Below are 142,293 nucleotides of genomic sequence, written 5' to 3' on the forward strand. Positions count from 1 at the left end.
CAAGGCTCACCACAAATTCCCAGCACGTGGCTGAAACTAGAATTCGTCCAGTGACTACTTTTGTGAAGCAACCCCATTTCAATGAATAGACGTAAGGGGTTACGAGTCTGACCATGATCGTTGTCACCATCCCAGATCTCGGGGGAGCCGTCGTGCAGCGGTGCTAGGAGCAGGACGGGGTGCTGAGGATCTGTCACTGGAGAGCAAAGTCATTCAAGGTCGAAAGAGCTTGAAATTCAATGCTCCCTTTCCCGGTCGCCAGGGCAGGAGGCGCGGGGATTTACAGTATTGCACTGCTGTTCACCAAATGTAGTGAGTGTAATCATAGCCATAAACGCAATACCTTTGGACCCAAAATACACAGCCCCCAGCTCTTTCCTGCTTTCTTATCTGCCACTGACTAACTTCACTTGCTGATCCTGACAAGCACCCCAGGCCGTTCCCCGCCCTGTGTGTGGTGCTCACCTGCTTACTAAGACCCCAGGTATGACCTGTGGGCTCCTAGGTGGCCACTCACTCACCCCAGCACCCCCCACCCCCAGACTCCTCAGGAAGTCAGCCAGGCGTGGGGGAATAAGTATTTGTCTGTTTCCTTTTGACTCACTGAAATGTGAGTAAGTGTTTGGGAGGCAGGAGAGTTCCTCCTTGTGGGACAGGAATTTCTGCTTTGTACTGGGGTGCCGGACAGGAAAATGTCCCCCTGTTTTTGCTTTTGTGCTCAGAATTGGACAAATTAACAGGCCGGCATGCAGTACAAAAGAAATCCAAAGTTATATTTTTCAAGAACAGGCAACATTTTCAAATTTCGAGAAAGAAAGAGCCAACTCCTGCTCCACATTAATTTTAAGAGTGTGAAGGGTTCCTGAGACAAAACAGTTTGAGAACACCTGCTCTAAAATTCTTAGGAACTGCCCTGCCTCTGCCTAACTGTGCTGTCCCCCACGTTCTGAGCAGGAAGTAGCAAGATTAAGAGGGATTCCCACAGCCTTGATATCTCCTATATAATAAAAGCCTCATATGCTAAGTGTCCGGTGGTCCAGTCGCCTGTTTAACCAAGCAAAGCGTAATATGCTAAAGATGTGCTAAGGCCGCTCAACTGCTCACTGTGACGTGCACTGACCTCCAGGGGGCAGATGCTCTGACTGGTAGGTTAGCTTGCAGTTGGGGTCCAGTCCATCAGGACTCAGCGAGAAGGGCTAGACACGCCCTGGAGCTCTCCCGAGGTCCCTCCCCAGCTGGCCAACCTCCTGCATCCCTCCCCGGCCCCAATCAGGCACCAATGGGGTCCCTTGTCCTGACCTGCACTCTCTCGCAATCCGGGACCCCCTTGGGGGATGTCGAAGAGCCGGTTTTGGCCTGATCCTGCAGGCCAGGCCAAGGGACCCCACGGGTGCACAAATTCGTGCACCAGGCCTCGCGTGTGTGTGTGTGTGTGTGTGTGTGTGTGTGTGTGAGATGGAATATTATTCAGCCATAAAATGAAGACAATTCTGACATTTGCGATGACATGAATGAACTCAGAGGACATTATGCCTAGTGAAATAAGCCAGATAGAAAAAGACAAGTACTGTATGATCTCACACGTGGAATCTTAAAAAGTCTACTCATGGTACAGGTAATGGAATGGTGGCTACCAGGGACTGGGGTGGGGGAAGTAGGGAGATGTTGGTCTTAGGGTACAAACTCTCAGTTCTAAGATAAGTAAGTTCTTTCTGGGCATCTAATGTGCAGCATGGTGACTGTAGTGATGCTGTGCTGTATACTTAAACTTTGCTAACAGAGGCCCAGCTGGTGTAGCTCAGTGGTTGAGTGTCTACCTGTGGACCAAGAGGTCATGGTTCGATTCCTGGTCAGGCCACATGCCTGGGTTTCGGGTTCAATCCTCAGTAGGGGGCATAGAGGAGGCAGCTGATGGATAATGTTTCTCTCTCATCGATGTTTCTATCTCTCTCCCTCTCTCTCTAAAAATCAATAAAAACATATTTTAAAAAGTTTGTTAACAGAATAATTCTTAAATCTTCTCACCACACACACACACACACACAGAGTAAGAATGTGAGATGGTGGATATGTTAATGAGCTTGTTTGTGGTAATCATTTCACATATTTATGGATGTCATACCATAACTTTATACATTTTAAATATATAAACTTCTAAGTTGTCAATTACACCTCAATACAGCTGTGAAAAAATATTGAGGGTCCCAAAGAACTTTTGTGTATGTGGGTCATTTCTGCCGATGTTTACCAAATAAAAAATGGAAACAGATAAAAATGTATTAATTCCATAAAATAACAATAAGGATATTAGATGGTAACATAAACACATATTTTATGTAAAATAATTTATCTCCCAAAATAAAATTATTCATGAGAGGAATTGCATTGTTTTAGATTTTTGCCAACCTTTTTAAATATTATTTTAGAGAGAGAGAGAGAGAGAAGGGGAAAAACAAACAAACACATTCATTTGTTGAACCAGTTATTTATTCACTCACCGGTTGCTTCTTGTACGTACCCTGACTGGAGATTGAACCCAAAACCTTGACATATCTGGATGACACTGTAACCAACGGAGCTACCCGGCCAGGGCAATCTTTGTAATGAAAATACTTAGACTTTCACGTCTGCTTCTGCACTCAGTCTGTTGTGATATGTAGTTCCGGTGAAATTACACGAATTAATCTGGTATGACACAGACTTGCAGTTGGGGAAACAGGACATAACTGTGGATCCCTGCACCCACCCGCCAGCGTCTTCAGAATTTGCATGGAGTCCTCAATGGGGGCCAATCACGAATACCGCCCTGTGGTCTCAATAGCGCATTCCTCACTCAAGGCCGAGTCCTTGAAGTGGCCGTGAGTGTGGGGACGTGGGCAGAGGGACATGTCACAGACAGGCGACCCCCCGGCTGGCTGCCTGGGTGGACCAGGGGTTCAGTGTCCCGGATGACCTCCAGCCTCTGGTGCATTCAAACCCATTGGCCTAGTGAGCACTGGGACTGGCTCCTTGACCCACACAAGACTTTGTCCCTTCGCGTGGTGGTGGTCATCTGGAAAATACTGGTTTACTGAGTGACACAGATCTTCCGATTGGCGACACATTTCATGACACAATGTTAAATGTATCACGACCCATCGCATGACATGTTGCTGACATGCCGTATCACGACCTGTCTCACCAGGGGAAACGGTCAAGCTCATGGCGCTGGACACACATTTTCCAGAATTCTAGTCTTCCTTAGAAACCTTGAACGTTAGCATTGGCAGCGCACGGGACCAGAGGTTTTGCTTTAAATGAGAATCCTGCTGTGTGTTTTTGAGAAATGCCTGTCAAATGCACCACAGTTCTCTGTCTAGAACGCAGAGCTGATGGGCTGCAAATCTGTCCACGGCTACAGAACGCAGCCCCAGTGCCTGAGGCTCACACTCCCGAATGAGGCCGCTCCTGACTCCGCACGCAATCTCTCTCCCCCTCATCCTGCCTGTCCTGCACTCAGGCCAAATCCTCCTCCTCCTGCTACATCTCCCGCTCTTTGTTGATTCCTTACCTAGTTCAATGCCTAGACAGCCTTTCTCCCTTCTCTCCATCTCTCGGACGTCTACCTCCAGGCGCCCATGGAATGTTACATCAGCTGCCGGCCTTCCCTATCCCCTTCATCAGACCCAGCCTTTCTCCTTCCTTAGCTCCGGCTCCCCACGTTCAATAAAAGCCGTTCTTTTGTCTGCATCAGGGTGTGGCTTGCGTGTAATTATATGTATAAACTTCGCTCCTCGCTCAAATGCCGGATCTGAAATCTTAGCTGTTTGTACCACAAGAGTTCATCCTGCACCTGGCAAACGAGTCCCTAACAATCGTTACTAAGCTGCAATGAACTGTGTCCTGGGTCCGTCGCCTTCTGCCGGGACCTGGAAAGGTAGTGAACATGAACTTCCATATAAGTCCTGGGAATGTGGACATGAAGTAACCGGTGACTCCTCCATTATTACGCCGTAAATCACCGACAGACAGGCTGAGTGGCGCTCAGAACCCACTGTGCCTGACTCACCCACAGGTCTCCGGCGGAGTTGCATAATGTCCCAGAACAAGAGAGGAACTCTCGACTTAAAAACAAACAAGACGAATAAATGTAAGAGCTGTTCCCCAGGTCCCTGGACTTACCCATGCACCCCGCATGTCACTCACACTTGCCGGCACCACCAGGGGTGACTGCTCTATGGGTGCTGTTGTCCTTGGTGTGTGTGTGGCAGACACGCAGACCAGCTGCCCAGCTGCCCACAGGCCACGCTGGGCTCCTGTTCCCCCCACCGGGCCCCGACGCGCGTAGCCAGCCTCCTGGTCACGGGGATACACACCCAAGCTGGACCCTCGGGTTTTCTGCCAGGGATTTGCATTCAAGGCATAGAGAGGGTAGAGTCCTTGCTGACCACAGGGACTAGGAATCCACGTTCACTTTCTTTAACAAGCTTAGAAAATGCCAATTTGCAGCCATTCGTACTGAACAGAGACCAGGAAACTGAGGCAGGCGAGTGGGAGGAGGGAGAGGGGAGAGGGGAAGGGAGAGGGCGGTTTCCAGCCATTTGTGCATCTGCTACTGTTCCCACCTTTCCTCCCAGACACGAGAGGCCCGTATCCTTCTAACATTTTCTCTTTTTCTTTTCTTCTAAAGTAGATTTTCATTCCTTGCACTTGCTTACCTTTAAGACACGTCTGTTTCTCCCACGGAAAATCCCTGGGGACAGGGAGCTTATCTCACTGAGGTTTTACTCACAGCCCCTGAAACAGGGCCTGACACAGAGCTGATTATCAGTGTGTCGGCTGCACTGATGAACCCGTTATTCAGCTCATGGCGGACGCCTTAGCTTAGTAGGATGAGCCAGCGAGAAGTTTGCCTCTTCCAGCAGGGAGAGCTCCCTGAAGGGCGAGCATTGTTCACAGGGACTTTAGATGTTGTTTCTGTCAGCAACATGTCATGCGATGGGTCAGCCAGCGTGAGGCGCTCTGCTGCTTTCCTTCTGGGGAGAGCGTTTATGGTTCTGCTAGACATCAGCTGTACGTATCCATCGTCCTTTCACTAGCTGAAGCCCACGGACAGCTCACTGGAAGGCTACGAGGGCATGTCAGAGAACCCACAGGCATGCGAGACAGCCAGGGACCTAGAGCGGAGGCAGGAAGACAGGAGCCGGGTCCCTCTGCGGCTTGGAGAGGAGGCGGGAGCTTGGCTTTGCTCCCTGGTGCACCTGCTCCATCTCCTCGCTGCAGACCGGCCTCCTCTCTGACCCTCACCACCCCACTGCCCTAGAACTCACCTCGCAGGTGCCATTGGTTTCAGGGCCGGCTGTGGTGGCAGGGAGACAGCATGAACAGAGCAGGGGCGATGGGCCAGGCACAGGTCGCCAGGGCGGAAAGCCCCAGGTGCTGAGCAATGGGCAGAACTGGGACTTCCCCAGGATGGCTGTTCCTCCCCCAACATCTCCTGGGTCATGCTTCTTAGAACCGCCCCCTTCCTGCCTCGGTCATGGGGTTTGGGCCTCCCCTGACTTTTCCTCCCCGGCATGTTGCTGGTCGTGTGGGTGAGACCCCCTCAGAGGGCAGTGAACAGGGGGCCGGAGAATAGCCCCTAAGCATGAAGCCCCCAGAGCAAGGAGGTTCTCACCGGCATCAAAGACATCCTCAGTGTGTCTCAGCTCCAGGCCCAGAAAAGCAGCCAAACCAGGCAAGCGACGCCATGGCTGCCGGGGGACCAGCTGCACTGACTGATGAGCCCCTGGCACCGACCAATCAGCAGAGACCCGCATCCTGAGAGGACACACCTGGGAGCTGATGCCGCGTCTATGGAGGTCCTGCCCTGGGACCGCCCCGAAGATCCCGTCCTCACAGGCCCTGAGGACAGGGGACAGGCAGGCCCAGGCGCCTTCTCCCCCAGGCCCATTCCTTCACCTTCACCCTCTTTCTCCTGAGCCCCAGGGCCCTCTTTCCCCCTGACACTGGTCTCTTGAGCCCATTTCTCCTGCTGCTCACGTCTACCTCTGCGACCTTCTCAGCAAACTGCCTCTTACAGTTCTTTCTTAGCCAGAACTCAGGCACCGAGGCTGCTGACCCAGGCCTGACCCCTGGTGCCATTCTCACCGCCGGCACCGGAGTCCTGCTTTTCTGACACGGAGTTTAACTCAGGGCATCTTCTTCCGTTGGACACACTCAGGAGCCGGCTCACGATACAGTTTATTCTTTAAGTTCCTGCCGAGCATGTAGAGGCCTGGGTTTTTCCAGGGTGTCGATTCCTTTCTGCAGCCAAGGCCCTCCCCCCTCCCCACCTCCCCCCTCCCCTCCTCCCCTCCTCCCCTCTCAACCACTTTGCAGTCTGACTTCCACGCTTCCTGCGAGGGACACGGGCTCCTGCTTTATGTGAAGTCACTTCCACGGCCCCGTTTCCAGGGGAGCCTGTCCGAGTGGATGGAAATGCCTTCACGTGTTGAACGTCGAAAAGCCGAACGGAGCCAAGTTCGCCATCAGGGCTATTTGACTGGCAGGCCCGGGAGCTTGGTGGACACATCAAAGAGTGAGCAGGGGAGACAGCAGGGCCGCCCAAGATCCCGAGCTTGAGCTTGGCCAGGGGCCCCCGTCTGCCCTGCTCTGGGTCTCGCCTGCGTGGCCACCTCCCATCATGCTCCCGGGAAAGCAGCGCTGCTCCTGGCCCGCCAGCGTCAGTCCAGTGCGCGTCTCCTAGTTTCCTCTCCAAGGTTCCCGCATACCCCCTCCCAGGCTGCCTACTCCCGCTCACACGTGCTGATCGTGTGGAGCACGACCCTCCCGTGGGGCTCAGCTGAGAATCGCAGCAACTTCACTCTTGTCATCCACCCACTGGCACATGTCAGTTAGCGCCTACTGTGTGCAAAGCGGGCTAAGCGCTGGGTGAGACCGGCAGGCTCACTGGCTGTGCTCACCAGGTGCAATCGCACCACGCGCTGCCTTGGGCGCCTGCGCGGACAGCAAGAGGAGCTGGAGCCGAGAATACGGATGTCAGTCTAGAGCAGTGGTTCTCAGCCTCGGCTGCACATTAGAACCGCCTGGGAATCTTTTTAAAATCCTGATTTCTGGGCCTCATCCTCCAGAAATTCTGTTTCTTTGTTATTCATGTGGTGGCCCCACCCCATAACAAAGAAACAGAACTTCCGGAGGATGAGGCCCAGACATCAGGATTTTAAAGATTCCCAGGTGATTCTAATGTGCAGCCGAGGTTAAGAACCACTGGGCTAAAGTATGCATTCAGTGAATGAAAGGTTGTTTAGGCCATTTTCTTTTAAAATATATATATTTTTTATTGATTTCAGAGAGGAAGGGAGAGGGAGAGAGAGATAGAAACACCAATGATGAGAGAGAACCATTGCCTGGCTGCCTCCTGCAGGCCCCACACTGGGGATCAAGCCTGCAACCCGGGCATGTGCCCTTGACTGGAATTGAACCCGGACCTTCCCGTCTGCAGACCGACGCTCTAACAACTGAGCCAAACTGGCCAGGGTGGGGCACGTTATCTTCAGATTCAGAGCAAATCTTTACACAACTGCAGCCACAGGGAAGGCAGCTTATACGACCAGAAACCTCGAGATCTGAAGGTGAACCCGATGTCTCCAGGCTTAAGTCTGAGGGGACCGAACGATTTTAAAACCGTACATTTCCACAAGAGAGGCGGCGGCATTCCGCCCACTTTCTTCTCGGAGCGTGGCCCAGGGCAGTGGCCCTGGGGCATTTGTGAACAGAAGCTCGCCAGCCTCGCAGTGTCCGGCCCAGGGGAGCCCCCTCCAAGCCAATGCCCCACACGCTCCTCCACTGCGCCCACTGGGCACGCTGGGCCTCCACCTGAACGGCTTCTGCGTCCCTGGGCGGCGGCGGGCACACAGGAGCTCAGAGATCAGCCCCGGCTGCTGGAGGCCCGGCTCGGCACCACCAGGTCGGGGGGATCCCTGCCACCCCACAGCTCGAGGACTCAGACTTCCTGCTGCTGGGCCCTGGGAGTCTCCCTCCCCCCCGCCCCCCATGAGGCCGCCCTCTCAGGGGCGACGTTCTTGGAGGGATGGCGCTGGAGGCTTGCTGGCGCCCAAGGTGTTCTATGAGCCATGCCTGCGGCTACCCCCGCCCCGAGGGTGAATTCCTGCCTCCAGGGGAGCTGGAGGCCACGGAGCATTCACCGGAGTCACCCCCTGACACCCAGGAACCCTGTCTCCTCCTGACCCCGGGCTCTGTGTCCAAGTCTGGCTCAGAGTTTCCCCACATTTCGTCCGGATTTGGCTTCTGGTTTTTTCCATTCTCCGCCTCCTCCTTCCCCAGCTGCCTGGTTCCACCTGACATGCGTGGCTGACTCTCGGCTCGGCCCAGCTCCAGCCTGCCACAGAGTCACTGCCTTTGAAGTGTAAGATTTTAATGGTTCATGTGTTTTGTCTCAGGAGCTGCTTCAAGGTGCAACTGACATACAATAAAGTGCACATATAGAAGCTGTCCAATTTGGTGTCTTGACATTTCATATTTATACTTTGAAAAACTTTAAAATAATATGAAAAGATTTTTTAAAAAATCTTTATTGTTGCTCGGCTGAGGTGGCTCAGTGATTGAGTGTCGACCTATGAACCAGGAGGTCACAGTTTGATTCCCGGTCAAGGGCACATGCCCAGGCTATGGACTCGATCCCCAGGATGGGGCGTGCAAGAGGCAGCTGATCAGTGATTCTCTCTCATCTTTGATGTTTCTATCTCTCCCTCCCCCTTCCTCTCTGAAACCAATTATATAATAATAAAAGCATAATATGCTATTAGACCGGACATCCTTCCGGATGACCTTCCGGATGAAGCGGGGCTGTGAGGGAAGCCCGGGTTTGGGGTGCCAGAGGGAAGCTGGTGCCAGCAGCTGGGGGAAGGAGGCCCACTCTTGCATGAATTTTGTGCATCGGGCCTCTAGTAAAAATATATTTAATGAAAAAAATAGAAACCTTTCTTGTTGAAAGTATTACAGATGCCGCTCTTCTAGCCTGCCCCTGACCCCCCCATCCCCTCCTCCACCCCATGGTCTGTGTCCATGGCTTATGCAATGTGTCTCTGGCTGGGAGCATCGGGGCAGAGAGGACGGACGGCAAGGGAGACGGAGGCAGGAGTGCTGCCCACCGGTCTCTGGGAGGAACGCATCCCAGGACCCACAGACGGGTAGGGGGAAGGGGCCGGCGGGGCTCTGGCATCTGTGGGTCAGGGAGGCCTCACTGTAGCGTTCGTGCAACCCTGCAGGCCGCTGTGGACTGCGGCCAGCCCGGGAGCCCAGGCTCACCACAGCTGCGTGGGATGGGCTATGTCCGTGGTCGGCAAACTGCGGCTCTCAAGCCACATGTGGCTCTTTGGCCCCTTGAGTGTGGCTCTTCCTAAGCCTTAGGAGTCCCCTAATTAAGGTAATAACAATGTACCTACCTATATAGTTTAAGTTTAAACAATGTGGCTCTCAAAAGAAATTTCAATCATTGTCCTGTTGATATTTGGCTCTGTGGACTAAGGAGTTTGCTGACCACTGGGCTATGTCATTGCACGTGAGCTGCCATTTATTTGGGGGCGGAGTCTATTTCCACCCCCACCCCAACCCCCGCCAATTACGGTTTCCTTCGATGCCTATCTCTTTGCCTCTCAGTGTTGGCGAAGCAGCAGGACTCCCTGTGTGTCATCTTGGGCTGCAGGCCACAGAGATGGACATGGAGATGGAGAGACAGATAGGTGGCCGGCATCCGTGCTGACCAGCAAGGGAGAGCCTGGCAGTGCTGAGTCACTTTCCACACGCAGATCTCCGCAGCTCACCGCCCGCCCCCACAGGGTGGAAACATACATGCGTGTGCTATGAAGCACGGCAAAAGCTTGTGCCTATTTTTCACTTTAACCTTTATCCGACTCGTTAAGGTTCATTGCAGTGGGAGTTGCATTCTCAACAATAAAGATAAATGTCAACATATAAGAAAATAAAATCGTTCAGATACGTTACTTGGAATCTAAAGGAAAAACAACTCTCTTCGTGTCCTACACTCTTGGAGGAATGAAAATCCGTGTACGCCTGGGAGGCTGCTGGGATGGGGAGCCTCATGGGGTGGAGAGAGCATCCTCCACTGTCTGCCGCATGGACCCGCATCTCTCAAACCCGAGTCCAGTCCCTTTCCACTGGATTTTAGGGCCAGGTTACGCTCTGAGATACAAAATCCCCAATCATACTCTTCCGACTGTTTTATAGGGAAAGGAATCACGTACGTTTACGAGGCGGTTGCTGCAGAATGTAGGTCTGCGTACATTTCAGCCTGGTCCATACAAGGCGTGTGAATGTGGGGCAAGCTCCTCTAAGGGTCTCCAGGCCCTGCTTACATAAACAGCAGCCGTGCGTGAATATTCAAAGAATCTTCCTCATCAGCATCAACCTTCAAAGACACCATGAATTAACCACGAAGGAAAAAGCTTAAAGGAACTATTTCCTGGGAATCAAAAGGTGTCCATGCTTACAGAGGCCAGGCGAGTGTTCTTTCAGTTGTAGGCGGCACCCCTCAACACCAGGTGGTTGGAACACCCCCGGCCCCACTCTGCAGCCTTCTCTTTTAGCTTTACCAAATGGAGCTTCCAGAGAGGCATGAAGTCTTGTTAACATGGCTTTCGAAAGGCCATGTTCTTCGAAAATATTGATGGAGACTGCTCATTAGAGTAACACCTGTTGACATTCTCATTTATGCTGCCGTCACGGAGCCCTCTGGGAGGACCGTGTCTGTACGACAGATGGGCTGTTTCCTAACTGTCCTCACAGGAGTGTCCAGAGAATTAACAGTCACCTGTTTGTAAACGCCTGTGTGTCTTGATGGAAAGATGTTGCCATATTATTACAATACGACCAGGTCACAATGACTGAAGACGTCAGAGCGATCACCTCTAGCTGAACAGAAGGCACTCCGTGTTTTAAACTTGAGATGGATTTCCGTGGCCAAGGGGCCCAGGAATGAATGTTTCTCATGATACAGTTCTTGTCTTTGAATAAGTTAAGCACGTGTTTAGATCTCAAGAAGATTCCTTTTTTTTTTTCAGCAAGCACTAGCATATTCCACATTCATTAATTACAGAAAGAAGAAAAAGCTGTAAGAACTTCACTGAAGAAAAAGTCAATGACTTTGCAGAGGAGCTAGGCAATGGGAAGTCACTGGCTGTGATGGTGTGGCCTTTCCCTTCCCACCAGGACAAGGTCTGTTGACCTTGTGTGGAAATTCCACAAGCTGACCAGCGCCTGTGTGGCGGCTCCCTGATCGGATGAGGACGTGTCCGTGTTTTGTGTGGACTCTTGAAAGATGGTACCTTGAAGATACGAAATGTGAAACAGTCTCAGACTCTCCAGAGGCAGGGAATGTGGAGCCTCGGATGCTGTTTTCACGGAATACTCTTTGTGATGTGAAGGGCTGCAGCTCATAAATTATTAGAATAGTTCAGGAGACAAACACATCTTCAAGGTGTGGATTAGAAAGACAGAATTCCCTCCTAAGGTGAAACCTCTGTTTAGAAACATGCTTTTATTTTTCCTTCAGCCCCAAGGACCCCGGTCAGAGAGCAGCGTACCAGCTTTAAGTCGTCATCCGACATTGTTTTGCAATGAACGCCGTGCCAGACGTTCGGATGCTCATGTTCTCGCCCAGGGGCCAGCTGTTCACGCGAGGCTCCCACGCTCACTCAGTGCTTGACATTTTGTTAAGTAAAATATTTCTTCTTATAAAAAAAGAACACCAAAGCATGTAAACATGTTCAATTCTTGGCATGATTCTCTCTTGTATCATCCGATAGGAAATATAAACACAATTCCCGCCAGCTCGCCCCAAACACCCATTCCAAAGAGAGGAGAGACAAGGTAATAAGGATTCAGGTCAAACCCCCACACAGGCCCTGGCGTCCCACGCGGCGGCGAAAAGGAGTGAGCAGCGATCCAGGCAGCGGGGGGTGAATCCACTGCAGGCGCCTGAGCTCACTGAGGAAAAGCAGACACCAAGGCCACACGCTTTGTGAGTCCACTGACGTGGTATTCCGGAAAAAGCCAAACGGGAGGGACCGAAAGCAGCTCAGGGCGAAGGCTGGGGTGTGGGGGGGTGTGGGAGGGCGTGGACCCACAGGGCGGGAGGGGACTCTCAGGGTGAGGAGATACGTTAGACCGTGACCCCGGGGGTCCCATGACTCTGCGTACTTCTCAGGACCCACGTACCTGGATTTGAAAAGGATACACTTGTCTGTGTGTAAACTGTGCCTCAGTAACCGTGACCTTAAGCAACATTAAATACAGCCCGGCCGTGTGGTTGAACGTCGACCTATGAGCCAGGAGGTCACGGTTCAATTCCTGGGCAGGGCACATGCCCGGATTTCAGGCTCGATCCCCAGTGTGGGGTGTGCAGGAGGCAGCCGATCCATGATTCTCTCTCATCATTGATGTTTCCATCTCTTCCTCTCCCTTCCTCTCTGAAATCAATAAAAACATATAAATAAATAAATAAATAAATAAGTAAATAAATAAATAAATAAAGTTAAATATAAACTTAAAAAAAATAGAACTGGAGACAGGGAGGGGGTGGGGAGGGGCCTGGGGACGCCACTTAGGAAACCAAATGCTGGTCCGGATGCCACCAGGTCCCTGGGAGGAAAGGAGCGAGACCGATGATTCATTCATCGCGTCTCTAAAAGCCACTTTCCCGGTGAGCACTTGGCTGCCTGACTCGAAACGGAGTGAAGAGAAGGGACGTCTGCTGTGACCGCAGGTGGAGATGAGGCCGACCCGCAGGCCAGGCGCCCTGGGGAGCGAGGCGCCGGGCACCTGGCGGCTCTCCCTGCCCTGTGGCCTCTGCCAGGTCCAGGCACCTCACCAGCATTTCTGGGGAGACCGTGTGTCCATTCCCACCCGTGCCTCCAGCCAGCTTCTGCTGCGAGGAAGGTGCAGGAGGAAGGTGGCCCTCACCTCAGTAGGCCCCGCACCGGCCCCCGGTGGCACCTGCAGCTCAGGAAGCAGAGGGGCGCTCCCCTGGGTGAGGAGGGCTGGGAGGCGGACTGGGCTCCGCAGGTCTGGGGGGTCGGGATTTGCTGGGTCACCTGCGGTCAGTATTGGGGCGCTTCCTGAAGGAGCAGAGGAGACAGAGGACGCTGTAGGCCCAGAGGAGGGTGACATCGTCGCGTGTCATGGGGAGGACGAGAGGGAGACGGGAGCCTGCGAGGCAGCACGGTGAACTCACTGCTCTGAGAACACGTTTTCCAAAGGCCGCCCGAGACCAGCTGCCCGGCAGAGAGCATCCCTGTGGGGGTGGGGCTGCGCCTCGGCCCCGAGGGAGGCTGCTGGACGGCAGATGCCCGAGGAACGCCCGTCCCGTGAGGGTGCCGAGAGGTGAGCAGTGTCCGACGTGTTTATGCTGATGGGCGGTGATGGGCTTTAGGTGTTAGCCCAGTCTCAGGAGGCGCTGCTCAGAGTCACGTTACCGCCCATCAGGCGGACCATGTGCCACAGCCTCTCGGAAAATAGGCTTCATTTTCCATGGAATGTTGGAGTTGGCGACGCGCGGAGAGATCCCTGTGGCGGAAGCCCGTGCGGACAGTGAGACCCTCTCATGGAGGGAGCGGCCACGCTGCGCGTCTGGGAGGCTGCTGTGGGAGTGGCATCGCCACTGACCAGTGCCCAACCCCACCCCCCACATGCCTCTTCCTTCTCCCACAGAAGCTGAACGTCAGGCCGCCTCTTTCCCTGGCAATGAGGGGTGGTCACCAGACCCGTCACCGCCAACCGGCCGGTGGGGGCTGCCTGGAGGAGGGGCGTCGGGAGGCCCATGTCTGATGGTTTTAAGGGGCCCTCCACCGTCTTCTCCCAGCACAGGGCACGCGTGTGGCCCACGGCCCGGCGGTAGCTCTTGAGGAACACAAACCCCTCTTTTGAACGCACAGCCTTCACTCATGAGGACGCGTCCCGCTCAGAAAGCGAGACCCGAGGCGCCGCCCAACACTCACGCTTTGGGGTCCTGGCAGAACGGCCCGCCTCGGAACCAGGCACGCCCAGGGCGGGGAGGGAATGAGGCTGGAAAGTGGGTGGAAAGGGAGAGCAGGGTGCCCTCGGCTGCCGCTGGAGCAGGGACGTCTGAGAGAGAAGGGAAACGAAACTAGAAAAGAAATCGGGGCCCAGCGGTGAACCCGGAGAGCCCCGGGCACTGCGTCCCAGAGGCGAGGGGCCGCTGGCTCACCCCCAGCTCCGCGAACGCAGTCTGGCTGCGGGGTCGGGGGTCCGGGTGGTGTCTCCATTCACCAGGGTGGCACCCCAGTCCTGCCCTTGGGATACCACTCGGGAGTGGCGTCTGAATGAACGCCTGTCACACACATGCTGGGGAGAGATACAAACAGAGCAGCTAGCGAGGGGGCCGGGGGCCGGCCGGAGGCGTCTCAAGGCCGCTCTCACCCACTCCGGCCAGGACTCCCGGCAGCACCTGCTGGGGCTCTGGCCAGGGCCAGGATGCCTCCATCTGGACCTGATGCCCACCCCATCCTCCTGGCCGCCGGGAGGCCCGGGCTCTTGTTCCCGGAACGTGTGTGGTCAAGCCCCCTTGACGCTGATTTAAGATGCACATCTCAGCGAGGACGGCGCTGGCTCTGCTGCGTCCGCACAGAAGTCCAATCTCAGGAACTGGGAGTCCTTGGGAGGCGGCGGGCACCCGGGCAGCTCAGTGTACACTTGGGTCTCTGCGTGCTCGGAGTGGGGGAGGGTGGGCTCCAGGCGCCTCTTCCCTCTCAGGGTCGTTGGCTCCCATCCGCATGGCGCTCAGCTCCGGGCGCCTCCCAGGCTGCCCGTGAGTCACCGTCATTTGTGAGTAAATAGAGGCACCACGGGAGGAGGTGGGCGCTGTCTGTGCTCTAGCCCAGTGGTTCCCAGGGGGGCCCACGCCCACAGGGGGCAGTTTGATGGTTAAGGGGGCAATTCGCAAATGAGTATTCACAGTGAGGTTCTTGTATTTCTCATGCTTCTAGGGGCCGCATATACAGTCTATACCTATATATTGTGACATATTTATGCATTCAGCTCTCTGTGATATGTTTTGTAACTTCATTTGCTGTTTTTGCATATCACTTCATGTTATTATTATTATTATTATTTAACTAGAGGCCTGATACATGAAGATTTGTGCAAGAATGGGCCTTCCTTCCCCTGGCTGTTGGCACCACTTTCACTCGGGCCGGAGCCACCTTTCCGCCTTCCCACGCTGCCCAGAGGCCCTGAGCAGCTGGGGTGGTGCAGTATGCCTGCATTGTTGCCATGGCGACAATGCAAGTGTCCTGCCCCGTTCCCAGCCACTTGGTGCTTGCATATGCAAATTAACCCACCACCTTTGTTGGGTTAATTTGCATACTCACCCCTGATTGGCTGGCAGGTATTGTTAAGGTATGGTCAATTTGCATCTTCCTCTCTTATTAGTGTAGACAATTTCTTAGTGATTTCTTCCTCAGGACTCCCACTGTCCTTTCGTTCTTTTATTTTCTCTTTCATGGATGCCATGTTGTTTGGCAGCTTGTTTAGACCAAGTTCAAGGCCTTTTAGGTTTCCTCCGTGTGCATAGGAGTCACTTTTTGAATAATAAGAATCATAGGTCACAGGAGGGGGGCGCATCAGGATGTTAGAGATGCTTAGGGGGCGTGGCCAAGAAAAGGTGGGGAACCGCTGCTCTAGACTCAGCCCTCCCGCGTGTGCCGCTTACTTCACAGCAAATAGGTCCAGGGCCCTCCTGGTTCTCTCTCCTCCCGCCCCCCCCCCCTCGGCCCCCCTCTCTCCGCCTGGGCAAAGGGCGAAGCAGGAAGCGACCTCCATGTCTCACGGAGAAAGAAGAGACGCCGGGATGCCCTTCCATAGCAGCCGCAGGACTTCCCAGGCACCGGGCGGGGCCGGGCGGCTGGGCGCGGGCAAGCAGGGTAAGGGGCCTGTGCAATACTTTCAACAATAAGGATCACACAAAAAAAATACTTTCCCCTCCTCAAACAACAACAAAAACACAAACCCCCTCTCAGAGCACCGTCGCTTCTGCTGGAAGAACAGCTCACACGCAGAGGCTGCGGAGTTTGCGGACGAATCTTCTGCAAGGCGAACCCGTGCTATTCCCACTGCACAGATCTCCTAGATCTCCTGCCAGCCCTCCTCTAGGAAATGACTTTATTTCTTCAGACTACAGCTTGGACAAAGCACGTAACTCCTCTGACTTCTCAGTACTTCTTTGTTCCGCACTGTGTGGTCCTGTGGGCCACTCCGCCGCAGAGAATTTATTACTGAAAGCTCTCGTTAGGAGAAGATGTGCGGCAAGATGGACCCTGTGGTTTTTGCCTCGATTTGCAAAAGGCTGACCGCAGCGCCATGTGCTGTGCCCAGGAAACACCGGAGACGGACTAAATGCACCGCCGCCCCCTTGGAGCACCTAAGGAGCTAAATTAAATTAACAAATTAATAAATAAAAAGCCGCAGCTTGAAGGAAATATTCGTCCCCGGGTAAAATTCGCGAACTTGGAGTCACAGTGACCACATCCTCCTCTGAGTCACTGTTTACTTAACGTAGAAGACAGGATGCCCGTGCACTTGCCGTAAAACACACAGCCAATGTGCAAGGTCAGAGAGAATCACACAGAAGCACAGGGCCTCGGGCCTCGAACCCGCGCACAGGATGCTGCACGCAGGATATTCGCAAAGCGCCTGCTCGCTCAGCTCGTTCTAATTTTACCCGTTTAACTCACTGCTACCCCATAACCGACTTCCTTTAAAACACGGGTTTAAATTAGGTCCCTAATAAAGGACTAGAGTCTACAAGGTCGCCCTTCTTTGTTCTTGGATGCGATCGAAACACCTTCTAGTCACTTTGCCCCATAAAAAGGCTCATAGAAACGCGCAGTTTATCTGAGGCACATAAAACACTACGCATCGTGCCCGGCCGGGGCTCAGCCTTTGAGCACCGACCCAGGAACCAAGAAGCCGCTGGTTCGATTCCCGGTCAGGGCACATGTCCGGGTTGCGGGCTAGATCCCCCGTAGGGGGCGTGCAGGCGGCCGCCCATGGATGATGTCCCACTTTCACTTCTCTCTCTATGCCCTCCCCTTCCTCTCGCTCTAAACATGAATATAAACATGTTTAAAAGACCAGCAGTGCGAGCTCTCGGTGGTAGACCACGCAGAGTTTATTGCCATGCAGTGACGTGTGGGGCAGTAGTTATTCCATACAACGCTTCTCCTTTGGCACAGTGGGCACAGTTCTTCACACTGTCCATGAACCATTGCACAAGCGCACAGTAGGAGCACAGGGACAGCGCCTCCTGCGGCCTTCGCCTGCTGACGGGGCGCAGGGTGTCGCGTCCTCACCAGGGCGGCGTCTCAGAAACACACCGGGTGTTGGGACAAGCGTGGGAACCGGCCCCAGCGGGAAGGGGGCTGAGCTGCGGCTGCCGCCCGCGCTGGTTTCACTGCAGCCCCGTGTGTGCAGCTCCCCGCGGCGGGCAGAGCGCCTGGTGCGGGGCCGACTCAGCCGTTTGCGGTGGAAGCGCCTGTGCCGCTGGGGCAGGGACGGGGCGGTCTCGGGGAGTTTAGTCTTTGGAGGAGGAGGAGGAGGAGGATGTCACAGAGCACCTCTCCTCCCCCTCCTTTATCCTCTCTCCCCGGAGGCAAGGTGCTGGGGTGGGACAGCGCCCGCACCTGGCTCTGCCCCCTCCCTCCGAAAGCCCCGTTCCCTCCGGGAGTGGGGGGGCTCCCCTCTGCTTGGCTGGCCGAGGAGAGAGGGGAAGAGCTGTCACCCTCCTCCCCTCCCACCTCCCTCCGCCCTGAAAGAGGGGTGAGGACCGGTGACGTCAGCAGGGCTGCTGGGAGGACACCTGCCTTTGCTCTGCGTCACTTGGAAGCTCGCCTTTCACGTCCGTCCCCAGGGTGAGTGAGGTCCCGCTGAAGGGACACAGTACAGCCTCGGCCGCCCGGGGCCCGACAGTTCCCGCGAGTCTGCTTTCACGCAGGTGTGACCCGGACGAGGCTGGAGTCAAACGTAGCCATGGACTGAGTGTCACTGGTCCCTCGGTTACTGCCTCGATTTCCACTGTCTCAGGTAATGGAGGGATTCTGGGGCTCAGCAGGGGCCCGTCACCCCTCAAGGCCTAAGGGGCACAGGGCTGGGTGGCCTCTGCACCTCCAGGGTGCAGCGGGGAGAGGGGCCACGGACAGGAGGCAGCGGGGAGAGAGGGTCCACGGACAGGAGGCAGCGGGGAGAGGGGCCACGGACAGGAGGCAGCGGGGAGAGAGGGGCCACGGACAGGAGGCAGCGGGGAGAGGGGCCACGGACAGGAGGCAGCGGGGAGAGAGGGGCCACGGACAGGAGGCAGCGGGGAGAGGGGCCACGGACAGGAGGCAGCGGGGAGAGGGGCCACGGACAGGAGGCAGCGGGGAGAGGGGCCACGGACAGGAGGCAGCGGGGAGAGAGGGGCCACGGACAGGAGGCAGCGGGGAGAGGGGCCACGGACAGGAGGCAGCGGGGAGAGAGGGGCCACGGACAGGAGGCAGCGGGGAGAGAGGGGCCACGGACAGGAGGCAGCGGGGAGAGGGGCCACGGACAGGAGGCAGCGGGGAGAGAGGGGCCACGGACAGGAGGCAGCGGGGAGAGGGGCCACGGACAGGAGGCAGCGGGGAGGGGCCACGGACAGGAGGCAGCGGGGAGGGGCCACGGGCAGCACAGAGGTCCTGTGCCCGGGGCTCAGGGACTGAAATTCTCCAGCCCGCGCGGGAGGAAAAGGCAGGGGAGCCTCGAGTGAGGCTCCAAGCTCAGTGGTGACGGGGAAAGGCCAAGTCACGTGCACATCTGCGGAATGTCCAGGGTTCAGCCAGGTGGGCGTGTGCACGCGCGCATGTGTGTGTGTGATGTCTGTATGTGTGTGATGTGCATGTGCCATGTGTGCGTGCGTGTGTGATGTGCGGACTGTCCAGGCACCCAGCGGATTCAGGAGGGAAGCCGGGGCCCCTGTAGGGCAGAGGGTCCCTTGTCTTCAGTGGGCCCCGTGCCCCCGGGCCAGGTGTGGGGGACAGAGGGCTGCCCGCAGGGCCTACGCCAGCTCCTCTGCCTTCCTCATGACTGACCTGAAAGGCTCTTCTTTGCCATTTCTAAACTCAAGGCCCATGCTGACAGGCGGCCCAGCGAGGCCGACCTGCCCATCGGGTTCCCAGGTTGGACGGCGGCTCCCGTCTCTCTCCGGCTGCCGAGGTGGCCTGGCCCTGGGCCCGCCCTGAGGAGCTCACGTCGGGGGCAGCCTCGGTTCTCTGGGAGGGACTGTGAGCAGCGCCTCCTGGAGGGGGTGCCCAGTGCTCCCCCCTGCGGCGGGTTTGCTTGTGGAGTCTGCCGCTCCCAGTCCTGCTCTTAGTAAGAAGCAGCATCGTCGCTGTGAGGCCATTGCAGAGCCTTCTGCGTGTCCTGGGTTATGGGGGTTATTTCCTGGGTGAGGGGGGGACTGGGTGCTGATGAAGCCCCGCAGGGTAGAGCTGCCGGGAGCCCACAGTGGCCTGTCCCCTAGGACGGCCCCTCTCCGGGGCGCACTGCCTCTCCCCCTCTGTGTGGTGCTTGTGGTCCAGAGACGCCCAGAGGGGCGAGGCCTGAAGCCGCATCCGCCACCCCCTCGGCCATCACCTCTTGGAGTGGGCTTCCTGGCAGAGCGCGTGGAGACACTCTCTCCCCGCGGCCTGGAACCTCCCTGGCGGGGAGACCAAGGGAGGGGCCTCGGGAACCTCAAGGTGAAGGAAGGTGCCTGGGGTATGAAGTCTTCAACATGGATCTGCCAGAAGCCTCTTGATTCGACCAAGAACGTGACAGCCCTGGCGCCCGCGCTCCGGGCCAGCTGCCCCCCTGCTCACCGCTGTCTGTGGGGCGGCAGATGGCAGGCGAGGCGGACCTTCCCCCGGAGGGCCTGTGTGAAGCAGAGTGGGACCTGGGGGCCTCGCTCACGCTGCAGGCGCTGGCCCGTGGGTGGGGGCGAGGATGCTGAGAGAAGGGGCAGCGCTGCTCACGGCCTCGACGCCACCCCGTGTCTCCCCGGCCCTGGGCAGTGGCCTGGCTCTGGGTGCGAATCTGTGCTTTCCAACGGAGCCTGACACATGATGGTTTCATAAGAGAGAGAGAGGGTCTGCATCAACGTCATTACAGGCACAATTCTCAGGGTGGAGCAAGCAGCACATTTTGTAAAATAGATCTCCGTCCGCAACTTCATTTCAAGAACAATTACAGCAGAAAACAGTCAGAGATTACATCGCCCAGGAGCCCCTGCTCAGGGAAGACAAGCTCACGCTGAGGGAGAGAAGCTCGATGTTGACGAGGGAGGACCGTCCCCGGCCGCCCCGCTCTGCATCCCCAGCGGAGGCAGGAGAGCTGCGCTGTGGCCGTGGAGCTGGCCTCACGTCCACCTCACGCAGCCTGGCTTCCAGCCGCCCCCCCCCCCCCGCCCCCCGCAAGGCCAGGGCATTTTGTTCATGTTTCAGACACTGACATGGAAGCGTGGGGCACTGAGCACTGTGTCTGCTGGGCTTGAGATCAGTAGGTTAAGCATCGTTTGAGCTATAATTACTGTGCTTGCCTATGTGTGTATGTACAACGTGTTAAATCTCCGTATCTGTCTGCCTGTCTGTCCATCATGGTCATTCGCCTCAAGAAGGGGCCGGCAGACATTTCCGGGGATTTTGCAAGCCGGGGAGGGTCCTGTTGGGAGTGAAAAGTGGCCACGGCGGGACTATTCAGAGCACGGAAATGGGACAAAAATGCAAAAGTTTTTCCCTTTGGAGAGAGAGTTAAAGAATTTACCAACACACCATGGCTGGGCCAAGGAGGGACGTCACCGTTCATTTCACAGGGTAAGCAATAATCAACTCAAAAAGGAAGTATCCCGCAACTGAACGTAGCTAATAACTTAATAAACAGGCGTAAGTGCCACCTACTTTTCCTAGTAAATAGCTTAAAATTAAATGATAAAGTTGAGTCTATTTCTGAGTCACGGACTGCGCTAGGATGTTTTGTAGAAGGTACTTGGGAGGGAGACCCGCGGCCTTATTTTTAGTTGCAGAATTGGATGCTCACGTTACGCGGTCATGAAAATGAAGCAAACCTTTCTTTTTGGTGTGGCTTTTCTGTGTTTATTTTCTGTAACCTGCCACTTGGTGCTAGTGAGGTATTTTGTATGGACTCTGTGCCTGTGTGCCTGTGCGTGTGTATTCATACACACAAACACGCGTACACACAGAGACACACATAAACCTCAACAGATGATTATATTTGGGAAATGGGGCATCAGGTTCATTAAATATTCTACTTAAAACCCAGAAGTGACATGTGAGTGACGGGCCCAGCAGCCCTTCCTCTCTCTCTAAGGAGTGCCAGGCCACCCTCTCCACTCCCTTTGCGTGCAGAGCGTGTAGTCTAAGTGCGCACCCCCGGCTCAGGGGCTGCGTTCCTGGCGTCTCAGGGGCCGTGCGAATGCCACCTTCCCCGCCAGCTTATCTGAGGATGCCTGAGCCCAGGGCGGTGCTCGGGGCCACTGTGCCGGGACTGTGCGCCTCTGGGTGACTCTGAGTCAGAGGCCGAGCGTGGCTCAGCAAAGGAAGGCGTGTTGGGAGGGAGAAGGGTTTTGATACCTGGAGGCGGGGGTGGGGGTGGAGGAAACTCCTAAGTGGACAGCTCTGCAGCCACAGGCGGCGGGCGGAGGCCAGCTCAGGAGAGACCTAGCCTCTCTCCCGGCTGTGATGACCTTGCCTCTCCCTGGAGGCCTGGCTTGGACCTTGACCACAGGATCGCAGAGGTCCATGCGGAGAGCCATGGGGCCGCTGACCCCGAGTCCTCAGGTAATTCCACAGAAATCAGTTTTAAAAAATGAAAGCCAGGGCCCAGCCAGCGTGGCTCCGTGGTTGAGGGTCAACCTGTGAACCCGGCGGTCAGGGTTTGATTCCCGGTCAGGGCACAGGCCCGGGCTGCGGGCTGGATCCCCGGTGTGGGGCATGCAGGAGGCAGCCGGTCAGTGATTCTCTCATCACTGATGTTTCTCTCTCTCTCCCGCTGCCTTCCTCTCTGAGATCAATAAGAACATATTTAAAAATAAAAAATGAACCCAGGGCCTGTCACGCCTTTCCTGATTTGGAGCGAAGCGGAGCCAGGGCCTTCTGATGGCGGCAGGTGCCGGCCTGGTGCCGGCCAGTCGGAGGGAAGAGGGGGTCGCTGCGGAGGCCCCAGCTCACGCTCCAGCGCGGGGTCCCCGTGGGCCGCTGTGCCCGCGTCGCCAGTTGCCCGGACGCGCAGCAGCCGGAGCTCAGGCCGCGTGAGCCCCACCGTGACGCTGCCTCAGAGCAACCACACACCCCGCGGGTGGCATCTTTCCGTGGGCTAAGGGGTCAAACCCGAGGTCCCTCGAAAGGTGTTTCTGGAGTCCTGGGTGCTGCTCGGGCCGCGCTCAGAAGCCTGGCCTCCTGGTGACATGCAAGGCGGAGGGAGGCCCCTTGCTCGGGGTCCGAGGCTTGGACAGCGAGTCGCCTTCAGAAACGAAGGCCAGCGCCCCCCCACCCCACCCCACCCCACCCCACCCATGCCGGGGGCTGGGCGGCCAGACCGGGCTGGGGACCTGCTGCTGAGTCGGCTCCCCTGGGGGCCTCTCCCGTCCTCAGGGGCCGTTCCCGCTGCGACGTCCCACTCAGAGTCCACGTCAGCGGGTCCCACGCACGACGCGGCTTGTCATGAGGAGTCGCTGCCGGGACACGAAGCTGCTCTCGGGGGTTTTGTTTGTTGGTTTCAGTGGGACAGGATGTGAGCTTCGAGCTCAAGGTCAGAATGAGGCATGTTGTGTCAAAGCTTACGGAGCCGTCAGTGCGCTTGCTGTTGAACAAGCCTTCCTCGATTTCCCATCCACCGACGGAGTCGCAGCGCAATCACACACACGAGTGTCCAACACTTCGGGAAGGAGGCTGCCCGAGGACTGAGTCCACGACAACGCTGCCGAACGCATGATTCTCGGCGGGTTAATGCCGTTCGGTCCACGATCACCTCCACCCGGGAAATGTTCACCACTTGGATCGGGGGCGTAACCTTCTTCGGTTAATTTCTTCCTCAGCATTTACAAAGGCTGACTTTCATGCTGATGTATATTGAGGAGGAATCAATAAAAAAAGCTTAACTTATAATGTTCTGAACGTAAATGTTTCAATGATCATAAAAATCTTTCTATGCATTTCTTAAATACTTTGGTGATATCATATATAAACATATTTCTACAGGTGACTCTTCATCTTCAAAACACTGTCTGCTTAAATACTCAACAAAAATGAGTAATTATTTAAAAATATTTTTATCATTTTATAAAATATATATATGGTATTGCTTTTGGATCTGGCTTGATCTCTTCATTTTCCAAGTGATTAACCCTGATGGATTATATAAATTTATGTGACTGTCTTTAATTATATTTATAAATTTCTTGTCACATATTTGAGGCAAACCTGAGGAAAGATCATTGAATAATTATTTTTTCTCTTGTAAAATATTTCATTTCTCCATTTTCTTCTTTAGCGGTCTTTTGAAGAATCCAATCTGTTGAGAGAATACCCAACATAACACAATTAATAACTTGAATTTAAGTAATAAGTACCAGTCTCCTTGAATAGAAATTGATTTACTACGACGTTAACAATTCTGGGCATTCGGATAATTAAACATAATTGAGAGGGCCTTTTTTTCCATTGACCGACGGAGAAATACGGAATGTCAAGAAATGCTGTCACATTACTACGTCATTGTTAACCTGTCCGCGGGTTAGTGCAGCACCTCCCAGGGATCACTGGTGCAGGCAGAGGAGTAATCTCCAGGGCTCGGGGGAACATTTTGGGACACATGCCCCCCGCCGTGAGCTGGCGCTGCCTCCACGCTGCCATCGTCTTTCCCAGGGACGTGGCAGAGAAGTTCCTCCTACAGCGATGCGGGCGGGCACGTGCGGTGCGGAGCGCACAGACCAGAGGAGGAGGCCGGGGGTAGCAGGCGCTCTGCCAGGAGCATGTGAGCGGGCAGCTGCGTTCTGTGCCCAGGGGCGCCTGGACACCGCTGAGCCGGGCTCGGGTGCCACCGGGTGGCCACGCCAGGTATTACACGCAGAGCGCGGCTCTCTGACAGGGAAGAGCCGGAGGTTTGGGAAGGCGGACAATTGCGTCTTGGAGACTTTGCTGGACAAAAGCTATGGACTCTAGTTACTGACCTAACTGCCGCCGACCTACGTCCTTAACGTGGTATTGTTCGTCTTCTCCTCTGAGGGTCACTTGCCCCAAAAGAGGAAGGTGGTCACCTTTGGAGAGTCAGAGTGGTCGGAACTGCCGGCAATTTGATGGAGAGACATTTGTTGCTTAAAGCACTTGATTCAAAGATAATCCTGTCGCTCAGGTATTAGAAACATGGGTGTGGAGGGGAGCGGAGTGGGGGGCGGGGTGAAAGGGGAGGGATTGAGACGTGCAGAGGGGCCGTTACGACAGGATTGTAAAGTACGGTCAACAGTGTCTTAACTATGGATGGTGTGGGGGGGGGCACTGGAAATATCGGGGAGCACCTTGTAAAGAACAGGATGGTCTGACCACCATGCGGTACCCTGAGCCCAATACAGAATAATAGTGGGGGGGGGGGAGAAAAATGAATATGTATCCACAATCATATTTTTAATATAGTTTATCTATTTAACAATGTGATTGGTTGAATATAGGGTAAATGCCAAGTTGATGTTAAATTTGGAAAATATTAAATTCAACTTTCTATGGGATTTTATTCTCTATTAAATTTATCTTAAAAGCTATCATCTCACTTCTGCTTCTTTAAAAATGAAACATTAAGAGTTTTAAAAATCTGCCTACCTCCGTTTAAGCACAACATCTGGGTAAACATAGGGATCTGCCCGCAGAAAACAGGTGCTACCACTTTTACAAGAGGATTTGAAATAGGAGTCTGTGAATCTCTAAGATTTCCCTTCTGTCCACTAATTACTAAAATCCTCACCTGTCAGGCAGGCACGAAATAATGGCATAACATGTAACATATCTGTTTATACGTTAAATGAGCATTTGATTTTTAGGATACATAGAAGGATGTGATTAGGATAAGGCGAATCTTAACCGTGATTCCACCCCATACATATCCTTAAATGGACATGGCAACCCACCCTACCCTTTCCCTCTGCAAGAGAGTGTACCTTCTTCTCTGGTTATGAAAGACATGTACACGTACAGTAAAATGCCCAGTGTCTCACACACACACACACACACACACACACACACACACACACACACGTTCCCTATAATCCCAACCGCTAGAGCAGGGGTGGGGAACGTCCGGCCCGCGGGCCATATAAGGCCTGAGAAATCGTTTGGCCTGGCCCTGCCAAGGCATCGGGGTGAGTGAATTAAGTGTTGGACGGGCTAATTTTTAAGTCGATCATTCTGAACGGCCCTCGGAGGGTGTCATGAATATCCCACCGGCCCTTGGCAGAGAGAAGGTCCCGCCTGCTCTAAAGGGACCCTCCTTGATTTTTGGATCTATCTTTTTTTTTTTCTTTTACAAAAATGGGATGTTTGAGAGACACTTTTCTTTCTCCTTGGCCTCGGTCCTGCTTCCAGGGTTTTCCACTGCCGTGTGGCACCGCATGGCGCCGTGGGGACACCGGGACGGAGAGGCGGGGGGCGGGGGGCGGGGAGGCGGGGGGCGGGGGGGGGGGCGCGGCTCACCTTCCACAGGCCCAGGATGAGCAGCAGCAGCAGCAGCAGGCCGGCGAAGGCGCTCAGCAGGATGACCCACAGCGGCACGCGGCCCGGCAGCCCGTCCTTGGACACCTGGATCGCGAGCTGGAAAGGGGGCACAGGTTGTGGACGCGGGGACAGCTTTCAGGACTCCGCATGCTGCGCCCCCGGCTGCACTTCCTGCCACACGGGGCACGCAGCTCCTGGCTGCCCCGGAGGCGCGGGGCTCACGCGGGAAACGCCCTCATCTCTCCACAGCTCCACCGCGTCGCATTCACTGCCACCCCAACGACAAGCCCGTCCCTCAGAGCCGCACAGGCAGCGGACGGGACTGTCTGCGACGCCGCAGGCCCAGGGGCAGAGGGGACTGTACCTCGGGGAGAACGGCAGGGGAGGGGTCTGCACACTGGCCGCCCATCAGACCTCGGGCGCCCGGCCGGTCACTGCTGGGCGCGGGGACAGACAGGCCCGCGGCTCAAAGAACTCCCCGAGATTCAGACACGAACCAAAGCCTGGGCGGGACCGGGCCTGCTCCCGGGTCACAGGACTGCAAGACGGTCACTTTGAGTCACGCTAACAATTCAGGGGCATTTTTCTTTAGGGAAAGATGTGCAATAAAGAGCGCCACGGGGGATTTTAAAGTAACACGGAGGGGAAAGAAGCTAATTCTAACAATGTGAATGAAACACATTTAGAAATCAAACGTACACTTTTCCAATAGCATGCACACAATACACTTTTTGGCGGGCGCTCACTGTGAAATTCTGGCTCCCTGTGTGGGGGACAAGCCCGCATCTATCTGCTCAGTGCTGCGTATACAGTAGGCACACGTTCTATGCATATGTTCTTTGTGTTGTACCCAAACATTCTTTGAAGGCGAACATTTATGAGGTCATTGACATTTAAATTATTTAAGAGAATACTTTGAAATACGAAATGTTAAAACATCTGAACATAAGGCAGCTTCCGAAGAGACTTGATAGCAAGCCCCACGGCACAGCCCAGCCGTCCGTGACGGGAGGGAGTGATGCCGAAGGGCCCACGTCTGTAGCCAACGCTTCAGCCTCACTTAGCAACGGGGCAAGAGGGACATCTCAAGCCTGTCATTGTCGCCAAGGGCTCAGGCCCGAGTGTGTGCGCGGGAATAAGGCTCCCCTCCTGCTCCAAGTGCCCCGGTGACTAGAGGGAAACTGGGAAATGGCAGGTGCTCCCGGAGAGGGAGACCCTCTCTGTACAGGAACTGCTTTCCGCATCTGCCCGCAGACACCGTGCGGTCTACATGGCAGGGTTCAGGCGGGAGTTACAGAAGCTTTATTCGTCGTCGCGGTGAAAATAAACACATCGACTGACTGGGAGAGTTGGAAGCAGTGGAGTCAGAGGTGGCGCGTTAACGGCACACGCCATGGTCCCCCCTCCCCCGCCCCCCTCCGCGCCCCCGCCCCGATTCTCACTAAGAAGAATGAGGCTGGACTCACACTTGAGGTGGATCAAGTACAATTTGAAGGAAAAGTGTCTGTCGCCCCCTGGGGGCGGGACTAGTCACTGCTGGGCTCTGAGCAAGGGCCACATACCAGGTCACCACTTGGGCAGGAAGACAATGTGTCGCGCCCGGAGCCCACTCACCTCTCTCTGCTGGTTGCTGGGGCTGAGCACCAGCGACGCATTCTCGCTCCGAAGCTCCGCCCTGACGGTGAGATTCAAGCTGGAAAAACGCATCTGCAAAGCAAACAGGACTCACTTGCAATATGTGTGTGATGCGCATCGCAGCGAGAGCTGGGCCTGTGTGGGTGCTGCACTTTTTTGGTGCAACTTTCGGTCAGTTTGATCTTATTTCCAAATAACAGATTTTTAAATGAAATCTGTGGGGGTGACATTGGTTAGAAGGATTGTGTCGGTTTCGCGCGTGCGTTTCTATGATACACCGTCTGCATGTCGCACCGTGGCCCCCCACCCAGAGGCAACCCTTCTTTCGCCATCGTCCAGGTGGCCCCTTTGCCGCCCTGCCCGCTCCTGAGAGATGAAAGACACGGGTTTCGCTGACATCCCAGTGGAACAGGTGGTAGCGAGCGATGGCTGTGTCCCCACCCTTCCTCCCTGCGCTCACGTCGTCACTCAGAGCCTTGTCAGAGAGCGGGAGCGTGGTCTGAATCACCTCTGTTCAGGTGCACCCTTAGCAAAACAAGCCTCAAACCCCGCCCACCCTTTGTGTAGCGAGGCGTGAAATAGCTACGCTCCAATGACGAGGTGTATAGAGGGGTGTGTTCAGGATTAAACATCAAATTGCCAACATTGGACAATTTGTGACTTGCAAAAATAGCAACTTAGTATGATCAAATGCAAAAATGGGAATTTCATATAATGAGCCAAATACTTCCAAGAGAGAAACAAATACTACAAAAGACAGTGGACTAAGTTCTAAAGTAGTTTGCTGTCAGAAGTACTTGACTTCATATGCATATCCTATGGACACAGGCAATAAGGGGGTGAAGGCCAGAGTGGGGGGCAGGGGTGGGCTAGCGGAGGCCAATGGGGGGAGGAGAAAATATGTAATACTTTCAACAATAAAGATTTTTTAAAAGTTCTTCACATATATATATATATATGATAAAAATGTGTATATCTATTTATTTAGCTATCGCTATGGACAGAGAGATGGTCTGATTTAATACAGTCAACGCGTCATACATGTTAGCGCTATTCTCTGTTAACATGTCAAGCACTGTCTCTCTATAAGCCTTTGACTCTGAGTGAGTTCTACACTATGAAGAAATGGTGTTACAAGGCGTTATCTCCTGAGAGGCAAAGGACGAGGAGGAGGAGCCTGGGAGACGCAGACACTGGAAGGGCCTGGAAGGTGAGACAAGGAAAGCGAGGCCCGCTGGCTGGTCAGCAGAGCTGGGCTCGGACCACATCCTTTCAAATGCCCATCTGGTGGGCTTCCCACCACGCCGCCGCGCTGCACACGCTAAGGAGGCCCGGACGCCTGTCAGCACGACCACTTTACTCACCTTTAGGAACGTGGGCTTCCACAGGACCAGCGACACGTTGACCTGGGTCACGTCAGAGGGAGCCAGGCTGCAGGTGACGGTGGCGAGTCTGCAGGTGCTGCAGTCCTGCGGGAGGCAGAGGTGAGCATTAGTGCTCGCGGCACTGGAAGACGGGGGTGACAGTCGTCTGTGGCAGATAATTCAGTGCACACGGACTCTCTCCCCGGGCAAGCACAGGCGTGGGGAGTGGGACGGTGGTGGCGGAGGCGGGTGGGGGGAGAAGCACTTGTCTGGTTTCCCGACTTTACCAGCATCGTGCCTCGCTTGAAATCTTCCGACGTGAGTGTGACCGTCTTCTTCCCTGCGCTGATGCCGAGAGGGTCCTGGAGGTCCCTGGGCCGGCAGTTTGCGTTCTAGGAGGGAAGACAGGCTTTAGCAGGCGGCGCGAGCTGGCGGAGGGACACGCATCCGTGCGATGACACGAAGGGGCCGTGAGCGACAGTCAGTTATCACCCGGGCGCGTGTGTGATGCTCCACCCACCTCCAGGCAGCACCCCTGTTTCTGAGCCACTTTTGCATTGTAATAGATCACGGCGAAGATGGAACGGAAAAGGACGGTTGGCTGCTGGTAGAACTCACTATCCCATAAGCCAGCGGTTCTCAGCCGGGGTGCCACGGCACCCTGGGGTGCTGCGATACCTGCCCAGCAGGCGTGGCTCAGAGGGTGAGTGTGAACCTATGAACCAGGACACGTGCCCGGATTTCGGGCTCGATCCCCAAGTGGGGGGCGTGCAGGAGGCACCCGATCAATGGTTCTCTCTCATCATTGATGTTTCTCCCCCTGTCCCTTCATCTCTGAACTCAATAAAATATATATATTATTTAAAAAGGTCTCTTTTAGTTTGAGCACCTCCAACAAATTAAAGGTGCAACACACATTTCAGGCACAAGTCAAAGATGGGTTATCTGAAACCCTCTCTGATTGGCCAGTGACCCCAGATGACACGCCCGAGCCCCAGACCTGGGCGCTGGGACAGCAACCCACTGGGAAATAGGTCCATGGCTGAGGGGGTGAATAATGATCTCAGCTGAGATCGCCCTGGATTCAGGGGGGCTCCCAACCCACTGGTGAGCGTGCTTGTACGGAGACAGGAAAGGGAAGACGAGGCAGAGCCTGGGTTAGGCCGCCACAGGTGAGGGACGCCAGGGTAGGCAGCAGCGGCCAGAATCTAGGAGTCAGGGAGGGAACCCCCCCTCCCCGCCCTAGTCCCCCTCCGGCCTCTGGAGAGAACCAGCGCTGCCCATACCCAATGGCAGACCCAGGCCTCCAGTGGTGAGGGGACACATTTCTGCTGTCCTGAGCCACCCGGTTCAGGGCGATCTGTCACCCCAGCAGCTGCAGGGAAGGAATACGCGTGCTCACGGGGGAAGTTACTGGTATTTAAAATGGTTCCAAGTGCCTCCTCACGCTCCTCTGGTAAAACTCTCCATCACAGGGGCCCGCAGAATAGGAAGCTGTAAACACGACGGAGAAGGGAGCAGTGTGGCACGACCCGCAGGCCGGGACTTACGTCGGACGAGGCCCACCGGCGTGGGTACAGCACAGGAAAGCCGTCTGCCGTCAGGTTGGGGAAGGACACGGTCAGCCTGAGCTCTGGCATCGGGAACTGCCCGCTTTTCCTGACCTGGGGGAGAAGCAGAGGCGTGACCTTCTCCCACTCAAGGGGCCAAAGAGCCGCATGTGGCTCACGAGCCGCAGTTTGCTGACCACTGCTTTAAGAGGTGTCAGTGAGAACATAAGTTATGGTCTAATACATAGGAAGAGTAGCAAAGAGCACACTGAGATGAACATTTATTTGTTGAGTACAGGGAAATGTTACCAAGACAATTTCAAATAGTCGCTTTCTGAAATAGTTGTAGGTATTTTTTAGAAAGTGCTTTACTCAGTCATACTTTTAAAAAAAGTAAATACTGGAGGTAGTATCTATTTGATTTCATAGTTTGTTTTTCTAGAAAATCGTTCTAATTTATTGTGTCTTATTATCAGAAAATTGTAGAGGTAGGTCTTTAAAACTGCTTCAGAGATAATGATCAATTTGAAGAAAATTATTTTAAAGTACTGAATTACAAATAAAAATATGTTGAGATATAGAAACTGGTGAACCAAAATGTTTCTGCGTGTCTGTTAACACTTCCAATTAACTTATAAATGTGCAAATAACTCCTTACAATACGAATGTAAAGGCGAGTTCTTACCAAGTAGAAGATATTAATTTCATTCCCAATGTCCTCAGTGGAATTGATCACTTCAGGGACAGTCTCGTTGGCCGTGATTGAAATGTGGTATTCACTGGCAGAGCTGGAGGGAGTTAATAGGAAGAAGAGAAATAAGACATTACAAAGTTTAACTTTCATTCGGACCACATTCTTTCTCTTTCTTCATATCAGGGAACCTAACAAAAAATATTTATTAATAGAGATTTCAAGTCAGAGGCAAGCTCTTTTACCCCAAAGCCAAAAATTAAGTCTTTGAGGGGCGTCAGAAGGATTATATGTACTTTTAGTTCAATACTCACTGATACTTAAATGGCCTTAAAATGCTAAAAAATGTATAGTGTTTCCAATAAAAATCTCATTGTTACCAAATGAAAATTGTTCATGAATTCATTGATCTCGCATTTAGTGAATAGCGAGGCTAAAACACAGTATTTTGGGTATTTTATGACTTTTAAGGAGGTTGAAAAAAGTTGTTACCTTTTCCCTGTTTCAAGTTCTACATTTATTGCTAAACTTAAAAATGCAGTCTTTTCCATGCAACTTCTCTATGATCTCTGGTGAACTTAGGATAAAGTATAATACAGATTTTAAGGAGCACTTCTGTTTAGAGCAGACAAATAAAAAATATTTGTAAGTATTTGCCAACATTTGTTTTTATATAAATGAAAAAATTCTTGGGAAAAGAGTCAGTGTCCCAAGAGAAGTGAAGATAGCAAAATAGAAAAATAGCCAATAAAATGTAAAGGCTAAGAAACAAGCAGTCTACATGGATAGCCTACCAGCCTCCCATTTTTGTGGTCTATTACCAGTAAAAGGAAAATGCCATAGAAAAGAGAAGAATAAAGTGATATGACTTTTCAACTAAATTTCACCCTGATTCTTATACCATTTGCATCCTCTGCACAGCTAAGTCATCCTACATAATAAAGAGGTAATATGCAAATTGACTGTCATGCCCTCACACAAGATGGCTGCCCCCATGTGGTCATAAGATGGCTGCAACAAGATGGCCAGCAGGGGAGGGCAGTTGGGGAGCACCAGGCCAGCAGGGGAGGGCAGTTAGGGGCAACTGGGCCAGCAGGAGAGCGTTAGGGGGTGATTGGGCTGGCAGGGGAGCAGTTAGGGCAGTGGTTCTCAACCTTCTGGCCCTTTAAATACAGTTCCTCATGTTGTGACCCAAACATAAAATTATTTTCGTTGCTACTTCATAACTGTAATGTTGCTAATGCTATGAATTGTAATGTAAATATCTGATATGCAGGATGGTCTTAGGTGACCCCTGTGACAGGGTTGTTCAACCAACAAAGGGGTTGTGACCCACAGGTTGAGAACTGCTGGGTTAGGGGGTGATCAGGCAGGAAGGCAGGTGAGCAGTTGGGAGCCAGCAGTCCTGGATTGTGAGAGGTATGTCCGACTGCTGGTTTAGGCCCAATCCCTATTGGGCCTAAACCGGCAGTCAGACATCCCCCAAGGGGTCCCAGATTGGAGAGATTCAGGCTGGGCTGAGGGTCACCCTCCCCCAGTGCATGAATTTCGTGCACCAGGACTCCAGTAGGAGTATAAAAGGGCAGCCAGGAGCTGTGCTGTGACTCTGGACCGGCCTTTGCGAGGGGCCTGTCTTCCTTGCGCTAGACCGGAGACTGGTCTCCCGTGCCGCCCGTGGCATTGGCACCTTGTGCTTTAGGTTGTTTAGGTGCCGGCTCTCAGACCTCAGAGCGCACGAGGCTTCCCTGGAGATTTCTGGGGCCACCCCAGGGTTTCTGAGTCAGAAGGTCTAGGGTGGGGTTGGGGGGGTTGCACATTTGCCTCTCTATAACTTACTAGGTGTTCCGATGCCCTTGGCCAGGGGCCATGGCCACACTTTCAGAAGCCCTGGGTCGGTAGAAAGGCATCAACATAAAAAGGCAGTTTGCATCCAGCCGGTGTGGTTCAGTGGGTGAGCACTGACCTATGAACCAGGAGGTCACGGTTCGATTCCCGGTCAGGACACATGCCCGGGTTGCAGGTTTGATCCCCGTGTGGGGCGTGCAGGAGGCAGCCGATCCATGATTCTCTCTCATCGTCGATGTTTCTCTCTCTCCCTCTCCCTTCCTCTCTGAAGTGAATATACACACATATTAAAAAGGCAGCGCGCTCCCACCTGGAGAACTGGAGCCCAGCTTCGTACTTGACGGGGATAGCGACGCTGGCCTCGTTGTCGGAGAGGGTTTCCGGAGGCTCCTCGCTGTCACTGGAAAACACGCGCACATCAGACACGCACCCACGCCCTTCCCCGCGCTGCCGAGCGTGCGGCCGAGAGGCGCAGGCTGGTACCTGAGTAAAAGCACAGAGGAACTCAACCCCCCAGTTTTCAGTGGGGCGAGGAGCGGGCAGAGGTGACGGCGGAGCGGCTGGGGTGACAGCCACAACGGGTCCGTCCCGCTTCTCAGACTGCAGGAGGGTAAGACTAGAACCCTTGGATCCATTCTTAGATTCAAGGTCTTGGGCTTCTCTCCCAGGGATACGGGCTTCCTAGGTCCAAGCTGGGGCGCAGAACTGCTACGTTTTTCGCAGGCGATTCTTATTTATCAGAGATGAGGCCTTACGGAGACACCACCGGGGCCACCCGACGGAGAGCGAATCTGAAATCTGTCTTCACTTCACAGTCTTTCCACAGCAAGCCCTCGACGCTCACAGTGCCTGTTAAACGCTTACTCATCCCCTGGATTTAGTTATCATGTCAATGACACGCTCTGTAAACACATGCAGACAGGTGCATACACACACGTACACATACCTGCACCTCACAACCCCCTGTATACGAAAGCACGGGCGAGCGACTGAACAGTTCCCATCGCTGGCCCTGGGCCAGGCTCCGTGGGCTGTTCTTGCGCACGGACACACCGTGGGCAAGTCACGGACTGCCTGCGTCTGGGTTTGCTCACCTACACAGCGGGGGTTGTATTTAAGTAACGGATGACTTGGCCAGGGGCCATGTGACAAGTGTGAAGTGCTCGACACAGGAAATGTAAGTGTCCGCTTTCATCACTATTATTACTGTCACACACGCCTCCCCAGGCGGACAGGAGCCTAGCGTTGGCCTCCGGATGGTCACTGAAGGCCTCCCTGCCTCTCCTTGCTCCCAGCGCATTGAATGAATGGTTGGAGCCAGTGACGGCGCAGTGACGGCTCCCTGTTGGGTAGACATGCTTGTGCGACGGGGCTTTTGCTCTGAATCCCCCATCGCCCACCGTGTCCCACAGCAGACAGACACACAGACCCCTGAGAGGAGCTCCGCGCCTCCACCTCCCTCTCCACGCCGACACGCAGCCCTCGCCATCCCATGGCAGGCGCACGCTCGCATGTGCTCGTACATCTGCGCGAAACTGATTTCCCACTGTCCCTCCACGCGGGCCCGGCGCTCTCGCTCCCTCCGCGCGTGGGCGCGGGCTGCACATCTGGCCGGAAGCGCCCCGCCAGCAAACGCACGGCCCCCTGTGCTTGCGAATTGCTACCCTTCCCTTTAGGACCTTCTCCAGGACAAGCTCCCTGACCCGGCAGCCCGGGCTCTCCTTGCCCAGGAGGTGCGCCTGCCGCCTCCGAACAGTCTCCCACACAGGCTTCTGTCTCTCTCACGGTCTGCCCCATGCTGCCCTGCGCGACAGAATCCACGCTCCAGGCTCAGCCTCCTGTGGTGATCCTCACCCGAGGAGAGGTTCGTGCCCTTAGTGCCTTTTGCAATCCCTACAAGGACTAATTCAACATGCTGTCCATTGTAGATTTCAAATAAACACTAGTTTCGTTCAAGTGAGTCGTGCACCCCGAATTAATCTATTAATTTATTCTGTCGTTTATTCGTTCACTCCACATGTGTGTGGTGATTATGAGAGGCCAGGCAGCATGGTGGTTCCTTGGGAATAAAGCAGTAAGAGGCAGAATTGTATCTCAGGAGCTTCGGGTCCACGGGGTGATTACACTTGGGGGAAGGTAAGCCACTATTTCCCTTTTTAAGTCTATGTTTCTGTGCTGTCTTTCGGAAGCACTGACTGATGTGGATGAGATTTATTAAACTACCGAAAGGGGCCATAAAACTAGACCTGCCCAGGGGCTCAGCTGACAGTGATGGGCAGCCAGTGAAAGCTGAGGTTAGGAAGGCCTGTGGACTTGTAAATGAAGGTACTGCAGTTTGGCAGAGATAAGCGATGTGATTACAACATGTTCTGCTAAACAAATGGTTTGACCCAGTTAGAGGATTAAATTGTTTCTACCAAATAAAAGTGTCCTTATTCTGCATGCACACACATACACCAACCTTGTTGCACTTAAGTGGATGGTCACATTCTCCATGAGATAGGTTGTGTTAAATTGAAATAATATTTTGAAAGTTACCTATAAAATAAAAAGATACAACTTTAGTTTAGGGCCAGATAAAGAAAGCATTTGCTTTGATTAAAATATCCAGTTACATAAATGATATTACCTAAACACAAATCATGAAGTTACTTAAGAAATATTATCTTTCAAAATAAAAACTCATCACATCTCAAAAAATGGAATAAGATATGATGTACATGTACTTTTCAACATGAAATGTAATATGCTTTGCATGTCAATATTGAATTTAAACACTTTATTATAATGATATTAATAAATATAATTTATACTACCCATAAAGCATTACCATGAAGGTACAGCCTATTTATTTTATTATATTACCATAGTCTACAAGATCACAATCAAACAATGTAATTATGAAATGATCACAATTAAAGTCTCTTTGATATAAATCTTCAAATATCAGCAACTATCTATACATATGTATTGTAAAATAGAGGGAAAGATACTTGGTCCCATTAATTTCATAGTGTAAAAAGGTTTTGAATCTTTAAGGAATAACAACAACAAAGGAAAACCAAATAAAAGACTTGGCAATTTAGAATAAACTATTAAAAACCAGTGAGTTTTGCTTACAAAAGTTTGCATAGTTAAAATATCACCTCAGGAAAAATGGAAAATGTGCTGTTATGCTGACACTCGGATAGAGGTAACTTACTGTTAGAAATCATGCCTGCACATACATTTGAATTATGCAATGCGTGATTCTTCATAAACACCAAAAGGCAGACCAAAAGCTAGGTTTTTTGAAGACATATGCCAACAGCAGAGTTCCCCAAAATGTTACACATAGCGGCCATATAACCCAGCAATTCCATCCCTAGACTTACACCAAAGAGAATCGAAAACATGCGTCCACACCAAAACCTGTACGCAGCTATTCCCCGCAGCATTATTCACAGAGGCCAAAAAGTAGCAACAACCTCGATGCCCATCAACAATGGAATATTATTTGTAAATAAAAAGGAATGAACTGCTAATACATCAATGAACCTTGAAAACATTATGTAAGTGAAAGAAGCCAGTCACAAAAGACCATATATTGTATGACTTCATTTATATAAAACTAGAAGCCCGGTGCACGAAATTCGTGCGCAGGGGGTAAGGGGTGGGGGAGGAGGTCCCTTAGCCCGGCCTGCACCCTCTTCAATCCGAGACCCCTTGGGGAATGTCGACTGCCTCTCGCAATCCGGGACCGCTGGCTCCTAACCACTGGCTTGTCTGCCTGCCTAATTGCCCCTAACCATCTCTGCCTGCCTGCCTGCCTGATCGTCCCTAACTGCTGCCCTACCAGCCTGATCACCCCTGACTGCTCCCCTGCTGGCCTGATCGCCCCTAATCGCCTCTGTCTCAGGCCCACACCCGAAACCCAGGATTCCCTCCTCTGGCCGGTTGCAGGCACTGGGACCTGGGCTTCCCTCCCTCTGGCCAGCCGCAGACACCCAGGAGCTGGGCCAGCTTCTCCCAGGCCAGCTGCAGCCGCAGGAGACCGTGGGCGGGCAGCTTCACCCAGGCCACAGCCACAGGTGCATGGGACTGCGGAGCAGGCGGCTTGTCCCTCTCCTGGGCTGCAGGCACAGGCACAGCTGCTGGTGCCGAGGAACGCGGGGGGCGGGAGGGGGGCAGCTTGTCCCTCTCCTGGGCCTCAGCCTGGCTGATCCCCATTCCTCTCTCGCGAGCTCATTTGTGTCTGGCTTGTCCCCATTCCTCTCTCCCCAGTGTTGAGTGTCTGAGCTGTTAGGGCGTGACGGTGTGAGGGTGTGGTGACCATTTGCATATTAGCTCTTTATTATATAGATGTCAAAATAGGCAAATTCATAGAGAAGGAAAGTAAATTAGTGGGTGTCCAGGGTTTGGAGAGGGACTGTTGAGGATAAAAGAGTGGCAACTGGTAATGTGTACAGGGTTTTCTGGGGTGTGTGTGTGTGTGAAAATGTTCTAAGATGGATTGTGGTGATGGTTGGACAATTGCAATTTGGGAATATACTAAAATCCATTGAATTGTTCACTTTAACCGACTGAATTGTATGGTATATGAATTATATCTCAATGAGGCCTTTATTAAAAAGAGATAGAATAGCAGCGTTTCTGTACAAAGTTCTAAACAAGCCATTGGAAAGATTACTGCCCCCACAGGTCAGGAAAGCCTGCTACACGGCACTGCAACATGAGGGCTTTCTAGCTCCGTGGTACCAGGCACGTCACCCCCTTACGTTTGTGATTTTGTCTTGGTGTCTGAGTTTGACTCGTGCCATAATTGCCTTTGACTTCAAGAGCTCAGCATTTGGACTCGACCCTCATCGCCAGCACCCTGGGCACCATGAGAAGGAACGATCTATCGGGCTTTGAGCATGTTCTTTACACCCAGTTGCCACATGCACTGGTACAATCTGCTCACCATCTCTCCTCTCCTCAGGAAAGGGTAGCCCACCTTACACGTGAGGTTATGGTTGGACTCACAGCTGTCTTTTTGGATTGCCTGGGAAGAGAAGGGAACAGAATTAGAGCAGACGTACAGGTGGAATCCTTGGGCTGGGTCTTCTAGAATTTTCCCAGCTGTCAGGTGGGGTTGGTTATACTCTATCCCATTAAATATAAAATGCCATTTAATACGAGACATCAGCCCGGCCAGCGAGGCTCAGTGGTTGAGCTTCGACCTATGAACCAGGAGGTCATGGTTTCATTCCCGGTCAGGGCACAAGCTTGGGTTGCAGGCTCCTTCCTGAGTAGGGGGCATGCAGGAGGCAGCCAATCAATGATTCTCTCTCAGCATTGATGCTTCTCTCTCTCTCGCTCCCTCTCCCTTTCTCTCTAAAATCAATAAAAATACATTTTAAAAAGTATGAGACATCATTATTTTATACACCAAGAATAAGAATAAAATATGCTGACAGACTAATCCACACACCATCAACTGTGAAATGCAACTTCAGAAATGCTAACATGTGGAGGAGAAGGTCTGTCTACTTTAGGATCGCTGCTCTATAGTGATACCTCCGCACAAAAGGATGAATGAGGATGGAATAAGGGAGCCGGGATGGAGGTGGCCAAAGAGGAGATGCCACGTTGCGGGTGTTGTGAACAAAGTACTGACTTTGTGCATTGCTGTCTGCTCTCCACTGAGGCCACGGATGAGGCAAGGGCTACACGGCAATATTTCCCATCACGACTTTGCACATCTGGATTTATAACTAACATTCCTAACCGAAAATATGTGGCTGTAATGTAGGACGTGTTTTCAAGCCAGTCTTAGTCATGTGACTAAGTGATGTCTTAAGAAATGGAGAAAAATATCTGTGAAAATATAATTTATAGGAACTAGACATTAGAATTTTTAAAATATATTTTTATTGATTTCAGAGAGGAAGGGAGAGAGAGAGAGAGAGATAGAAACATCAATAATGAGAGAGAATTATTGATTGGCTGTGCCTCCTGCACAACCCCTATTGGGTATTGAGCCCACAACCAGGGCATGTGTCCTGACCAAAAATCGAACTGTGACCTCCTGGTTCATAGGATGATGCTCAACCACTGAGCTGTGCCAGCCGGGCGACGACAGAATTTAGTATTATATATAACTAGAGGCCCGGTGCATGAAATTCGTGCACGGGTAGTGTCCCTAGGCCTGGCCTGCCATCAGGTTCCCCTGCCTCCCCGCCTCCTCCTTCCCTCACTCCCTCAGCGCCCTGCCGCCACTGGTGGTCCGCCATGTTCCATACTTCCCCCTGGTGGTTAGCACATGTCATAGTGAGTGATCGAACTCCCATTCTCCCGGTAGAACTCCCAAGGGAACACTTTGCATATTAGCCTTTTATATATATAGATAACTATACTGGCTTTTTCCTGACGAATTTACACAAATACATACAGCATTTAAACTCAGGAGGGTTCATTTGGAGATGGGAATTAAAGCTACGTTTGCATTTGGAAGGATGTGCTGAGGACTCCTGATGCAGCATCCTATGCAGCTATATGTCATGGCCAAAATAATTGGAAAACTTCTGGCATGACGAGGAGACACAGGCATTCACACAGCTCTCTTGTCCAGGAAGGACTTCACACAGACAGTGGGAATGCGGCCTTATTCTCTGCAGGTGAATGTTCCTTCGCTCAAGCCCTGCATTACCCCCTCCCGGGCATCGGGTGAGCTGTTTTGACTTTGATTGTCATGTTTACTTTTTCCTTGACTCAGCGCGTGGAGGATGCGGTGAGACAGAATTTTGATCCATTGGAGATCCCTTCCTCATACTGCGCCCCAGAGGGGGCACCCATCTCTAAAAAATCAATCTAAACTAAAACTCTAAAGAAAATGTGGGCATTGTTATCAGTAGAGACTACTAATTTTATACAAAATTCTTTCTCCCCTTATAAAATCAATATAATAAAAACTAGAGGCCCAGTGCACAAAATTCATGCAGGGTAGGGTCCCTAGGCCTGGCTGATGAGCAGGGCCGATCAGGTTCCCCACCTCCCCACCTCCCCACCTCCTCCTTCCCTCACCACCCTACCGCCCGCCTGTGCGCCACCACCATGTGTTCCCCCTCTGTCCTGCCTCCCCACCTCACCCTTCCCTTGCTCCCTCAGCACCCCGCTGCTGCCGCTGTCACCCGCCATGTTCCCTGCCACCCCCTGGTGGTCAGCGCATGTCATAGCGAGCGATCGAACTCCCAGTTCCTGGTAGAACTCTGCAGGGGACACTTTCATATTAGCCTTTTATATATGGAGAGAATTAGCTCAGCCCTGGCCAGGCGGCTCAGTTGGTTGGAGTGTTGTCTTATACACCAAAAGGCTGCAGGTGCGATCCTGGTCAGGGCGCCTACAGGAGGCAACTGATCCATGCTTCTCTCTCACATCGCTGCTCTCTCTCTCTCTCTCTTGCTCTCAAATCAATAAACTTGCCCTCGGGCGAGGTTAAGAACAAAATCAGCTCAGCGGTATGAAAAGGGGGTTCAATAAATCACTGTTCCGAGAATCAATGAACAAGAACCGGAAAGTTACCTCGATCCCCGAGAAAACCAGGTTTGGGGAGTAGTGCACCATGGTCCTGGTGTTGTAGGCACTGTCCCCTTTGTTTCTGACGGTGAGGCTGATGTTGAACTTGTCGTTGTGGGACCGGACAATCAGCAGGTCCTTCTCCAGCGTGGACACGTCCAGGGCGACGTCCGAGATGCACTTGTCCTTGTTCCCACAGTCCTTGGCGAAGGGGATCTGAAACGGTCACAGGGGTGTCCTTCAGAATCAGGGACCACCCCGACTAAGGGGCATGACATACTGACACAGGCGTCCCCCCTCCTGCAGGGGGCAGGCTCGCTGCAGAACCACAGGCATGTTCTGTTGGTCCCTAGAATGTGCAGGGGAAAGGGGGAAGCTTCTGCTTTTGGATATAAATTCTCCCCGACCTTTAAACAAGCAGTGTTCGCCGATAGTTTCACCGGCTTCCGTCTGCTGGAGTAGAATGGTTTTATTTTATTATTATTATTATTATTATTTTTTAGAGTAGAATGGTTTTATAAAACCAAGCCACGTACACCGAGGTCTAAATCTAGGAGAGCACAGTTTCACACTCAACTGCGACCGTGAGATTCTCTGTCAGAAAGAGCCAAGTCCTGAGGAGGATAACAGAGTCCAGTCGGGGCTAGGTAATGGTCACACCACGTAACTGGGAGCTTCCTGACCCCCTTCACACAGCCCTTCCTTTCTGTCCAGGGCATCACCAGGACGGTCCTTTCTGCCCTCCCCAACCTCCGGAGTCTGTCCTCGCCCGCCTTCCCGCCCTCCTCGGCCCCCTCGGGTCCAGCCTCATTTCCTCCCTGAACTAAACGAACAGCTTCCCAGCTGGGCTCTGGCACTCCGAGGGGACACAGGTGCGATGACCTGGCTCTACCTGAGCCTCCTGCCTCCGCCCACATGGCCCTCCCCTGCCCTTCATCTGCAGCTGCAGGTCAGGGCCGAGGTCAGTGTAGTTCTCTCGGGGCCCCAGGACCTCTGCACATGTCCCCTCTGCCCAGAACGCCGCTCCCTCACTCGCCTGGACAGGACGGATATCCTGTCCCACAGCTCTCAACTCCGGGGAGTGCCCTGACCCCCCAAACCAGGCAGAAGCCCCTCCATGGCACACACTCTGCTGACCCCTCCCTCTTGTTTCTGAGCCTGGTGCGTGTGCGACACTCAGTCAATAGATTTGGAGGGAGGAGAGTGAAGACAGGAGCTGGGGGGGGGGCCGGGGGGGGGGAACCAAGGCCCTGTCCCCAGTGTTCTCTGCTCGGCCCCCCTGGGAACCCCTCCTGCACTTGCTCTTTCTCAGGGTGGGGCCGGGGACTGTGAACCTGGGGGCCGGGACCTGGGTGGACACAGGTCAGTGCCTCCCCACCTCCTGTCTGGGGTGTAGCACGCCCGGGGGAAGCAGGCTCTCAGCTCCAGCCTCCATCCTGCACGTGTTACGAGGGGCCCAGGAAGAAGGCCGCCATTGCTGAGCGGGGGGTGACCCTCTGGTTACCTGTGGCCTAAGTCCATTTAGTAGGAGAACACCCATCAGACCAGAATAGTTTCAAAGACCCAAGGTCAAGTGTTTTAATGTTCATTCATCATAAAAGGGAGCTCCAAGCGGTCAACCCATGTCTTTCTTTCAATCCGTCCTGAACTCAGGAGGTAAATACAGGTGTCATATAATTCCCTTAATCTCCAACAAGAGAAAGTTCTAAAAAGTTGGGAATAGTCTACAGAAGTCTAGATTTTTTAAAAAACATAATTGATTTAGGTATTGTTGTGTTTTTTTGGTGTTGTGTGTAGGCACCTGCTAGAACAAGCATGTCAAACTCAAAGGCTAACACGGGCCAAATAAACGAGGCATGCAGCCCGTGGGCCGCGAGTTTGACGTGCTTGTGCTAGAACGATGGAATACAGTGTACCTTGCCGGGCACACATACATATAACCCTATAATCAATTGTGTGTGTGTGTGTCTGTTTTTTCTATTTCAAGTTTTTCCTTAATATATTCACAAGTAGGTATTCCAAATTTTTAAAAAACGACTTACAGATTCATGTACTGAGTTTGGCAGAGAATCATCAAGAATGGGCCCATTTTCCGGATCGGAAAGATTGAAGTCCAGGGTTATTCTCACAGAGTCCCGAAAGTCATGCTTGTCCTGGAGGTCGAAACATAAAACAGATCATTGGTATCGAATCTCCTGGGTGTCCTGACCTTGTTATGGCGGCTTCTCCTGCCCGGGACCAGCCTCACGGGACGTCCTCCTGCCCCTGTCCTCATCAGGCTGCTTTGCTGGAGACGGGCGCCCTCAGCCTGGACGGGGCCACAGCTGGCAGGCAGAGGCCTCGGTGGTGACCAGCTGCTCCCCCACCTCAGAGGGGCCTGCGGGCGGGTTGAACCTCACCATGTGGGACCTACCCCTCAGAGCTACTTCCATAACAATGCCATTCCTCTTGCGACCTTGAGCTAGAAGCCACTATATAACACTTCTAGGAAAGTCTCCCCAAAACAGAGCAGCAAACTCCTTTTAAATTGGGTTGCATTTCATTAGTATCCTATGTACCTCGAATTGTAGGAATTGTACGATGTGACTGACAAGGAAATAGTGCTCACACGATCAATACTGTTTAGACTCCCATCAGGAGCAACATCTTTTACGTCCTGTCCACAATGATGAGCTTTATACACATTGGCCACTATTTTACAGATGAAAAACTAAACCTCTTAGGCACTAAACAACTTTGCCCGAATCACACGGATACAAATTCCATCCTGGCTGAGTCCAGAACAAATGTCCGAGCATCCATTGAGATCCTCAAGAATTTCGGAAATCAGGGAACTAGTTCATGCCTTTTAGCGCCACTGCTAGACACTGCATTTTGGAGAAACACACACGACTGCCACTCTCAGTGGGTTGGAGGCGGCTCCTCGCCTGGCCTCACGCCTCCCCATCGCATCTAAGCCCCAGCTCCCAGTGTTCGTCCTGGGGGAGCCATGCAAGGGCCAGGCGTGGCCTCCCAGTCCTGGATGGATCTTAGTATTGATGGAATACGCTGACTTGATATATGTCCTGGGGAGTATTGACATGAAAATCACGGAGGAAAAGTCTCTATGTTTCAATATCGGTTACTAAAAACAGTGCTTGCTCATTGCATCCATTCTGCACTGTGTTTTTTTTAAAAAAAAAATATTTCAAAAACTCTTGCCCTTTGTTGGGAATGATCCCTGCATAAATGACGACCCAAGAAAACACATTTGAAACGGTTCACACTAGCTGGCCAGCTGTTTCTAGAGATTAATAACGTGCTTTCCACGGCCTCCCCCTCCGCTACAGTAGAAAGAGACTTAGGCAGCACAAAGCCTACAGAGGACAGAAAACACCAGTGTTTCCCCTTCCAGTTCACGTCAAAGGACGAAAGTCATAGTTCGGGACAAGCAGTGACCTCAGAAAGCAGTGGCCCAGCTGTCCCCTCAGCGCATTCATCACTTGCCATCCACATTCGACAGACAAGGCCAATAGAAGGTATGTGTTTTCAAGTGGAAGGAAGGAAGGAAGGAAGGAAAGAAGGAAGGAAGGAAGGAAGGGAGGAAGGAAGGGAGGGAAGAGAGGGAGGAATGAAGGAAGGAAGGGAGGGAAGAGAGGGAGGAATGAAGGAAGGGAGGGAGGGAAGAGAGGGAGGAATGAAGGAAGGGAGGGAGGGAAGAGAGGGAGGAATGAAGGAAGGAAGAGACAGGCCTCCTACTGACCCATGTACTGTGCCTATTCCTGCTCCATACGACTGTAGAGAGCACCTGGGAAGGCACATGAGCATTTCTTTAATTATCGTCAGCTGAATCCAGTAGTGTTGGCAGAGCCATGCCCTGGAAACATACCTTGCCAGAGGCAGGTGTGTTGTCAGTCTCACCTTCAGCTCAGGCCCCAGGGGGTGGGTTTCATTATCTAAATCCAGCCAAGCACCAGGAACAAACACGATTATCCAGGCCCACCCAGAAGTGACGATGACAGAGAAGCCACACGAATGCACATCGTCTCCTTTGTCTTGGGCTTTAGTAAAACTCCCTGGTATTTTGCCGTATAAAATAAACGCACTGTATCGGCTCTGGGTCCCTGTCTCTCCATCAGAGGACGGCTGTCCCACCCGGTCCCAGCTTTTTCCTTCTATCTCTGTGTCTGTCTCTTTCTTTCATTTTCTCAATCCCCAGTAGCTCCTACTCAGGAACCAGACCGCTCTCTAGCCGCGCTGGACGCAGAAAAGAGAGAAATATTTACATACGACATGGCTGCCTGTCCCACGCTCAGGGGAGATGAAAGACGGCTTTATCAATTGTACGTGGACATTAGCAGATTGTACCTGGGACTTTCTGATGTAAGTGAACAAACAGAACAAAGCTTATTCCTGATGTGCCATTTGAAGGGAAACAGGGGGATGTGGCTGACCTGGAGTCAGACACCTATGCTTTATCCCGGACGCGGAATGGGCCGCGACACGCTATGATTTACTTGCCAACATGTAGAAGAAGTGCTGGGCGCACTTTGACTCGCGCACCGTGATGTTCCTCTGGGCCTTCCTCTCCTGGGTCCCGGAGAAGAAACTGCGTGAGATCTGCCTCAGCGAGTCCAGGGTGACGCGGTACTGCAGGTCTGTGCGCAGGGGACAGAGGTGGGGCTGACTTCCACTGGACCCGGCTCATTCAGTGAGCACGACAGGAAGCCCTCAGGGCAATCAGTCACTAGAAGGCCCCTGTCACCCAGTATATCCCACTACCTAGCACGACGATTACTTGAGGAACTCATAGAATTGATCTGTGTGTTCACTATACTTTTAATGTTTTCAATCACACTTATTCTGTAACTAGAGGCCCGGTGCATGAAATTTGTGCATGCGGGGGGGGGGGGAGGTCCTCTTAGCCCAGCCTGCACCCTCTCCAATCTGGGACCCCTCAGGGGATGACCGACTGCCAGTTTAGGCCTGATCCCTGTGGGACATCCCTCTCACAATCCGGGACTGCTGGCTCCCAACCGTTCGCCTGTCTGCCTGCCTGATTGACCCTAACCACTTCTGCCTGCCTGCCTGATCACCCCTAAACAATCCCTGCTGGCCTGGTTGCCCCCAACTGCCCCCCCACCAGCCTAGTCACCCCTCACTGTCCCCCCTACCAGCCTAATCACCCCCAACTACGCCCCCTGCTGGCCTGGTTGCCCCCAACTGCCCTCCTGGTCACTCCACGCAGCCTGCTGTTCAGTCGTTTGGCTGTCCCTCACTAACCCCCCTGCTGGCCTGGTTGTAGGCAACCATTTGTGAGGGTGTGATGGTCAATTTGCATATTACCTATTTATTATATAGGATATTTATGTACACACACACACTCACTTCCATGTCACCTAACTTGCTGACCATGTCTGTGCTTATTGGATTTGCTTGCTTAGAATATTGATTATGTTATTCTATATAAATAAAGAGGTAATATGCAAATTAACCCTCACGCCCTCACAAGATGGCTGCCTATGACCAGGTTGGCAGGGGGCTTAGTGAGGGATGACCAAACGACTGAACAAGCAGGCTGCGTGGGGTGACCAGGCCGGCAGGGGGTTAGTGAGAGACAACCAAATGACAGAACGCATTTCAGTGTTATTTTTAAAAGCCTCGGAGAGTACTGTGTGTGGGGAGGTGGAGACTGGGCTGCAGGGGTGTCCCTGAATGTCTGACTCTCAGCAGCCAGGGTCACCCCAGTGGAGCCAAGGGCTCTGGGGAGCAGGTGGCACAGCTCTTCATCCTCTGCAACCCCAGTCCCACCGGCAAAGGGTAGGAGCGGAAGGGAGGCCTTTTAGGGCAAACCCACAGGACTGGGCTAATATCTCTCTCTATCTCTATCTCTATCTCTACCTCTATCTCTATCTCTCTCCCTCCCTGCCCCCCCCCCTCCCTCTCTCCTGTTTATTTGCTTTATTTTTTAAACACCTGATTGTCTACAGGAAGTGCAGAGCTACTGGGGAATCCTGGGATGGTGAGGCCATCATGTAGAGTGCCTGCTCCATATTTTGGGGGTTCCTTTGGCAGGTTTTTTCAGGGCCCACATGTTCCCAGGGGCACCCGGGCTATGTAGATCCCTGCCCAGGGGAACCCCGCGCCTGGCCGAAGCCTTTATGCCGGACCCAGCGCTGCCCGCCGCCCCCCCGCCCCCCAGCACCTGCCGTGTGCACGGGCTCACCAGCCTCGTAGACCGCGTCTTCCTTGGACTTCAGTTTCACATGGAAGCACACGGTCGCGTTGATGCACACGGTTTCCTTCCCCTCCATGCGGCAGTTCTTCTTCTGAATATTCACTTTATTCGGTTCAAAGTTCATGGTCACTTTAACCACAGCCACGTCTCGGGCCCTGGAAAGACACAGACCACAGGGATCACTCCCACGTCCTCACGGGTGAAGGACGCCACCACGCGGGGATTCAGAGAGCATCGGGGTGGCTCTCCATGGACCCCACGGCCCCACGGCTCTGCTTCCCTGCAGAACCTGGTCCAGACCAGACGGCGGCTGATGCTCTGAGGACACGCGGGTGGCTTGGGCACCGTTCCGGGCTTTGTCTGTCAAGGGCAGGAGATGCCGGCCCGAAATCTGACCTGGGGAGCTCAGGGCGCACCACCCACACATGCCCTGTGACTGGCTGATTCTTTGAGCTGCAGGCCCGTGGGAAGCAGCACAGGCAGGGCGGGCTTTCCCTCACCCTCACCTGCCTGGGCACCACCGTCATAAACCCCCTCCTGGAGCTCACAGAGCAGGAGCAGGGACTCGCCCGGGAGAGGGGACAGGGCGCCCAGCACGACCAGGGAGCCTCGCCACAAACACCCACTCCAGCTGCTCTCCCACTTCCTTCCGAAGGGGCCAACCTCTCCCTGCTGCCGGGCATTTCGCCTGGACTCTGAGCCCCGGGAGCGCCTCACTTTCCCCGTGTCTCCCCCTCTCCACGAGGGCGATATGCTCACTTAATTCAGCACCAACGGTTCAAATGAAAACAAAATGTATGTCCTCTCTGCTCCCACACGAGTGACTGGCTTTAGGGAGCCTGCCCAAGGGCACAGCCTCTGGCGGCCCAGCCTGCGCCCCCCACCCCCACCCCCACCCCAGGCACCGCCTCTCAGGTTACTCTCCTCTCTGGTTATACATCACTGTCACCTTATACTATAGTGATGTGCATCGCACCTGTGCATAGTTCTATGTGTAACAAATGCGCATAGTTCTACGTACAACAACTGTACACGGTTATATGCCTAGCACCTGTATATAGTTCTATGTATAACAACTGTACACGGTTATATGCCTAGCACCTGTATATAGTTCTATGTATAACAACTGTACACGGTTATATGCCTAGCACCTGTATATAGTTCTATGTATAACAACTGTACACGGTTACATGCCTAGCACCTGTATATAGTTCTATGTATAACAACTGTACATGGTTATATGCCTAGCACCTGTATATAGTTCTATGTATAACAACTATCCATAGTTCTATGGCTAGCACCTGTGGATAGTTCTATGTATAACAACGGTACATGGTTATATGCCTAGCACCTGTATATAGTTCTATGTATAACAACTGTACACGGTTATATACCTAGCACCTGTGTATAGTTCTATGTATAACAACTGTACATGGTTATATGCCTAGCACCTGTATATAGTTCTATGTATAACAACTGTACACGGTTATATACCTAGCACCTGTGTATAGTTCTATGTATAACAACTATACATGGTTATATGCCTAGCACCTGTATATAGTTCTATGTATAACAACTGTACACGGTTATATACCTAGCACCTGTGTATAGTTCTATGTATAACAACTATACATGGTTATATGCCTAGCACCTGTGCATAGTTCTATGTGTAACAACTGTACATGGTTATATGCCTAGCACCTGTATACAGTTATATGCATAGTAACTGTATATGTAGTGACATGTGTGGCTAAAACATTTCTTAACGTAATGGTTATTATCTGTGTGTGGTTTAGTGTACGCTTTTCATTTGACCACTAGTTGTATCTTAAATTACGACAAAGCCATGACTTTAGGTCTCCATCTTCACTGGGTCTTTTTCAGTTTTCTTTACGGCTCTTCTGGGACATTTTGGGGAAATGCCATTGCGGTTGCTTCCACCTGCATTAAGCCAGTGGTCACGGTGGAAGAACCAACCTGTGAACTTTCCATCAAGGCTCATATCCTAAGTATAATTTTATTCATTAAATCTTTCCTTTGTATTTCTTAATAAAGTCTTTTTAAAAATTTTCATACAAAATTCTCATTAATGTTATTCTTCATATATTTTAACCAGTTTTTTTCAAATAGAATCCTTTTTGAAATTGTTTTTAACTAAAAAAAAAAGCTAGGGTTCTTAATGCTATTAATAAGTTATTTTAGTAATAAATACAATGACACTAATATGTGTACCTGACCACAAACTAGGTTCTACAGTTAATTGCTTTGGGGATGCAGGCATTTTAAAGGCTGAGCAAATCCGGGGCTGATTCTACTTGTTCCTTTAATACGATTATTGACTTCTGCAGCCTAAGAAACTGCGTATTTGTATCTGAGTGATGGAGCGCAGAGGGAAATGAACACTTGGTCTGATGCTCGCCCGCCCCCTCAGCTGGAACTCTGTGTGAAGTAGCGGACTCGGGGGGGGGGGGGGGGGGGGGCGGATCGGATACGCACCAGAAGAGGGCGGCGCCGCCCAGGCCGCCGATGGTCACGTCGGTGAGGCCGTCGCCGTTCAGGTCCATCTCCCCGTGGATGGACTGGCCGAAGAACTTCAGGGTCTGGCCGTCTCCACCCGACGGGATGCGCTGCGGAAACCAGGTGAGAGGCGTTACGTCAGAAGAGCCTCTTTGAGAAGAATAAGTCTGAGGACGGGGCGGGTTAACCCACATCCCCCTGCGGGAGCTGCGGCACCTGCCCCAGCGCCTGGTGGGGAGAGGGGGCCTCTCTCAGGTGCTCCCCGAGGACGGGCTTCCTACAGCGCAGTCACTCCGTGGTCACTTCGGGTCCTGACCCCAGAGCAAGGGGAGTGACAGAACCTCGTCCTGTCTGACCCCAAGGAAACACTGCGATGGGCTCGGCTGTAGCTGCTTCCAATCCTGCCACCCGGGGAGCTGGAAGGCGCGGGAACCTTGAAAGCGCATCACTTGAGCAGCCGAGCAGCCGGGAGAGGGACCGGTGTCAGGGTGGGTCTGTTCACTAAACTTGGGGCCGGGGACCAAGGGCACATTCCTCCAAACACACTCTCCGTCTGCCGCCTCCTGCACCACAGATAGACTCACTCCCCTCACGCATGCCCACAGCCTGGGGAGGCCACAGACGATGGCGGAGCGTCCTCTAAGGCTGACTTGTGCGCGTCCCCACACGTAACATTTGCCACCTGCACCTCCTGACTCAGCTCTGATAGAACCTGATGGTAAGGAGACAGGACAGACGGACCCTCCCTAAACTTGGGGACCCCTCATCCTCCCATTTCCAACTGAAAAGTCCCAGATTTGCCATCTCTCCTTCGGAAAGCGGTGCCCTCTGGGGACCAGGCACACTGCGGGTGGTAAGTAGCAGTGCTAAAACGTACTCTTTTGCCTGGCTGGTGTGGCTCAGTGGGTGAGTATCAACCCATGAACCAAGAGGACACTGGTTCGATTCCCGGTCAGAGCACATATCAGGGTTGCGGGTTCGGTCCCCGGTGGTGGGCATGCAGGAGGCAGCCGATTGATCTCTCTCATCCATGTTCTATCTCTCTATCCTACTCCCTTCCTCTCTCTCTAAAATCAACAAAAACATGTTTTTAAAAAGTGCTCTTTTGTTTGTGCTTTTTGTTTTGTTTTGTTTTGTACCATTTAAAAGACCAGATTATGGAAACTGGCAAATGACAACAACAACAACAAAAACTAGATAAAAGGATGAAATACAAAGTAATCCTTCTATAAAGATAACTTGGGAGCCGGGCAGGTGTGGCTCAGTGGTTGAGCGTCGGCCTAGGAACCGGGAGATCACCCTTCGATTCCCGGTCAGGGCACAGGCCCAGGTTTCGGGCTCGCTCCCCAGTGTGGGGCGGGCAGGAGGCAGCCGATCCATGATCCTCTCTCATCATCGACGTTTCTCTCTCTCCCTCTCTCTTCCTCTCTGACATCAATAACAACAATAAAAAGGTAACTCCGAAGAGAATGAGAAATCTCATCGCCCAGGAGTCAGAAGAAAGAAACCAAGCAAGTCCTGAAGCCGGACAGGCGGAGCCTGGCACGACCGGGCATCGCGCGGGAGCGGCTGGGGGACCCACCTGCGCGTGCTGCTTCCGCAGTGACCGGCCGCGCCCGTGGAAGATGTACACGGCGCCCGCGTGGTCGTCCTCCAGGGGCGCGCCGATCACCACGTCGTTGAAGCCGTCCAGGTTGAGGTCCCTCACGGCCGCGATGGCCGTGCCGAAGCGGGCCCCGCACGGCTCGTTCTTGTTCTTCCTGGTGCACGCGGCGGGCTTCAGGGACGAGCAGCAGGTCTGCGCCACGGGCTCCAGGCTCATCTGATACTCAAACCTCGTCTGGAGGGGACACAGGGACAGGACGGTTTCTGCAGGGGCCACGGGGGGGTGGGGGGGGGGAGTGCACAGGAAAGCGCCGCCAGGAAACACCATGTGAGCATCCACCGTGCAGGCTGTAACATTTCTTACAACCCAGCCTGAGCGCCGAGTGCAGACGGCGGGGAAGAAGCCGGCTGAGGGTTTCAGTGGGTCCTCTTAATGCAAAAGGGTGAGGGGATCGCCCAGTGTGCGTTCTTAAAGCCAAAGAACTGACTTTTGAAATCCTCCATCCATGTCACCGCCCTTCCTCCTCCCCATATTGAGCTCCTTTGAAAAGTCTCCATAGATTCCCCCTCATAGAGGACCCCCTCTGTTCAAAAGCAAGCTTTCCCCAAACCTCTCCAGAGTGAAAAAGCCAAAAACTCCGTAACGGCCCAGCAAACGAGCAGCAACGGGCAGAAAGGAACATACTTTCTTGGGAAAAACAGGATAGGATCCCAAAACATTGGCAGAAGAAAGAAAGAAAAAAATGATAGAAAGGAAAAGAAATAATTTGTGAATTAAATAATTAACATGAAGAGACTCTGAAAATTTAAAAAACCAAATAAATACTGACTTGCTGTAAGCAGCAAAACAAATAAAACAACAACAAAAATAACTTTTCTAATAAATCAATCAATAGTTATTTCACCTACAAATAGTGTCTAAAGTCAGAATCTCACTCCAGCCCAGCAAGATTTTCCAAAGACCACAAATTCAGTTTGTTTGCTACAAAGATTTGATGTCATTGCCTGAAATTCCTGACACCTCCCCCTCCCCTCCCCTGCAAGCGACCCACACCCCCAGGCCACTCACACCTCCAGGCCACCCACACCCCCAAGCGACCCACACCCCCAAGCAACCCACACCCCCAGGCCACTCACACCTCCAGGCCCCCCACACCTCCAGGCCCCCCACACCTCCAGGCCACCCACACCCCCAGGCCCCCCACACCTCCAGGCCACCCACACCCTCAAGCGACCCACACCCCCAGGCCACCCACACCCCCAGGCCCCCCACACCTCCAGGCCCCCCACACCCCCAGGCCCCCCACACCCCCAGGCCCCCCACACCTCCAGGCCAGAGCTCATGAATGGCTGCCTGTGAGCTATGTATGTATCTCCATCCTATATATTCTGTTTGAAAAGAATAGTTCACATTTTCGAAGCAGAAAACGCCTAGCGGCTTGAACACCTTTATAAGGACTGTAAACCTTCCTTTAGAGAAGGGGGGAGGTGGGCCCTGACACTGCTTTTGCTCCTTTTCCCGACATGAGTGCAAAAGCTGCGCCACATGATCTGTCTGAAATGGAAAGAAAGGAAGAGGTTGTCCCGGGCTCCCCAGACCCCGCTCCCGGTACCTGGTTCAGGGCGTACACGTACACCTTCCCCTGCTCCTCCTTCTCGGCCCCCATGAACATGGGCGCCCCGACCAGGAGCACGTCCGTGTGGGAATCTTTGTCGATGTCCACGGTGGTCAACACGCTGCCGAAGTAGGAGCCGATCTGGGCACACACAGCACAGAGCAGCCGCGTGAGGCGCACCGGGCACTGGGGAAGCGAGAGCCTTTCTGGCTCTCACCATCTGACCGCGCGTGAGGTCAGGGGGCGCAGGGGATGAGCCGCAGAAACGGGGCGACCGGGAGCTCCTCTGGGCTCTCAGCTCTGCCCAGACCACTGCCTAGCAGGGCCCCCGGAGGGGGAGGGGGGACGGGAGGGGGAGGGGGGCGGCTGCTACAGATTCCGTAGCTTCCGAGAAAGGGCTTCCTTTGGCTTTCTCCCCAACCTCGTGCTTCTCCAGGTCGGACAAGACCAGTGACACGGCAAAGATTGTTTTTTAAAAGAGAAACGCCATGAGGTAAACAATGGAAGGCGTTCGGACAGGGGCCAGCGCATGCTGAGAGGCCGCGGTGTGCACACACGCCCCGAGTCCGCAGGAGGGGCTGGACGGGGCGGGATCCGGGGCGGCGATTTCACAGGTGAGTCTCAGACACTGTCCCCCAGCTCAGGGCGTGGTCTAGTCCCAGCCGCTGCGGGGGACAGGGTGCGGGGACCCCCCGCCCCTTGCAGCAGTATGTTCTCTCTCTTTTTATTTATGTATTTATTGTTTTTTCTTTTTTAGAGAGAGTGGAAGAGAGAAGGAGAGACAGAGAGAAACATGGATGTGAGAGAAACGCATGGATTGGTGCCTCCTGCACACACCTGGGCCGGCGGCAGAGGAGCCTGCGCCCCAGCAGGGACCCGCCAGCCATGGCCCTGGCCTGTGGCGGACGCTGGCTCCTCGCTGGGGGGTCTGCTGGGGACACCTGAGCCGCACTGTGTGCTGGGTGCGGGGAGGCCCCTGGGGGAGCGGCGCTGAGGGGCCCCCCAGAACTTTGGGGGGGGTGCCTGTCACTCAGCACCTCCCACCACGGGGCTGCTCTCCCTGCCTGGCCTCCCACGGCGCCTGCCACCATCTACCCTCTCACCTGCCCAGGCGCTGTCTCTCAGGAAGACCTTCCGCACCAGTCCACGCTCAAAGCCATCCTTCCACCTCCCGCACGTCCTGTCTGTGCCCTGCCGCCTTCTTCCTAAGCTGCCCACTCTCTCTCTGTACGTGTATTTGTACCCCCGCATCCGCATCTATCACCTACTCATCCCAGCTCCACCTCTATCCCAGGGACATAGCCCGAGGCCAAACTCACAGCCTCTTTCCATGCCTCCGAGAACCCAGCCCAGGCCGGTCTCAGCTGAGGTGGAATGAGGCTCCCGTGTTCCTGAAGCTGCGGACAGCAGGCAGCTAAGTGGAGTCTGCCCAGAGTGTGGACGGGGGACTTACAGCCATAACTTCCCGCTCACCTGCTCTCCCCGGAGCGCCTGCAGGATCCTGACGTCCCCGCCCTCCATCCTGTAGACGATGACCTGCCCGGTGTGGTTGTAGCGGGGCTGGCCCGCGATGTACAGCACGTCGCCCCCGGGGACGGTGGCCGAGTTCACCGCATAGCCTGGCAGAGAGAGGCCAGATGCATGCTCGCCCCCCGGGTCGGCACCCAGAGCACCGAGACCCGTCTCAGCGGGGGCAGCATCATCTCACATTTTCACACGGCCTTGACAGTCAGTATGTGCACGGACACGCAGACACGCCGTGTGGGCAGAAGCTTGGAGGGCTCTCTGATGCTCGAAGCACCTTTGCCCTCCAAAGGTGCTCCCCCACCTCCATTCCCCACCGTTTAAAGGCACAAATAGCATAACAACGGTGACAGGAAAAGAAAAATAATTCACAAAAGAGCCTCAAAATTGCAATGTGCCACTTTGTAACGCGTGTGGTTCCTCGCTGGACATCTGGACATGCGTCTCTGAGCTGGAGGAAGTAATAGTTTCACGGAGTTGGAATCATAGCAAATGCAAGACTTTTCTGTGCTGTGGCCTATGTTTTCAATTGTAACTTTAAATGCTTGAAGCTGGTTTCTCTGAGTTAAAGCATAAATGACTTGCATTATTACACAGGTTTCTTCCCCGATGAAAGTGGGTGTTCCCCGAATAGTGGGTGTTATGTGGGTTTAATTTTTTGGTATTATACTTAAGCCTGGAAAGACATCTTTTAAAACTTAATTTCTTTCTTCATTAACATTTTTTTAATGATAAATTTCAAGGAATAGATTCCTGGATCAAGTTTTTAATGGTTCTTACAGTGTTTGGCAAATTATTTCCAGAAAATTTGTACTGATTAACTCCATGAACAATCAAAGGAGAGAAGTTTCATCAAACTCTCCCAAACACTATGTGTCATTGGTATTACTTCAATTGTGGGCGAATGAATAGATGCTAAACATAATCTAATCATAGTAACTTGCTGGGATTGTAATTTGCATTTGCTTGATTAAAAGTGAATGTGGACAGTTTTTCATGTTTAATTGTTTTCCTCTTTATAATTGGACTTGTATGGCCTTTCGAGTTTTAAATTGGATGTTTAAGGCAGATTATTATTAATTTCCGAGCAAAGAATGAGATTTGTTCTTTGTGTCTTTAGAAAACAGAGTTAAACCAATCGGGAAAAATGACCAGTCAGACTTCAACTCTATGGAAGGAAGAAATGTTCTAATGACCAGAGCTGCCCCGCACTGGGCCGGACAGCGGGTGACCTGTGAAAACGCCACAGGGCAGCACTTCACGAGAGAATTACATTGACAACGAACTTACCGAGTATTTTACTACAGGGCGATCGTTCCACTCTCTAAAGAGACGGAGATTCTTGTACTAAACCAGTGATGGTGAAACTATGACACGCGTGTCAGAGGTGACACACGAACTCATTTTTTTTGGTTGATTTTTCTTTGTTAAGTGGCATTTAAATATATAAAATAAATATCAAAAATATAAGTCTTTGTTTTACTGTGGTTGCAAATATCAAAAAATTTCTATATGTGACACGGCACCAGAGTTAAGTGAGGGTTTTTCAAAATGCTGGCACGCCGAGCTCAAAAGGTTCGCCATCATTGTACTAAACTATGTTTTATTCTTACAAGCCCTACAGAAACACCATTTCTCAGGCCTGTTTTCCTCATGGACATTTTTCTCACATTCTCATTTCTTCATCTGCCTTTGAGCTTTTAAAAATTATGACACACAGCAGACGATTCTTTTGCAAACATGTCATGTGTCATATTTCTGTGTTGCTAACCAGGGGATTGCTTAAAAACAAAACCTAGGGGTCACGTTCATGCGTAAATAAACCGCGAAGAAGGACGTGGGAACAGGCTGTTTTGTGCCGCGCTGCTCTGCTAGGAGACGTCAGGGAGGGAGCCAGGAGGGCCTCTAGGATACACTGATTTTTTTTTTTTTGTAATTTTCAGAGTGCGAAATGCAGACTAATAAAAGAAACTTTAAAAAGTGGGCTGGCAACGATGAGGCTCAGAGCGAGCGATTACTCAGTTCATCGGCTCTGAGATGCGCACTTGGCAACCGGAACCACCAGCTGGGCCCTCCATGGCACCGAGACCAGCGGGCCGTGGCTGTGGGTGCGCCCGGGGCGCCAATGACAAGGCAGAGGGAGGGGACGGGGGGCCAAGGGAAGCCCGACTTCATGAAAGGAAGCTGATGACAAACACGGACGCCTGGCATTGCTTTGAGAAGAGGAAGAGCACAGGCTTGAAGAGGAAGGGACGTGGACGGCCAGGGCCTGTGTGTGGTTTATAAAGACTAAGTCCCGCCCTCAGCTCCTCTAACCCCTCGGGGACGTGCTGGCACCGGGTGGGGGAATGGCAGCCGGCGGGATCTGTCTGGATCTCATGCATTTGCCTCCCATCCTCCCTTTGCTGGGACTCTGTCTGCCATGATCAGCAACCAGCAAGCTGGGCGGAGGAGCCGGAGGAGGCGGAGGAGGCGGGAGAGGGGTGAGGCTCTTGACGATATTCTCACCGTCAGACCCACCTGCTAAGCTGTACTGGCCTAAGGCGGTGAGTTCCTGGGCCACAGCCAGACGGGCCCTGGCCACACCCTGAGCGACATTTAGCAGCTCCAGGGCCCCGCATTCTCCTCGCTGCTGCGCAGGATGGATGTTGACAGAGTCTTTACCTCTTGCTTCCTGAGTAAGGGTTTCCATGGTCTAACGGCTCGCCATCCACACGGAGTCTAGCCATGAGCTCAAACTCGTCCTAATTTGTAACCCAGGCAAGGAAACGTTTTGAAAGCCACCTTTCAGATTTAGAATAACATTTCAGAGGGGGAAAAAAAAGCTATTTTCTCCTCTGCTCCCCTTCTGGGTGCTTCTCTATTTTGAAGGAAATGTTATATGGATGAATTGGTTGTAAAGGAGTCCCGAGTCCCATAGGACCTGAGAGTGTGGGGAACCTGCAGAGGCCACCTAATCAACCTCGGCCGTCCTACGGCACAGGACGTCTCATACCAGCCGTGACCACCCGCCTCGGTATCTGTCATCTCATCCAGGCACGTAGCTCCCTCCCCGAGGGATGGATCCACCTTATTTACCCGGCTTCCGGTGTGTGAGTCAGGGTTTGGCACCTCGCGGGCACTCTCTGCTTGTTCGTGCCCCTGGACCAACCCCGTCAGGCACAGTGGGAGGGGCAGGTGAGCACCGGAGCAGGAATCCAGAGACCTCCGTCCGGGAGACCTCCGTCCTAGCTCCCGGCGGCCACAGGCAGCTGTGACCTGATTCTCCTATTCCTCAGTTTCCTAATTTGGAAAGTCAGCTCTCTGAGACCGCCTTTAATGCTAAAGCTCAGCAGGCGTTTTAAGCCCAACTCCCTCCTCTTACACCCCAGTCCTCCAGAGAGGACTTTCTTTTCTAACGGTCCTTTCTTCACATTCTTGGGGGGAGGGGCAGGCAGAAGGGGGTTGTTTCCAGATCTGGATCCTCTGGATCATCTCCTAGCGACACCTCTTAGTTTGGCATTTTCTTTTCTAATGCGTGAGGCTTAGAGCAATGCATGACTGTTTTTCTCCTCCTTTTTGAGAGAGCAGAAATAGAATAGACCTTTATTCGTGCATGTCAATGGTCTCAAGGTCTCAAGGGGTTTGAACACTCACATTTTACCTGCTGCTGACGGTGGACAAACAGGGGCCACCTGCTAGCCTGACTAACTCAGGGGAGGCCTGCGTGGCAGCCTTGCACACTCAGAGACCTCAAGTGACCACAGGGGAGGTTCTGAAATTAAACTTTTTAAATTAAAAAGCAGCCTATGGTGGGTAGTCATGTCCTAGGCCAGTATCTTCCCTGACAAAGATCAACTTGGATCTTAACTGAGCCTATTGTCTTTCTGCATCTATGATAACATGCCTTTGGAATGTCAGGGTAACGTCCCTTTTCCCGGCCCCCTCCCCAGGGTACACCAATGTGTCAGGGCACAGGGCAGAGACCACAAAGTCCCTCATTGTTATTGTGATCCTGCCCATTGTTGACTGTGAACTGTCCTGTACCCACCCACGCAAAGGAAGTGAGTGTCTATCATCTTACTTTTTATCCAGTCTCAGAGGTCCCTCCCAAACCCTTCGCTTTCTCCCACCGCCCCAATCTATCACCAACGGTTTCATGTAACCCACCTCCGTCTACTCCTTGGATGGTAATGTATAAAAATAGGTGAAAAATCACCATTCTCCAGAGCAGTATCTCAATATGTTGAGATTCTGCTTCCCGGCAATTGTCGACAGTTTGGCTCAAATAAACTCACAAAAATTCTTTACAGGCTTGACTATTTCGTAAGTGAACATTACCATTATATATTTTTTATTTATCTAAAAGCCTCAAGCCTTTTTTCTTTTTAAGTTTCCTTGCCTCTACAGCTTTCCTATGTGCCTGAAAGGAGATGCTTGGACCTACCAGTGAATACCTTGCTACCCTCTTCTGCAAACAGGAGGAAACTAGGACAGGGACAGACCTGCCTCCAGGACAGAAGGATCGGAGAGGAATGCTAACGTGCTAACCCATGAGCCCCGTGAGGCATCTGTGTTCTTCACCCAGCAGTCCAGCCCTCGGAACCACGCCTCGGGCGAGAAAAGACTTCCAAAATATTTGTTGAGCGCATAGGAGCTGGGAAACTGTACCTTGGAGGCCTTTCTCATCCTAGGCCCTCCCAGCCATTGACTGAGATCAGTTAGATGATAGGAGAGTTCCCAGGTGCCCCCTGGACAGCCCTGCCTGGTAGCGATCAGAGTAAGGTCATACCAGACACACTCCTCCTCACTCCAGACACGCCTTTGGAAAACAAACAGATGCTGCATCGCTGGGTTTAAGTTCCATATTCCTCTTAGGGAACAGAGCTGTTAACGAAGACGCTGTCTGACAAGACAGACTAAACGTTTCTTTTCCAAAATTAGGACCCATAAAAAAACTAATGATAGAGGATATTTAAGAAACTATGAACAGTCAACAACAATAAACACTTAAAAATTGGCTAGCCCAGCCCATGTGGCTCAGTGGTTGAGTATCGCCCCATGAACCAAGAGGCCACTGGTTTGATCCCCAAAGAGGGCACGTGCCAGGTTGCGGGCTGGGTCCCCAATAGGGGTCGTGCAGGAGGCAGCTGATCCATGATTCTCTCTCATCAATGTTTCTCTCTCTCTCTTTCTCTCTCCCTCTCTCTCTTTCTCTCTCCCTCTCCCTCTCCCTCTCCCTCTCCCTCTCTCTTCCTCTCCCTCTCTCTTCCTCTCCCTCTCCCAAAAGCTATAAGAACATTTAAAAAAAATGGCTAAAAGAGTAAACGGTAAGTGGTTTCCTCACAATGAAATAAAACAGGATCTGACCTCCGGGATGTCAGCGGGGTCAAGGTTGCTTTTTCTTGCCTCACTTCCGCTCCACCAGGTCCCAAGGCCCCTCCTGAGGTTAAAGAGAGTACCAGACCCGGAGACCTCGGAAGATGCGCATCCGCCTAACCCAGCCCCTGCACCGCCAGCCTCTGAGGAAGCACGCCTTCCGCGGTCTGCGTTCTGGCGAAGGCACTCGGGGCCGGGAACTCCCACGGGTCCCGTAACACAGCGACCCTTGGAAGTGACCTCTGCATAGTTGTCAGTGAGCCAACAGAAACACCAGCAAACGATGCTAAAGATGAAACACACAAACACGACTACAAGCCATCACATTCTACTCATGACACCCCAACTTACCTAAGTAGGAGGCCAGGGGCTCATTCTTTTTGGAAGACTTCACATTGAAGGTGGTGTTTTGGGGGATGATGATCTGATTCCCCTTCTGCATGACGACCGTCCCGTTCCAGTCGTAGGCGCCGACGGCTCCGAGCATGACCCAGTCCTGACATCCGGAAGAGAAAACGACGGTTAATAAGAGCAGACACGCAGGTCAACAGTGCGATGGGCGCCTTCCTCGGGCTGCCCACACATCAGCCCCTGTAACCCTCACAATGGCCGTGCGTCCGGCCGCCGGGAGCACCTTCTCCATCCTCGGGGTCAGTGACGGGCCCGGCTGGTTCGATGGCACAACTGCACATCGAGTGTCAGCCGGCCTTTCCAGGGACCGCGCGGCCTTTTCCTCCATCAACCACAAATGACGTACTTTCTAAAGCTTTGTTCTAGGTGCCAAGAACCCTAGGTCTTAAACGTGGAATTCTAGCAGAACCCTTGAGTATCTTAACGCTGAGAAAAAGATCCACCCCGTAGCATCAGCGAATGTTTTACATCAAGCATTTCACACAGCCGGCTGCATGGCTACGTAACGGGGACCTGGCGTAAGGGATTCACAGTGGTTAGCGCCGCGCTGTGAGCTGTGCGAGAGAACACGTTTTCCCAGGAGGAGCTAGGAATGCCAGTCTCCTGTTGGTCAGAAATGTCACCAGGACATGGCGAACCGCTCAGCCACCAACCACATGCTGTGCTTGTCGTGCTGATGCCTGGGTGTTGGTTTGGGGAGAAAACCTCAAAAACAATTCACATTCTTGAAATATATCCTTGAACTAGCTTTTATTTTCTTGGAAGAAGAAAGCTAGGAACAGGGGAGACGTACCTGGGAGTAGTGTGCGCTGAAGCCGGTCTGCGACATTTCCATCTCAAAGGAGGCCGCGGCCTGGTCGGCGGTGGCTGGAGGGAGAGAGATGGAGCTTAGCACCGCGGAGCTGCAGGGAGCCCCGCCTCGGTCTTTCCCAACCGAACTTCATCCTTCAAGGCACTTCCAGCCCCATTTCTCCATCTAGAACCCCAGGCAGGGCCGGGGCAGGGCACATCGGCAGAGCACGTGCCTCCCATCCTTGCCCGCGGTTTCCGCGCCCTTGCGGGGTGTGGCGGCGTCTCCACTCCTGCCGTGTCCTCACACACCAGCTGCAGACAGGCCTCATGGTGCGCTCTGTCCACAGGCTAAAGCCCAGAGCCCTGCAGGGGAAGCTCTGTCCAGGCCTCTCGTCCGGGGATTTCTGCTGAGATACCGGACCAAACTCGCCGGCTGCCTGACAGGGCGGAGGAAACGGCACTCACATCATCACCCATATGTCCGGCTGGAGATCCCCTCAGAATTCTGTTGTTTGATAAAGTGGTAGGGATTCCAGGTTTGTATTTGTTCTAATTTCCGGCTGTGAGTATCACTCACAGACCAGGAGGGGACTTTTTGACAGGGCTCTGGGCCACGTGCCATTCAATATCTCTCTCTCTCTCTCTCTCTCTCTCTCTCTCTCTCTCTCTCTCACACACACACACACACACACACACACACGATCCTGTGTCCATGCTGAAGCTCTTCACTACAGCGCAGAGGTAGTCCCAAGCACCCCACGGGAATGTGCTACCCGCAAAACACCCACCAGCCCTCAGCCACAGCCGCGAGGGGACTGAGGGAATGCTGACTTACTGGCTCTCCGTGGGAGTTACTGATTTATCGGGCCTTGCGGAGACGTTAAAAATAGAGCATATTTTAAGAATGTCAGTCTGCCCTTTCATTGAGCCATGAGAATAATCACATTTGTGGAATCAAACTCATTTCCTCGTTACTTCCTGGCATAAATTTGTTAACAAGTACACCCGCAATTGCCTTTTTATAGGACTGGATTCAGTGGGAAAATCAACCAAGAACTCAAATCGATCGTTTTAATCTCACACATACCCTCTCACCTCCATGACCGAGATGCACTGCAACTTAATGGATCGCGGCCTTCACTTAGGCCCCTGGTACTTGGAGGTGCTTTCTCTGTATCTGCCAGGTCAGTGACAGGAACAGCAGCAAAGGCCTGCCTGCTCCCAGCCCTTTCCCGGCTGCTGCTCTGCTTGGATCTGAGGACAGACAGCAGGAAGCTCGGACATGCTGCGGCTGGATGGGCATCGTGGGAGCGGCCGCGGTACCTCCCTGGCTGCCAGGTGCCCAGGTAGCCGCTCTAACCACTGTGCAGCCTCTGGTTGGGGAAGTCCGCGTTTCTCCCAAGGTCTGATGGGAAAGGGAGACCTGAGACCACGTTCTGATGTTATTGGGCGAGTTGCTGGCACCCGCCCCCCACCAGGTGGCGCTGCCCGGGGCAGGCAGGGACTTCAGAATGGCTGTTTACTAGCAGAAGGTGGATGTTTATGGAGAATGCAGACTCCCCAAGTGAGCAAGGACATGACGCCCTTCCTGGCCTCACGATGAAAGAGAATCAGGGACAGGCTGCCCCAAACCTCGTTGGCTGGCCTACACGGGAAGGCATTTTTGATCTGAGGAGTCCCTCGTCAAGTAATTCCTCTCTTACTATAGAGGCCCGTCGGGGTGTCTGAGCACCTTGGAGGCATGGTGTCCCCAGGTCAGAAACGACCTGAAATGTCACGTCAGGAAAGTGGACCCTCCTCCACCCGGTCCCTGACACAGGCTCCATTTCTCTGAGGCTTCGGTGACGGTTCCTGACGTCAGGGGACACACGGGACTGCATGGTGCTTAGCTGTCTCACGTAGCTCAGCCACGTGTCTTCTAAATGGCCTTTGCGGTTTGCTTCTATCACATCTTGACATGTCAGCGAACCATTAAAAGCGCACAAGGACTTGGAAAACCTCATCGTTTCCGTGAGGAGCGCCAGCGCGTGGCCTGGCCCGGGCGTGGGGGGGGGGTGGGTGGGTGTGACTGCCGCGAGCGCAGAGCCCCGAGAGGTGACTTGTCCACAGGACGGGGGCCGCCACGTGCTGCGGAAGCCGCTGTGACTGCGGCTGAAAAGCAGTTCCAGTGTTCGATTTCCTCAAGGCACAAGGAGCGGGGTGACAGGGGACAGAGAAGTCCAGTCCCGACGGCCGGTCTGTCGAGCGCCACCATCTCCGCAGCGAACCTGCCACTGACTGGCTGTGTGCAGGCGTGAAATCAATAGGTGAGTCGTCACCTGCATTTATTTATTTGTAACTGAAAGAGGAGAGAGTGGGCGGCAGAGGTGGGCACATGCCAGAGCGCGGTGGCTGCGGTAAGGGCCACTTGGTGAGGCTGGTTTTATTTTAGGTGCGTAGATGGGCGTGTCCCGGTCACAGAGCAAGCTGGACTTGTCGCCGGGGTCACTGTCAAGAAGCGCCCGAGAGCCTTTACTCCATCTCACTCTCCCGCCTTCCTATTCATTCTAACATCCCCTGTCGCCCCTCCCTGCATTTTCCTTGTCACCTGACGCTCAAAGTGGCCCCTTTCACAGCCGGGCCCCTTCCCAGTGTATCTGACGCTCCCATCACCAGCCTCGAGCAGGACTGTGCTTTCACACGTCCACGTTCACGTTTAAGGTACAAAGACGACAGTCCTCCGTGTGGCCCCGCAGCACAGACGCAGCGGGAGCCCGAGGGAGGGGCGCTGGGGTTCTCGTCCTCGGGGAGAAGGGCTGCCCTCTGCCCTGCGATCCCCGAGAGCGAGGAGGAAAAGAGGTGCCTGCCCACCACCCGGAGGCGTCCTTTCGTCAGGGAAGACCTAGCTGCTACGTAAGCTGTTCTTCCACCTCTTCTACCCAAGGCCACGCTCAGTGCCCCCGGTCGCCGTGAAAAAGCAAAGAAAGAATCTGGGAAGAAGTGACGTGACTTCGACATGCGCGTGAACCGCCGTCTCGCTGCCCTGGGGCCGGGGCGCCATGGAGACCTCACCGCGGGCGGGGGCAGGACAGGAGGGAGGGAATGAACATGGAAGCCGCCGCCTGAGGACAGGCCCCTCGCCCCCAACAGGAAACAAACCCGAAAAACGACACCCGGCCCGCGTCGCCCTCCCTGAACCCGGGCCACAGGAAAGAAACAGGCCGCGCGGGCATGTATTTGCCCCTGAACGTCCCCACGGGCCCCCGTCCTCATGGCGCTCACGCCCGCCCACGTGTCCTCACCCGAGAGCCCCCCGCCCCTGGGCCATGTGACCCTGCCACCCAGGCAAGGTCAGACCCAAGGTCAGACGCACCGGAAGGGTCACTGTTCCACGCCGGCCACTGCACACAGTGACGCCCACCCCACCCCCCAGCCACGCGGCGGGAATGACCCACCCCACGCCCACCTTCCAGGGCGAAGATCCTCTCTCCCAGCGCCTCCACGATGGTGACCAGGGCCAGCTCGTCCGACACGTTGAAGAAGTGCTTCTCGGTGGGCGCGCTGGCGATGGACTTGATCTCCTCCACGAACTTCTCGGTGCTCAGGTTCCCGCGGTTGTAGCTGCCGAGAATCTGAGGCAACAGAAATGGCGGGAAGATGCCTTGAACTCTGTGCACGACAAGGGCTCAGGCGCCTTGTGGGTGAAGGAGAGTGTGTAGGGTCCTGGCCTAACGTGGTTTCATGTGCTCGCACCTTCGCGGGAGCGATTACCAGAAGGTGGAGGCTCCCTGACAGTAACGGTCCCACGCCGCCATGGGGGCGGGGGATGTGAAGGGCAGTCCTGCGTGTTCGTGGACGGCTCCTGTGCTGCATTCCCGTGGACCTGTTTATTAACCGCCGTCTCTTAAAGATATAATGGCTCAAAAGTAACGCTACACTTTCTGACGGTCCCTGATGTGATGCTGGCCGGCGAGACCGCCGTCTGCTGGCGAAGCGAGAAGCCAGAGGGTTGCTTGACCTTGAATTCTTGGTTCTTCCTGAAAACCCTACCAAGGGGCAGGCTAACCTACCTACATTTTATTCATTCATTTCTTTATTAAATATATTTTATTGATTTTTTTACAGAGAGGAAAGGAGAAGGATAGAGAGTTAGAAACATCCATGAGAGAGAAACATCCATCAGCTGCCTCCTGCACGCCCTCTACTGGGGATAAGCCTGCAATCAAGTTACATGCCCTGATCAGAATCAAACCCGGGACCCTTCAGTCCCTGGGCCCACGCTCTACCCACTGAGCCAAAGCGGCCAGGGCTGCATGTACATTTTAAACAGCGATTGGACTAGGAGCGATCTCGCTTGGAAGTCTGGGAAATAAACAATTAAGACTTCCTGTTTGAAACCAAAGGCCCAGACAGGGACATTCCTTTTCACAGAGAAGGAGGCGGGGCTGTCTGTTTGCGTGAGCTATAATTATTTACATGTTCTAGAAGGTTCTCTTGAACATTTGGTTTACTTTTAAGAGAAAGGTTTATGGGGATATCGTTTATATGCAGTAAAAGCCACTCTTTTTAGGTAGACAATTGAGTTTTGATAAAGCTATGCCCTGTGTCACCACTGCGTGGAGACAGGGAATGTTCCCGCCGCCCCAGGCTCCCTGTAGCCCACCTCCCTCCCCAGCCCCTCAGGGACCCGGTCTGTGCTCTGCCCTGACAGCCTGCTTTTCCAGGATGTCAGACGCAAGGCATCAGCGGCATGCGGCCGTGCGCCTGGCTTCTGTCACTGTGCCTGGTGCTCTGACAGCCATGCGGCTGCCGCAGCCGCCGTGTGGGAAGCCCAGTCCCTCTCGCCGGATCCCTCCCACCGCGTAGGGGCACCCGATGCATTTGTGGGGGACGTCTGGGCTGCTTCCAGTTTCGAGTGATTAAGAGGGAAGCTGCTAGAAGCAGCCCTGCCGGGGTCTCTGCATGGACGTTTTCCTTGCTCCCGAGTGCGGACCTGAAGGCGACAGCGCTGGTCCCACAGCAAGTCCGTGTTCAGTGTCACAAGAGACCGCGAGCCTGGCCGGCGTGGCTCGGCCCTATGACCCAGGAGGTCGTGGTTCGATTCCTGGTCAGGGCCCAGGCCCGGGTTGCAGGCTCGATCCCCAGTGTGGGGCGTGCAGGAGGCAGCCGATCCATGATTCTCTCCCATCATTGATGTTCCCATCTCTCCCTCTCCCTTCCTCTCTGAAATCCATATAAACATATATTTTTTAAAAGAAGCTGGAGCGCTTAGGGTTAAGTCACTGACCACTGTCACAGGCGGAATTTGAACGCAGGCCTTTCTGACTCAAATACAGTGTCCTCTGCCCTTCCCCACCCCACCCTCCTACTCATCGCTTCGGGGAAGTGCCCGGAGTCCCTGCAGTTCAGATTGTGACGCGGCTGGTGAGCTTTGAGTTTCTAGGCCGGGGTCTCTGTGCCTCTGTACAAGGTGTGGGGGGGGGCATGGGGGGGACTGCGGTGCCCTTTGGGAAGCTGCGACGTGAGTGGAGACGGGTGGGAAACTGGGGCCTGGGAAGGAAGCCAGGGACAGCGGGTCATATGATGAGTCGGGGGTGAGGGGGCCGCAGAGTCTGGAGACTCAGAGACCGGGCCATGCCGCCCACAGCCATGGGCCTGCTGCCCTGGGCTCCCCGATTCACAGCGCGGGGAAAGGAAAGCTACCCTCCCCTTGGGGAGCCTGAGGACAGGGAAGGCAGGTGGACGCAGACAGAAAACGCCACTGTACGCGACAGCGTGCGGGTAAGGGTCCCTTAAATGACTGTCCGTGTTTGCGAAGCCTGTGTTCTGATGTCCCTCCCCAGGGGCGGCGCCATGAGAAGGAAGCCGCTGACTGCACGGCGCTGCCCGAGGGCTTAGAACAGGGCGCTAGAGGAGGGGTCAGTGCTCCGTCTCTGGCTGCACGTGGGAGGCAGTGCTGGGTGTGAACGCGGTGTCTCTGCGTGGGCACAGGTGTGTCACAGGCTGCGGCTTTCCAGGCAGCACCCATCATCACAGCCGCCAGGTGCCCTCGGAACCGAGGGAATGTCTCCGGCTCCGGTCCCTTCGCCTCCTGTCCGGCTTGCACGCGTTTACGGGGAACATTTTTGTAGCTGCTGTGGCGCCACTTGGCTCGCGCAGTGGGGGTGCGAGTGGCCCGGGCTCTGCACCCAGGGCACAGGCCGCGACGCGCATCTCCCGCCTCCCCACCCTCCATCACGCCGAGGGGTGGCGCGCGGAGGAGCCCCCCAGCTACGGGCCCGAGAGAGTCCCATCACCACAGCGCCCAGTACCCACCGCGATGGAGAACCGCTGGATGCCGTCCCCCTCGCAGTCCTGGATGACCTGGGCCAGCCGGTGGTTGTCGTGGGACTCCCCGTCTGTCACGATCACCATGACTTTCTTGACGCCCCTGCGGGCGCCCCTGGCCTCCATGAAAGCCTCCTTCCTGAAAGGGTCCAGAGGAGAGAAGCTGGTGAACCGCAACCGGGGTGGGGGAGCCCCGGACAGGGCCCCGGGGAGCCGCTCTCCCTCCCGGTCAGGTCACCGCGAGGCCAGGACTCGCACAGGCTTAGGTTTATCCGGATGCGGAGCACCGTCCTGCTGACACACATCCCGGCACAGAGGCTGCAGCCTTTCCTTCCGGGGACACTCAGAGGGGCAGGTGTGACGGAGCGGTCACCCCACTGAGGCCAGATCTGAATGCCCTCCCGCCACGCCCTGCTCCACAGGCTCCCTTCTCTGCCCCACAGCCTCTTCCTTCTGCCCTGGCACAGCTCTTGCTTTAGCTGCCGCCTCCCCCCCCCCCCCCCCCACACACACCTCTCTCCCTGCATCCTGACCTGCAGAGCAGCCTGCAGGTGTGCTGAGTGGGAGGGGCGATGGGCAAGAGACCATTTGTGGGCTGTGAGTGCCTGAGGGGGCCTGGGGGCTGGGAGGATGGAATGAGATGCAAGAATAAAGACCGCAGATGGCTTTGGTAGGAGTAGGGATGACAGGGTGACGGGCCCAGGAGGCCTGGGGCAGCCATGAAAGAGTTGGGAACCAGGTTTAGGACACAGGCTGCTGGGGGTGGGGTGGGAAAAGGGGGCACGAGGGAAGGGAAAAGGCTGTAACCAAGTGGCAAAGGAAGGGACTGGGGTTTAACTCCAGCAGCATCTCTGGAGTGAGCTGGAGAGAGGAGAAATGGACGGTCTGTCTGTCTTGTGTGTTTTGTACACACACTTCCCCTCTATTTTTTCCTTTTACTCAACTCACGTTCCTTGCTGGGGTCTTGGTAGAGAAGAGTACATTCTACTTAGGCCCGAAGTAATAAAAGGGTTGTATGTACTATTTTTCATGTTTTGGTATAAAATGCAGCAATCGTTGCACTGAGTGGTCCTCTTAAACATTTTACTCTGGTCCTGGGAGGAACAGCTGCAGCTTGGGTTATGCCAACATCCCTGAAACCGCCTCCCAAGCCGTTGGCAGCATCTGCCTCCGTTTCCCGCAGGCCAGGTGCGCAGTAGCCGCGCGGGAGGGGTGCTCTCTCTGCAGGGAGAGTGGACCTCGGGGATGTGCACAGAGGGGTCTGATCTGTGACCGTTTTTCCTGGAAAAGGGCTTGAAGCAAGCTCAACAAGCTGCCACCTTCCACCTTCATCCTGCTCAGTGCACACAGCGCATTTTGCTGCACTGAAATTTTTACATTTAAATTTTTCTTAAAATTTTCAATAGAAAGCAAATAAAAAAATACTGGCCATCGGGGACCTGTGTGTCTGCCGTCTGCACTAGGCAGTAGGTTCCCTGACTTCTCTCCACGCACAAGCAAAGGTGAAAACAGACGCGAGAGGCGGGTATGTAAGCGAAGTTCATGTACGTCTCATGGAGTCAGTCCTTCCAGTCCTGTGCCTGGGAGGGTCCCCTGCACTCCCCAACTGTCCAGAAGGCAGACATCAGCCGAGGGTGGTGGGCAGACCTTCTGTGAGGCACATGTGGCAGCCCTGAGACCAGCACTGGCTCCAGGTGACAGAGGAGTAGCCACTGGCTGACGCCCGAGCGCACCCTCTCTCAAGTACCTTCAGCAAATCGCCCTGGGCCCCCAAAGACTCACCCCAGGTTCTGTCTGTAACTTAAACCCCGCCCCCCTGCAGGCCTGCAAACATGGAAACATCCCAGGGGAGCCCTCTCCTTGGGATAGGAGGGTCCGGGCCATATGACTAAACGTGTGAACTTACTGCAAAGGAAGGAAACTTGGGGCAGGGACAGGGGGACACACACGCATTTTGAACTGGGGGACACAGGACATGGAAGTCAAGGATTCTTAAGAAACCAAAAGTAGAGAAACCAAGATGGCGGCATAGGTTAACGCCGGAGTTTGCTGCTTTGAACAACTACTTCAAAAGTGAAACCAAAAAACAGAAGGGACATCACCCAGAACCACAGGAACGCTGGCTGAGTGGAAGTCCTACAACTAGGAGGAAAGAGAAACGCATACGGACACTCAGAGGAGGCACAGTGCTGAAGTCAAATTCTGAGGTGCGGAGTGCGCAGAGCGGGCTGGGGGCGGAGGGCGAGGTTGGCGTTTTCAATCGGGAGGGAGTCGCAGACTCTGAGCTCCAGATACAGGTGAGTCTTTAGGGACCCAGACTCAAACGGGAGAAGCGGGACTGTCTGGCTTCGGTCAGAGCGAGTGCAGCTTTCTCTCCGAGGTTTGCAGCCGTTGCTGGGACTCAGAGAGGCAGAGCCCCTGGGGACAGGACTGAGAGCCGCCATAACTGCTCTCTCCAGCCCACCCTATTGATCCTGTGCGACCCGCCCCGCCCAAGCCCTGCACAGAGGCCTTTGCTGGATAGCCTCAGGCAAAGGCTAGATTAGCACCTCCCTAGAGGACAGAAGTTCTCTCACTGCAGACACAGCTGATTCTCATAGCCACTTGGCCTGGAGGTCAAACCCTCCCTGGCATTAGCTACAACAATCAAGATTTAACTATAAGACTGTGAACAAAGATCACTAGGGGGTGCACCAAGGAAGCATAACAAAATGCGGAGACAAAGAAACAGGACAAAATTGTCAATGGAAGATATAGAGTTCAGAACCACACTTTTAAGGTCTCTCAAGAACTGTTTAGAAGCCACTGATAAACTTAATGAGATCTACAAGAAAACTAATGAGACCCTCGATCTTATATTGGGGAACCAACTAGAAATTAAGCATACACGGACTGAAATAACGAATATTATACAGACTCCCGACAGCAGACCAGAGGAGCGCAAGAATCAAGTCAATGATTTGAAATGCGAGGAAGCAAAAAACACCCAACCGGAAAAGCAAAATGAAAAAAGAATCCAAAAATGCGAGGATAGTGTAAGGAGCCTCTGGGACAGCTTCAAGCGTACCAACATCAGAATTATAGGGGTGCCAGAAGATGAGAGAGAGCAAGATATTGAAAACCTATTTGAAGAAATAATGACAGAAAACTTCCCCCACCTGGTGAAAGAAATGGACTTACAGGTCCAAGAAGCGCGGAGAACCCCAAACAAAAGGAATCCAAAGAGGACCACACCAAGACACATCATAATTAAAATGCCAAGAGCAAAAGACAAAGAGAGAATCTTAAAAGCAGCAAGAGAAAGAAACTCAGTTACCTACAAGGGAATACCCATACGACTGTCAGCTGATTTCTCAACAGAAACTTTGCAGGCCAGAAGGGAGTGGCAAGAAATATTCAAAGTGATGAATACCAAGAACCTACAACCAAGATTACTTTATCCAGCAAAGCTATCATTCAGAATTGAAGGTCAGATAAAGAGCTTCACAGATAAGGAAAAGCTAAAGGAGTTCATCACCACCAAACCAGGATTATATGAAATGCTGAAAGGTATCCTTTAAGAAGAGGAAGAAGAAAAAGGTAAAGATACAAAGTATGAACAACAAATACACATCTATCAACAAGTAAATCTGAAAATCAAGTGAATAATCTGATGAACAGAATGAACTGGTGATTATAATAGAATCAGGGGCATAGAAAGGGAGTGGACTGGCTATTCTGGGGGGTGGAAAGGGGTGAGGGAGATGCGGGAAGAGACTGGACTAAAATCGTGCACCTATGGATGAGGACAGTGGGTGGGGAGTGAGGGCGGAGGGTGGGGTGGGAACTGGGTGGAGGGAAGTTATGGGGGGGGGGAAAGAGGAACAAATGTAATAATCTGAACAATAAAGATTTAATTATTAATAATAAAATAAAAAAAAATAAAAAAAAAGAAACCAAAAGTAGTGTTTGAGACTGGCGCTGCCCGAAAGCAGTAAGCAGCGATTAAAAATATCCTCAGCCGCGAAAAACGGGTGGACAAGAGGACTGCTGAGCCCCGTCACAGGGGCTCCTTTATACACAGAACCCAGTGACCTCTGTGCGCCCACGGCACGGGCGGCCACGCAGGGCGTGGTATCCGAGTGGGACTGTGCCCGGCGAGGGGGCCGGAACCGCGCTCCGGGGAGTGTTCAAAGCCGCGTGTTCACGCTGCAGCGGTCGCCTCGGGTGCACAGCGAGGCCCCGGGGCTCGGAGCGGTGGGGGAGCGCTGTGGCTGGCCGCTGTGGCTGACCGTGGGCGGCCACGCTGGGCCGAGACCCGGGGAGGCCTCAGTGCGCCCAGCCGCGCTCCGTGCTGGCGGCCCGTGGGCAGGGACCTGCACAGGCCCCCGCTGAGCGGGGTTAGCTTCTCTTGGGCCCATGTAACTGGAACCACATGCTTTTCTAACGCTGACGAGGCTAAAGCTGCACATGGAACTAACATTTCTGACCATCCAGCCCCTTCTTTGGAGTGTGTGAAGCCCTGATCTCAGCAGGCAGGCGAGGGGCACGGGCAGCGGCTCTTCAGGGTCAGGGGGTCCCAGGGCGGAAGCCGCGGCCGAAGGCTCTTAACACCAGACAAACGCCTGTCAGATTTGGGAACTGTCCAGTGTTTGCTCCGTGTTTGCGCAGAAGCTTAGGCGTTCTCACGGTGACACGCGGAGGAGCAGGGGGAGAGAGAGCTGGAGGAGATGGGAAATCCAGAAAGGGCAGGTCTGCGCTGCGGAGGGCGGGCCGGCGGGCTCTTGTAGAAGGAGGTCCAGCCACAGAGTCGGCAGGAGGGAGGCAGGGGTGGAAATCGGAGGGATTTGGAAGAAGTAAGAAAGAAGAAAGAGCCAGCATCACATCCACTTCTTGCAATGTGTGCACTGAGCATGGTTTCAAATAAGGCAATACTGGACGTGGCCTCTTACACTCCTGTTTGAGAGCTCTCATAACCCCAGGTCGGTGCTGGAAAATGACAGGCATACGAGGATGTAAACATGTACCAAGTAAAAGTGCACAGACCATGTTTTTTAAATAGAAAATCTTAGGCTGGGAACAAAGACTAGAGGGAAAGATAGTCCCTCCTGTTATGCCGTAGTGCCCAAGAGAACGATGCCGTAGACCAGTGGTTGGCAAACTGCGGCTCGCGAGCCACATGCGGCTCTTTGGCCCCTTGAGTGTGGCTCTTCCACAAAATACCGACTTCTGCACATGGGCCACGAAGTTTCAATCGCACTGTACATGCACGCCCGCACGTGGTATTTTGTGGAAGAGCCACACTCAAGGGGCCAAAGAGCCGCATGTGACTTGCGAGTTGCAGTTTGCTGACCACTGCCATAGACTAATGGGTTTTTGATCGATTTTCCATCGATTTGACCCTTGGAATAAACGGAAAGAGAAGAAGAGAGACTGTATGATAGAAAACCTGATTCTGGAACTGCAAGCTCACTGGCCGAATCCGGCTTTAAACAAGATGGCTCGAAGCATCGCCAAGGTGAGTGTTCGCTGCGCGCTGCGAACGGCCAGGCCGGAGACGCTGGCTGTGGCGGGTTTGGTGGCCGCGTACCTGGCTGTGTCGATCCCGAGGGCGGTCATGGTCTGGCGGCCGCCTCTCTGGACGATTTTGTTGGCAGCGAGGAGCACGTCCTCCGTGGAGGAGTAGGTGTTGAGGTTGAACTCGTGGGTCACGTTCTCTCCGTACTGCACGATCCCGACCTGAAAGACCAGCCGTGGGTCAGCGGTCCAGCAGCGGCCAGGCCCAGCTTCGTGCAGGTTCAACGTGTATGTGAGGGGCGACCCATCTGCGTCTCAGCGAGTGTGAGAATCTAGAGAACACACCTCCTCCTACTTCGACAGCAGTAACGTAACTCTACGGGCAGCCAGAGCCCAGAGAACAATGAAGGTGCTGTTAGCCAACTCCTCAAATGGTCGGTCTGTCCCTCTGGCAGTTTTCACTGCAGACGCGAGTGGGCCACAGGGGCTACACTGCCCCCCCCCCCCCCCGCAGGCTTTGCCATCGCTCCCCCGGAGCTTATAGGCTACAAGACAGAGACCCAACACACGATCGCTCAAACACACGCCCAACTGCAAACCATGACAAGGTCTGTAACGGAAAAGCTGTCATTAGCAAGTTCAACCTCGGGCCCTGATTTAAAATGGGGGCTCAGGGAAGAGACCTTACTGGGTGCTATGAGGACAGAGCCCTGTCCGGGGTGGAGGCTGGGAGGGAGGAGGGAGTCCAAGGAGGGAACTGTGGACGCGAGGAGCTGAGATGGGGAAGAGGGAGGTACTGTCCCAAGAGCAGGAAGACAGTCGGTGACCCTGGACCAGGACTGCGGGCAGAGGGGAGCTGGAGAAGGCTCGACACGCAAGCAGGGGTCACTGTGTGAGGGGTGCACCTGGCTCAGCCCTTCTCCCACCCCCTTTTGCTCCTGTCTTCCCACTCTCCCTGCCTTCCTCCTTCATTATGTTTTAAATAATTTAAAGAAATATATTTTTATTGATTTCCGAGAGGAAGGGAGAGGGAGAGAGAGAGATAGAAGCATCATTGATGGAGGGAATCATTGATCAGCTGCCTCCTGCACGCCTCCAATTGGAGATCGAGCCCGCAACCTGGGCATGTGCCCTTGACCAGAATCAAACCCTGACCTCCTAGTTCATAGGTCAGTGCTCAACCACTGAGCCACACCGGCAGGGCACTTTCTCCTTCCTTTCCCTCTTAATCACAGATTGGGTACTGTAGGCAGAGCCACGTAAGAAGACAAGAAAGGTAACATGCGTGATCCTCTCCCCCCCAGAGATGCCCATTTCCCCTGTTCCATTTTCACACCCTCCTTTCAAGGTGGATGTGAACCAATAAGCGAATCCACAACAAGAACTGTGCCTGAAGATACCTGTTCTTTAACTTTCTACCCCAAATCAGGGACTCAGAAAATTCTCTCCCCCAAACGGATGTCTTTTCCACGCAGGAATCCTGGCACCTAATCTCCCGGGCAGGGGATGGCGTGGAGGCCGGGCTGCCTTCTTCTCGAGGCAGCGCCTGGTGTGCCCACTGGTAGAGTCGCCCTTGGCGCGCTTGCCTGAGAGCCAGTCCTACCTCCAAGGGGCCCAGAGGGTGAGCATCGCCTCTCCGGCGCCCCCTGCTGACACCACGGTCCTCAGAAACCTGTAGGCTCCTCCATCCTTAGCCTGATTTATAGTTATAATTCCATAGCTGCGTCTTTCTGGAAACCAAAAGCAGACGCTGGCATTTGCAGGAGCAAATGAGAGGCTCTCCAATTTGAAAGAACCTTATTGTCCTTGGGCTGCTTCGTGGAGTGTGCCGGGCGTCTCGGGCGACTGTGTTGCCACGTCCAGAGAAAAGTCCTCTCCTGTACTGTTCTGTTTCTTAAAGAACGCTCCATCCTGATTTATTTAAATCAGGGTGATGGAAATTACCTCCGCATTTTCTACATAAGGAAACTGGGTTTAAAACACTCACTCCCGCTGTGAGAGGGCAGGAAGGGTGGATAAAGATGACCGGACGTCCCTCTGTACATGAGATAGGGTACCGCCGGCCAATGACACACACACATGAAGTGATGGGGACACACCCATGCCTCCGTGCAGGCTCTCCTCTTGACTTAGAATGAAATGCCATCCACTATTCTCTGCAGAGAATTAAATTCTCTTCCCAATGACACAACTATTCATGGGTGATCCATGGGGGCCACGGAGTTATTATTAAGGGAAGCCTTGTAGGTTTGACACTGTCCTTGTCAATATTCAGTATAAATAAACGTGCGATGATTTGGTTATTTAGACAATCACCATGCCTGGTCCTGGGCACCCAGGGAAATACGCGCTGCAGGGAAGTTAATTGCTCACCCATTCGGCACATCTCGCAGAGCCAGCCTTGTTTTTATTTCCCTTTGTTTTCATTTGATTGGGCAGGAGGTTAAAGAAACTTGAAAACTGTCAACTCTTCTCTTTATTCTTGGATGTGTTACTCCCTGGATGAATCTAACGCCCAAGTCTCTCATTTCTTCGACGTCCTCAGCTCAGCAATCTTTTCCTCTTGCTCACCTGCATTATCTCCTCCCAAGGTCGAGTCGGTGACCTTGTCACCGGGAAACACTGCTGTGCCTCAGTTCTTCTCCCTGACCCCTAACTTCCGCTTATTTACTTCGTGTGTCTGATTCACTCCTTGACTTCCAATTCACAGATCCTACCTTTATTTTTCTTTCTCCATCTACCCCAGATTCCCTGGTCCGTCAGCATAATCATTTACTCACAAACATTGAACTCCTTTAGCCTTTTTTTCCTCCATTAACTCACCTGGCTAACTTCCAACTACACATCTCCTTCGCCGGGTTTGCTCCTGTGACCCTCAATGCTGCCCAACAAGAATCCGCCACCTGTGGACCGGTCTCTCTTCAAGGTCAGGACCGGCACCTTGAGCCTGGCCCCGCCCAACAGCCCGCTACTTCTTACCAGTGAGCGCACCTCACTCGCATGGATTGAGTTCAGTCAGACTCTAGCCGTGAGCTGTGAACTTCTCCGGGAAAGAGAGTCACACAGTGAGGAGTTCCTGTGAGAAGAGGTGGACGTCATGCCAACTAAACAGGGCTGCGTATGCCCTGATATTTTATAGTCAGGACACTCTTCTATGTCTCACAGAACCTGCTGTGAACTACGGGGTTATCTGGGCAAGTTCTCTTCACACCAGGAAGAGCAAAAACGTTTAATACCTGGGAAGTCAGAGACCAGAGCTTCACATCACATCTGTTTTCCTATCTATCTGTCTGTCTATCTATCTATCTATCTATCTCCATCCATCCATCCATCCATCCATCCACCCACCCATCCATTCTATCTATCTATCTATCTATCCATCCATCCATATCCATCCATCCAGCCAGCCACCCATCCATCTATTCCATCTATCTATCTATCTATCTATCTATCATCTATCATCTATCTACCTTAACAGCTATCTCACCTCTACAAGCTTCTTTGTAAATATTAAGATATAAGAGAGCTCATAAGGCCTAGGCCCTCACCGTAGCTATAGACGTTGCTTCTAAGGACCCACCCGCCACCGTTTTCAGGTGAAGGCCCTGCACTGCCAGGGCCGCTTTCCCCAGAGGATGGAAGAGACTGAATGCCTGACAGTCCTCCCTGCCCCCCCTCCCTCCGCCCTGCTCCCTGGGCGCTGCTGGGGCACCCCTTCCACATGGGGCCAGGCCCAGACTTCATCATAAAGGAACCTGCTTTGTCCGCTGTGGCCGCCCTGTTTTGCTCCCCAAATCCCTCGCCCTTTCCTGTGGAAGCGCTTCCTTGTTAGATCCCCCATGTGACTGCCCTGCTCAGGGTCGGCTCCCGGGGAACCGGATCTGGGGCAGCTGTCACCGGATTCTGCATTTCTCCTTCAGTCAGGCCCACATCACTGCCTTGAATCTGGGGCCTAAACAATGCATCAGGAGGACAGGGCTTTAAGCTGTTCTGGACACTGAGAAACAGCCCACAACCACCATCCACAGGAAGCGACTGGAAGCAGAGGGCGGGCCAGGGGCGCGGGAGGAGGACAGAGCTGGGAGGAGTCTGGGCGCTTCTGCTGAAGGGACAGAAGTGAGCAAAGGCGGCCGCTGAAGGAAGGGCCTGCATTAGAGGTGGACTATTTATTTATTTATTTGTATTATTTAAAAAAAAATCTATTGTTATTAATTTTAGAGAGGAAGGGAGAGGTAGAGAGAGAAACATCAATGATGAGAGAGAATCATTGATAGGCTGCCTCCTGCACGCCCCCTACTGGGGATGGAGTCCACAACCAGGGCATGTGCCCTTGACTGGAATCGAATCCGGGACCCTTCAGTCCGCAGGCCGAGGCCTACGCTCTGTCCACAGAGCCAAACCCGCTAGGGCAGATGTGGACTTTCCTAAAAGGGAGAGTGGGAAGGGGAGAGCTTATGGTATCGGTGAAAAGTGGGGGACTACAGTGCCAATAGACTCCTACAGGGGTGGGCGTCTCGAGGAGGAACAGTGACTTTTCAGGGAGGAATGAAGTGGGTGACGTCACCCCCAGGGAGATGCCTTTCAACGTCTTGATTAGTAGGACAACGGTCAGGTGTGCAGTTCCAACTTCAGGCCAAAGAGACCGGAGGGTTCGGGCTGCAGTGTGACCCCAGCGAACCCCTGGCTGTGGGGCTGCTGTATGAACAAGGGGTCTGTCTCCCTACGGAACCTTCCACGGAAACACGAGAGTCACAGCCCTCCCTCAGCTAAGCCCCCAGCTGACACCCCGCCCTCCCAGGCAGCGCAGCAGCCTTCTGACGCTACCAGGAACGGTCTATAAAAAGGGCCCCTCGCCAAATAGCCCTGGGAAAGGCGGGAGTGAGGTCAGCACGTGTCTACGCAGGAGCCGGCCTGCCCTGTCCCGTCTGCCTCTCTCTCCCCAATGTCTACATGAAGCACAGAAATCCCACTCATTTGAACCGGCACAAAGGAGTCGCCTCTCCCTCGTGCTTGTCCCAGCTGCTCCACTCCGATCACAAGCACATCTTCCGACCGGTCCTCCGCCTTCAACGTGAAAACGAGTTGGAAAACACCTGCTATTCTCATTTACGGGAATCTTCTCTGGTGAGGGGCATAGTCAGCACCTAAACAACAGACTTTGCCAAACGCTGCCTGGCCACAGTGAGAGTCCCCCTCAGAAAGAGCCATTCGTTGTCCTTCTCATCCGCGGCCATGCCCTGCGGGACCCAAGGGGAAGATTGCACCTCGTTGCTGAGCTGCAAGGTCCGGGGCATCGGGAACACAGTTTCAGCGTTTGCTTTAATGCTGTCCGGACACGTAGCATAATCTAAATAATACAGAGCTAATATGCAAATGGTCGTGACACCCTCACACATAATGACCAATCAGCAGGAGGCTGCGTGTGCAGCAGGCACGGGTGGGGGGTGAGGGGGACGTGAGGCTCCTGGAGGCCTACCTCTTTGCGGCAATGGATCACAGGGTGACAGGGCACAGGCCAGGCTGGGGGCACCCCCCCTGAGTGCACCAATTTTGTACACCAGGCTACTAGTATGTCATAAAAGGCTTCAGGAGCGTCTGCTGAATTAACGTGAATGAGGGACCTCAGTGGCCCATTTTGGGGGCAGAGATGCAGGAGGAGGGCAGTGACAGCAGGGACTGGGGGAGGCGGGCCCATGGGAAGTCAGCAGGGAATGCCCTCCTGTCTTCCTCTCCAGGGACGGGCAGGCACACAGAGTGACAGGGAGTGTAAGGAAGATGGTGCTCAGACTGCCTTGTGGCAGGAATGGCACCTGATCTGCATCTAAGGAGTCCCCCGCGCCCGGGCCTGGGTGGGAGAAGGGCTGAGGCAGAGCCCCATGGGCACCGAGCTGTGCGCTCAGAGAACGGGCAGGAAGCCGCGGGAAGACAGGTGGGCACAGGGAGGCAGCGGGATGGTGGTGACAAGTGCCTTTGGGCCCCCTGGGGAGAGCGGCCACACACTGTCCCATCGGTAGCTTCCCCCTTGCATCGGCCTCCGGAGTCACTGGCCTTGTTTAGGGCAACGCGCCCGGCGTGGCACACGCATGGCACTCTCGTTATTACGGAAAGCCATGTTGTGTGTAGGTGCGCCCGGCGTGGCACACGCGTGGCACTCTCGTTATTACGGAAAGCCATGTTGTGTGTAGGTGCGCCCGGCGTGGCACACGCGTGGCACCCTCGTTATTACGGAAAGCCATGTTGTGTGTAGGTGCGCCCGGCATGGCACACGCGTGGCACTCTCGTTATTACGGAAAGCCACGTCGTGTGTAGGTGTCGGGGATCAGTGCGACCTCCATGCCGCCGCCGCCGCCATGTCTCTCGCGGCAGGCTGGGCACCCGGGGTTTGCGTTTGGAGGAGGTTCTGCGAAAGGCGGTTTGATAGCCTTCGCTCTGTCTTGAGGCAAAACTGGTTTACAAAATCCCGTGACTGTTTGTAAAGTTCTGCTGGGACCACACAGACAGGGAGGAAACGCTGAGTCACTGCAGCGGCCCCCTTCTCCATGGCGGTGTGTCCAGACCCCCGTGGACGCTGACCAGCGGGTGTCCCGGAGGGTCCTGAACCCTGTGTGCACCCTGCTGCTCCTTTACACACAGGCCGCTGGGAAAGTTTAATGCATCAGGCACGGCAGGGGATTAACAATCACTAACACAACAGAACGATTAAAACAATTCACCGTCCGAAGAGCTGCGTGAACGCGGCCTCTCTCTCAGATCCCTTCGTGCGAGACGCTGGACAAAGGGGTGACTCACGGCCCGGGGCGGAGCGGACGGCAGATTTTATCACTCCCCCAGAGCAGCTCGCCCTTTACGGTTTACGGACCGTTTATTTCTGCGATTTTCCATTGAATATTTTCAGACCGCGGCTGACCACGGTTACTGAAACCACAGAAAGCGAAAATGCAGATGGGGGGGGGCGGGTACTGCATTCAGCATGGCTGTTCCTGTCCCAGCGCTGCACCCCGCGATGTGCAGACTGTCCTGCGGAAGCCTGTGTACTCCCTTGCTGACGCCTCCCCCCCTCCTCTCTCCCTTCCCTCCTCCCCTGCTTCTCCTGGAGGGGCAGTCACTTCCAGGGGTGCCCCACATCGGGGAGACGCCTGTCGGTACCTGCAGTCACTAAGACACCCTGATGGCAGAGCAGAGGCCGCAGAGCCCCCCCTCTCCCAGGGCCCCCCTTCCCGGGCCCCCCCACACTGTACCTGGTATGTACTATAAACGTCGTCAACGTGACAAGCAGGAACCCGGGAAGATGCAGCCCCCTCACCCCTGGTTTCGCTGTCAGTGTCCCAGTTACCTGTGGTCAACTGGGGTCTGAGATATTAGAAGGGAAATTCCAGAAATAAACAATCCGTAGCTTTAAACTGCATGCTGTGCTGAGCAGCGTGATGAAATCCCTGCCTCAGCCTGCCCCCCCACACACACACACCCTGCTCCACCCCACCCAGGACGGGGGGCATGTCCGAGTCCGGAGCCTCCACACCGCACACGCTCCCTGCCCGTCAGTCACTGTGTCCGTCCGGGGTACCAGATGGCACTCCAGGCATCGCAGAGCTGGTGCCCAGTCCCCTCATCCTGCGGAATAATACGGCCCCAAAGAGCCAGAGTAGAGATGCTGGGACTCAGACACATTGTTGTCAATTTCTTATTATGCCTCGTTTATAAATTGAGGTTGATCACGGATATGTACGTACAGGGAAAGCAGTATATAACAGGGCTCGGTACTATGTGACCTCAGGCATCCACTGGGGGGGAGGGTCTTGGAACGTACCCCATGGATAAGGGGTACGATTCTAATCAGAACACAATTCTTTGGCCCGTTGTCCCTTTGCAACTAGTTGAGCGTAAAGTTGTTCTGCGATGCCTGGGTGTAGATACAGGGCTCATGGCTTTCCTTATCCTCAGTGTTGAAACACCTGGCCCTTTAAAAGTCCTGTATTTTAACGTGGGTTTTACCGCATGAAACTGCTGTGTTTGCAGGTCAAATGACCAGATAGCAGCACCGTCATCTGGTCCAACCTGAATTAAGACTAACCGGACCCTTGGCGCTGCTCCTTAACTGCCTGCCACGCAGGAGGGGAGCTGGCGGGGAAGGGGCCGGCTGGCTCTGGGACCTGTCCCTCCTCTCCCTGCGCTGCTACAGCTCCTGGCCAGTGGGGGGCAGCGGGGGGTGGGGGGACACAGAGGTGGGAGGTACAGAAAGGCTAGAGGCCTCCCCACTGCTGGCCCCTCCTAGGACGGACGGTGCGAATAGGCCTTTCCGCGTCCTGTGAGGTCTGTGGGCTCTGACCTCGCCTGCATCCTTTCCCGGTGCCCGTTTCCCACCAGCAGCCGAGGAATTGGCCGCTACCTGCCGTCCTCCCTGCAGGGGCCTATGGACAGGGTCCCCTCCATCCATCCTACGGGGGCCTGTGGACAGGGCCTAACAGGGTCCTCTCTGTCCTCCCTGCAGGGGCCTGTGGACAGGGGCTGGCAGAACTCCATGCTGACCCCGGCAACATGCATTCTTCACACCGATGACCCGGCCGCAGTGTGGCTCCTCTGCTCCGACGCAAGAGGCAGCCGCAGTCCCATGCGCCTCAACTCCCGACACACATCCAAGCTCACGGCACCTCCCAGTGAACCTCCCACAGGCTCCTTCTGCAGGGAAACCCTCTTCCCAAAGCCTGTCACTCCCTTCCAAGCCTTCCCACCCCTGACATGAGCGAGGCCTTCCCACTCCTGACATGAGGGAGAATCCGGGAGGCCTCACTCAGCTCTCCCCTCCCCTCTGGGCCCCGCACAACTCTGTGCCTGCCCCTGTCGGACATGGAGGTGGGAGGGTAGAGGGGAGGAGAAATTCCAGAAGGTACTGCCCATCTCAGGGCAGGATTGGGCCCTTCAATTGAAAACCACACACACACACACACACACACACACACACACACACACACACACCTGCCTGCAAACACAATCTATAATAACAAAAGAGTAATATGCTAATTAGACTAGACATTCTTCCAGATGACCTTCCGGATGAAGCTGGGGCTGCGAGGGAAGCCTGGGTCCTGGGTGCCAGAGGGAAGCCGGTGATGGCAGCTGGGGGAAGGAAGGCCTACTCTTGCATGGATTTCGTGCACCGGGCCTCTAGTGTAATAATACTGCACTAGCCCAGTGTTTCTCCCACGTTGGCCTGTGTGAGAACTATGTGAATTCTTTACTTAAAATGCAGGCCCCACGCCCACCCTCTGAGCTCCCAGTGCTGGAGGTCGGGGACAGCCCCAGCACCCCGGGGTTCTGAGGAAGGAGTGCCAGGAGCCACGGCGGGAGAAACAGGGCATCACACAGGCGCATCCCATTCTCCATGATCATCCGAGCCCCCCAGCGTGGCTGCAGGGGAAGCCGGCGGGGAGGGGAAAACGGAATGAATGCCGTACGAGCAGCTGAGCTCCCAGGAGGCACAGACCCAGCCATCCGCCCAGCGCCCTGCTCTTTAGGGAGCAGGTGCCCTGGGCAAACTGGGGGTGCCAGTGGCACCCGGGGTCTCCCTCTCTGTGGAAAGGGGTCGGGAGCCCGGGACTGGGACTTGACTGTCTGCCTGGGGGTCAGCCCAGCCCTGGCCTCGCGGGTGGCTCTGGCCCCGGGCTCCGCATCCCTCTGAATGAAGGCGTTGTTCCTGCCAGGAAAGGCGGACCCCGGAGTCCACCCCGGCGGCTGGGATTCCTCCGTGGGAGGGAGAATGGCTGCTCTGTGCGTCTCCTGCAGACATGCAGCCCTCCCTGCGGCCCTGACCGCTAGGAACAGGAAGGAGACCACGCAGGGCCGAGCACGGAGGCAGGGGTGATGGGTGATGTGTCCCTCTGCATGGCCAGCGCCTGCCCCGCCCGCAGAAGAGGGACCCACAGCTCTGAGTCCTGTGGACTCTCCCCCTGAAGTGGCAGCAACCACAAAGGGGGCTGCACGGCACTGGCTTCTGCACAGAGCTGCCCACAATTCATGTTTTACAGGAAAACAGATAAAGGGACTGAAACGTAAAATCAAATGTTCCAATGACCAACAATATTAGAAATCTACAAATGTCTCAAGACTATGATCAGATTTGGGAAGAAAGGACTGGCTAGGAAGGTAAACGGGTGGGTGAAGCAGGGGAGGGAGGAGAGGGGAGTGGGGAGGGGAGAGAGGGGAGAGCGGGGACCCAGCCGCTGATCCCAGGACCACCTTACAGGGAGGGAGCTCCGGGGCTCCCGGCGGGGGCAGCCACTGGCCCAGGGAGGGTGAGGACCCCGGAAGGGACGGGCGGGAGACCCGCGGTCCAGGGTTCCAGGCGGCAGGGGTGCTGTGTGCCTCGGCAGAAGCGGGGCCTCGGGAAGGAGGGCGCTGGGCTGCCGTCGGGGCTGATGGTCCGCGGTCAGCAAGCCGAACCCGCACCAGGCAGCAGCCTCTCGTGGCCCCTCCATGACCCGAGAGTCCTGGCTACACAAGCGCTAACGTTTCTTCTCTACGGTCAGGGCTCCGGGATAGCCACTGACCCAGCAGGGAGAGGCCCAGGGAAGTGAGTCCTCGGAAGCCAAAATTAGGCCTGTGAGGACCAGGGGGAGGAGAGGGTCACAGATCCGAAGGGGCTCAGAGCAGCCTGCCACCCCCACGAAGAGGCTCACCAGCCTCGCCAACTCGGGGTGGCTGACGGGGAAGCTCAACACAGAGCAGACACCTGCATCTAGAGCAGTGGTTCTCAGCCTTGGCTGCACATTCGAATCGCCTGGGAATCTTTTAAAAATCCTGATTTCTGGGCCTCCTCCTCCGGAAATTCTGTTTCTTTGTTATGGGGCGAGGCCACAACATTAGTAACAAAGAAACAAAATTTCCGGAGGATGAGGCCCAGAAATCAGGATTTTTAAAAGATTCTCAGGTGATTCTAATGTGCAGCCATGGTTGAGAACCACTGGTCTAGGAGAAGGAACACTTTTTGATGTGAAAATGCCATTTTCTTCTTTTTTAAAAAAAGTTGATGTCAGAAAGGAAGGGAGAGGGGGAGAGAGAGAGAGAGAGAGAGAGAGAGAGAGAGAGAAACATCCATGATGAGAGGGAATCATGGATCGGCTGCCTCCTGCACACCCCACACTGGGGACGGAGCCCGCAACCCGGGCATGTGCCCTGACCAGGAATCAAACCCTGACCTCCTGGTTCATAGGTCAACACTCAACCCCTGAGTCACACCCACCAACCAAAATGCCATTTTCTTTGAGTGATTTCACCGATTGGAGTTCTCCGTTCTCCTGAAGGGCACACACAGGCTCTCCCTCACCAGCCCCAGGCGCCTGCTCGCTGGGGACAGCCATGTGGCGTCCCCCGGGAGGGCTGAGGCTAGCTCGCCACCTTCCGCCTCGTCTTTCTGGAGACATCTGTGTTTCATGTGTGCTGACACGTGTGTGGGTGTGCACGCCCCGCCGCACCTGCGTCTGCTTGGGGCCGATGTCCATGCGCTCCAGCAGGTTGTTGAGGAAGGCGGTGACGCTGTCCCAGGGGTAGATGCTGTTGGAGCCGTCCAGCACGATGACGATGTCCAGCTGCGTGCCGCACTCTGCAAGACAGGCAGCGTGTGCACCTCGGGCAGGAGGGCTCCTGGCCCCGGGGGCGCCCAGGCTTCACTGACGTTTTACAGGGCGCACATGTGGCTTTCAGACCAAAAACAACAGTTAGAAAAAGCAGAAGTGATGGCCATTGCATTCCTTAACCACAGGGTCGGAGGTCTGACCAGGCAAAGCTCCTCTCCCCCTAACCTTCTTACACCGCGTGGGCATGGCTGAGCCTGCCCCAGTGTGAGCTTTATAAAAGGTGTCCCAAAATTCACGCAAGAAGTAATTTTGATAGAAAACACAGGTTTATAATTAAAAATTGTACATTTTGTACAATTGATTCATAAAGTATACAGTCTAGGGTTATGTATGGAATAGCACTTTGGGTAAATGGCCTCCACGGCTTTGCTGGCACAGACACAAACCCGTGGTCTTCATTGGTCTTCATTGTCCCTGCTCCTGGGCCATAACTGGTACTTGGTAATGCTTATCAAATTGAAGGGATTGAAATCAAAGGGCAACAGATACTAGAATCTGACTCAATAAACCAAGTAAAATTAGGCTTTTATTTTTTGTTGTTGTTAATGCTCATGCAAAATTCAAATCTTGCGTGAATTTTGGGACACCCTTCAGGACAGCTCTCATTCTGGGCGTCTTTCGCACGAGGCCACCAGCCTCCAAGAGGCTCGCCCTTTTACATAAACCAACCTGACAGTTCCCGCTGGGGTGTTCAAACACCATTCTGCGGAGGGTTGTTTACCCTAATATCAGTTCCCAAAATAGCCGTGAGGTTTGGCTGCCTGTGGGCAGAGCCAGCCTTTCCCTAACTTGGTCATGCTGGTAGCAGAGCAGACAGCTCAGGCTCTGAGGCCCGCTCCTGCGCGCACACGGTCTCGTCAGCCCAGGCTGTCAGACACGAGAGAGCAGGCCCTGCCTGTACCTTGCACGGGGGCGATGGAGTTCACCACCTGGAACGCGGGGCTGACGTCAGAGCAGATGCCGGTCGTGTAGTGCAGGTGGCCACATCGGTAGGCGTAGAGGGGCCCGCACGCCTGGGAACGTGAAACAGTGAGAAAGCATAAGGTCACACACGGCATCGACGTGACTGGACCGCGGCAGCCTTCCCAGGCCAGGGACTAGCTACAGTGATGGCGAATCTTCTGAGCTCGGCGTGTCAGCATTTTGAAAAACCCTAACTTAACTCTGGTGCCGTGTCACATGTAGAAATTTTTTGATCTTTGCAACCGTAGTAAAACAAAGACTTCTATTTTTGATATTTATTTTATATATTTAAATGCCATTTAACAAAGAAAAATCAACCAAAAAAATGAGTTCACGTGTCACCTCTGACACGCGTGTCATAGGTTCGCCATCACTGGGCGAGCATCACGCCGGGCTCTCTTACCAGGAACCCCCCCTTCGGGTTGGTGACTAACGTGGCTCCGAAGGTCATGTTCTCCTTCACCTCCGTGACATTGGGAATCGATGTTTTGACTGGAAACAGAACAGACGTTTGTCTCGTTAAAACATTCTCTGTGCCGCGCGCTCATCACAGCACACGCTCCTCCTCGTCCAGCTGACCGGTCTCCACAGCGCGATCAGGAACCCAGGGAGCGCGCGAAGGCTCCGGACATGGCTCCTGTCCCAGAAGCTGTACTGGACCATCGTCCCAAATAGTTCTGCTGAGCTGTGAAAGGATGCAGAGTGCGGAGGGCCACAGACGTGGGACTGCCTCTCACAGAGTGTGGCCAATTCAGACAGAGGAAAACGTCGGCCTCCTGACACTGCGGACACGATGTGAATTCTCACAGTTTTCTGACATGTTATGTCCGCATGTGACACGTGACTAGTGATGGGACATGGCGTTTCTGGCAAGAAGGACACAGGCGAGCAGGCCAGGAAAGAAAACTCAAACACAAACTCTCTGACCATTCGTCTCAGCCTCCGGGGACACCCTGAGGTTTCCGAGGAAACTATAGCAGGATCAGAGCCGGGGTCGGGAAGTTTGGATTTTAAAAAAGGACACAGCGAAGAAACTGCCTTTGGCATTGCAAGTAGGAAGGTTGGTCCTAAAACATGCCGACTGGCAAAAAAAATTGGCAAGACAATGAAAGAAAAACACCACATGATCTCACTCATTTATGGATAATAAAGACCATTATAAACTGATGAACAAAAACAGATACAGAGGCAGAGCTGCATGGAACAGACTGTCAGGCTACAGGGGGAAGGCCGGGGAGGGTTGGGGGGCCGGAGGGGGGTAAGAGATCAACCGAAGGACTTGTATGCATACATATAAGCATAACCAATGGACATAAGACACTGGGGGGTAGGGGAAGCCGGGGGAATGTCAAAGGGGAAAAAAAAAGAGACGTATGTAATACTCTTTGTAATACTTTAAGCAATAAAACAAAATTTAAAAAAAAATAAAAAAAAAATTGGCAAGAATTTCTACTTCTTCACCTTGAAAAACCAAAAAGATCGGACAGGAAATGCCAAAGGGTCTCCCTTGCCCCAAGTGCACAGACGTCCTTGCAGGGTTGGCTCCTGCTCCTGCTGGAATCTTCCCTCCCGCAGGCCCAGCTATAAATGGACTGAGGGAGGCCAGGGGAGCGGATGCCTGAGTGGCCACGTCCTGTTGGTATCGGACAAGGCCTCCGTGGCAGAGCTCAGTCTGACTGGCTCTGGAAGCACCTGGAAGTGGGTGTAATCTCCCTTGGACTCGAACGATCTGGGTTCGAGGTGTGATGCTGGGGTGGGCCAGGGCGAGCCTCCCTGGGATGGGGCTACAGCAGAAGCGCTCCTACTGTTCTCTTTTAAAAATGTTTATTGTAAGCATTTTCTTGCAATCGGTGACACTATTACACATGCCCCCCACCTCCCCCTTTTAGCCACCCCCCACCCCCGCCTTCACCACACTGTCGTCCGTGTCCATGGACCACACATATATGTTCTTTAACTAATCCCTTCAGCTCCTTCCACCCAGTCCCACCCCTCCCCTCTGGACGCAGCTGGAGTCTCCAGGCAACACTGAAACTCCGCTCCCGGGGCCAGTGACGGAGGAGCCGCTCCTGTCGGAGTAACGTCCACACATCACAGCTGCCCCCTCTAGGACAGGAGACACGGTGCGGAGACCGGCATCTATGGGGAGAGGAGAGACCCAGAGCGGGCAGACCTGGAGGGACCCATTCGTGTCAGAAGACGGAGCAGTGGGTGAGTTTCCTGCCTTTGTGTTGGTTTGTTTTCCCCTCAGGGAAGGCCTAGTCAGTGGCTAAACCTCAAAGAGAACTCGTCTTTCCGTCTTATAAAAGGACAGACATTGGGGCAATGACCACACCTGTGAAGCGAGCGGATCTCTTGGAGAGCAGAGCCATGAGGAGCGTGCTGACATGTACACATGTATTCCGTCCAAGTAGCTCAATGACTTGAGCTGTGTGCGCGCAGCCCGGCCTGGAAACTGAGTCCAGCCAAGGAAACCGCCTGCTGGGACTATTCAAGGGCATGTAACACCCCGATCCCCACACCTGTAACTCCAAGGACAGCCCAGGACACAAGCCCAAGCACAGGAAGAAACAGAAAAAGGTGACCTGGCCTCAAGAGAGAGAGAATCAATGGGGAAAAGTTGAGATATTCCAGACGTTGGAGCGGCCAGAAACGGGTATGAAAGCAGCGATTACAACTACGCTCATGACTGTACAGGCAAACATGTTTGCAATAAGCAACCGACTAGGAAATGTTTAAAGGGAGAGCTGGAAGGACAGTATCTGAAGTGACCCTGCGGGTTATGAGTCACTCCCATGACACCTCACGTTGCATAGCACACCGATGTTTCTAATTCCTGGAGAGTTCTCGCAGGAACTTTCTAGTCACGTTCTAGCGACAGTGATGTTTCTACCAAAAACCTCTACTTCGATGGAAACATACCTTGCGCTCTTCTCTTTTACAAGTTTGACTCACCTATTGCAATTCCTCTTGTGCTAGTTTCGTGTAAAACACAAAAGCTAAGTTGGATTTTTTTGAGGAAAGGGGATGGGTGGGTTTATCTGAACAGTTGTTCATGTCACCACTGGTTCACAAAGGATGCTGAACAATGGAGGCAGGTACATGCAACAGCACTAGTAAGACCGTCTAGATCTGTGGTTAGCCTCTAGTGAATTTCTACAGCAAATGAAGGGCCGAGGGGCTCAAAATGCCATCTTACCTGAAGTTGCCTGATAAGAACGGAAGGAAGTGTATAGGGCACTTTGAATATTTTCTTGGGTTGGTTGACATTTATTTGCAGTTAGAACTCGGGGCAGCCTTTAGGACCAGACTTTACCACTCGGACTTTACGTACCTGGTAGATCCAACTTTACGCAGGGCAGTGCCTCTCCCCTCCCCACGGGACACTTGTAGACGTCGCCCGTCCTGTTCTTGGGCTGGCCAACCAGCGGGGAGCCGATGAGCACCCTGGAAGGCAAGCAACTCGATGAACCCTTCTGAACAACAAGAAACACTTTACGTTAGTTGTCCTGTGACTCTTCTAAGACAACTGAGGGCAGTTCCCATCGACATCACCAGAGAGCCCTCCTTCAGGGTCAATTCCATTGCACCCGACGTGAGCAGAGCGTCTTCTCCACCCTGCAGGCGGATCTGAATCACAGGACCCAGAAAGTTCCCAGGCGAGAGGGCTCAGAATATTTTATTTGATACTAGAGGCTCGGTGCACAAATTTGTGCACTGGAGGGGTGTCCCTCAGCCCAGCCTGCACCCTTTTGCAGCCCAGGACCCCTTGGGGGATGTCTGCCTGCTGGCTTAGGCCTGCTCCTGCATTGAGCGTCTGCCCCCTGGTGGTCAGTGCGCATCATAGCGACCGGTCATTCTCATCACTCTGCTGTAATGGTTGCTTAGGCCTTTATTATATAGATGACTTATCATATTTGTTATTTGGGGGCTGAAATGATAAGTATTGGTTCAGCCTGCTGCTGTGTCAGTTTATAAGAAAAACACATGAACACACAGATGAGCTTTTCTCACCAGGACTGAGAATCTAATAGAGATGTTAGGAACCGCAGACATTTGCCCAGCATAGATTTAACAGTAGTCTGTGCTGGTCTGTGAGTACTTAGAAAACAAGGACAGCTATGAGACCCGGGTAAAAGTCATTTATGTCTTTTTAGATGATTAAAAAATCACTCAGATAAAAATTAATGGACACAATATAGTCATGATGTATTTGAGTCCCAGCGAGCCGTTACACGGGTCTCCTAGATGCCTTCAGAAGCGGGGCGGGTGAATGTGGCTGATTGTTACGGCACTGGGGGGACTTCGCAGCTGCGGATGCTTTGCTGGTGAAGCACTATCCACAGACGCTGACCGCTGGAAGCCAGGGGACTCCTATCCAGTGCCAACGGCTGCGCTCGGGGGTCTCAGCCTGTATCTTTGTTCCTGTCTGAACGAAGACTCAGAGAGCATAAAGGCCCTCGTCGAGTACATCGATTTGGAAGTATCGCAACATCCTGGGAAAGGAAACTTAAACAAACTAGTTAAAGTTTATGTGAAAACCTATGTCAATAACATCACTCAGCACCATCCACACAGGATGTGGGAAACCTGACTGAACAGTCTTCGTGGGAACACCAGAGGGGGTTTCAGTGACAGAAAGAACCCACGAGCCAGCAGCGGCTTTTCGTCAAAAATGTGAATGTGACCCGAGGCTGTGTTGCTGGAAATAGATGCCCCGGTCGGGGTCGGTTGAGGAAGTGATAACCCGCCTGCTCTGCTTCCCGGCCCTGTCGGGAATCTCCAAGTTCACAGGGACGAGGACCATGGAATGTCCTGGGAGACTGTGGCTCAGGCTGCAGGCTGGGGACTGGGTCAGACCAGAGAGGCTTGCAGGAGTGGGGGGGTGATCAGGGTATAATCTGTCTGAAGGGGAGCTGAGAGGGCACAACGGGGTGTGGGTGGATAAGGCAAACATTTTTAAAAATTTAATTTGAAAGTCTGTCATATTGAAAAGGGATGGGATTTATTCTGCACAGGCCCTTTGGGAGAAGCTAGTATTAATGGAAAGAAGTTCACACTGTAAATATTGAACTGTTGAACAGACTCCCTAAAACATAGTTATGATACAAGGCCTTTGCAAAGGCATTTCTGATAAGAATAAATAAGCATAATAATGCTCAAGCCCTTTAGTACATAATTCTTACTTCTCGGGATTTGTCCTTTAAAAGAATGACCTAAATTAAGGGGGAAAATGTAATGCATAAAGATAATGCTCAAAGTGTTATCTATAATAAAAAAAAAAAAAGACTAAAATAACCAACAGCCACAATGAATTAATTATTGCAGGGTCATTCTATAGGATATTGTGCAGTCATAAAAAATAATGGGTAATAAGCCCTAGCTGGTGTGGCTCAGTGGATAGAGTGTTGGCCTGCAGACCAAAGGGTCCCATGCTCGATTCTGGTCAAGGGCATATACCTGATTGCAGGCTCTTCTCTGGCCTAAGTCCTGGACTGGGTGCATGCAGGAGGCAACCAATCGATGTGTTTCTCTCACATCGATATTTCTCTCTATCTTTCTCTCTTCCATTCTCTCTGAAAATCAATGGAAAAATATCCTCAGGTGAGGATTTAAAAAAATAATAATAATGGGTAATAAGATAGCTTGATGGGCTCAAAAATTACTTTTGACCTAATGTAAGGTAAACCTACCTCATTTAGTGATAACCTAAGACTTAAAGTGAAGTGTAACAAATGACATTCAATGCAGTCCTTAAAACAGCCATGTTGATCATCGCTAGCATTTAATGACTTCATGCCACAGTCCAGACACTGGTCTAATTACTTTCCATGTAGTATGTAATGTAACATATTACATTACATATAGCATACTAGAGGCCCGGTGCACAAAATTTGTGCACGGGGAGGGTCCCTAGGCCTGGCTGGTGATCAGGGCTGATCGGGGCCTTCCAGCTGCCAGCTGGGGCCTTCCTTTGCTCTGTGCTGCCCCCTGGTGGTCAGTGCACGTCAGAGTGAGCGATCAAACTCCTGGTCTCCTGGTCGAACTCCCGAGGGGACACTTTGCATATTAGCCTTTTGTATATAAAGATAATATATATATGTGTGTGTCTGTGTGTGTGTGTGTATATACACATATATATATGAAATATAGCAGGAGCTTCGATGTTGGACTTCATGAGTTCCAACCATGGCTATACCATTTACTCAGCTGTATGGTTTAGGACAAGTCAATTACCTTTGGTGCCTTGTTTTCTTCATCTGTAAAATGGGAACAATAAGAGTAGCTACCTCACAGGCTCACCATGAAAATAAAATGCTAATGCATGTAAAATGCCTAGGAAGGTATTTTGCCCGTAGGATGTGCTATCTACATGTTAGTTTTTATTATTATTATAATCTTTTTTTCAGATGATGGAACAGGTATGTCTATGTAAAACAGATTACAAGGGAGCTCACTAAAAACATAAATGATATCAAGAAGGTTATGGTTAGGTTTTATCCCCTCAATACTTTCAAAGCCCATTATAATGTGATTGATTACATTATTTTTACAGTTAAAAAGTCTCTAAGTTGAGGCTACAGAGATGATTAGTGTTTATGAAGAACATTCGACAGGCTCAGCGTCTTGGATAAAACTCAATTTTCAGGTTGTTTAAACTTAGAGGGGAAGCAGAACTATACACGCACTGCACACCCCTGACTAGGCCTGACCTTCAGCGAAGTCTCAGAAGTGAGAAAGAACACGGCTCTTTTGACAAATTCAAGGAGCTCCTGTAGCTGGAGCCGACGCTGGTCTGGAAAGGTGAGTGGGTTCAGATGCTGAGTGCTCTGGTGCTGAGTGTTCAGTGCTGAGCGTTCAGTGCTGAGTATTCAGATGCTGAGTGTTCAGGTGCTGAGTGTTCAGTGCTGAGTGTTCAGATGCTGAGTGTTCAGATGCTGAGTGTTCAGGTGCTGAGTGTTCAGTGCTGAGTGTTCAGTGCTGAGTGTTCAGATGCTGAGTGTTCAGGTGCTGAGTGTTCAGTGCTGAGTGTTCAGATGCTGAGTGTTCAGATGCTGAGTGTTCAGGTGCTGAGTGTTCAGTGCTGAGTGTTCAGTGCTGAGTGTTCAGATGCTGAGTGTTCTTGTGCTGAGTGTTCAGTGCTGAGTGTTCTTGTGCTGAGTATTCAGATGCTGAGTGTTCATGTGCTGAGTGTTCACATGCTGAGTGTTCATGCTGAGTGTTTAGATGCTGAGTGTTCAGTGCTGAGTGTTCACATGCTGAGTGTTCAGATGCTGAGTGTTCAGTGCTGAGTGTTCAGATGCTGAGTGTTCAGTGCTGAGTATTCAGATGCTGAGTGTTCAGGTGCTGAGTGTTCACATGCTGAGTGTTCAGTGCTGAGTATTCAGATGCTGAGTGTTCAGGTGCTGAGTGTTCAGTGCCGAGTGTTCAGATGCTGAGTGTTCAGTGCTGAGTGTTCAGTGCTGAGTGTTCAGTGCTGAGTGTTTAGATGCTGAGTGTTCAGTGCTGAGTGTTCACATGCTGAGTGTTCAGGTGCTGAGTGTTCAGTGCTGAGTGTTCAGATGCTGAGTGTTCAGTGCTGAGTGTTCAGGTGCTGAGTGTTCAGTGCTGAGTGTTCAGTGCTGAGTGTTCAGATGCTGAGTGTTCTTGTGCTGAGTGTTCAGTGCTGAGTGTTCTTGTGCTGAGTATTCAGATGCTGAGTGTTCAGTGCTGAGTGTTCAGATGCTGAGTGTTCAGGTGCTGAGTGTTCAGTGCTGAGTGTTCAGTGCTGAGTGTTCAGATGCTGAGTGTTCAGGTGCTGAGTGTTCAGTGCTGAGTGTTCAGATGCTGAGTGTTCAGATGCTGAGTGTTCAGGTGCTGAGTGTTCAGTGCTGAGTGTTCACATGCTGAGTGTTCAGATGCTGAGTGTTCAGTGCTGAGTGTTCAGATGCTGAGTGTTCAGTGCTGAGTATTCAGATGCTGAGTGTTCAGGTGCTGAGTGTTCACATGCTGAGTGTTCAGTGCTGAGTATTCAGATGCTGAGTGTTCAGGTGCTGAGTGTTCAGTGCCGAGTGTTCAGATGCTGAGTGTTCAGATGCTGAGTGTTCTTGTGCTGAGTGTTCAGTGCTGAGTGTTCTTGTGCTGAGTATTCAGATGCTGAGTGTTCAGGTGCTGAGTGTTCAGTTGCTGAGTGTTCAGTGCTGAGTGTTTAGATGCTGAGTGTTCAGTGCTGAGTGTTCACATGCTGAGTGTTCAGATGCTGAGTGTTCAGTGCTGAGTGTTCACATGCTGAGTGTTCAGTGCTGAGTGTTCAGATGCTGAGTGTTCAGATGATGAGTGTTTAGATGCTGAGTGTTCAGTGCTGAGTGTTCAGTGCTGAGTGTTCACATGCTGAGTGTTCAGATGCTGAGTGTTCAGTGCTGAGTGTTCAGATGCTGAGTGTTCACATGCTGAGTGTTCAGTGCTGAGTGTTCACATGCTGAGTGTTCAGATGCTGAGTGTTCAGTGCTGAGTGTTCAGATGCTGAGTGTTCACATGCTGAGTGTTCAGTGCTGAGTGTTCAGTGCTGAGTGTTCAGATGCTGAGTGTTCAGTGCTGAGTGTTCAGATGCTGAGTGTTCACATGCTGAGTGTTCAGGTGCTGAGTGTTCAGTGCTGAGTGTTTAGATGCTGAGTGTTCAGTGCTGAGTGTTCAGTGCTGAGTGTTTAGATGCTGAGTGTTCAGTGCTGAGTGTTCACATGCTGAGTGTTCAGTGCTGAGTGTTCAGATGCTGAGTGTTCAGATGCTGAGTGTTCAGTGCTGAGTGTTTAGATGCTGAGTGTTCAGTGCTGAGTGTTCAGTGCTGAGTGTTTAGATGCTGAGTGTTCAGTGCTGAGTGTTCACATGCTGAGTGTTCAGTGCTGAGTGTTCAGATGCTGAGTGTTCAGATGCTGGGTGTTCACATGCTGAGTGTTCAGTGCTGAGTGTTCACATGCTGAGTGTTCAGATGCTGAGTGTTCAGTGCTGAGTGTTCAGTGCTGAGTGTTCAGATGCTGAGTGTTCACATACTGAGTGTTCAGTGCCGAATGTTCAGATGCTGAGTGTTCAGTGCTGAGTGTTCAGATGCTGGGTGTTCAGTGCTGAGTGTTCAGTGCTGAGCGCTCTGGTGCTGAGTGTTCAGTGCTGAGTGTTCAGATGCTGAGTGTTCAGTGCCGAGTGTTCAGATGCTGAGTGTTCAGATGCTGAGTGTTCAGTGCTGAGTGTTCAGATGCTGGGTGTTCAGTTGCTGAGTATTCAGATGCTGAGTGTTCGGGTGCCGAGTGTTCAGTGCCGAGTGTTCAGATGCTGAGTGTTCAGATGCTGAGTGTTCAGTGCTGAGTGTTCAGATGCTGGGTGTTCAGTGCCGAGTGTTCAGATGCTGAGTGTTCAGATGCTGAGTGTTCAGTGCTGAGTGTTCAGATGCTGGGTGTTCAGATGCTGGGTGTTCAGTGCTGAGTGTTCAGTGCTGAGCGCTCTGGTGCTGAGTGCTCTGGTGCTGAGTGTTCAGTGCTGAGTGTTCAGATGCTGAGTGTTCAGATGCTGAGTGTTCAGTGCTGAGTGTTCACATGCTGAGTGTTCACATGCTGAGTGTTCAGATGCTGAGTGTTCAGTGCTGAGTGTTCACATGCTGAGTGTTCACATGCTGAGTGTTCAGTGCTGAGTGTTCAGATGCTGGGTGTTCAGATGCTGGGTGTTCAGTGCTGAGTGTTCAGTGCTGAGCGCTCTGGTGCTGAGTGCTCTGGTGCTGAGTGTTCAGTGCTGAGTGTTCAGATGCTGAGTGTTCTTGTGCTGAGTATTCAGATGCTGAGTGTTCATGTGCTGAGTGTTCACATGCTGAGTGTTCATGCTGAGTGTTTAGATGCTGAGTGTTCAGTGCTGAGTGTTCACATGCTGAGTGTTCAGATGCTGAGTGTTCAGTGCTGAGTGTTCAGATGCTGAGTGTTCAGTGCTGAGTATTCAGATGCTGAGTGTTCAGGTGCTGAGTGTTCACATGCTGAGTGTTCAGTGCTGAGTATTCAGATGCTGAGTGTTCAGGTGCTGAGTGTTCAGTGCCGAGTGTTCAGATGCTGAGTGTTCAGTGCTGAGTGTTCAGTGCTGAGTGTTCAGTGCTGAGTGTTTAGATGCTGAGTGTTCAGTGCTGAGTGTTCACATGCTGAGTGTTCATGTGCTGAGTGTTCAGTGCTGAGTGTTCAGATGCTGAGTGTTCAGTGCTGAGTGTTCAGGTGCTGAGTGTTCAGTGCTGAGTGTTCAGTGCTGAGTGTTCAGATGCTGAGTGTTCTTGTGCTGAGTGTTCAGTGCTGAGTGTTCTTGTGCTGAGTATTCAGATGCTGAGTGTTCAGTGCTGAGTGTTCAGTGCTGAGTGTTCAGATGCTGAGTGTTCAGTGCTGAGTATTCAGATGCTGAGTGTTCAGGTGCTGAGTGTTCACATGCTGAGTGTTCAGTGCTGAGTATTCAGATGCTGAGTGTTCAGGTGCTGAGTGTTCAGTGCCGAGTGTTCAGATGCTGAGTGTTCAGATGCTGAGTGTTCTTGTGCTGAGTGTTCAGTGCTGAGTGTTCTTGTGCTGAGTATTCAGATGCTGAGTGTTCAGGTGCTGAGTGTTCAGTTGCTGAGTGTTCAGTGCTGAGTGTTTAGATGCTGAGTGTTCAGTGCTGAGTGTTCACATGCTGAGTGTTCAGATGCTGAGTGTTCAGTGCTGAGTGTTCACATGCTGAGTGTTCAGTGCTGAGTGTTCAGATGCTGAGTGTTCAGATGATGAGTGTTTAGATGCTGAGTGTTCAGTGCTGAGTGTTCAGTGCTGAGTGTTCACATGCTGAGTGTTCAGATGCTGAGTGTTCAGTGCTGAGTGTTCAGATGCTGAGTGTTCACATGCTGAGTGTTCAGTGCTGAGTGTTCACATGCTGAGTGTTCAGATGCTGAGTGTTCAGTGCTGAGTGTTCAGATGCTGAGTGTTCACATGCTGAGTGTTCAGTGCTGAGTGTTCAGTGCTGAGTGTTCAGATGCTGAGTGTTCAGTGCTGAGTGTTCAGATGCTGAGTGTTCACATGCTGAGTGTTCAGGTGCTGAGTGTTCAGTGCTGAGTGTTTAGATGCTGAGTGTTCAGTGCTGAGTGTTCAGTGCTGAGTGTTTAGATGCTGAGTGTTCAGTGCTGAGTGTTCACATGCTGAGTGTTCAGTGCTGAGTGTTCAGATGCTGAGTGTTCAGATGCTGAGTGTTCAGTGCTGAGTGTTTAGATGCTGAGTGTTCCGTGCTGAGTGTTCAGTGCTGAGTGTTTAGATGCTGAGTGTTCAGTGCTGAGTGTTCACATGCTGAGTGTTCAGTGCTGAGTGTTCAGATGCTGAGTGTTCAGATGCTGGGTGTTCACATGCTGAGTGTTCAGTGCTGAGTGTTCACATGCTGAGTGTTCAGATGCTGAGTGTTCAGTGCTGAGTGTTCAGTGCTGAGTGTTCAGATGCTGAGTGTTCACATACTGAGTGTTCAGTGCCGAATGTTCAGATGCTGAGTGTTCAGTGCTGAGTGTTCAGATGCTGGGTGTTCAGTGCTGAGTGTTCAGTGCTGAGCGCTCTGGTGCTGAGTGTTCAGTGCTGAGTGTTCAGATGCTGAGTGTTCAGTGCCGAGTGTTCAGATGCTGAGTGTTCAGATGCTGAGTGTTCAGTGCTGAGTGTTCAGATGCTGGGTGTTCAGTTGCTGAGTATTCAGATGCTGAGTGTTCGGGTGCCGAGTGTTCAGTGCCGAGTGTTCAGATGCTGAGTGTTCAGATGCTGAGTGTTCAGTGCTGAGTGTTCAGATGCTGGGTGTTCAGTGCCGAGTGTTCAGATGCTGAGTGTTCAGATGCTGAGTGTTCAGTGCTGAGTGTTCAGATGCTGGGTGTTCAGATGCTGGGTGTTCAGTGCTGAGTGTTCAGTGCTGAGCGCTCTGGTGCTGAGTGCTCTGGTGCTGAGTGTTCAGTGCTGAGTGTTCAGATGCTGAGTGTTCAGATGCTGAGTGTTCAGTGCTGAGTGTTCACATGCTGAGTGTTCACATGCTGAGTGTTCAGATGCTGAGTGTTCAGTGCTGAGTGTTGACATGCTGAGTGTTCACATGCTGAGTGTTCAGTGCTGAGTGTTCAGATGCTGGGTGTTCAGATGCTGGGTGTTCAGTGCTGAGTGTTCAGTGCTGAGCGCTCTGGTGCTGAGTGCTCTGGTGCTGAGTGTTCAGTGCTGAGTGTTCAGATGCTGAGTGTTCTTGTGCTGAGTATTCAGATGCTGAGTGTTCATGTGCTGAGTGTTCACATGCTGAGTGTTCATGCTGAGTGTTTAGATGCTGAGTGTTCAGTGCTGAGTGTTCACATGCTGAGTGTTCAGATGCTGAGTGTTCAGTGCTGAGTGTTCAGATGCTGAGTGTTCAGTGCTGAGTATTCAGATGCTGAGTGTTCAGGTGCTGAGTGTTCACATGCTGAGTGTTCAGTGCTGAGTATTCAGATGCTGAGTGTTCAGGTGCTGAGTGTTCAGTGCCGAGTGTTCAGATGCTGAGTGTTCAGTGCTGAGTGTTCAGTGCTGAGTGTTCAGTGCTGAGTGTTTAGATGCTGAGTGTTCAGTGCTGAGTGTTCACATGCTGAGTGTTCATGTGCTGAGTGTTCAGTGCTGAGTGTTCAGATGCTGAGTGTTCAGTGCTGAGTGTTCAGGTGCTGAGTGTTCAGTGCTGAGTGTTCAGTGCTGAGTGTTCAGATGCTGAGTGTTCTTGTGCTGAGTGTTCAGTGCTGAGTGTTCTTGTGCTGAGTATTCAGATGCTGAGTGTTCAGTGCTGAGTGTTCAGATGCTGAGTGTTCAGGTGCTGAGTGTTCAGTGCTGAGTGTTCAGTGCTGAGTGTTCAGATGCTGAGTGTTCAGGTGCTGAGTGTTCAGTGCTGAGTGTTCAGATGCTGAGTGTTCAGATGCTGAGTGTTCAGGTGCTGAGTGTTCAGTGCTGAGTGTTCACATGCTGAGTGTTCAGATGCTGAGTGTTCAGTGCTGAGTGTTCAGATGCTGAGTGTTCAGTGCTGAGTATTCAGATGCTGAGTGTTCAGGTGCTGAGTGTTCACATGCTGAGTGTTCAGTGCTGAGTATTCAGATGCTGAGTGTTCAGGTGCTGAGTGTTCAGTGCCGAGTGTTCAGATGCTGAGTGTTCAGATGCTGAGTGTTCTTGTGCTGAGTGTTCAGTGCTGAGTGTTCTTGTGCTGAGTATTCAGATGCTGAGTGTTCAGGTGCTGAGTGTTCAGTTGCTGAGTGTTCAGTGCTGAGTGTTTAGATGCTGAGTGTTCAGTGCTGAGTGTTCACATGCTGAGTGTTCAGATGCTGAGTGTTCAGATGCTGAGTGTTCAGTGCTGAGTGTTCACATGCTGAGTGTTCAGTGCTGAGTGTTCAGATGCTGAGTGTTCAGATGATGAGTGTTTAGATGCTGAGTGTTCAGTGCTGAGTGTTCAGTGCTGAGTGTTCACATGCTGAGTGTTCAGATGCTGAGTGTTCAGTGCTGAGTGTTCAGATGCTGAGTGTTCACATGCTGAGTGTTCAGTGCTGAGTGTTCAGATGCTGAGTGTTCAGTGCTGAGTGTTCAGATGCTGAGTGTTCACATGCTGAGTGTTCAGTGCTGAGTGTTCAGTGCTGAGTGTTCAGATGCTGAGTGTTCAGTGCTGAGTGTTCAGATGCTGAGTGTTCACATGCTGAGTGTTCAGGTGCTGAGTGTTCAGTGCTGAGTGTTTAGATGCTGAGTGTTCAGTGCTGAGTGTTCAGTGCTGAGTGTTTAGATGCTGAGTGTTCAGTGCTGAGTGTTCACATGCTGAGTGTTCAGTGCTGAGTGTTCAGATGCTGAGTGTTCAGATGCTGAGTGTTCAGTGCTGAGTGTTTAGATGCTGAGTGTTCAGTGCTGAGTGTTCAGTGCTGAGTGTTTAGATGCTGAGTGTTCAGTGCTGAGTGTTCACATGCTGAGTGTTCAGTGCTGAGTGTTCAGATGCTGAGTGTTCAGATGCTGGGTGTTCACATGCTGAGTGTTCAGTGCTGAGTGTTCACATGCTGAGTGTTCAGATGCTGAGTGTTCAGTGCTGAGTGTTCAGTGCTGAGTGTTCAGATGCTGAGTGTTCACATACTGAGTGTTCAGTGCCGAGTGTTCAGATGCTGAGTGTTCAGTGCTGAGTGTTCAGATGCTGGGTGTTCAGTGCTGAGTGTTCAGTGCTGAGCGCTCTGGTGCTGAGTGTTCAGTGCTGAGTGTTCAGATGCTGAGTGTTCAGTGCCGAGTGTTCAGATGCTGAGTGTTCAGATGCTGAGTGTTCAGTGCTGAGTGTTCAGATGCTGGGTGTTCAGTTGCTGAGTATTCAGATGCTGAGTGTTCGGGTGCCGAGTGTTCAGTGCCGAGTGTTCAGATGCTGAGTGTTCAGATGCTGAGTGTTCAGTGCTGAGTGTTCAGATGCTGGGTGTTCAGTGCCGAGTGTTCAGATGCTGAGTGTTCAGATGCTGAGTGTTCAGTGCTGAGTGTTCAGATGCTGGGTGTTCAGATGCTGGGTGTTCAGTGCTGAGTGTTCAGTGCTGAGCGCTCTGGTGCTGAGTGCTCTGGTGCTGAGTGTTCAGTGCTGAGTGTTTAGATGCTGAGTGTTCAGTGCTGAGTGTTCAGTGCTGAGTGTTTAGATGCTGAGTGTTCAGTGCTGAGTGTTCACATGCTGAGTGTTCAGTGCTGAGTGTTCAGATGCTGAGTGTTCAGATGCTGGGTGTTCACATGCTGAGTGTTCAGTGCTGAGTGTTCACATGCTGAGTGTTCAGATGCTGAGTGTTCAGTGCTGAGTGTTCAGTGCTGAGTGTTCAGATGCTGAGTGTTCACATACTGAGTGTTCAGTGCCGAGTGTTCAGATGCTGAGTGTTCAGTGCTGAGTGTTCAGATGCTGGGTGTTCAGTGCTGAGTGTTCAGTGCTGAGTGTTCAGATGCTGAGTGTTCAGTGCCGAGTGTTCAGATGCTGAGTGTTCAGATGCTGAGTGTTCAGTGCTGAGTGTTCAGATGCTGGGTGTTCAGTTGCTGAGTATTCAGATGCTGAGTGTTCGGGTGCCGAGTGTTCAGTGCCGAGTGTTCAGATGCTGAGTTTTCAGATGCTGAGTGTTCAGTGCTGAGTGTTCAGATGCTGGGTGTTCAGTGCCGAGTGTTCAGATGCTGAGTGTTCAGATGCTGAGTGTTCAGTGCTGAGTGTTCAGATGCTGGGTGTTCAGATGCTGGGTGTTCAGTGCTGAGTGTTCAGTGCTGAGCGCTCTGGTGCTGAGTGCTCTGGTGCTGAGTGTTCAGTGCTGAGTGTTCAGATGCTGAGTGTTCAGATGCTGAGTGTTCAGTGCTGAGTGTTCACATGCTGAGTGTTCACATGCTGAGTGTTCAGTGCTGAGTGTTCAGTGCTGAGTGTTCAGATGCTGAGTGTTCAGTGCTGAGTGTTCAGATGCTGAGTGTTCAGTGCTGAGTGTTCAGTGCTGAGTGTTCAGATGCTGAGTGTTTAGATGCTGAGTGTTCAGTGCTGAGTGTTCAGATGCTGGGTTTTTAGATGCTGAGTGTTCAGATGCTGGGTGTTCAGTGCTGAGTGCTCTGTAGTCTAAGAGCTTGAGGTTTCCTCATGGAGACGGGGTGGTTACCGCTGAAGCTCTCAAAGAGGGATTCGACATGATCAACTCTGATTTATTACAATGGTTTGTCAGCAGATTAAGATTACAGAACGTTCTAGATCTAATCTCTAGAGAAACACCCAAGGAGCTCCAATAAAAGGTGGTAAACTGAGACATGCTGGCTGATCAAAATTGTCATAGCGACCTTTCTGTTTATTTGCAGAGTAGCTGGTCTCTGACTCCCGCATGTCATGTTTATGGTCATTTCGCTGTAAAATATAGATCCTGGAGATCGTTATCGCGTGTTCACATCATTTCGTGAACACTCTTTTCCCCTAACCCTCTCTGACGTCCAAGCCAAGTCACTGCCCAATGCCCCGCACGCTGCCTGCCAGGTGTTAGCGAGTAAATGAAGTGTTTGGTCCTCCAGGGGGAGCCGGGCAGTGCCCGTTCGCTGCTGTGCTGGCGGTCAGGACAGGTGGAGTGGGGAGGAGGTGAGCCGAACAAGTGACTAGCTTGGCAAAGAGAAAACGTCACCTTCAAAAGGTGCTGTAAGCCATGTGAAAGAAGCACGTGCTCACACATGGAGGAGCGCATTTGCTAGAATCTCTGAAGAGTCTTTTTAGCTGGGGCCGGAGTGTCCCGGCTGCGTGTCGCCCTGTGCACCAAAAGGTCTCGGGTTCGATTCCCAGTTCGATCCCCGGTCGGGGTGCGTACGGGAGGCAGCCAATTGCTGTTTCTCTCTCACATTTATGTTTCTCTCTCTCCCCCTCTCCCTTCCTCTCTCTCTAAAAGTCAATAAAACATATCCTTAGGTGAGGATTAGAAAAAAATAAAAATAAAAGTCTGTGTACTCCAAGTTGGATTGGGCTTTATTTAAAACATCAGTACCTGGGACACAGGACTCAGTCACTGAGCCCTCTGGTGCCCTTACCTGGCCGACAGCAGCGTCCTGTGCGGAAGGCACGGGGTCAGTGGGGTCTGAGATGGACGTGGGGCTGAGGATTGCATTTGCGTCATAAAAACCTACTGCGAGAATCCAGGCCATGAGGTCACTGGCGCCCTCAGGGAGGCTGTGGGAGCGGCAACGAGAAGGGGGGTGCACCTGCTGGGGGCTCGAAGCCAGAGGAGGGAGGGCCCACACCAGCACCCGTGGCCGGACCTGTGGTTCTTCCAGAATCTGGAGGCTTCCAGTGCTCAGCTCATGTCAGTTTTTTCTGGTCAAAGCACAGTTGTTCACCAAGCCTGCGCTTTGGGACTTTCCTCGCGGGTTCGGCTCTCGCCCCCCTAAGGAGCGCAGCTGGCCTCCATCAGAGACTCAGAGACGCAGCGCGGGTCCCGGGCCAAAGGGGGAGGGAAGCCACACTCCCCATAAACTCCTACCGGGAACGGCACCGGCCTGTTCTGTTCACTTCCAGTTCTTTCTAAATAAGTAAAGCAAAGCTTCGCTCACACACAGACCACAAGTCCTGGGCAGCGAGGGCTCCTTCTCCAGGCCAATTCAGCCAAGATGGAAGATGGGGCAGGGTGATTTAAAAAAAATCCAAGGTTGATGAACGCCCAGAACAGGAGCAGTAAATATGATTTACGAAGGCGCCCACCTCTGGAGAAAAATAACAGAATCTGTGTTCTCCCAAATCTGTCCCTTGTCCTACAGCCCGTTTCTTCAAGTACGTCCCCTAGGTTCTATAGACACAGAACACGCAAACATGTTTCTGACATGGATTTTGTGTTACCACCCGTGCCCGGGTCTCTTCGGAACAATATGAGGCCACCACAGCACCCCGGAGGCCTGGGCACAGAGAAGTGTGTCGTTTGCTCACTTTTAAGCTCAGTTGCTCACATTGTTTTTGTTGCCCTGACTTTTCACACCTTTTTCCCATAAAATCATTGTAAACATGGAATGTCGAAGTGGAATTAAAGTATCTGACACCTGCCGTAACCGGTTTGGCTCAGTGGATAGAGTGTCGGCCTGTGGGCTGAAAGGTCCCGGGTTCGATTCTGGTCAAGGGCATGTACGTTGGTTGTGGGCACATCTCCAGTAGGGAGTGTGCAGGAGGCAGCTGATCGATGTTTCTCTCTCATCGATGTTTCTAACTATCTCTCTCCCTTCCTCTCTGTAAAAAATCAATAAAATATATATTTTTTTAAAAAAGTATCTGACACCCATCTACAGTCAAGTGCTCACAAAGCCTCACACACATTAATAAGGAGTGTGTGGTGCTGCAAAGACAGTATTGTCAACAGTCACTTTTCAATGTAGTTTTACTGGAGAAAAAGCAACCAGACTGGTGTGGAGAGACTGGAGTTGTATTTTCAGCTCTGGCCCTAAGTGATTACATTTCCCTGGGGGAGTAACATTTTATTTTATTTTATTTATTTCATTTTATTTTATTTTGAAACACTTTACTGAAATAATAATAAATATACAAAGCTGTATAATTTTAATGTATACAACTGGCTGAGTTTGGAGATAAAGCCATCACAGTCTATGCCATAAACATGTCCATCACCTCTAACGGTTTCCTCCTGCCCTTTTTAGTTATTATTATTATTATTATTATTATTAGAGGCCTGGTGCATGAAATTTGTGCACTTGGGTGGGGGGAGTCCCTCAGCCCAGCTTGCAAGAGGTGCATGACTGGGGCTAGGGAGACACATGGGAGGTTGGCCAGCCAGGGAGGGATCGTGGGAGGGCTCCAGGGTATGTCCGGCCTGTCTCACTCAGTCCCTATGGGATAGACCCCAGCAGCAAGCTAACCTACTGATCAGAGCATCTGGCCCCTGGTAGTCAGTGCACATCATAGCAACTGGTCAACTGGTCAACTGTCTTCCCCCGGTGGTCAGTGCACATTATAGTGAGTGGTTGAGTGGCCTTAGCATATCATTAGCATATTATGCTTTGATTGGTTGAATGGCTGACCAGACACTTAGCATATTAGGCTTTTATTATATAGGATTCTTCATTATTATTATGTGATAAGAGCAGAACAAGGAGAACATACCTGTGGTTACCAGAGGGGAAGAGGATTGGGGGGGGGCAAAGGGGTGTGGGGTCAGCTGCATGGCCATGGACGGTAACTAGGCTTTTGTAAGTGATCATTTTTTTCTTTTTAGAGAGAGAGGAAGAGAGAGGGAGAGAGAGAAACGTCGTTGGGAGAGTGTAACATCGATTGGCTGCCTCCAGCAGGCTCCCCGACTAGGGATTCAGCCCGCACCCTGGGCTTGGGCCCCGACTCGGAATCGAACCGGCCACCTCAGGGTGCAGGGACAGCGCCCAATGCCCTGAGCCACCCCGGCCGGGGGAGGCGATCATTCGGTGGTGTTTACAGACAGCGCGTGATGATGCTGCACACCTGGAAGGGGCCTCAAATCCTACCTGAGGTGAGCGCCACCATATTCCCGTGTTTAAAGCATGTGATGGAAATTCAGGAAGGCTCACTACAACCCGTAGACCAAACTCAGCAGTTCCGGAAAGCGCCCAAACATAAGCCCGATATTCCACCGTGCAAACAACGTTCACCCTTCAAGGGCAGCACCTCACCTGCCCCCCAGTCTCTCCCCTGCGTGCCAGCGCCTCTACAGGGACAATGAAAGTGCTCTCGCCATAACCACATCGCTACAGGACGAAGACTGTTTGGACAAGGACCTTCCCGGACGTCAGCCCAGCGGAGGGAGGTCCTTGTGGACCTCTTTCTCTCCCTCTCTCTTTCTAAGAGGAACAAAAACGACCACCTCACTTCCTTTAATGTCGCCAAGACCGTCTTCCTGTTTCCCTCTGTCAGTGTCCATCACCAGGCGACCGACTGCATCTCGGCGGTCAGCGGGTCATTCTGCGGAATCTCTGTCACCCAGCCAGGGCCCGGTGAGAGCGTTCATGACCTTGTGGGAAACTCCACGCCTCCACCCCACCGCGCCTGGCTTACCATTTGCCCTCCTCATTTTCGTACTGCTGCACAGTGTAGCCGAACAGGTCCTCCACGGGGCCGCTGAAGGTCAGCGAATTCTTCACGTCCACGTTGAAGGCCACGCAGAGGCGGAGCACAACTGTGGGAGGGAAAACACAGTCGGGTGACACAGGGCTCTGTGAGCGAGCGCGACGGCTCAAAGATCGAGGGATCCAAGAAGGTCTGTGGGCCCGGCCGGGGGGCTCAGCGGGTGAGCGCCGACCGAGGAGCCAGGAGGTCAGGGTTCCATTCCCGGTCAGGGCACTTGCCTGGGTTGTGGGCTTGGTCCCCAGTAGGGGGCGTGCAGGAGGCAGCCGATCCATGATTCCCTCTCCTCATTGATGTTTCTCTCTCCCCCTCTCCCTTCCTCTCTGAAATTAATAAAAAAAATATACATATACGAAAAAGAAAGGTCTCTGATATGAACTGTACTACTGACCAGAAATCAACACAATGGCTTTGAAGAGTATGCACACTGACATTCAAGCAAAACCCCACAGTAATTTAGCATCTGACCACTCCCAGAGGTTGGGATTTCACAACGAGCAGAAACGCGGCTCAGAGTGGGCTACTGCAGGGTCACAGGGTTTCCACAGAGCGAGCCCCCAGCAGCCCAGGGCGCCAGGGAGACGCGCACAGCTCCACGCTCCGTCTGATCACACGGGAGGCTCGCATCCAGCTAAACCGCCGGGAGAGGAAGCGTTCTCCCAGGGAGGCCAGGAGGTCCACCCTGAGGCGGCCTCCTGTGCAGGCCTGCGGTTCGCTGCTTCCTTCTCCGGGCGACGCCGTGGGCGGACGCGCAGCTGGTGCACCGGGCTCCTCACACTGGGGCTGGGTGCCCCATGGCCGCTGTGGAGACATCAGGTGGCACATCTAGAGTTTAGGCGACGCCTGAGCGCGCTCGGGGTTCACCGAGGGGAGCCTCGCCCAGGCCCTTGGAGTTCAGGTCAGGGAAACCCTTTATGCATGTGAGTCTCTCCACAAGTGTTCTGCGTGGGGCTGCCTTCACAGAGCCTGTGACGTGGCCGAGGACTCCTCTGGGTGTAGCTCGGAATTCTTCTCCGAGGCCTCCGCACAGAGTCAGAGCAGCACACGGTACAGTCAGAGGCCACTACACGCACACGCCTCTGCTAAAAGCACAAAATAGCTACAGGCGTCCGGAACAACGCTCCCCCCCGCCCCCACCCACCGCAAACCCTCCACAAAGGAAGTCTAAGTCCAGGCTCTATAGTTCAGGGATGGCGAACCTTTTGAGCTCGGCGTGCCAGCATTTTGAAAAACCCTCACTTAACTCTGGTGCCGTGTCACATAGAGACATTTTTTGATCTTTGCAACCATAGGAAAACAAAGACTTATATTTTTGATATTTATTTTATATATTTAAATGCCATTTAACAAAGAAAAATCAACCAAAAAAATGAGTTCACGTGTCACCTCTGACACGCGAGTCATAGGTTCGCCATCACTGCTCTAGTTCATTCTATGATTTAATTCATCATCTTTAAATCCTGGCAACGATACCAGGTGTTTCTTTGGTACATAGGATTTTGTTCTTTAAAGAAGAAAATGGTGTGTATCTATTTGTGAGACAATAAATAAGAATGTGTACCGGCTTACAGTCTTCCCTGGTCTCCCCACCCGAAAATCGTCTTTCAATGACTAACCCCTGATTTTAAAAAGCCTCTCACAGAGATAATTATCAAACACTATTTACATTTTGTTTCCTAGATTGGAAAAGTCTTTAATTTATTCTCAATTTTTACATTTATTTTTTGAGTGCAGTTGATGTACACTATTATATCCGCTTCAGGTGGACGCCATAGGATTAGACATTGCTCTAACTTACGAAGTGATCACCCCACACATCCAGGACCCACCTGGCACCACACCTAATTACCACCCCGTTAGTGACTGGGCTCCGGCTGCCGGTCTGCACACCCCGTGGCTCCTCTTAGAACTGACAGTCTGCACTTTCCAATCCAGTAACTGTTCTCCCCCGCTCCCACCCGCCCTCCCATCTGGTGACCATCCGTGTGTTCTCTGCAGCTACGACGGGAAAAGTCTTACAGGCAGGGGTTCGCTGACTCATCTTTCTGCTTCCCTCTCACAATAGCCCAGCTCCTGGCACACAGAGGCACGGGGACACCCTCGGGGCGTGAACGCTGGCGCCCCGAAGGGGGACGGGGCCAGGGAACCGAGGGGACCTGGGAGCCGCCTCATCTTGCTTCGGAAGGTTTGACGGAGATGGACACTCTCAAGTTGGGTCTTTGAGGGGAGATGGGACTTGGCAGCGAGGAGAAAGCAGGTCCCCAGGGTCTGGGAGGGTCTCTGCAAGTAAGAAGATGGAGCACAAGACAAGTGTGGTAGCGAGGCCTCGGGGCACTTGGCTGGGGGGGAGGGGGGCGGGTGCAGATGGGTGGGCAGGAGACAGGCCCAGGTATGTACATTTCCTGCCCCTTTCCCACGGGATGGCCAGCAGCCGTGCGGGGTTTTCTGCCTGCGAACTTCATGTAAATAACGACACTGAGCTGGCCACTCAGTGTGGGTGGGGCAGGACGGCCGTCATACTCTCTGTAGCAAACTGGACTCGGAGGGCGGGGTGTGTCCAGGCCCAGCTGTGCTGGTGGCAGACAGGACGTCAGCAGTGGGCATCTGAGCCCCATCACAGACTTCCTGTGACTCAGTGCTGTGGAGTTGCTCAGATTAATCAACATAACACAACCCAGGTCAACGGAAGCCTCCACGGGGCCAGGAGGCTTGAGTCACCTGTGGCCTCGCAGTGCGGGAGGCTGGGACCGGCAGGAAGAGCTGAATGAGGGGGCAAAGCCTGGGCATCGCCAGGGGGCAGCGACTCGCTGGTGCAAGGAGCGCCTCCCTCCGCCCCATCCTCCGAGTCGCCAGAAAAGTCACTGCGCCTGTCTGATGGCTCCCTTCTCAATGACGAAGCCCGTCTCTCCCAGGGTGGTCCCCAATTCTGACCTTGTGACATCCAGATTGGCGCGCCAAATAGCCAATGAATCTCGAAGAGGTGAAACCCAAAGCCCGAGGCAAGAGGGTGTCGATTAAATGATGATGAGGGATACACATTAAAATGGGATTGCTTTATTTCAACAACTTCCTGCACATGTTTATCCTATCCTATATAAAAAAGGGTAGTATGCAAATTGTTCCCTCCACCGGGAGTTCGTCCAGGAGTTTGACCTGGGGCAGAAAGGTCAAACTGGCAGCCACTAGGGACCCTGCCAGTGCACGAACTTTGTGCACTGCGCCTCTAGTCCAGAAATAAAAAGGTAAGTCATGAAATTAACATTTATTATTTTGTATAGAGTGAAGTGATGCTACGATACTAAGGTTAGAAGTAGTAATTGTGTTATTGTTAATTAATGGTTTTAGAGCAAACTCCTTGGTAGTGTAGAAAGAGGGTGATCTTTAGAGGTACGTGAACCTGGGCTTAAACCTCGCCCTCTCGTTTATTTATTCAGTTATATTTACTCAACTGCTTCTTTCATCAGGCCTGTACCGTGGGCTGAATACCTGCCAGACCCTACAGATGAAACGTTACAACAGGCGATACTCCTGTTTGCGGAGCTCCTGCAGCCTCCCCGGGAAACCCCGCGAATGACTGAGCCGCAGGGAGCCTACGCTCATCCTATTTGCCATGAGCTTACAGATGCCTTCCGAGTCCTGGCTGCCGTGAGCAGCACAAATGCTGCATCGCCCACAGAGCATGCCCAGCACACGCGCTAACAGGTTCCAGAGGCAAATCCAAGGAGCCAACGTACTGGGCGGCAGTGAGCTTTATTGTGGAAGAGGATTCCTCCACCTGAAGACCATTCAGATCTCAACAAGTGACACAGAAGTGTGACACCGCGGGTTTGTGACTCATTTCCACAGCACACGTCCTGCTCCTGCAGCAGCCACGGCGACGTGACGAAGAAGGTCCAGGTGCATGAAGAAGGTGTGAGGTGGGGGCCAGTTCTTGCAGCCACATGCCCTGGAGCCCCACCTCATGCCTCGAGAGTGATGCGTGTGTACGATACCATCTCAGTCAGGAGTGGGCAACCCATGGCACGCGTGCAAAACATGGCACGCCAATAACTTTTGCTGGCACGTGAAACCCTCTCTTATAACCTTCCATTTACAATTTTTTTCTTAATATCGACTTTTTTATTTTTCAGATAAATTCAGTGTAGGTGCATCTTAGATAAATAATTTTACATAACAAGTTATCTTAAAGACCATAGCCATGGATTGACGAGAGAGGGGAAGAGCAATTTCTATGCCTCTGCCTTAACTCTCCCTGCCTTCCTAGATCCGACCAGTGTTTTGGTTTCATCCACACACGCTTGTGAGTCTTTGTTCTCAGTGATGAATTTTGTTAAGTCTCGTAATAAGAGTAGCCTGACGGATGAAAGTAGTAGTTCGTGCATCTCTCTGAAGGTCACGAAATATAAACCTGATGTAAAATCTCTGTCATCAGTGATGCAGCAGCAAAAGTCCCACTGATACTATCAAACAGAGTCATAAAGTTTTCTGTCGGACTATCAGTGTACATGTATACATTAAAAAGTAAATGTATTTTTCATCATCATAGACTGTGTTTTTGTCGCTCGAATGAATTTTATTATTTCTTCAAGGTTCTTCACATACGTACACCTTAAGAGATATGAAGTAGGCGTAACATGTTCTCAAAAAATTAGGGTTGGCACGCAGAAGAGTTTTGAGTCAGAGATTTTGCTGGTTTTGGCACGGACTCACAAAGGTTGCCCACCCCTGCTCTCAGTCCTCGGGTCACAGCGAGTCAGGCTTCTCCCCCTCCAGGGAGAGTCTAAAGATCTAACATCTGGTCCGAGGACAGGATGCCCTCCTTCAGTGGCTCTTCTAGACTCTTCTATATCCAGGCCACACTGACGGGGCCACCGTCCTCAGCCCCCTGAGAATCAGAGAGTGCACCTGGGCAGTGAGCCCGAGGTGGGGAGCAGCAGGGGCCCGTGTCCCCAGACCTGGGGGGAGTCCACCCCCTGCAGCTCGGAGGGAGATGAACGCCCAACGTCACACGTGTGCACTATCAGGCTGTTGCGATGCATCAGCTATTCCAGACTTGATGTAAGAAAAAGTCTGGCTCTGTCCCTCTCACCATTCAATGTTCTTGCCTCCACCAGCAAGTCCAGGAAAGCCAACAGTAACTCCAAATGTATTATGTGTTTTCCCCCCGAATTTAGATGAAATATATTTAACTCGGAGGCACTCGGGGGAGTTGGAAGAAACACATTTTGAGGATGAAAGTTAGTGCATGCTGGAAGCTCTTCTTCTCACCTTGAAATAGCAAGGAAACCTCTTCAGAGTGGCAGCGCTGTGCGCCTGAAATCTTAATTAGCTGAGTGATTCTTAATAGGCTGAGTCGGATCTCAATGTTTGCCTTAAAAGATAAAATCTGATCAAAAGTGTAACGGAATCTGTCCAGAAACACGGCAGTACGGGAGCGTTCCTGTTGACTCGAGTTCTGGGATGATTATTTTACCAGAAGTGCAAGCTGGAGACGGAGGAGCCCAAGAACTGCGAGGGGAAGACCCAGGAAATAAACACAGAAGGAAGGGGAGGCCGTCGAGGGCCTGGAGCAGAGAGCGCAGGGGCAGCACCCGTGTTTGGAAATGACATCATCATCTCCAATGCAGGAATTTACATTTTCTGGGAAAAGCACCCCGTCCAGGGCAGTGTCTCCTTGAAACAATTGGCGCTTCCCGGCGCGGTTACGTAAGGAAAAGTCTGGCTCCATCCACCTCGCCGTGCAGGGCCCTTTCATCTGGGATGACGTCATGTGTGAGCAAGCTATCTGCCTCCACCAGCAGGTCCGGAGCCGCCAACCCAAATAAACACCTCGGGGTGCCAGCGTCCCCAGCCCAGGCCGCAGCCCGGAGCCGCCACCCCAGCCCGAGGAGCGAGGGAGCCCAGTCTGACTGTTGGTGCGAAGGTCCCGGGGCCCAGCTCTCACAAGTGGCGACTGAAGTTCACAGTGAGTGTGGCCACATGTGCGCCTGGCGCCAGCTGCGGGAGGGGCGAGGAGCCTCATTCTTGGCACACAGTAGGTGTTGAATACAAGGCTGCTCATGGGCCGAATGGAGTGAGCAGGGGAATGAAGGTCTCCAGTCTGAAGGCCACTCTGGCTGTAAGAACGGCCCCCGCGGCTGGAGCTGCCCAGGATACTAACGCCGAAGGAGCGTTCCCCAAACATCCTTCCTGAAAACCCCCTGTGAGCGCTTCTGCATCAGCGGGTCCTGCCAGCGTTTCTCTTCCTTTGTGGTGTCTACAGACACCGCTCTTTCCCACATCCTCCCCCACCCCCCACCCAGGGGTCTCTGCAGGCCCTGCCGCTCTCTCGGACCCCTTCTCCTGAGGTCCCTGGCCTCAGAGCCCAGCGCTGCTCCCCCTCTGCCCCCACCCCCCACCCCCCACTCCGTGTTTTACAGGATGAAACAGCTGAGAACTGCGGGGGCCCCGGGATCCCACCGCAGGACACATGCCTGTGTGTTTGTGCAGCAACACGAGCGCAGAGCGGCTCCCAGCCGCTGGCATCCCAGGCCGGCCGGTGGGGCGGCATCTGAAGGCGAGCGGCACCTCCCCCGGAGCTGGCTTGCAGCCGACCCCAGGGTTTCCCGGACACACGGACGGACGGTCTGTGGTGGGTAAGGATCTCATGAAAGCTGTATTGTTGTTTTGTTTGTTTTAATTTTATTTCTTTAAAAATATATTTTTATTGATTTCAGAGAGGAAGGTAGAGGGAGGGAGAGATGGAAACATCGATGATGAGAGAATCATTGACCAGCTGCCTCCAGCACGCCCCCTACTGGGGATGGAGCCTACAACCCAGACATGCGCCCTGACCAGGAATCGAACCATGACCTGGTTCATAGCGCGACACTCAACCACTGAGCCATGCTGGCCAGGCAAAAGCTGTATTGTTGTTAATAAAAATTTTTCCAGGAGGTTTATTAATTTACATGTAATCTCTGCTCAGCGAGACAAGAAGACACTGACCGTGTTAGGGTTATTCTGTTAGCACGCACGCAGGGACCTCGGAGGCCAGGAGATCAAAGAGAGAGCCGGCAGGCAATGGCAATAGGTCATTCCAATCTACCCATCCGGTTCACTGGCAAGTTCCCATCCCGCGCACTAGGAGATCCCACTATTGACTCTATCACACCGTTCAGTATACAATGTTCCCGTGTGGCTGGAGCGTTCGCGTGTGAAGGCCACACACGTGTCCACGTGCAGGAGACGCGGCTGCTACCTGACGCTCCCACGGCCCTGTGGGGACGGTCACTTTCCCTGCCTCCTTTCGGTTTGTTGGTTGGCGTCCATGTTGAGTGCGTCTGATGAGGGTGAGGGCGTTGGAGAGCTTTCCTACCGCTGTGTGTGCCTCTGCTCTCCGAGAAATGACCTGCTGTGCACACGGAAGAAATAACCTCAGGACGGGCACCTGCTACTGCCTCCTCTATGTCACTGAGAAGAAATTATATGTAAATGTGTAAGTTAACTGACACGACTGTTACTAAAGGCACAACTGGTTATTCAGGTCCTTTACTGTAAGACATCAACAGACAGAGTGCACGTGGCATTTCCCTCTGAGATGGAACCACGGACATCTCAAGAACAGGAGGAAAGGGACTGTCCAGTGGTTCTCAACCTTCTGGCCCTTTAAATACAGTTCCTCATGTGGTGACCCAACCATAAAATTATTTTCATTGCTACTTCATAACTGTCATGTTGCTGCTGTTATGAATCGTCATGTAAATATCTGATATGCAGGAGGGTCTTAGGCGACCCCTGTGAAAGGGTCATTCGGCCGCTAAAGGGGTCGCGACCCACAGGTTGAGAACCGCTGGTCTAGTACCTACAGTGCAAATAGTACAAAAGGAGTCCTTAGCCACTCTCATTGTAAAAGTTAGAGTTAAAATTGTTTATTTGAAATCACACGTAGGTGTAACAAAAAATAAAATGGAAATCTTAAAAAATCATAAAAATTCCAAATATGTATTTTATTTGAAACTAGAGGCCCAGTGCATGAAATTTGTGCACTCGGAGGGGGGGGGGGTGTCTCTCAGCCTGGATTGCAAGAGGGTGCAGGCCAGGCCAGGGACCCCACCGATGTATGATCAGGGCTGGGGAGGGGTGTGGGAGGGTGGCCAGCTGGGGAGGGACTGCAGGAGGGCTCCAGGGCGTGTCTGGCCCATCTCACTCAGTCCTGATTGACCAGACCCCAGCAGCAAGCTAACCTACCAGTTGGAGAGTCTGCCCCCTGGTGGTCAGTGCATGTCATAGCGAGCGGTTGAGCGGCCTTAGCCTATCATTAGCATATTACGCTTTGATTGGTTGAACGGACGACTGGATGACTAGACACTTAGAACATTAGGCTTTTATTACATAGGACCATTTAATTATTGAAATTCGAGGAGTAAAAGTTTAAAGCCTTTAAAAATGTGGTCCTGTGTACTGCACTATATCACCTATCCTATATAATACTGTGGGGCCTTGACTTACGAGTTTAATTCGTTCCGAGACCAAGCTCGTTAAGGAGCTCGTTAACTCAAATTACTCTATCAACTCAATGCAAAAAATCGGCCGAGAGACAGCTGGTATCTCAAAAAACTCGTTAGTCGGGACACTCGTAAGTCAAGGCCCCACTGTAGAAGGCTAATATCCAAATAAACTGAACGGTGGAACGACCGGTCACTATGACGTGCACTGACCACCAGGGGCCAGATGCTCAACGCCGGAGCTGCCCCCTGGTGGTCAGTGCACTCTCACAGGGGGAGCGCTGCTCGGTCAGAAGCTGGGCTCACGGCTGGCGAGTGCAGCGGCGGTGGTGGGAGCCTCTCCTGCCTCTGTGGCAGCGCTAAGGATGTCCAACTGATGGCTTAGGCCTGCTCCCGGACTATGAGAGGGACACCCATGAGTACATGAATTTCATGTACCGTGCCTCTAGTAAAATATATTAGACATTCCTCACTTAGTGGAATTCCAAAAAGTGAAAAAAATATCTGTTAAATTAGGTTGTGATTACTCAGATTGAAATGGTTTCTGTCATTTTGAGTCAGCTACAGTATTATTTTTCAAAGAGGGATGTGCCTAGGCCAGCCATGGGCAAACTACGGCCCGCGGGCTGGATCTGGCCCGTTCGGCTGTTCTATTTGGCCCACGGAGCCGAAAGAGCGGAGGGTTCTCTTGCTCTCCCCTCCGCTTCTTCACCAGCAGCAGTGTTACCATGGCAACGTCGGGAAACACGGCCGCAGCTCCTTCTTCTGAGTCCAGTTTAAGAACCCATTGTGGCCCTCGAGTCAAAAAGTTTGCCCACCCCTGGCCTAGGCATTTGTTAATGTTATGATCTGTAGGCAAGGGCTTAGAAAGACAATCCTATATAATAAAAGGCTAATATGCAAATCAACAGAACAGCAGAACAACCAGTTGCTATGTTGCACACTGGCCACCAGGGGGCAGACATTCAACACAGGAGCTGCCCCCTGGTGATCAGTGCGCTCCCACAGGGGGAACACCGCTCAGCCAGAAGCTGGACTCATGGCTGGCGAGTGCAGCAGCAGTGGCGGGAGCCTCTCCTGCCTTCATGGCAGCATTACGGATGTCCGACTGATGGCTTAGGCCTGTATGGGGAGTGGGCCTATGCCGTCAGTCGGACATCCGCCAAGGGTTCCCGGACTGCGAGAGGGCGCAGGCCGGGCTGAGGGACCCCCACCACCCTGAGTGCACCAGGCCTCTAGTCACCTACATTTTTTATTTTGCCGTGGACCCTAAAGAGATATTTGAGTCACTGGGCCTTGGCCTCTCTCTCTTTTTTTATTTTTATTTGCCAGATTGCTCAGAAGCTGGAGGCAAAGTATACAGACGTATAACATTCCTTTCTGATGGGATACAGTTATCTAAATACTTTCTGGTTTAACAAACAAGTGGTCCATCATTAACATTAGAACCCTAAGGGCTTCACGAAGCTTACAAAGTTAAATACTGCGCAAACCCCAACCAAAAACAAAACCTATAACAAATCTGCTCACCCTAGAGTTACCCCCTGGTTTTAACTGGCCATTTCAAATTCCAGACACTAAGAGATGCCATTATTGATTCCCCTAGACCCATGGTTGGCAAACTGCGGCTCGTGAGCCACATGCGGCTCCTTGAGTGTGGCTCTTCCTAAGCCTTAGGAGTACCCTAATTAAATTAATAACAATGGACCTACCTATATAGTTTAAGTTTAAAAAATTTGGCTCTCAAAAGAAATTTCAATCGTTGTACTGTTGATATTTGGCTCTGTTGACTAATGAGTTTGCCGACCACTGCCCTATACCATTCGTCAGGCTAATTTTTCTGGATGGCTTCGTACTGCCCCTAATAATACACCACCACTTGAGAATGACTTTTTATAACTACTTCTCCCTTCCTAGCTACTGATGATAGGAATTTTCCATTCTATCATTCACGACCAAGCATTCTCCTCATTCCAAAGCCCTTTGGTGCCTCTGCCCAATTTAAAACTTGTCCCGTTTACCAAGAGGAAACAGTGTCCGCTAAATGAAGATGATTTGTTATTCACAAGGAAAAACATTGGGAAATAAATCAGAAAGTATTTTAAAGGACATCGGGGTTTGTTTATAAGAGAAGAAGAAAAATCTCAGCAGCCTGGAATGCTGAACTATCTCAGAGGCAGGGGCCATGGAAGGCCTGTTTTCCTTTCCGGGTAAGGAGAGAATTTCTGGTGCCCTTTTCTGTCTGGACGGAGCTCTGAACTTTGGTTCCTTAGCTACAACTGCTGCGGAGACCATGCTGATCCCCTCGTTCTTAGGACAGAAGCTGGGCAGTGACGTCCTCGGCCCTACATTCCCTTGCTCTCCGGTGGCAGCATCTTTGCATTCTTTCCCTTCGTCCACGAGGGTATCTTGAAACTGAAGTAAATGCAGATGTTACAGTTAATATCCCCCCAAACCGGCAGCCGATCTTCTTCTTAAATGGACGCATTCTTGTCCTCAACAAGTGCCCTAGTGAGGAAGTGCTTGTCACGGACAAGGATCTGAAGAGTCAGGCCGAGGTTACCTGGGGACTGTGGGCGAGGGAAGGAAGGTGACAGGTTCCAAAAGGAGATTTAAGAAATGTGGCTTTAACTTTATCTGCTTTTGGAGGACGAAGCTACTTCCCGGTCCTGCTGCTCCGGGGCAGGGGGCGGGAGCTTCATGCTATAACACCCCTTGCCCTTTTCTCTCTCTGCGCAGACTTCACACTGGCCCGATTGGCCGGGCTGGAAGGAGAGGCTGTGGAGGAGCCCCGTCTTCTCTCTCATGCGCTTCCTCCTGGTGGGCTCTGAGCAGGTGCTGGAGGGCAAGTCAGCCCCATCCCGGGTCAACAGTGGGGTGTCCTCGGTCACCTGTGCCCCATGATGATTGCTGTCATTCCCAGTTGGTTCTGACCACAAGAGACGGCGAGATTTGCTCCTTATTTGGCTTTCTCAAGAACCCTCATGGTGTTTTATTTCTTATGAAAAGGAAACAATTATGGGGAAATGTTTAGACTTCAGAAAACGGAGTCTTGGGCACATTCGTGTTTGCTCTGTAATTCCTTTCTTTTCTCGTTAGCCTGAAGTTTTTCATGATGAAAAAGCTTATCTGGGTTCTTATTTAATTATTACTGTCTGTTTGGAAATGTATGGACATGCTATAACTTCTAGAATTCCTTTTAATTTCATTAAATGCTTGCACGGTTTTCATAATCTTCCACTGACACACTCGAGCACGCACCGTGCTGGGAGGCACAGAATAAAAGAACGTGCACGAAGAGCTGGGATGACCTTTCCCATTTCCTATTTACTACAGTCCCCTGACTTCCACTGACACTGAGAGCAAGGGGTGGGGTCAGCAGGCGATAGAAGGAAGCAGGGCTCGGACAGGGGGCGGTCTGAGGATTCCAGGGGCAGGCCAGGTGAGCAGCCTGGGGAAGACCTGGCCGAGGGCGATTTGCTACGGGGGCTGCAGTCTCAGACGTGCACTCTGGTAAGCGTCACTAAGAATGAACTTAAAGGGCAAGAATGTCAAAGATTTTGGAAATAAGATGAACACCACGATTAGCCAAGGTTCACAATTTGCTTAAACAAATACACTGGCCTGCAAATGTACTGCCTGCTAGAATTTCCACTAGTTCCTCCCCATAATTTCCTCTGCCAAAACCAAGCCAAATCACATTCTAACTTCGTATTTCCTCTCTCAGGCTGTGCTATGTACATGGTGGATCAGCGCCTCTCTGAAGAAGAGCAGACAACCCACAGCATGGAATGCAGAGGTACATTAAGAAAGAGGGAGCCCGGCTGGGTGGCTCAGTGGTTGAGCGTCGACCTATGAACCAGGAGGTCATGGTTCGATTCCCGATCAGGGCACATGCCTGGGTTGCGGGCTCGATCCCCAGTAGACAGTTGATCAATGATTCTTTCTCATCATTGCTGTTTCTCTCTCTCTCTTCCTTCCTCTCTGAAATCAATTTAAATATATTGAAAAAGCCTGCATTTAATTAATTATGACTTCCCAGTATTTCACTGGTTTAAGAATAAGCCATGGGATCTCGGAGCTGGAAGGTCTAGGACCGCTCACCGGGGGTGTAGTCGGGCCCTCCATCTCCCCGGGGGCCAGCCACTCCCTGTCGGCACCTGCCTCACTTACTTCTCAGAAGGTGCCCGCGATTTTAGTGACCCTGCCACCGAGGCGGGCGAGCTGAGCAAACAGATGGCTGTGCTGACTTGGCTCAATGTCCCCCCACAGCGTGGAGACAGACAGTAAGTAAGAAAGAAAAATGGGCCGGGCCTGCTGTGTGTGTAGATTCCCAGTTCGTACATGAGTGTCCACAGGTGACCACCTTGTGACTGCGTGGTGCTGACGCAGCACAGACTCCCAGAAGCCCGCCGTGGGAAGAGCCATGCGGACTGACAGGTGGAATCAGCACAGCCCGCCCTCAGAGAGCTCGGTCACGCGTGAGACGCAAGCGCAGTCACAGAACTACTCTGCAAGGTTAACAAACAAACGGAACGCTCAAGGACATGACCGATGCCTGCACTTGTGATTGTTGTCATCGGACGCCCACCTCACGCATGCACACAGTCCTAGATGTCCCCCCTTTCCTGTGTTCCCCTGAACGCTGTGCTGACAGGAAAGTGGAAGAGCGGCCTTGGGACTTGACGGGGCGACCTTTACGCACCAGGAAAGGGTGGCACTGCTTTTCGCTGACGGTGGTCAGTAAATCCTGTTTAAAACCCTCCTGAGAGGCCTCTGCGTTGCAAATTGGGAACCTGTTTCCCAATCGATGTCCCTTGGAAGCCGGCCAGGGGGCGAGGAGGAGCAGGCACAGGAATGACAGCCACTGTCCTCGCGGGTCAGACGCTGACCTCTCCCGTGGCGCAAGGTGACACTCGGCCACGTCCTGCTGAGCCGAGGGCAGGTGGTGAGGTCAGCAGGGAACAGGGCAGCTCTGTGTCCGGCTGGCCTGTGAGGACAGCGGGGCTGACCCCCGGCTGGCGGCCCACGGGCCACCGTGACCCCTGCGCCTGACCCCACAGCCCGCCCCGGGCCCGGCTCCTCCGCGTCCTCAGGCAGCTACTACCCCGACCCATGAGGGTGAAAGGCCAGGAGCAGGACTTGGGTGGACCCTGCATATACTTGACCTTTCACGACTTGAAAGGTCTCAAAAGAGCTTTGTGAACCTTTTCACAACTTGGGTTTCCTGACGTGTCACCTTTACCAACCACTCATGATATTCTGGGTAAAGTCCGATCAACTTAGAAATGACTATTAGATTATTTTTAAAAAATACCCGTCAAATAAGGAAAAACAAAATTCTTAAAGATGTGCTCCCTGCTGAATAATCGGGACTTATTTTAAACCTTCATACCATCTTGCATGCGAAAGCTTCCAGACGTGATCTTTAAGGACGTGTGTGGCCGTGGGGACAGACTGAGGAGGTGGTGAATCAAAGCCTTGTCATCTGTTTCTTAACAGCGCTGTCCAAGAAGGAGCAGAAAGAAGGTTCCAGAATAGCGCTAGTGTCTAGGAAACTGGCTCCCAAGCTTTCGGTCTGAATGAGGCCATTGTGGGGACTCCTAAGTTTGTATGTTCTCATACGGAGACGGCTTTTCACAGAACGGCTACACCCTGCTGCCTTTTTATGTTTAGGCTCTCAGAGAACTTTTAATATGTTGAATTAAATGCCACTCTAGAGAAGAAAGGGTCACTTCATTTGCATGTTTATCCAACTGATGCATGAAATGACATCCCAGCAAAATGGGTTGTGAGCTCCGCGTCACACTAACGCCCAGCGGTGCGGGGCTCAGTGTCAGGTATAACTGTCCTCTTAGGACCTGAATTCTGAGCCAAGGCTAAACCAGGCCAAACTGAGGGTCACAAAGGTCAAACGATGGGAATCGCAGAAACAAGAGTTCACCATGGGGAATTGTGTGAGAGAAAAAAGTGCTTTCTGGACATTTTAATAGAGTCCTCTTTTTGGCAATAAAAACAAAAAAACAAACAATACAAAAAAAAACCCCCACCAAGCTCTTTACTATCTTAAAAGGTGTTCTCTCTCTACGCAGACATGGTACTGTTCCCATTAACTTCCTCTCAAGAGAGAGAAAGACACATCAGTGTGCTTTGAAAATCTTATTTGAAACGTTCTTTTCATTATTGTAATTAGTGAAGTCTTTTTTAAAAAAACGAATTAGGAACTTCTCCTGTACAGGAAAAAATTTCCTCATAACCTACAGATCTTCAGACTCACAAACTCAGATCACCACATTTCTTCTAAAACTTTTATTTAAGAAACAGAGCATCTTATACACGGTATTTAGTGTAGTGGGATGAACTGTGTCTCCTAAAAAGTTGTCCATAGTCTGTGAGCGTGACCTCATTTGAAAATCGGATCTCAAGGTGAGATTGTCCTGTAGACAGAGAAGGCCAACAATTCAAAGACTGCTCTCCTTATACGATAAAGGAGAGGGGGTAAGACAGCTGGAACCAGAAGCACGAAGGAGAAGGCCCTGGCAAGGGAGAGGCGGAGGTGGAGAGGTGGCCACACGCCCTGGCCTGCCAGGAATTACAGGAGCCTCCAGAAACGGGGAAAGGACACATTCTCCCCCCGGCCTTCAGAGGGAGTCCAGCTGTCAGCATCTGGAATCTGGGCTTCTGGCTTTCAGGCCAGGAAAGAGTAAATGTATGCTTTTTATTTTATATTTTCCAGTTTCATTGAGATTAATTGATATTCCACACGGTACATGTTTAGTGTATACAGCATAATGATTTGACATATATATCATGAAATGAATACTTCAATAAGTTTAGTTAACATCATATATATATATATATATATATATATATATATATATATATATGCAAAAAAAAAGGAAAAAAAATTTCCCTGTAATGAGAACTGTTAGGATTTAGTCTCAACAACATTCCTACATCACACAGCAGTGCTAGCTATAGTCATCATGCTGTACACTACATCCCTAGTTCTTACTTATCATATAACTGGAAGTTTGTACCTTTGACCACCCCTCTCCAATTCCCCCTCCGCCCACCCTCACCTCTGGTAATCACAAATCTGATCTCTTCTCTTATGAGTTAGGGGTTTTTGTTTGTTTTTTAAAGATTCTACATATAAGTGAGATCATACAAAATTTGTCTTTCTCTGTCTGGCTTATTTCACTTAGCGTAATATGCTCTAGGTCCATCCATGTGGTCACAAATGGCAAGATTCCCTCTTTTCTATTTTTATGGCCGAGTAACATTCATCTGCTGATGGGCACTTAGCTTGTTGCCATGTCTTGGGAATTGTGAATAATGCTGCAGTGAACAGGGCACTGCAGACACCTTTTCGACATCATGTTTTCATTTTCTTCGGATATACTAGTATTGCCAGAGGTGGAATTGCTGGATGATTGTTCTATGTTTAATTTCTTGAGGAATCTTCACACCGTTTCCCACAGTGGCTGTACCAATTTACCACTGCCCTCCCCCCGCCCCCAGCAGTGAACGAGGGTTCCCTTTTCTCCACATTCTCGCCAGCACTCCTTATCTCTTGCCTATAGATGCTAGCCAACCTTCCTGCTGTTGTAAGCCACCACGTTTGTGGTAATTTAACACGGCAGCCCCAGGGAGCTAACATGTTCACAAGAGGCACCCAGCCTCCTTTCTGACAAAGGCACACGGGGGCCCCAAGTGAACGCACCACCGTCAGGACCACCCATCTATATCTAGAAAAAGGACATTTCCAGCAAACGGAGGCCCCCTTGGGCACATCTCCTTTTAAAATAAGAAGAAACTCAACAACGAAGAGGCCAACAACCCAAATAAAAAGTGGGCAAAGGATTTCAATAGACATTTCTCCAAATAAGTTACACTAGTGGCCAATCTATAGTAATAAAAGTATAATATGCTAATTAGACCGGACATCCTTCTGGGATAAAGCCTGGGCTGCAGCTGCCTCGGCTGAGAGGGAGGGATTGAGGTCACAGCTGCAAAGGCCTACTCTTGCACGAATTTCGTGCACCGGGCCTCTAGTAAACACATAAAAAGATGCTCAACATCAATAATTATTAGGAAAAAGTAAATCCAAACCACAATGAGATACCACTTCACACCCAGTGGGATGGATATAAGAAGAAAAGAAAAAGAAACTAAACTTTGGCAAGGATCTGTGGTAACTGGAACCCTCACACCTGGCTGATGGGCACGTCAAATGGCATAACCACCGTGGGAAACAGTTTGGCAGTTCCTCAAAAGTTAGACCCAGCTCTAGCCCATGCGCTCAGTGGTTAGAGCATTGAGCTGCGAACCAAAGGGTCTCGGGTTTAATTACTGGTCAAGGGCATCTACCTGGGCGGCAGGATGAACGCTGGTCCCGGCTGGGGCAAGGGCGGAGGCAACCAATCGATGTGTCTCTCTCATCTCCGTGTTTCTCTCTGTCTGCCCTCCTCCCTCCCTCCCTGCCACTCTCAAGTTCAATGGAAAAAATATCCTCAGATGAGGATTAACAACAACAACAACAACAAGTTAAACACAGAGCTAATGCATGACCCAGTAATTCCACTTACATATATAATACCCCAACGATTGGAAAACATAAGTTCACATAAAAATGTATACTTGATTGTTCATAGCACTGTCCACCTTAGCCCCAAAGGGGAAACAACCCAAATATCCATCAATTGATGAATGGATTTAAAAAAAGGGACCTATCCAAACAGTGGAATATTATGCAGCGATAAAAAGGAACGACGTACAGCTACCTGCTACACCATGAGTGAACCTTGGAAGCATTGTGCTAAGTGACACAAAAGTGACCTATTGCAGGATTCCACTGACATGAACTATATTGTAATTAGTGAAGTCTTTTTTTTAAGAAACGAATTAGGAACTTCTCCTGTACAGGAAAATTGCATATTTATAGAAATGGAAAGCAGACTTGTGGTTTCCAGGGCCTGTGGGTAAGAGGAGTGGAAGTGATTGCTTCATGGATGTGGGGTTTCTATTTCGGGTGGTGAAAAATTAATTCCAAACTAGATGGTTGCACAACACTGCAAATGTACTTAGTGACACTGAAATGCATCTTTAAAATGGTTAACTGGTAAAAAAAAAAAAAAATGTTTAAATATATTTCAAACAGGAAGGGAGAGGGAGAGACAGAAACACCAATGATGGGAGAGAGTCATCGATCAGCTGCCTCCTGTATGTCCCCCACAGAGGATTGAGCCCACAACACGGTTATGTGCCCTGACTAGGATTTGAAGCGTGATCTCCTGGTTCATAGGTCAACGCTCAACCACTGAGCCACACTGGCCAGACAAATGGTAAAATGTTAATGTATATTTTGTCACAATGAAAAATACAAAGCATTAATTACTCACTCTAATCATTCAACAATATGCTTTTAAAAAATTAAACTTTTTATTCTGAGGCACTTGTAGAAACATATAGTCCTTATTTTTCCTACTTAAAACAGTAAAATAAAAAATGTAAAAACACCTTCTCCTGGTGGCTAGTACAGGACTGTGTACCTGGGCATCCCGCACACGGGGCTTCCTGCCACTAACACTGGTAACAGGAGAGTATGTTTTACTCGGATCCTTATCAGCCCATTGAGAGAGCAACCTTCCCAGGTATTTTATCTTTAACTAGAGGCCCAGTGCACAAAATTCGTGCATGGGGAGGGGGAGGCCCACAGCTCAGCCTGCACCCTCTGGCAATCCAGGACCCCTTGGGGGATGTCTGACTGCCGGTTTAGGCCCATGGGATTGGGCCTGAACCGGCAGTCGGACATCCCTCTCACAATCTGGAACCACTCGCTCCTAACTGCTTGCCTGCCTGCCTGCCTGATCACCCCTAACCACTCTGCCTGCCTGCCTGATTGCCCCTAATCCCTCTGTCCGCCTGCCTGACTTCCCCTAACTGCTCACCTGCCTGCCTGATTGCCCCTAACCTCTCTGCCTGATTGCCCCTAACTGCTCGCCTGCCTACCTAATTGCCCCTAACAACTCTGCCTGCTTGCTTGATTGCCCCTAACCACCTCTGCCTCGACCCTCACCATGGGAACTTCGTCCAGAAGGTCGTTAGGCTGTCTGGTCTAATTAGCATATTACACTTTTATTATTATAGATGGGAGACAAAAGGAAACACACATAAGGATAGACATTGAAATTTGGATGATTCATGTATATATTCAAATTAATTATGATAAGTGATATATATGAATTACTAAAGAATATAGCCCTAGCTGGTTTTCTCAGTGGTTAGAGCATCAGCCTGTGGACTGAAGGGTCCCGGGTTTGATTCCAGTCAAGGGCACATGCCCAGGTTGTGGGCTTGATCCCAGTATGCAGGAGGCAGCCAATCAATGGTTCTCTCTCATCATTGACGTTTCTATCTCTCTCTCCCTCTCCCTTCCTCTCTGAAATCAATAAATATATATTTAAAAATGAAAAAATAAAGAAAGAACATAAATATGTTTGAGACCAGTTCTAATAATTTTTGATGAATAAAATGCTGGAGAAAATAATAAAATTCAAAATTAGTGATAAAGTCTATAATATTCATATTACTATCAAGTTCAGTGCTTGATTACAGATATTTAATCACAACATTTAAATGTATGTGTTTCGTCCTAACCGGTTTGGCTCAACGAATAGAGCATCGGCCTGCGGACTGAAAGTTCCCAGGTTCAATTCCAGTCAAGGGCATGTAGCTTGGTTGCGGGCACATCCCCAGTGGGAGTTGTGCAGGAGGCAGCTGATCGATGGTTCTCTCTCATCGATGTTTCTAACTCTCTATCCCTCTCTCTTCCTCTCTGTAAAAACTCAATAAAATATATTAAAATAAATAAATGTATGTGCTTCTAGTGAATGATGCTGAAGGCTATATATATATATATATATATATATATATATATTCATTTATTTATTTTAACCTGTAGAACAAGGCATGGTCAGGGCTGAAAGAAATTAAGTCACAGACTATAAAACAAACACAGCACTCTTACTAGTAAGTGAGCATGTCCTTCAAGCTGTAGCTCTTCAAATATCTGACCTACCGTCTCTCCGGGGGTGTAGAACATGCTAACGATATTTTTTTACATGTGAAACAAACCGGCAAGTGCTGATGGTATGTTTCGTTCCTTTGAAAGGCTACGTCAGGCACATAAAAACTTACTCTGCTTCCCAGATGTGTGAGAAACACTAAAAAGAAAGGTTAAAAGCGCCACTCATCCTTTCCCCTTCCTTTTTCTTTGTTTGCTCCTCGTTTCCAAAGACCTCTTGTCCTCTGCCTGTGTTTCACCACTCCATGCTGTCCTGTCTCCACCGGGACATTTAAATGCCCAACCGCAGGCTAAACATTGACCAAATAAACAAACATCTAACTGGTCGTGGGTTCTGCCTACAGCAGGCTCATGGATCAAACCTACAGGGAGGAGAGATCTCAGGAGGCAGGGGCCTCCGGTTCCCTAAGGCACCCAAAAGCCGAAGAATCATAGAGCCTTCAGTGTCACTCACCAGGACACATGCATTCAAATGTTGTGATGAAATATGGTCACTCCAGCACTGAACTTGACAGTAATATGAACAGTATAGACTTTCTCACTAACTTTGAAAATGATTATCTTCTCCAATATTTCATTCATCAAGAATAATTAGAACTGGTCTCAAACACATTCATGTTCTTCATTAATATCTCTGTGCCTTACACTGTTTTTAAAAATGCATGAACCTTTAAAGTGCTAAATACTTCACAGAAATCGGTGCTTCCATTTCGATCCTTCAGACTCAGTCCAGCCCTGGGGCTTGTCTCAGCTGCAGGAGGGCCTCACTCAGGGCACCTCTGAGAGTCCCCCCACCCCCCACCTACAGCTCCTTGCACGGCTCCTGCACCCTGGAGACCCCTAGCAACCTCAGGAGGCTACAGCTGGAAAAGGCCAAAGCCAGGGGCAAGGCCAGTCCTAGGGGGTGGGGGCGGGGTGGGGGATGGGGGGGGGAGGTGGGAACCCATTCACCGGCGATGCTCCCAACCCCCACCGAGCAGAGGTCTCTCCTGAAGCCAATCATGGCCATGGCCGCAAGAGATGGACGTGAGGGTGTGGGGTTGCTACACACCTGCCGGGAGCCGGTCCATCCTTGCGGTTCAAAGGACCTGGCATATATGGCATACTGTTCTTAATATGTTTGCTCACCTTCTTGGCACTATGTGTTTTAACCAAGGTCACCTCTCCAAGAAAGGTTGTTTCCCCAGGTAGGGATTTTCCCCTGAAGTTAGGGAGGGAATAAAACCCCTTAACTAAGTGCCAGGCGGGTAATTAATCACTTTAATTATGAACAATCATGCTTAAGCTACATAATCTTTACTCCCTGGAATGGAGATAAGAAACGCCCTAACCTTTGGAATAGAGATTGATAGGATTGGAATCAACTGGTATAAATACATATGTAACAAGACAACAGGACACAGAACCTACACAGAACCTAGAGACATAAGAACTTCGCTGGAGAGAACATGGCAAAAGATCCTGGACAGAAACTGGCCACAGAACCTAGAGACAGAACCTAGTGAGAGAACCTGGCTGAAGAACCTAGAGACAGAACCTGGCTACAGAACCTGGATAGAACATGGCAAGAGAACCTGACTAGAACCTGGTGACTGAACCTGGCAAAAGATCCTGAACAGGACCTGGCTACAGAACTTGGTTGGAGAACCTAGCCAGAACCTGGCTGAAGAACCTGGCTACAGAATCTGGTGACTGAACCTGGCTGGAGAACCTGGAGAACCTGGCTGGAGAACCTAGCAAGAGAACATGGGCACAGAACCTGGCTGGAGATCCTAAACAGAACTTGGCTGGAGATCCTGGCTAGAGATCCTGGCTAGGCTGCTGATCAACTGAACGCTGCCTCCGTGTCATTCCTTCTTCGTCGACTCCGTCCACACCTTTGGGGACCCCTGGACCTGCTGGGGTCGGACCCCAGCACACGCCAATTAAATGTGAATCTGATAGACAATAAAACATTTCTTCAGAAGAAGTAAGTCCCATTCACTGCCCACCCTGTGCTAAAGCTTAGAAAGGCAGCCTGAGGAAGTGGGGAGAGAAGCCTGCTCTATGTTCTAGAGCAGGGGTGGGCAAACTTTTTAACTCAAGGGCCCCAATGGGTTCTTAAACTGGACCGGAGGGCCGGAACAAAAGCATGGATGGAGTGTTTGTGTGAACTAATATAAATTCAAAGTAAACATCATTACATAAAAGGGTACGGTCTTTTTTTTTTTTTAGTTTTATTCATTTCAAACAGGCCGGATCCGGCCCGCGGGCCGTAGTTTGCCCACGGCTGTTCTAGAGTGTGAGCTGCGGCTTATGTTGAAATTTAGATTTCACTGTAAGAGAGCAGGCACCCCAGTGGGCCTCGTCCTTCTAAGTGCCCATGGCCTCCTTGCTCAGCCTGCCCAACGGGAAGTCTGCGTGTGTCCCCAGCTCTCCTCTTCCGGGCTGCAAGCTGATGGCTGCATTGAAGAACAAGGTTAAGCCTGGCTGGTGTGGTTCAGTGGATAGAGCGTCAGCCTGTGGATTGAAGGGCCCCGGGTTCGATTCTGGTCAAGGGCACATGCCCAGGTTGCAGGCTCATCCCCAATAGGGGGTGTGCAGGAAGCAGCCGATCCATGATTCTCTCTCATCATTGATGTTTCTCTCTCTCTCTTCCTCTCTGAAATCAATAAACATATATTTAAAAAAAAAAAAAACCCGCAACAATATTTACGCCAAGGCCAGGTGTGTGCTGGGAATGGGGAGGTGCATATCACCTTCCTCTCTCCCGGCTTCTCCTTCTTTCCAGAGGCGAATGTCAGCTGGGGACAGGCCGAGATAAGAGGCGCCGGGGCCAGGTGGCCGCAGGAAGACCGAGTCCCCCACCCTTCCCGCCCTTCCTCCAGCTCCGGTGACCCCGGGCTGCTCCAGGCGTGTCCCAGGCTGACCTTGGGAGCACTTCAATGAGCCGCCATTTACCACCCAACAGCGGGGCTGCCCTGAAGGTCTGGGTGGCGAATCCGACACCCATCCCAATATCAGGGACCCAGGAGCAAGCAGAGTTCATGTTTGAGGTTAAGTATTCAGAAAAAAACAAAGTCAAGTACAAGGAGAAAACATTTGTGTCAGTTATGTAACTGATATGATGAGGCCCTGGCTTCCACAGCCGACACGAAGCCTGGAAAGGAAGCCGGGTAGGTTTCCCTGACGGACTGGCATCCCGGCCCCCAGGAGAATGTGAGTTAAACTGGTCCGGGTGGAGGGAAGGCACTGGTGATGGGCCCAGCCTGGATCGGGCTGCCCCGGGCCTGGATGGGGCTTCCGGCCGGGGGCACAGGAGTGAGGGCGGCAGGGAGAGCAGCCTGGCGTGCGGTGCAGAGGGAGCGCTGAGGCTGCTGAGATGGGAAGCCGTCTGTGGGCTGAGCCACCGTGAAGACGGCCCTGGTGCGTGGGCACCTCTGTGTGGCACCTCCTGCGCAGGCACCTCCTGCTCAGGCACCTCCTGTGTGGGCACCTCTGTGTGGGCACCTCCTGCGCAGGCACCTCCTATGCGGGCACCTCCTGTGTGGGCACCTCTGTGTGGGCACCTCCTGCGCAGGCACCTCCTATGCGGGCACCTCCTGTGCGGGCACCTCCTGTGCAGGCACCTCCTGTGTGAGCACCTCTGTGTGGGCATTTCCCACTCAGGGGCAACGTGGGAAGAACACGGATCTGAACTAGCAGAGTCCTCGCTCCACCACCCAGGAGCGCCCTGACTTTGGGCAAATCATGTGACCTTTAGATGTCTGAGCTTCAGTCTGTAAAATGGGGGAAATGAGGAGACGTTTCTCATAGAGGTGCAAGGGCTACAGGATAAGATTTTTGCTAAATCCCTGGGAACCGCTAAGAATTGTGTTAAACGCAGTTTTATCCCTTTTCTCCTAATGCGCCTTCTTACCAGATGGACCACCAGGCACCGGACCCCCTGCAGAGGCCTGGTGCCGAAGAGATGTCTCCTGCCTCGTCCCATCATCCACTCCTACCGTCCGTCCGGCCAAGATGGTGTTAAAACAGGGAAAGTGGACCCACTGCCTGTAGTCACCCTCAGCCCATTTCCTTCTCCTCGCCAGACAGCTGACTGGTCCTGAGGCCCCGGCCCCCTGGGTGGTGACGCTGCCCCCTGGTCTCACCTGGGTGCCTGGCCCCTCCCCCAGGGCGCTCACCGGCTTGGAGGGGCCCGGGCATCGGTGAGCTGCTAGAAAAAACTCCGGGGTTGACCTTAATGCGTTGCCTGGGTTGAGAACCACTGCCTAAGCTGAAAGAACATTCTAGAAAAATAAAGGCCTGTGCTTCCCCTTGCTGGTTCTTTGGGATGCAAGCAAGGTGGCTAGGGGAGGAGACAGCAGGGAGGGAGGTGGCAGGCCCACGGCCTTGGCATGTCGCTGGAAGGTGGCAGCGTTCACGGGTATGTGCGGGCCTCGGAGTCTGGGCACCCAGGCCGGAGCGGTTTTAAGGACGACTCTCCAATACCCAGGTTTGAAGGTCGCCAACAGCTTTGCAAACAGGGCAGGACTTGGCCCTGCATTCCAAACAATGACCCGCGGCCTGGAATGCGGCCTCCCCCCAGGCCGCTCTGCAGCAGCTCAGCCAAACCCCAGGCCTGGCAGCCCTGGAAGACGGTGCAAAACAGATTCCTTTAAAGCCCAGCGTCACTGGTGATTTATGCTGCAGGAAAGACACGGCTTTCAAAAATAACAGGCCATTGTTGCTACCCACGGAGGAGGGGAGCTGCAGGGTGACTGTGGGGTCAAGGCCACGCGCCCGTCCGTCCGCAGTCTCCCCAGGAAGGAAGGAAGGCTCGAGGCTGACACGGTTCCCCAGCCTCGGGGGGGGCGGGCACCCCTGCTCTCCTGACACCCAGGCCTCACGTCTGCCTGCCTCGGCCACAGCGGCCTCCGGGTGGCCTGGACCGTTCCTCCCTGATGCCCACTCATCACTCACATGCATGTTCCTGCCACGCTTACACGTACGCGGCCTTCAGTAACGGCAGCGAATGGCAGGACAGCACATTTAACTGTGGGTGTGCACCGTCCGTGCCACAGTCTCAGACACAAACTCTGTGCCTTACCCTCCTGATCCGACAATGAAAGCTGCTGATGCGCTAGAACAGCGGTTCTCAACCTGTGGGTCGCGACCCTTTGGCGGTCGAACGACCCTTTCACAGGGGTCGCCTAAGACCATCGGAAAACACATATATAATTACATACTGTTTTTGTGATTCATCACTATGCTTTAATTATGTTCAACTTGTAACAATGACAATACATCCCGCATATCAGATATTTACATGACGATTCATAACAGCAGCAACATTCCAGTTATGAAGTAGCCACGGAAATAACTTTATGGTTGGGGGTCACCACCACATGAGGAACTGTATGAAAGGGTCGCGGCGTTAGGAAGGTTGAGAACCGCTGGTCTAGAAGAACATACGTGATCGAGCTCTCCATCCACACAGACCACTGTGGTCGGCGTTTCCCATCTCCCGGCTCCCTCTCCCACTATTGGCTGCCAGGAGGGAGAGGCAGGAGCAGAGGGAAGGTGAGACAGGACCGAACCCTGAGCCTGTGAGGCTCCCAGTGGGGAAGGGACCAGGTGCTCACAGACTCACTGTCAAAAACCCAAGGAACATCTAACTCATTGAATGACAACAGATGTGGCCCCAGCTCCTCCCGGGCCCCACATTCCACATGCCCCCCCTCACTCAGGCTGCGGAGACAGGATGCGCCCACACAGAGTCCCAGCCTGTTCCCAGGTCGTCCTCCCAGAAAAGACACTGTCCTTCTCCTCTGCGGGAAAGGGCCTTCCTGCCCAGCCCCACGCTGGCGGCCCTGCAGCACCCGAGGGAGCACCCGGTCATGCCTGGGGAGCCTGTCCCTCACCCAGGAGGGAGGGTGGCCGGGGAGACAGGAGACCCGCAGGGCGCCCAGCAGGCCCAGCTCAGGCTGCTCTCATCTCCTTTTACTCCCTGGCGGGCCCAGTGGGTGCTCCTCCTCCCCAGTGGGTGCTCCCTCACCCTGAGGTGCTCCCACCCCCTCTACCCTGGCATCCTCGCTTCCAGGGTGCTATGGAGGAGGGCACCACGTCCCTAACCCTCACTCTCACTGTGGCTTCCTTGCTCTCGTTTCTCATTTAACTGTTTTGCTGTTTGTCATGAGAGAGAAACCCGAGATACCAAAAATGTGAAAAACAGGAAGGTTCCAGAACCTTCCAGCCATGTCAGTCCTGGCCCCTGGTCCGCATTTCTGATTCCCCGTAAGCTTTTTATCACGTCAGAGGGTGGGAGGCGACGTGATCTCCCTTCTCCCCGAGGCCGGTTCTTCTCGGGGTGCTGACTCTTCAGGGTAAACAGGAGCATGCAGCTTAGGGGTGGCAGGGCCCCTGGCGCAGAAGGAAGTGGCTACCAGGTCGCTGTGGGCGCTGTAAGGGGTCTGCTCAGCCCCCTGGGCCCCTGCTCTGGAGAGGCTGAGAGATGGGGCGCGGCAGGACTCTCCCACTGCCTTCAGCTCCCCGACCCCCCCCCCCCCGCCCCCCCGGAAGCCTGGCCTGGTCAGCGAGCGCCTCTGCTCCCACCTTCCCGCACGGCCTTCTTCCCGCAGCATCTGTGGGCGGGTCCCAGCGGCCGTCTGCTGCCCACTCTGGGCCGGTGGCCTGGAGGGGCGTCTGTGACCTTCTCTAGTCACCTGGCGCCACGGGGCTGGCAGTGCCCGGCACATCGCAGGCCCTCAGTGGGTGTCTGTCCTCAGTGGGTGGCTGTCCTCAGTGGGTGTCTGTCCTTCCTCAGTGGGTGTCTGTCCTTCCTCAGTGGGTGTCTGTCCTCAGTGGGTGGCTGTCCTTAGTGGGTGAGTGGCTGTCCTTCCTCAGTGGGTGTCTGTCCTTCCTTAGTGAGTGGCTGTCCTTCCTCAGTGGGTGTCTGTCCTCAGTGGGTGTCTGTCCTTCCTTAGTGTGTGGCTGTCCTTCCTCAGTGGGTGTCTGTCCTCAGTGGGTGTCTGTCCTTCCTTAGTGAGTGGCTGTCCTCAGTGGGTGTCTGTCCTCAGTGGGTGTCTGTCCTCAGTGGGTGTCTGTCCTTCCTCAGTGGGTGTCTGTCCTCAGTGGGTGTCTGTCCTTCCTTAGTGAGTGGCTGTCCTTCCTCAGTGGGTGTCTGTCCTCAGTGGGTGTCTGTCCTTCCTTAGTGTGTGGCTGTCCTTCCTCAGTGGGTGTCTGTCCTCAGTGGGTGTCTGTCCTTCCTTAGTGAGTGGCTGTCCTCAGTGGGTGTCTGTCCTCAGTGGGTGTCTGTCCTCAGTGGGTGTCTGTCCTTCCTCAGTGGGTGTCTGTCCTCAGTGGGTGTCTGTCCTTCCTTAGTGAGTGGCTGTCCTCAGTGGGTGTCTGTCCTCAGTGGGTGTCTGTCCTCAGTGGGTGTCTGTCCTTCCTTAGTGAGTGGCTGTCCTCAGTGGGTGTCTGTCCTCAGTGGGTGTCTGTCCTTCCTTAGTGAGTGGCTGTCCTCAGTGGGTGTCTGTCCTCAGTGGGTGTCTGTCCTCAGTGGGTGTCTGTCCTTCCTCAGTGGGTGTCTGTCCTCAGTGGGTGTCTGTCCTCAGTGGGTGGCTGTCCTTCCTTAGTGGGTGTCTGTCCTCAGTGGGTGTCTGTCCTTCCTTAGTGGGTGTCTGTCTTTAGTGAGTGGCTGTCCTTAGTGAGTGGCTGTCCTCAGTGGGTGTCTGTCCTCAGTGGGTGGCTGTCCTTCCTTAGTGGGTGTCTGTCCTTAGTGAGTGGCTGTCCTCAGTGGGTGTCTGTCCTCAGTGGGTGTCTGTCCTTCCTTAGTGGGTGGCTGTCCTCAGTGGGTGTCTGTCCTCAGTGGGTGTCTGTCCTTAGTGGGTGGCTGTCCTCGGTGGGTGTCTGTGGGGAGAATGAAGGCCGGGGGCGGAGGCTTTCGGGGCAGAGGAGAATCCTCCTCCGAGGAACGGGCGGCCTGTAATCTGGGCTCGGGTGTCAGGGTCTGCGGAGAGCCTGTCTGCGCCAGCGGAAGAAGCAGTGGCGGGTCCCAGAGGGTGACGGCCTTTCAGATTACGTCCTGTTCCTGATCCCCTCTCCCAGCCCCTCCGCGTGTGCATCTGGGTAAGGAAACGGGTAAGAAACCCGAAGGGGTGGGTCAAGTAGGAATGCGGGTCTGAAACCCCCCACGCGTGTGACTTTGAGGGACTGACCCTCCCCTTGGGCCCCGGTGAACAGCCGCCCGCCCCCCAAGCGACGGTCACACACTCTGTAAGGCCCCCAGCTTCGCCCCGTTCTGACTCTCGATGACCTGAGCCGCGTGGGGCAATGAGTTTTCAAACTTCCTCCCCCTCATCCACACAACAGGGATTTCTCCACGGCCAGCAGCGCACTTGGAGAGGAAGAAAAAGTGCCAGTTATGGTCACAAGATCAATGAGCCGAAACCCAAGATTAAGATGTTTTATATCCACAGAGCAATTTATCACAACGATGTCAGACAAAAAGTTCTAGTGGATGTTTACACGAGGACTTGACGAAAAATTCCAGACACGAAGCTTCTGGAACTCAGACTTGAACTCGGAGGACCTCCCACCTCTGAAAAAAAATTTACAACGGAATTTTTTTCCTTAACAAGAATTCCTATTTCAGCGGTGACTGGAGTTCTCTCGTTGGGGGCGCTACGGCACAGGAAACCGGGCTGTCTGGCCGGTCCTTCTAGGCATGACAGCTAAAGATTTACTGAGCAGCACTGCTTTTGTTTTGAAGTATATTGTTTATTGATTTCAGAGAGGAAGGGAGAGGGAGAAAGAGATAGAAACATCAAAGAGGAGAGAGAATCATGGATCGGCTGCCTCCTGCACGCCTCCCACTGGGGATGGAGCCCACAACCTGGGCCTGTGCCCTGACGGGGAATCAAACTGTGACCTCCTGGTTCATAGGTCGGTGCTCAGCCACTGAGCCATGCTGGCCGGGCTTAGCAGCACTGGTTTTTAATAATTTTGGAGGAAATCATCCTGAAAGACATCATACTTCCCTGACTTCAACAGAAGACACCAATCCCTGGTTACTATAGCACAGTCCTCGGCCCAGGGAAGTGCTCCAGGCCCTGACTTCTCCTCCGATGGCGTTCAGGATCCTGGTCACCCCTGTCAGCTGTGGCCGTCTCTCTGTGATGGAGAATGTTCTTAATGCGTCACCGCGCACCCAAGGGAGCACAGTCCCTGCCCTTACCGGACTCAGCAAACACGTTTGTGGAAATCGTGCATGAGTTACCATGGCAGACAAGCCCTCTACAGCCAGGTGTGAAGTGGTGACACAGACGCTGGGAGGGCAGGAGTCTAGCCCTCACCTCCCTCCCAGACAGGGCCGAGCCATCGGAGGAGTCCTGGTCTTTCACGGGAGGTGGAAACGGACAGAGGCAGGTGAGTAACACCGCACGGAAGGACTCCACGAACGCGGGCCCGTTACAGGAAACTCATCGCGTTATATTTCTATTTCTAGGCGCAGTGGGGCTACTCGACTGGAAACGGAGGGAGGGGCTGGCATCCTTCTATTTTTCAGGGAGTGGCCTGATGGGGCACATCACCACACCCACCTCCTAAGGATCCTGGGGGAATTATTTACCCTCTTTTAATTTCAGCTTTCCTATCTGAAAACAGTAACGACAGGGCTCCTCCAAGAATGAAATAATTCCTTTTTAAAGCACTCGCGTAGGCCCGACCTTAACAGACATGCAGCTACTGTTCCTGTAACACATGTCTGTTCCTGGAGTTGGCGCCCCGGTGCCCACCCCGGTGCCCACCCTGGTGCCCATCCCGTGCATGGCCAGGCCGTGTGGCTGCACCGACCTTTCTCTCTGGTACTTGCTTCCTGGCAGATGCCGCGCGGCCTCAGGGCTGGGCCCCCTGGAACCCACTGTGGCGGCCTCCATGGAAAGACGGTCTAAGTCCCTCCGTCCCTGCATTACAGGCGCCAGGCATTTCCATTACCCCAGCGTCCTGAAGCCTGGGCTCCAAGGCAGGCTGTGTTAGGGGAGGAAGGAGAGGGGACTCAAAGGAGACGGTGATCCAAGGCCTCAGTCCCTCAGAAACCTCCCGATCCTCAGGAAGTGGCAGCTGGAAATATAAGACCTTCCCACGTCAACGCCAATGATTACAGAATTAAAACTTTCGCTGTCAAAAAAAAAAAAAATGAGAGCCTCAAATTTGTATGCAGAAGTATCCCACACAAAAGTGGGTCCCACTTGAAGAAACACATTAGTTTCTCCTCGATTTAAATGTACAAATTCACAATCCCCCAGTTTCTTTCTTGGTGTGATCCCAACAGAAGCTACTAACATGTTCCTTAATGTGGAGACATTAAATACTGCACAATAGCCCAGCAGGCGTGGCTCAGTGGTTGAGCGTCAACCTATGAACCAGGAGGTCATGGTTCGATTTCCAGTCAGGGCACATGCCCGGGTTGCTGGCTCTATCCCCAGTGGGGGGCATGCAGGAGGCAGCCAATCAGTGGTCCTCTCTCATCATTGATGTTTCTCTTTCTTTCTCTCTCTCTCTCTCTCTCTCTCTCTCTCTCTCTCTCTCCCTCTTTTCCTCTCTGAAGTAAATAAAAATATATTAAAAATAAATAAATGCTGCTCAATCAATGGGCTGTCTTACATGTCATTATACTTGGAAGTCTATAAAGAACATTCTAGAATATGGATGAGGATGAGGAAAGACTACCAAACATGCCCTGACGAGGGAGACGGCTCGCTAGGTAAAGAAAAATGCTGAATGCGATGTTACCACCTCCACGTCAGCTTAACAAGTACCTTCGGCCAATGTGTTTCCATGGTCTCTCTAATCTAAAGATCTCCTTACTGAACTTGGACAATGCCTTTTTAAGGTCTGAGTTTGCCAGCTACTTGCTGACTATGTTAGGTAACTCCTCAGACTGTTTTCCTTGCTAAATTCCAGGACCATTGTATAGATCTTATCTGCCAAACTCTTCATTAGCTGCATTGCTGACTTCTGAGTCTTTCCTAAGTGAGGCATCCTTCATACACAAAACAGTGGACTTGATCTCAACTCCTGCAGAAGTCATGTGGGCTGTTCAGTAACACGTTCAGACTTCTAAACGGTCAATCTGTCAGCAATCCACACCGTGCACTAAGAACATCCAGAACAGCACTTTCCCAAACACGAAGTCTCCTGGGACACACAAGCTGAATCCCAGCGCAGAGCTGAAGGAGACTCGCATCAACCTGGAGAAAAGCTCTTTATCTAGGGTTTGAGACACTCATCTGCAGTCGCGATGCCTTTTATTCTAGCTGCCCTTCCCTACTTGGGAACTCATTTACTGAAAAATGTGCATCAACAAAGCTATGGGCTGATCAAAATCCATTTTTAACACGAATATAAATAAAGCTTTGCAGAACTTATGCCAGGATTCTGAGACTTGTGGTCCTGCAAGGAGTGAAAGAGGAAGTGGTGAGGGCCATGTGGGAGGCCTGGGAGCAGGGAGCAGGGAGCAGGAGGCTGAGGGTCCAGAGCCAGGAACCCTGGGGCCTGAGTGAGATTCCTGAGCTATGGGAACCCTGAGGACGCTCCCTAATAAATTCAGCCATCACCCCAAATATGCCTATTTTTTTTTAAACTGGAACTCTTCACACACTAAATTGGTAAATGTACACGTATAGTAAAACCCACATTAAAAACCACATACAAAAGTAATTTGGCTTTTGCTCCAAAAGTTAGAAGTTTGTTTATCCTAACCACTTTTAAAAACTCAACTTCTATGCAATGGCTACTTTCGCTATTTTACGTGTATACCTCTGGCACACTGTAGAGATCTGTAGAATAAATAAGTATCCAGCTGTGTGAATTGCTGAGCTATAGAAACACTTCTGCATTGAATGGTTATAATAAGATAATGGAGTCACGTTGTATTTACAGAGATCACGTACTCTTTCCCGCTGCTCTGTGCTTGGCCCTTCTTTTCTAGTTCTACTAATTCTTATTAGATCATGTTTTCCCTCCGGGACTGACATCTCTTGTATCATTATCCCCAACGTTGTTTCTGAACTTCAGATCTGCAAGCTCAAGTGCCTAAGGGATCTTCTTATATACAGTAGATTTATTCATCCTGTCAAACATCTTTTGAGCATCTATTCTGTGCCAGGAATTAATTCTTAGTGTTGGAGATGTAGCAACCAACCTAACAGGCCACAGTCTCCACCCTCACAGAGCTTATGTTACAGAGAGACGCGAAGCAGAACTAAGATTACAGATTAAAATGAGGCGGTGGGAAAGGCACCTTGGAGAAGGGCCATTTTGAAAGCTGGTTTGGGGAGACCGCACGGAGAAGACAGGTGAGCACCAGCCTGGAGGGAAGGAGGCAGTGAGGACACGGAAGTCTGCTGGAAGGTACCTCCAAACAAAGATGCTACATGAACGCAGTTTTCCTGGCAAGCCAGCCTCTCCTCCTGTTTCCTGTCTCTGAACTGTGCCATCGTCTATCCCAGCATTCAAATAAATAAATAAGTAGACTTGACTTTTTCAGTAACTGACGACTTTCTGCAGCCCAGGCCCCTCTGACCCTACCCCCCAATGCCCTATTCGTTCCTACCCTGAGGACGGTAGTCGCTGCCTTTGTTTAGGCTTCACCACATCCCCCTGGATTTCTCTAGCAGGCCTTCTTGGACCCAGACTTACTGCCCCCAGCCCACCCCGATGCTGCCCGGCAGTGAGACTGTGACATGCAAAGTTTACCGTGCCTTCTCCTGCACCCATTTCCCCCTGGTTTCCCGATGGTCAGACCCACACTCTTCATCCCCATGACTGTACACACCATTTCATCTGTGGACTTTTATTGTCAGCAACAAAGAGAATTTCAGTTCCAGAATGCCTGAAAGGCAGAAATGACGACTCACTCCTGGTCAAGAGAACCTGAGGTTGACAGAACTGGGCCAAAGGCGTAGGAAAGGAAACGATAGCGGAGAGGCGGGAGTCCGCCGGGTCTCTAAAGGAGTAACGCAAGGGAAACCCAGTCTAGAACCCAGACATGAAATCAGAAAAACGTGTAACATGTACATAGCCGACCAGGAACAGCAAAATGTCCCTCGATCTGTATCAGATCCAGAGGACGACGAAACAAATTTGCAAGCGTCTCATTCGCTGTGCCGAGTCGGGGCACCCAATCCTTGTTTACAAGTACCGGACGGTGAGCGGGAATCGACGGAACACGCACTGTGTTAGAGGCATCACTGCAGTGCTTCCATCGTCACCACGCGGTCTTCCCTCACTCATGACCAGCAGTGGGCATTAGACTACTGAGCAGTTCCCAGAGAATTGTGGTTCATTCTGCTCTTCAGAGAATACGATTTAAAAATGATTAGACTTTTTATTTTATGTGCTCCGATCACTATTTTGACATTTCTACCTATGCCTCTAGGAAAATTCATATTCTTGATAATGGTATAAAATGTAACTTTAAAAAAATAGGAATTCTTATGGATATTTTAAGAACTTTATAGACATAAAAACATGCTTTCTGTTAAAGAAGTTTTATAGTTATGCACGGCAATCAACTGGAGATATCCTTAAAGTAGATTGCAACTCAGTAGAGGTAGGTGTTGGGCAGAGACCTGGATTCTCATTTCTGGAACTTTCTCAGGAGATGCCACTGGCCGATGGACACACTTGAATGGCAAGGCCTGAGTCAGTGGCTCTCAGCCTTGAGGTCTATTGGAATCACCTGGAAAGCTTTAAAAAGACAAACAGCATTTCCCCTGGTGAAAGGGCCGGTCTGGGTACTGAGTTTCCAAAACTCCTAAGCAGCCACATTCGAGAAGCCGTGGCCTCAGACGGATCGATTAGATTATCAGGCCTTCTTTCCCCTGGTTTCTGTTACTGGGGAGAACAGCCCAGAATGGCCAGTACTGCATAGATTATGAGAGTAACAGGTGCCCCAAATCTCCACATCCTGAGAGTACGATTCATTGTCAATCGGGTTCTAAAGTTCATAATCTTGGTGCCTTCATTTACATACCTCTACTACATGATTTAATAACATACTTCTAATATATTTTAAAGTTAAATATTCATGGTGTTTTAATGAAACGACAATCTGACTTATTTTTAGATGAGGATGTAGATGTGTAAAAAAGTGAATTTAATGCCTATGGAGGTATCTGTTCCTCTTTACAAATAAAAAGCTCAGATGAGCTGGGAAATTTATAAAAAATAATTCCCAAACCTGGTACTCACACCAGCAGAAAGACCCAGACCAGAAAGGAGGATCAAAACGTTTACTTAGTACCCATGCATCCCTACTTGAGGCAGGAACATTGATCCTCGGTTACAAGTGAATTGTCACTCTTTCTTCATAAGGCTGTTCCTAATTATTGATAAGCTGAGGATTGTAAAGGGTCAAGCTGCAATTTCAACAAGGCTCCCTCCTTAATGATTAGAAATGCACATCAAAAAAAGTAATAGGATGTAGAGAAAGTCCAGTAATAATGTGAAAACACACAGAAATAGCATTAAGTGTAACTACGACCGGCCAAAAAATACGTACATAGTGCGGCAGTGCAAACAAATGGGTCCGGACTGGGGGTTACCTTCCTACTTTGCCACTGATTAGCCACCTAACAGCAAATCCGACCCACAGTCTCATCTGAAAAAGAAGGGCACCTCAGAGAGATGACCTTGAGTCCCTAGCAGACCAAAGCTCTATGATCCAAAAAGAACTAGCTAAGCGGTCCTCAAAGCAACTACGATTAATTCTAATTAAAGAAAATCCCAGAGTTGTTTCAACATGATTGGCTCAACAAGTCTCTTAAGGGAAAAAACATGTTAAATTTGCCTTCAAAAAAGTCTACTATTTGGCTATCACTGAAAATAGCAAGTGACTTTTTTAAAAAAAAGGCCTGTAGGTCAAATGGGGAGAAACGGATCACTAAACACATAGAGCAAGACCACCAGGCAGAAACCAAACAAACAACGCAAATGAGGAAAATGAAATGTGAAGAGCTTTTCCTAAGGAAAACTGTTTCAAAGCGTGAACTACGGGACTTGATCTCTCCGAAGAATACACAGGGATTCTTATTAAATACACACAGTGTTTCTGAGTACAGCCCACAACTCATGATTCCGAGGTAAAATGACCCTCATTAATAAAAGTGGTAGTGCATGGAGATCAATCCCTTTTAATTTATTGTTCAGTTTTAAATACATGTCCCGCCAGCCACAAAACCCCTGGTGTGACCCGTGCGAGCATCACACCTGCTGCTCCGGCAGCTTCTGTCACGAGGATGCTGAGAAGAGGCGGCCGTGGGCAGGGGCACCCGGCTGTCCCAGGGCCAGTCCCCTCGTCAATCTTCTTCCGAGCTGGAATCCTCCTGGTCGGAGAGCTCGGGGACGGGGAAGCGGAGGATGGCGGCGACCCCCGTCAGCTGGCTGAGCTGCTCCCCGGACACGTGCAGGCTGGAGAAGATCCGCACGGTGCCCGCGTTCTCCTTCACGCTGTCCACCAGCCGCACGTACCGGCTCCGGGTGGCCACCTCCTGGTGCCGGAAGAGCTCGTCGCTGATGAGCAGCGTGTCGATGGCCGTGGCCTCGTTGGCCTTCTCCACGTGCTTGAGTCCGTAGCAGGCGCGGTCGGGCTCGTGCTGCAGCATCTTGTAGAAGTCGTCCAGGGCCTTCACCTCCCCGGCAGCTTTCGTGTCCGACAGGCGGCTGGCCACCGTGGGGTCACACAGCACCTCCTTCAGGGAGTACTTGTGTCCAGAGGAGGCGTGGACCTGGGGTGGCAGGGACAGGTCAGACACAGGACCTCTTAGCACTCCGTTACCCAGCCCGCAACGACCAAAAGCAGTGCAGGCTGCATATGCTCAGGACTCGGGCCGCGGTTTACTGCACACACTGGCCAGCTGCTTCCCAGCTCTTTTCACATCGCACTTACAATCCCTGTCAAATGAAGACTTTCTTCCCTGCGCTAGCCAATGTGGCTCAGTGGATAGCGTGCCGGCGTGTGGACTGAAAGGTCCCAGGTTTGATGCCGCTCAAGAGCACATGCCTGGGTTGTGAGCTCAATCCCCAGTAGGGGGCGTGCAGGAGGCAGCCGATCAATGATTCTCTCATGATTGATGTTTCCATCTCTCTCCCCCTCTCCCTTCCTCTTTGAAGTCAATAAAAATATATTTAAAAAAAAAAAAAAAGACTTTCTTCCCTGACACTGTTCCCAGGTCTAAAGCTTCAGGAATCATTTCTTTGTTGTTATTATTTATTTTAATCCTCACCAGAAGGTATTTTTTCCATTTTTTTTTGAGAGTGGGAGGGAGAGGGAGAGACAGAAACACCGATGTGAGAGAGACATCGATTGGTTGCCTCTCCAGGTACCTGCCCTTGACGGGAATAGAACCTGGGACCCTTCAGTCTATAGGCCGACGCTCTACCCACTGAGCCACACCGGCCGGAGCAGGGATAGTTTCTCCTCCCCCGCCCTCCCCCCGAGGCTGTGCATGCTCAGCCCCCCGGGACCGAGGGCTCACCTGCAGGAACTTGGACCGGTTCTCCAGCAGCACCTTGTTGTCCGTCTTCACCGCCTGCTGGAACATGTAGTCGCAGAACTGCTCCCGCACGAAGCCCGGGCTGGCCACCAGGACGCACTTGACCACGTCGAAGTGGATGTGGCGCTGCACGGCCTGCACCACCTGCTCGTAGAAGCGCTCCAGCGCGCGGTCGTGCTGGCTGCAGTTGCCGCGGCGCTTGCGGGGGATGCTCACCTCCACCTTGGCGCGGGTCAGGGTCATGCTGGGCGTGACCAGGCAGACGTGCGCCAGGCCCTCCTGCATGACCACGGCCGCCACGTCGGCGCTCCAGGCGGGGTCGCAGGCCTGCTCGATGCGCGCCAGCACCACGCTGTCCCACTGCTTCTTGGCCAGCGTGAACTGGCGGTTGGGCTCCAGCTCGATGGTGTGGTAGGCGCCCATCTTCACGTACTCGTTCTCCTGGAGGTTGGTGCCCCGCACCCGCAGCTGGCAGGCCTGCGAGTCGAAGTCAATGGCCTCCACGCACAGGGTGAGCGTGGTGCGCACGCGGCTGCTGCCCACGCTGCCCGTGGACGACTCGGTCTGCACCTTGCGGATGGTGGAGGCGCGCAGGCTGTCGCCCACCTGCACCAGGTTGTACGTGTGCCACATGTCCTCGGGCTCCTCGGGCACCAGGGTCACCTGGCCCGCGTTGTCCTTCTCGATGTCCTTCCTCACGAGCTTCATGGCGCGGGCGGGGGCGCGGCGCCGATGGAGGGGCCGCGGGGTCCCCGGGGGTAGAGGGGACCGGCCGTCCCGCCGGGAAGGGGGCGGGGCCCGCCTACAGGTTCCCACCGGCGCCGGTGGCGGAAGGAAGGACCGGCTCCGGCCGGCCGGGGAGCAGGGACACTCATTCCAGTCCCGCCATTCTCAGTCTCGGACGCCGCGACCCACACGCACGAGGAACCCTTTACGGAACCCCGTCCCGTCCGCGTTCCGGCCGCCGGCGCCGACCCAGTGGCTGATGCAATGGGGGCGCATGCGCAGCCGCGTCCCCGGCCGCCGCCCCGCCCCGCGCACGTTTGACGTCCGGCAGGGGGCGGGGCCCCAGCTTGCGGGCGCGCAGGCGCAGTGCGCGGGGAGCGGCTCCGGACGCGCTGAGCCTCGGAGGAAGGCGGACGGCGACCTTCCCGGCGAGCCTCGGATTTTAATGCTCAAATTGCACTTTCCACGCCTTCCCTTCCCTTCCCTTCCATTCCCTTCCTGGGGGCAAGGGAGCTGGGGCAGGAGAGGGAACGTGTGCACTTTCTAAAGCTGCGTGCAGCCGCCACTCTCCACCTTCTCCCTTCGCGTAAATCCAGTTTCAAAACTCACCTAAAACGAAAAGGAATTCTCAAAAGTGGTGACCTGGCCTCGAAGCTGCAAAGTAGGCTTTGCTCTCGCCTGGCCATGCCTTGGACGCTGCACTGCACGCCGCCGGGGCCCGAGGTCAGAGCAGGTCCCAGGGTCCCAGCACCCAGCACTCAGGGTCCCGGGACCCGGAGCCCAGGGCCCCAGCACCCAGGGTCCCAGCACCCAGCACCCAGCACTCAGGGTCCCACCACCCAGGGTCCCAGAGACCCGGGTGGGCGGCCTCAGCCCGGCTGCTCTGCGCGGTGAGGGCTCTAGGGTGGGGGTTGGGTCCCTGGGACTCAGGCGGGACGTCTCTGTCACCGGTGAGCCCAGGTGTGGGAAGCGGGGAAACGGACCCACCGGGACCTAGTGACTAGGACCCGGGTCTGACAGCCGCAGGACTGGTGATAAAGTAAAC

General features: G+C 52.4%; 2 protein-coding genes across 3 annotated transcripts in view; both read right to left on the reverse strand.

The window, feature by feature from the left end:
- Positions 1-23,434: 23,434 nt before the first annotated feature.
- On the reverse strand, positions 23,435-104,736 carry ITGA1 (integrin subunit alpha 1). Its single transcript, XM_081089399.1, has 28 exons — positions 104,362-104,736; positions 88,193-88,305; positions 85,262-85,350; positions 84,797-84,908; positions 83,734-83,861; positions 72,339-72,487; positions 66,758-66,908; positions 63,909-64,074; positions 60,465-60,538; positions 59,612-59,756; positions 53,852-53,997; positions 52,376-52,519; positions 50,740-50,997; positions 49,137-49,267; positions 46,629-46,795; positions 44,924-45,060; positions 42,466-42,576; positions 40,430-40,639; positions 37,830-37,910; positions 35,349-35,425; positions 33,198-33,287; positions 31,037-31,139; positions 30,352-30,465; positions 29,089-29,193; positions 28,802-28,906; positions 27,417-27,509; positions 25,782-25,898; positions 23,435-23,613 (listed from the first exon to the last, which is right to left on the reverse strand). Exons 1-28 carry the CDS (start codon positions 104,703-104,705, stop codon positions 23,569-23,571), a joined length of 3,705 nt encoding a protein of 1,234 aa, XP_080945525.1. The 5' UTR covers positions 104,706-104,736; the 3' UTR covers positions 23,435-23,568.
- Positions 104,737-139,137: 34,401 nt separating this feature from the next.
- PELO (pelota mRNA surveillance and ribosome rescue factor) overlaps positions 139,138-142,293 on the reverse strand; it is a 5,271-nt gene continuing 2,115 nt past the window's right edge. The window contains exons 2-3 of one of the 2 annotated variants that reach the window (XM_081089402.1): positions 140,505-141,857; positions 139,138-139,754 (exon numbers count right to left, since the gene is read on the reverse strand). In XM_081089402.1, the coding sequence (XP_080945528.1) occupies positions 139,326-139,754; positions 140,505-141,230 (1,155 nt within the window). In that variant the 5' untranslated portion in view covers positions 141,231-141,857 and the 3' untranslated portion in view covers positions 139,138-139,325. Of the gene's footprint in view, positions 139,755-140,504 lie in introns of both variants that reach the window. The other variant, XM_081089401.1, reaches the window with a different exon arrangement.

This window comes from Myotis nattereri, assembly GCF_964212035.1.
Source record: "Myotis nattereri genome assembly, chromosome: 4".
Taxonomy (NCBI): domain Eukaryota; kingdom Metazoa; phylum Chordata; class Mammalia; order Chiroptera; family Vespertilionidae; genus Myotis; species Myotis nattereri.

Coding starts and splice junctions, on each gene's coding strand:
- ITGA1 (XM_081089399.1), bottom strand. CDS start 104,705: ATGGATCGGCTGCCTCCTGCACGCCCCCTACTGGGGACCAAGCCCACA. Junction 59,757..60,464: donor TCAGCGCACACTACTCCCAG/GTACGTCTCCCC, acceptor TCCGGATGTCAG/GACTGGGTCATGCTCGGAGC. Junction 27,510..28,801: donor GGAAGCCCACGTTCCTAAAG/GTGAGTAAAGTG, acceptor TTTGCTTTGCAG/ATGCGTTTTTCCAGCTTGAA.